This window comes from Cyclopterus lumpus, chromosome 2 (assembly GCF_009769545.1).
Source record: "Cyclopterus lumpus isolate fCycLum1 chromosome 2, fCycLum1.pri, whole genome shotgun sequence".
Classification (NCBI taxonomy): domain Eukaryota; kingdom Metazoa; phylum Chordata; class Actinopteri; order Perciformes; family Cyclopteridae; genus Cyclopterus; species Cyclopterus lumpus.
The window spans coordinates 6,723,931-6,867,233 of record NC_046967.1 but is presented as its reverse complement, the minus strand read 5'-3'; the positions used below and the strand labels follow the sequence as shown (position 1 = coordinate 6,867,233).

At 44.4% G+C, this 143,303-nt stretch overlaps 7 protein-coding genes across 13 annotated transcripts in view; 3 read left to right on the top strand and 4 right to left on the bottom strand.

Annotated features, from left to right (window-relative positions):
• The window catches only part of LOC117745383 (cholecystokinin receptor-like), a 21,699-nt gene extending 8,768 nt beyond the window's left edge, over nt 1-12,931 (top strand). The window contains exons 2-5 of the mRNA XM_034553672.1: nt 545-793; nt 6,348-6,609; nt 11,511-11,638; nt 12,357-12,931. Coding sequence (XP_034409563.1) covers nt 545-793; nt 6,348-6,609; nt 11,511-11,638; nt 12,357-12,931 — 1,214 coding nt within the window. The remainder of the gene's footprint in view (nt 1-544; nt 794-6,347; nt 6,610-11,510; nt 11,639-12,356) is intronic.
• A 25,235-nt stretch (nt 12,932-38,166) lies between these two features.
• On the bottom strand, nt 38,167-61,431 carry fam155a (family with sequence similarity 155 member A). The gene is made up of 3 exons (XM_034552835.1): nt 60,042-61,431; nt 41,037-41,208; nt 38,167-39,061 (listed from the first exon to the last, which is right to left on the bottom strand). The coding sequence occupies exons 1-3, from the start codon at nt 60,726-60,728 to the stop codon at nt 38,763-38,765; spliced, it is 1,158 nt and encodes a 385-aa protein (XP_034408726.1). The 5' UTR covers nt 60,729-61,431; the 3' UTR covers nt 38,167-38,762.
• Nucleotides 61,432-63,624: 2,193 nt separating this feature from the next.
• lig4 (ligase IV, DNA, ATP-dependent) lies at nt 63,625-67,733 on the bottom strand. 2 transcript variants are annotated; one of them, XM_034554729.1, is made up of 3 exons: nt 67,622-67,733; nt 64,644-66,714; nt 63,625-64,558 (listed from the first exon to the last, which is right to left on the bottom strand). In XM_034554729.1, the coding sequence occupies exons 2-3, from the start codon at nt 66,704-66,706 to the stop codon at nt 63,889-63,891; spliced, it is 2,733 nt and encodes a 910-aa protein (XP_034410620.1). In that variant the 5' UTR covers nt 66,707-66,714; nt 67,622-67,733; the 3' UTR covers nt 63,625-63,888. The 2 variants fall into 2 exon arrangements, with proteins under 2 accessions (XP_034410620.1, XP_034410630.1); XM_034554739.1 differs by lacking the exon at nt 67,622-67,733 and adding an exon at nt 67,171-67,613.
• Nucleotides 67,734-87,548: 19,815 nt separating this feature from the next.
• Nucleotides 87,549-99,084, bottom strand: LOC117741504 (insulin receptor substrate 2-like). Its single transcript, XM_034548584.1, is given in 15 exon segments — nt 87,549-90,541; nt 95,460-95,663; nt 95,666-95,885; nt 95,887-95,947; nt 96,130-96,319; nt 96,322-96,390; nt 96,393-96,524; nt 96,527-96,574; nt 96,577-96,657; nt 96,660-96,764; nt 96,767-96,905; nt 96,907-97,330; nt 97,332-97,426; nt 97,428-97,460; nt 97,462-99,084. Coding segments are annotated over 15 exon segments (3,114 nt in total). The 5' UTR covers nt 98,770-99,084; the 3' UTR covers nt 87,549-90,536.
• Nucleotides 99,085-104,755: 5,671 nt separating this feature from the next.
• Nucleotides 104,756-113,759, top strand: acp2 (acid phosphatase 2, lysosomal). 2 transcript variants are annotated; one of them, XM_034554152.1, is made up of 13 exons: nt 104,756-105,000; nt 108,360-108,444; nt 108,883-108,983; nt 109,184-109,244; nt 109,375-109,466; nt 109,550-109,648; nt 109,744-109,833; nt 110,507-110,590; nt 110,693-110,741; nt 110,947-111,035; nt 111,252-111,358; nt 111,625-111,800; nt 111,889-113,759. In XM_034554152.1, the coding sequence occupies exons 1-13, from the start codon at nt 104,911-104,913 to the stop codon at nt 112,032-112,034; spliced, it is 1,269 nt and encodes a 422-aa protein (XP_034410043.1). In that variant the 5' UTR covers nt 104,756-104,910; the 3' UTR covers nt 112,035-113,759. The 2 variants fall into 2 exon arrangements, with proteins under 2 accessions (XP_034410043.1, XP_034410036.1); XM_034554145.1 differs by having other exon boundaries at nt 104,760-105,000; nt 108,360-108,454; nt 108,894-108,983.
• A 260-nt stretch (nt 113,760-114,019) lies between these two features.
• On the bottom strand, nt 114,020-123,672 carry gpr137c (G protein-coupled receptor 137c). Its single transcript, XM_034554133.1, is given in 9 exon segments — nt 114,020-116,715; nt 116,831-116,955; nt 117,046-117,078; nt 117,080-117,172; nt 117,765-117,914; nt 118,499-118,637; nt 118,772-118,879; nt 119,293-119,342; nt 122,182-123,672. Coding segments are annotated over 9 exon segments (1,395 nt in total). The 5' UTR covers nt 122,557-123,672; the 3' UTR covers nt 114,020-116,393.
• A 234-nt stretch (nt 123,673-123,906) lies between these two features.
• Nucleotides 123,907-138,527, top strand: txndc16 (thioredoxin domain containing 16). 5 transcript variants are annotated; one of them, XM_034554110.1, is made up of 22 exons: nt 123,907-124,244; nt 125,338-125,474; nt 126,354-126,447; nt 126,590-126,763; nt 126,880-126,962; nt 127,094-127,167; nt 127,254-127,328; nt 131,027-131,148; nt 131,307-131,397; nt 131,502-131,661; nt 131,970-132,139; nt 132,290-132,350; nt 132,651-132,771; nt 132,867-133,013; nt 133,091-133,150; nt 133,475-133,670; nt 134,377-134,513; nt 135,151-135,235; nt 135,540-135,681; nt 136,288-136,475; nt 136,567-136,757; nt 138,316-138,527. In XM_034554110.1, exons 3-22 carry the CDS (start codon nt 126,375-126,377, stop codon nt 138,495-138,497), a joined length of 2,532 nt encoding a protein of 843 aa, XP_034410001.1. In that variant the 5' UTR covers nt 123,907-124,244; nt 125,338-125,474; nt 126,354-126,374; the 3' UTR covers nt 138,498-138,527. The 5 variants fall into 5 exon arrangements, with proteins under 5 accessions (XP_034410001.1, XP_034409992.1, XP_034409978.1 ...); XM_034554101.1 differs by having other exon boundaries at nt 125,338-125,479; nt 126,357-126,447; XM_034554087.1 differs by having other exon boundaries at nt 125,338-125,479.
• The last annotated feature ends 4,776 nt before the right edge of the window (nt 138,528-143,303 follow it).

Genomic DNA, 143,303 nt, shown 5'->3' with positions numbered 1-143,303 from the left:
CTCAGCTGTGTGGCACAGCACCCTTTCATTCTTAGTTTTTACGTTGTCAGTCCTGCACAGAAGATGTTCCACGTTGATACGCATTTTTGATCATTTGATACTTAATTTGACGCTAACCGAGAGGGATGTTGACGATGCGATTAATGTTTACTTTGGATCTTGTTCGTTCCGTCGGAGTGATGTTACCGCGCCGTTTAGCCCGCGTGATGTTGTTTGACTTCATCGTTCTTTCTGAGTATTATTAATCTAATTCGAATTTGGCTCTTATTCAAAATTGTCATCAACCAGGCAGTTCATTTAATGACTTTTACGACGGTTCCCGTTTATGTCAAACATTTCAGATGTCTTGTGACAACAAGAAATTATGAAGTTCATATTCACAACAACATTTTACTCCATTTAATTCAAAGCTGTGTGCTTTGTAATTCACTTCTGCAAATATGCTTCCTTCCTTTAATTGATAAGCTGAGTTACATACAAGAACCGCTCTGAGAAATGATGTCCTCTCTCTCTCTGTGTGTGTGTGTCTCTCTCTGTCCATCAGAGATGGACTCGTTCCGCATAGTGCTCTACATCCTCATCTTCCTGCTCAGCGTCTTCGGCAACCTGCTCATCATCGTGGTCCTGGTGCTGAACAAGCGCATGCGGACCGTCACCAACTCCTTCCTGCTGTCGCTGGCGGTCAGCGACGTCATGATGGCCATCTTCTGCATGCCCTTCACGCTCATCCCCAACATCCTGGAGGACTTCATCTTCGGGGCCGCCATGTGCAAGGCCATCTCCTATTTCATGGGTGAGCATGGGTTTCCGATTTCCTGTTTCGGAAGCTCGCTTTTTGTGCCGAGAGCAGCAACTGCTTAGCATAAAGACAGGAAACATGGGGAAACAGGGTTCCAGGGAGTCACTGCACCCCGGTAAAACTACAACTTGGCGTTCCTGGTTTTTGTACAGATAACGTGTTAATTAGAGCGCTTTAGAGGTGTTTGTAGGTGGATTCTGTTCCCTTTTATAAAGGTCCAGGCTAGAGGTTATTTCTTATCCATTTCATATTCAAATTCAATTCAATTCAATTTATTTTGTATATAGCCCAAAATCACAAATTATATATTTTCTTCAGAGGGCTTTACAATCTGTACACGCACAATATCGGGCCACTCAAATTTGAGTGAAATTTGAGTGGCCCGTTATTTCCAAAATCATTCAAGGAGTCACAGTTGTCAGGAGCAAATCAAATGGATCCAATTTTATATAATAATAAAAATAAGCAGGTCATTCAGTGACCTTGTTTAAAGGTGTTTTTCTTGTTCCAGAATGCGAACTTTGAGGGTTTCTTCTTCTTCTTTTTTTAAGTGGGTGACAGTGCTCCAGCTTTAGAATCCTGCAAAGAGAAAACATGCTCGATATCTAACAAAAGAATTCAGAGAAGCTTTTTTTTCTTCTTCTTTTCCGCCTGTCAGAGGGCAACCAACCATCGTGCTCAAAGAGCCTGGAGCAGCATCGCGCGTCTTTCGGGAGAGTGACTGAGCGATGAGCTGGTTCCCCAAGTCAAGGTCCCGCGTGAGGGCCTGAGTCACGCCGAGATCCGCTGGTCGAGGAGGGCTGTTGAGTCCAGGATCCTATTATTGTCTCAGAAATGCACTGTGCCATCTGTGAGGAGAGGCCGGCTGGAACTCCTTTTTCAATTACCGGGTTCTCTGAGCCGTGATGAGGACAAGGAGGAGGCCAGTAGCCTCCAACTTTAAATGCAAACCTTTTTTTTTAGTGTCTGATATTTCATATGTCGGCTCGTCATCACAGTTGAGGTAAGGGAGTGGTTAGGCTGACAAATAACCGTTGTTAAAGGATGAATCACTCAGCCGTCTGAACGCCGGCATTTTATTAAACGTTGAATAATGACTCGGACGTCCTTCGCTGCAAATGAGACGGATGCTACTTCCTCAATCAGTTACTTAAAAACCGCAATAACGTTTCGCCCTCTACGCGCAGAGAAAGCAGTGATTAAGAATTTCATCGGTCCCGGTTTGAATCAGCACTGGGGTGATGCTTGATGAGGCTGTGACCCCACCAGGACCCGAAGGTCCAGTTCCTCAATAAAGAGCCAAATATGCGGCTCTGGAAGCTGGGTCCTCTGGGCCAGTTGATGGAGTGGTGAGCTAACCACAAACACAGCTGGTCAATCACCGTAGCTCCCCGAGCTTTACTGCTTTGTTGGACCCCTCCCCCTCTCAATAATGATGCAATAAGTCAATGTGTTGCACGTTTATTCTGCCCATAATTTTCCAGTCAGCATTTTCTTTTTACGCATCTGAATATGAGAATTTTCTAACTTTTAACTTTAATGCACTGTCAGTGTTTGGATCCCGGAGCAGGATGACCGTCCTCACCCATTGATTGCGCGGCAAACTCATCTACCCTTTCGCAAACTCATCTGCTGCGCACGGCCATTAAGACACATGATACGCCATCCATCCTCCCCGTTCACCCGCCCCCCTCCGTGCAGGCCCCCCCCCCCCCCCCCGGTACTGTTTCGGCGGCAGTTATGAGATCGATGTTGCAATAATCTGGGGTGTGTGCGTTTGTGCGGCCTTCGATCACCCTCATGTCGTTGCCAGTCATATGATGCAATTACTAACCTACTTACTAGCTCAGTCTGTCAGCCCCCGTCGACGGCGAGCTTGCATAATGTAGTCAAGGTTTGGGTTTTTTCGCCGCTTCCACCGAACTTTTACAGAACTGGCTGCGGGCGCGTCTGGCACCGATGAAACATTAATTCCATTTGCAACTCCTTTAGGATGCTGTTCAACTCTCAGCACAGAGAATCGGGTGCGAGCCGACAATGAACATTGTTGCAGCTGAAAGGAAAGTTAAATCTCTCCCCACGGAGGGAGGTGTGCCGGAAGACCCCTGGAATCCGAACTTCAACGGTTTGGCTGGAAAGGCCAGTCGTCACACTGCGAGTGTTCGTCCAAGGCTCGTGTTTAATGAACAAGAACAAAGGGATTAGAGCTTCCTCGCCCAGAGACGGGAAGATACAGTGCGGAGGGAGGAAGAAAAGGGAGCGTATAGTCGGTTACTGGTAATGAACTTGGCTGCACAGTGTCCACATTCTCCTGTCCTCCAACATTAGCTCTCTCATACTACCGAGCTGTGATCAGCGCGGTCGCCTAAAAAAATCATCAGGACTTTCTGTGTCCACTCTTTAATAAAAGCAGCACTCATGTTGAGGGGCTGACTGTGTTTTATTTCTCGGTAATGGAATATTGTACGTGAAATGGTATTCACTAATCTTAATGCACATCCAGTATTAATGTGTGAGAGAATACAGTCGCGGCAGTGTGTTGTAAAGTGGCTAAAGATTTCCTGTCATAACTCTTCTTGAGGGGCCGAACAAATGTCTGCGTCAATGCTGCTGATCTCAGATCAGCGTTTGCCCCCCTCCCCCCGGGCAGTGATAAAAACAGATGGTCAAGCGCACTGAAATGTTGAAAGGACAACAACAATCGAATCCCTCAGACAAGAAGCGCACTCGTCTTTGATCGGCCTTGCGTGCCTTCTGCTCCGTCATCGATCCAAATTACCCGGGTGTCGGGCGCCATACATCACCTGGAAGTGCACTTCATTTCAAGTTGGAGCTTGATTCTATGCAAAGGCCATGTTTCTCTCCTAGTTTGCTCTGCATTTTACCGACGATTGTTTTCTCACCCTCATAACTCCCTTTGTCTTTTAATCCAGCTGCGTGTCTCTGTTTGCTTTTGTAAAGCACTTTGCAAAAGTGCTGTATAAATAATTCACCTTCTTTCTCGTCTTCTTCTACTCGTTATTATTATTGTTCCTTTTGAGAGAAAATTCATATGCGCGTTCCACGTTTTAAGCAATCGGCGTGAGCCGGCGCCGTGGCTGGGCATGACCGCCTTCAAGCGCCAACCCCCACCCCCCTTGTGTGTGTGATTCGGTCTGTGTCAGTGCTTCACACTTGAAAGAGATGTGTGGGTGTGAGAGCGTTATTGTGCGAGACTCTTACAGCGCCGGTGCACTGTAAAGATCTGCATCGGTTGACTGTGCCACCCACCTCCTTCTGTTTAGCCCGGTGGCAGGTTTTCGGTGTACAGTGGGTCGACTGTCAATCAAGCTTTACATCATGAGCCTATGGATGCCGAAGGCTCGCTGACAAAAATAGTAAATCTAGTTCTGCGATCGCAGGTGAAGGACACTAACAGGCCATCCTGCTCTTCTTCTTCTGAGCCCATGACTTCTATTTGGTGGATAACCACAGCCAAGATTGAGGATATAAACAGGAAGTTAGAGATTTCTTTCCTTCCCGCCTCCGATACCTGAACTTCCGATACCGAGTAACGATCTGATGCCAGATGAAATAAAGACAGTAATCTATCATCATTCATTAACGTGTATTATTATGAGTTATTCTCAGATGAATGCGCTGTCCGGGGTGCTGAAACGCAAAGATGGATGGACAGATCCGGTATCTCTGTAATTTACTGATGTGATTATTGCGCACCTGTTTCGATAAATATGAAAATCCTCTTCGTCTGATTTTTGTCCTAATTTCTTTTTTTTGTCTCTCATTTGCAATAATAGCGGTAAAGTACAATGAAGTAAAATTACAATCGCAAGTTTGACAAGTCGCGTTGGCGTCTGCCCTCCCGCCGGTGACGGAAACGGCTCCACGAGAAGCAGAATGTTGCCGTGGATTCAGTGAGTTACGCTGTGGGCTTTGTTTTGCTCTTTACTTTCTTACGCTTTTGAGAAATTGGCACTATTAAAAGCGTACCAACACGTGTTTCGTACCCGTGTTAGAAAATCGAGAAGGAGTCGTAATTATCGATGCAAACTGCTGTAAGAGGCCAAATAAACTGGCTTAACAATAATATCGAACTTCCTGTTGTTTTTACAACAGGAAGTTGTGCATCTGTGTCTTTCATCTCACAGCAGTATTTTTGGGGTGGGGGTGGATGCGGGGGCTCCACATTTTGAAATCCCCTGCTCTGAGCCAATAAACACAGTGGTTTTAGTTTGATGTCGTACCCTGTCAGGTTTTATGTCGGTGTAGCAGCTATCACAAAAAATTACCCTTCTCTCAACGAGCCGAAATGCTTTTAATAATGCACCGTCTCTCCGACTGCTGGCGAAGCATAAAAGGCATTCCGACGTCTTTCTGTAATAATGATGTTCTCTTTGTTCTGGAGTATCCCGACCAGTCAGCCCCTTTGTTCTGTCAGAGGCAGGAGAACGTTGCTGCTCTATCAGACTCTGCATCAAAACCCCCACAACCAGACATGCTTGCAGCCCTTTCTTCTGTTAACAATATACCGTAAATCCTTAATCTCTCCGCTTCTGATAAAGCGTATCACAATGGAAAGGAACTTTTTTTTATCAGTGGTTTGGCAGGAGAGGCCGTCGCCAAAGGCGGATCCCGGAGAGGAGATGTTGTTCTCAGCCAAGTACAAAGAGCAGTCCACCACTCAAATAGCTCCAGTAATATGGTTCCTGCAGATTGCATAACAGCTTCCTCCCGTGAATGAGAATGCAACGCTACGGCTTAGTCAGGACACTTCCAACGGACGGGGATTAAAATGTTGTTGCTGCTTCTCGTAGCGACAAGAGGATCAGCGTGGTGAATATATGATTGGGGGGGGCTGGCAGGTATGGGTCCATCAACGCTTTCTTCACCAACTGAGCTTGCACATTCATGCATGCAAATACGACTTGACCTTGGATTGTCTCCAAAGGAATTCAACCCGTGTTGGACCGGATAGAGACAGTGTCCTTGGACAATCACAACGGTGCGAGGAGAGGATGGACGTTATGCTAAGGATGTGGTCCGACTGCCATGGCGGTGCTGATGGAGGTGTTTGGGCTTTATTCGACCAGTGGGTTTTTGCAGACTGGGAGGTTCTTGTGTTGGCAAATTAATGGGCTATTGGCCTGTTCTTTCTCCAAACTAACGTTATTAAAATAATAAATAATGAATGTATGTATGTTTTAGGAGTTGTTCAACTATTACAAGCAAATAGTTCAGATTGCATGCTGGGTACTGGTGTACAGATGCACCGTGTCAATGTGTTAAAGGTGCTTCATACAGGATTTGGCGCCTCTTCTATGACCTCGTAACGGTTCTCAAACTTGCAGCTAACAGCGCTAACAGCAAAATTGCTGACAAAGCCAACCGTGTTGAGAGAGGGAACGGTATGTGCAGATTCCAGTTCCTCCAGTCTTTATGCTCAGGCAAAGGTAACGCCTCACGGCTGCCTCCTAATAGACGCGAAAGCACTATTGGTCTTCTCAGACCAGCCCTCTCAGTTTTCCTGTGGTCTTTTTCTCTCCCGCAGGGATCTCCGTCAGCATCTCCACCTTCAGCCTCATGGCCATCGCCATCGAGAGATACAGCGCCATCTGTAACCCGCTGAAGTCCCGCTCCTGGCAGACCCAGTCCCACGCCTACCGCGTCATCGCCGCCACCTGGGTGGTGGCGCTGCTGATGATGGTGCCCTACCCGGTGTTCAGCGTCATCAGGACGTTCCCAAAGTCTAACGGTACCGTTGGCCACATGTGCCGCCTGGACTGGCCCAGAAGGGAAGCAGAGCAGACCTGGTAGGTCCACGGCGGGGGGGATTTGCATAAGGACATGCGTGACAATAATTTGATGGACATGCATTCATAACTGGAATGACTGAGAAAGACATGAATAGACAAAGTCAGTTAGTGAATTGAATACAATCTGCATGGCTTTGGTTCCAATTGTGTGGCAACACTCTGATTTACATGCAGTGTAATTGTGTAATCTATATGCATTATCGAGCAGAAAGTCGTTTAATTTTCTGAGCCGTGCCATCAGTCCTTTTCCACTGATTCCTCACAGTTGGATAATTGATTGCATCCTGATTTGGTCATTTTGCTAATATAGCTCAAATTTCATACCTTCGGAAGCACCTCCACCGTTCTCAGTGCAGTCAATTAAAACAAAATGCTTTCTGCAAAGTTGTAGTTTTAACTTACTAACAGGTGACTTCATACATTGTGTGGTGCTTTAAAACTGATCTCCTCACTACCTGCATTTAAAATTGATGCAAAATATTTGTGCAGATGGACTTGTCCCCGAGAGTCGAGTGTGGCAGCGTATTGTGATAAATACCCTGCCATTAAAACGGTTCGGTCATCTATTATTCCATTCTGTATCGATACCCTTTGAGCAGCAGTCATAATTTGGGTATCGCGACAATTCTATTACAATAAATAGATTTTGTCACAAAGAAAGAATGCTGTTGTGACTTGGCCTTAAGTTTATTTCCTTACCCAGTCAGAAATACGAGAGGGAAGAAAAGTCTAGCTCATGAGGAAGAGACGGCTCTTAAATTCTTGTCGTTTAAGACTTGAACCTCTGGTCTGGTGCTAGAGAGTCTGGATTGGTGGGCGTTAGCAAAGCCTTCCATCCTCAAAGATTTCATTAGACAACTTACGGTCCGGCAGGAAGGCACAATTAAAAATAAAGAAGAAGCTGAACACGTCAAGACCGTGTACAGCTCCCTACTTGACAGCCTTTTGTTGTCCAACGGCTCTTATCTTGGCCCCCGTCCATCAAACCGTAAGGCTTCTCTGGGAAAAAGACAAGGCAGCGGGAGACCAGTTAATTAGTCTGCTCGGTGAGGAGGACGAGGAGGACGAGGAGGAGGAGGAAGAAAGTCTAGGCTCTGATGTCAAAAAAGTCCAGATGTGTCACTAAGTACGCAGACCTTTCAAGTTTTAATTCCCAGCTTCATCTTCGCCCATTGGGACCGTATTTTAAAGTACACCAGGGTTAGGGGTTAAAACTTGGACTGGAAGGAGACTTTTTCTGTCCTCTCACTCTCCGAACATGGCACCTCTTCTTTTTTTTTTGTGCACCTAATGAAGCAGTGCATGGAGTTAGTGAAGTATCTGTTTTTAGTCTGAAATGATGAGCAAATCATTTTAAGTTAAAGAGGCATGAAGTTGTTTGTGAACCAATCTTGTCAAGTCAAAGACAAATGTAATTATTATTATGCATGGTGTACATTGACACTAGAGTCTTAATAGAAGTTACGCCGGAGGGATGAATAATCATATTCATTGAGGCAAATCAACTAGATAATACAACTTTTAAATGGGACCAGATAACATTTTGCATGAAAAAGAAACCTGGATTTATTCATGATTCTAACATAAAAGCGGAGTGGAGGTGGGGCACAGTTAAGCTAAAGAAGAGTAAAGAATTAATAAACACAAATGGAACTGGAAATGCTCTAAAACAGCCATGTTTCCCTGAATAGTTTCTAGAAATTGGAGTGGGAATTATGCCCTGTTTAACTTTCTAACACAAGCTTTAAGCAGCTTTTTTTAATGTACTATTTATTCATCATGTTTGTAGTGCAGAAATGCGCAACACGTGCATATGGTTTTCCTAGAAGATGAATACGAACCAAACGCACCTTCCCTGGTTGTTTATCATGTAGCTTCCAGATGATGAGAGACGCTACATATGAATATTCATCGTGCCGTCCATCTGGGTTTCCCCCTTGAGGCAAAACAAGCAGATACCCACCATATTTATTTATTTCTCCTCCCGGTGCTCCTACATGCTCACTTCCTGGCAGCTTTTGTCCAAACATATTTTCCACAGTATCAAACAGCCAGCTGATGAGAGGCTTTGACTGAAGCCTTGTCTTCCTCAAATGAGAGGGGAAAGAGTGCGGAGTTCAGAGGGTTGCCCGGGAAGACATTAGAATATCAGAGAGTGAATGAGACTTCCTCTGTGCTGTCACTTTCATGTGCTGACTGATGTGCGCCGCGTGGTTGAGAAGGTTATTCTGTGATTATGAGGAATCAAAAGGGAGACGTGTCTGCAGATGGTAAAGATTTCTCGAGATCAAAGTGACACCTGTAGCTTCTTTATCTTATTTATTCATGGGTTATACCCTTTCTAGTTCAACTCATGTACAGGTTTTATTCATTTGATCCGCTGGTAAAGAGTTTATCCTTTTATAACCCCAACTCGTTCATTGTACTTCGCTGCATATATAAACAAAGCATAACCGTGTTGCAGGCCTCATCTATAATTTGCAGAGTGGTGTCTGCAGGCAGATAACGACGGCACGCTGTTGATAAATTCCCCATTTTTCTCAGTTTCTTTACAATTTACTCAGTTGGCTGATTTTTCTTTGAGGTGCCATCAATAAAGGCACTCAAGAGAGCCATGATGGGCACAAAAATTGAACATTTATGATCAGAAAACAGCTGAGTACACATCCAGGTGCAGCGTGCGGCGTCTCCAAATGGCCATATGAAAGCGCATTTACCAATGTTCATTTGGCAAAAGGTAATTTCAAAAATGTCTTTTTTCTTTCTGTTGTGTGACTAGACGGCAACATCCGGTTCTGAAAAGTGAAGCCGTTAAGAGCCTAGAACCTATTCTTCCTAATGGCCACCAGGGGGCGACTCCTCTGGTTTTATTGAAGTCTATGAGAAAATTACTAAATTTCTCACTTGATTTATTCCCTCAGTAAATATTGAAAACATGAGTTTATGGTCTCAATCTCTTCTCAATGCGGCACAATGTTAATTTCGTAAATTATGGTCCGAATAAAATAATTGATAAAGCAGGGTATGCTTTAGGGCGTGGCTACCTTGTGATTGACAGGTCGCAACCACGGCATTCATCGGTGTCTGGGAGTTTTAGTTTTTCAACTTTAACGCTATCACGGTGTGCTTTCAGTTGATGAAAGTGAACTGTGAAATTGTCTCATTGAGCATTCAGTTGTACTTAGCTCCGTCCCTCTCATGTCACCTCTGGTTAAACAATTTATAAAAGGATGGCGACGGCTAAAAAGCCGAACTCAAAGGTTTCAAAATGTCCACAAACCAATGAGTGACGACACAGCGACTACGCCCTCTTAAGTCAATGTGTGTTACATACCGCCATGTGTACTGTATGATGCTACTGTGGACACTGTCAATATGTCAAGGCAGATGGTTGTGTTGAAAGCCTTCCCTCGGTGAGGCAACATGGCTTTCCTTCTAAAAGAAAGTAGTGTTTAAAAGTGTTTGACCTGCAGCAGCAAGCTTGTCCAACTGGTCCAACTGGCACGCCTCACTCTGAAAACTATGTGCATCTAATTGGTTTGACAGCACATCATGTTTGATGTATTTTAGTTTGAAGTATTTTGTTAAGCATCTTGTCCTGTCTACTTCCAATTGTCAGGTTTTGACGAGAGAAGAATGCATGGAGTAAAAAGGACGATGTCTCTGGTTCTGCTGCATCAATTTTTCTTTTGTTTAAAAAAGAAAAATCTTTCCACCATATAATTACTTTGAAGTATTTGCAGAAATTTTGTACGCAAACATGGCATCAGTCAAATGAACCAGATTAGTAAAAAAATAAATACCCCAAAGGGAGGTAGAGCAAGCGCAGGGAAGGCTAAAACAGGGTTCTCAGCAGCCTGATAGCCTGCAGGGAGAAGCTGCAGAACTGGCCTGGGATGCTGCAGTACCTTTTGCCAGACACCACGGGGGGAAAGAGGGCTGTTGGGAGGAGTCAACCATCTGCAGGGCCTCCAGCACAGCTCCAACACATGAGTAAAGGTGTACGAGAAAAGGACAATACATAGTCCGCTGATGGTTTGTTACCAGGCGGCAACCTTCACAACTTCCCCCGAGTGAAGCCGATGCGAGAGTGTCCTGGAATGTGCAGGCACTTTTTTACAAAGTACTTGGTGACCGGATGAACTATCTGGAAATCCCACTCTTGCCAGTCGGGAGAAGTGCGAAAAAACATCCATCAAGAAAAGCCTTTAGTGCTGTTCTTTGCCTTTCTTTCAATGAAGAAATGCTCTCCATTTCTGATAGATCTGGTGTATTGCAGCTACGCGAACCTCTTTTGGTTGTTTAGAGAAACAGTCGCCTGTTACATGTCATCTCGCACACATCTATGCCACGGCGTAGGAGCTTTCCGTGTGGTGTCTGACACCGCCATTCTCACTCTTGCAAAGTCCAGCTGCCGTGCAAGATAAGGGCACCGGTACTCGGTAACTATAAGGTATCGGCAGAAACAATCCAGCACCAAGTAGTATCGAAACTCCTCCAGTGAAATGATACCTGCATTCGATCCATTTTGTACCCAGAAAAAAAACAAAACAACGAATAAGTGTGGTTTCTGCTCACAGCCAATACCTGCAAGCGTTCCTCAAATGAAAGGGACGACGTATGATTGGCCCACGAACCGCAACAGCTACAAGCCATACGGCCTGTGTCGACCACTGTAGTCGAGAGCCTACAACAACTTTGGAAAGTATGGCAATACTATGAAGTACTCATTGGTATTTGTATCACTTTACTTGTATTATTCTCTTTTATTATTCCCAAGCAACTTTTCCTGCCTGTGGCTAGAACATCTGATGTTTTCGGTTGGTTTTGAGCGCTGATTCAACTTCTTCTCACCCTCTGTGTTTTGTTCTTCTCTTTCCACTCTGGCTGTTTTCCAGGTATGTGCTGCTGCTGTTCACTTTATTCTTCGTCCCGGGAGTGGTGATGATGGTAGCCTACGGTATGATCTCCAGAGAGCTCTTCCGAGGCATGCAGTTTGAGGGGGCCCAGAGCAAAGAGACCACCGGTGAGAACCATCATAAATTCCATCCAGCTGTAACAGACTTTTGTGTTCACATCAATTTATTTCATGGCGGTGATGAAAACATCCATCTCACTTTTTATAGACCTGTGTGTGCAATAATACATCAGAGAGGCTACAGCAGGTCAAACACGACACCTGCCAATAATGACAGAATCAAATTCCAAATTAATGCACATCTGTTTGAATGCATTTTTAAGTGTTTTAATGTTGACACTCTCTGCGAAGGGAGATTTGTTTGTTTTACCTCAACTGGAGAATTACATATTTAATTGCTACCTAGTAATTCTGCACCTGTTGCATACAAAAATAGAATTCTCAGTTGTCGGACTACCGACTCTGCTTGGTTTTTCACACGTGTTTGGAATTCCTGCGAGGCCTTACAGCTGGTAGTCCCTATAGAAAAGGAAAAAATCTATTAGGTTTAGAAGAAATGTGGTCCCTACAGCTGCTGTTGTTACTGTGTGCATGAGGAGCTCCGGTTTCCATGGAGCCGTGTGTGTGATTCATCAAGGTTGAGACCATCTGAAATAGCCTTCGGTAGCAACGGTTAGTCCATTGCTAAGCATAGTGTTTTATTCCTCCAGGATGCGGAATGAATTCATGAACTTCCATCCTTCACGCATCCCTGTATCCTTTAGTGTTTGGCAATTCACAGCATGTTGAAGTTTACCAAAGCTGTGCACTTTCTGACCCTCCACAGGCCAGAAGAATGGCGGGGGAAAGGCCGCCCCGGTATCCAATGACGAGGACGACGGTTGCTACGTCCAGGTGTCCAAAAAGCCCTCCTCCGCCGTGGAGCTCCCCACCCTCTCGGCGGCGTCTGGTGCCGCCCAGGCCAAGAAGGACAAGAAGGCCCGCGCCAACACCCCGGACGCCAAGCTGCAGGCCAAGAAGCGGGTCATCCGCATGCTGATGGTGATCGTGGCGCTCTTCTTCATCTGCTGGATGCCCCTGTACTCAGCCAACACCTGGAAGGCCTTCGACCTGAGGTCCGCCTCCAGAGCCCTCTCGGGAGCACCCATCTCCTTCATTCACCTGCTGTCCTACTCCTCGGCCTGCGTCAACCCCATCATTTACTGCTTCATGAACATGCGCTTCCGCCAGGCCCTGCTGTCCACCTTCGCCTGCTGCTGCAGCAACCGGCTCGGCCGCTGGTTGTGCAGGAGGAAGGAGGGTGGCGAAGATGGCGTCAACGCCACTTCCATGGCCACGTCGATGGCCACCTCCGTGTCCAAAGTCAGCTACACCACCGTCAGCACCACCGGCAACTGCTGAGCCTCGGGCGGAGCCGGTCGCAAATAGTGGCTGCTGGGGCGGCGGTTACCGTGTGCATCGTGTTTTTCAATCTTCTGTTTTTCACTCTTCATATTGATATGCCATGAGTCACGTGCTGAGTAACACCCCTGCCCTCATTTGTGAGGCCTTTTTGAAAAGGTCTCTTCAGATTCTGTGTGCATGGTTGCAGAATGTGAGGCGGGTCTCAGTTTGGTGACATTCTTTTTCTTTTGTTTGATTGGCAGCATCCGCTTTGTTGCATCCCCAAGAGAACATCAAGTGCCTGTGCTCTTTGTGTAGCTTCGTTTTGTCATGGTGGTTCGTTCACTGGCTGAGAGACATTTTAGTGAGAAACTACATTGAGAATATGAGTCTTGTGTTCTTGTAAATACTTGTCTTTAGGTTCTTTCTGTGCCAAAGGTTCATTTTTCTGTTGAAGAATGAGGACTCATTACTACCTCAGTAATGAATCAGTATGCTTTTCAGCTGCTGTTGTGTTTATTGTGGTTATATCACTCATTCAGGGCCTCATTCGCAGTTATAAGAATTATTCTATTGAAGGCTACACAGGGCAACTTTGTATATTTTCAGGTGCCCGATAACGGCAAGAAATCCTTCTATTTACACCAAAAGATCGTTAAGCAGAGTCAATCCATCTTTTTTCTTGACAAGCTTCTTGCTTAATGTTTCATTCTTATTGAGTTATGTGTCATCACTTCTTGTCCAGCATATTTTCTGGTAATATCCAAATGCCAGAATCCATTCATTCAGGTGATTTTGCCGACTTGTTATTAACGTTTTTTTGACGCAGCAGAACAGTGAGCGAAATTACTATCGGGATGGGAATTATTAGAGGAAGTGCAGTCAGTGCATCGCTCCATTAAAGGCTGATTGCGCCTGCTGGTTGCTCCAGTCTACCCCTACAAACCGAACAGAAAAGTGCTTTAGTCAAACTCACCTTTTCTGCTCAATTATCTCCGCGGTGTCTTTTATGTACTTTCTCTCTGCCTTCCGCTGCAGTGCTGCCAATTACTCTGAGCATTACCTAAGTACAAAGACTCCGTTTCCCGGCTGAGGCTAACGAGGTGTTCCTCATGGGGACCCTCTCTTCTCCTACAGTGCGTTTCTCGCGGCTTTGCATTCGCAAAACTGTCGACAAATGGCTCCGCTGACGCGCCACATCTGAGCCAATTCTATTCTTTGATAATAACAATCTTGAGTTGAATAGCATCCTTCACTCAAGGAACTGAACCAGTTATGGCAAATGAAAGATACAACTAGTTTTATGTAATTTAGGATCCACTCCACACTTAAAAAATATGATAAATAAATGATATTATTATGTTAAATAGGCTTTTTTTATGTTTATATAATATTCACAAAGCCCTTTTGTTTCGAATGGGTTTCCCTGCTTTTTGAGGAGTTGAGCCTCCTAAATTTGCACCCAAAATGTTGTCAAACACTTTCATTTATAATTTTCAATGCAGCCTTCAAATTATGGACATGGCATAATTGCACAATTTAAGATCACAGATGGATATGGCTTCATTTGCTTTCTTGCTAAGAAGATTTATACCACTCTCATCTGTTTATGCTGAATATAAAGCAAGAGCCAGCTGCCGGTTAGCTTAGCATAAAGACCTGTATCTTGTTTGGTTTAAATTCATTGTAATGTAACATGAATCATTCCAAACACTGAGCCCATGCTAAAGCAAACCCTGAAGTTATGATTAGCTAATGAAATTAAATGCTCTGAGGGAGCGACCAGCTGGCTAACCATGCTAGCAGTTTAGCGGGACTTCCTTCTCTTGGCTCCTAGGTTGCGCACTTTGGTGGGAATAAGACAACATTGTAAACAAATCATTCAGAACTAATTCTCGCATGCACAGATGCAAAATTGAGCCACGGCCTTGTAATGTAAATTAACAAACCAATATGTGAAGATGACCAGGTCGCTGTTTCGTTAGCTCCCAAGTTGCCCCAGAAGTAGGGAGCTACCATAGCTAAACTCACGGGTTACTTCATGGGTGCTAAAATATTTGCCACATTTAAATTGATCTGAAAAACTTTAGCAGTCACATTTCCTGAAACTTTGTAACAAATGGTGGCAAGTGAAAAGTTAGCATGACCAAATAAATAAGAGAAATGAGACCCACACTTCCCTTTTAAAGCTTTACTGCATCATACATACACATGAAGTAAGGCAGACTTGTCAGATTCATGAGCTAGTAGCAAGTAGTCAGTTTGATGAAAGGACAATTCTGAATTCCTTGGCATCTACAGCACAAACATATCTGGACATGTGTTAAACAGAGTGATGGAATGCTTTGGTCCTAAATGCGGTCCTGTCGACAGCTTAGTGCTGTCATTTCCTATCACTTTCTAGTTTGCACCCCACCCTTCTTTTTATCCTTCCTTTTCCGCAGAGGCGTATGAATACATGAATGGCAAGAGCGTGTGGGTGACAGCTGAGATTTACAGGAACAAGCGCTGTCCGAGAGCAACAAGCGATGGCAGCGAGTTCGGCTTGCAGACGGACAATTGGCACACTAAAACGATCCCCTGCAGAGCCTCGCTTCGTCTGGCGGATTCCACTCCGTGTATGCTTTTGTAATTAATGCAGAAAAGTGAGCGATTTACATATCGTTGCCAGCACTTGGTGCTGCGGAGAACCTGCCGGATTTAGCCTGGATTAATTTCACCGGTCTGTGCACACTTTCCCCTTCAGTTAAATTTGTATTAATGTGCATGTTGTGTTACAATATGTATGTTAAATGATCATAACTGAGTAGGAATAATGATGATAAGCCTCTTAAAGATTGTGTTGGAATTATTTCATGGCCTGTAGATTCAGAACTTAAAAGCAGAGCTCATGTGCATTATGGATGGGCCGTGTACAAACTTACAGGCAACCTTGCTCCCTTATCGTGAGGGTAAAAGCCTCACAGAGAGGCAGAGATTTGCTCTTGGAAATGGAAGTTTTTTAAATTGAATTTCATATCAGTTTTTCTATTCACCTCAGCAGGCAAGTATAGGTATGCATTATTAAAAGGAGCAAACCTCCCAGTCTTAGCGATGCTACTTTCTCATTTGTGTACTTTTAGAGTTAAGCTAGTTTTACTCAGCACTCACCTACTACAAGTGCAATTAATGTCCTCACTGCAGGATATGCTAATGAGGTCGTTTTTAAGTGTGAGTGGATTTTTGTCTTTTTATCTTTTGATAACATCACTAAACCAAATCCTTTTAAAATATCTGTGAAAAACAGCTAGCCTGGCTCTTTCCAAAGCTGTTCCAGCACCTCTAAGCGCATTAAATCAAATGTGATATCTATGTTTTATTTGTGAAAACAAATTATTATGGTTTATACAGAGGTGTGGGCAGAAAAAAAACGTAACAGTCAAGCTAGCTGATTCCCTCCGCGTCCAGTCAAGCTAAGCTAACGGGTTGCTGGCACATCTCATGCATACACTGTTTGTAGCTATGCTACACAAAGTAGTAGTATAGCTTTTGTAATGTGTATACAACCAACATAATGAATTTGTATGTTTTCCACGTAATCATGCACAGATATCATAGTTTAAAGAGCAACAAAGGCCACATAGGGTGTTGGTTGGGGTGGACTTTCACCCAGGAGACAGCTGTTCGTGTCCGATGTGAAACCAGAGGCCAACATTGACTTTGATCTTTTCCGAAACACACAGTTTTGTTTCCTCGTGTGATCGCTTGACATTTGTAGGAAAATAATAAACAACTTTCCGTAAGATATTATGTGTGAGTATACACTGTGCTCGCTGCAACTTCATGATTCGCTGTTTAGTGGTATCAATAATCTTGTCAAATTCTCAGAAGGAATGTCTGGAATGTCTTGGGAAATTATTCCTTCAAGTCTATATGGAGCCTGTCCACCACTGCAAGCCCTTACTCTATTGTGAATGTCTCGTGAAACAAAAAGTCGGCTACTGAAAGAATTGACACATAAAAAGTTGATAGACTCCTTAACAAAACACGAGGCCCCTGCAGGGGTGAGAAATCTAATTCTTACCCTTTCCCCAGAACAATGCCTGATGCAAATTGAAAGTGAAATGAGACGACGGCATGGGAACGTGGGCACAGTCGGTTTCTCTCTTATCGCTACCTCCCTCAACAAGAATCCCATTAGGCGCTCCAGGCGGCAAACTGGGAGGAAAAAAACAACAACAAAATTCTTCAGTTTCGCATACGATGTTTGAACGTCTCGGAACGGCGAAATAGAGCGATTGCAGTGTCATATTTCATGAATGTCACTTCTCTGGCAGTGACACCTCTTCTGCCTTTAGGAGACCCTCTCTGCTCCCTCTAACCCTCTCATTTGGAGAGTTTTCATGTTTTTGCTGTTGTTGAGGGATTACACACTTCAAGGAAACGCGGCTCACCTTGAGCTTACAAAATCCTCACTGACAAAAAAAAAGAAGAAAAAAAAGCTGCTTTTCTTAGGTCCTAAATATTTGACCGCTGGGAGATTTTCCAGCCAGGAGCAAACACTGACAAACGCTCATGAGTAAATTACGAGTTGTTTCGCAATTATTTATAATGGCTTCCTGAGGGGGAGTGGCTGCGAGTAAAATGTGCCTCTGCTGGATTTTTAATTTTGCTCTTCTGCAGAATACGTCATAATTGCAAAGAGCGTCTTGTTTCCGCTTCTGTAGTTTCTACCTCCGTGTTTTTGGCCCGCAGGTCCTGCACCTGAGAAACGTACCTAATGGGATAGGTCTCGTCCGTTGTTTTTCGTGTTCATGTTTTACTCAGCCTTACAGAGCTGCCTAGTGAAAAGGGGAAACACATGTCTTTTGGTACAGCAGCTTCCTCTTCTCCTCTTTCCTTCTCCATCGTCTGGCTTCTTCACACCTTCCGGCCGAGCGTAAACAACCTGAGAGATGCTGAGGTGAGGAGCAGGCGCAGAGAGGAGGTGAAGAAGGAGGTCAATCTTATATTTAGCTGTTATTGGAGGGAAAGCTGTCCGCTCGCGTGTCTCTAGAGCCTGGTGAGTTATTTTCATTTTTTTCTTTTGCCATTTTGCCACATCTGGTGCCTGCTCATGCTACATTATGAAAAGTGTAACTTGTTCGTTAGTTGAAACGGGTCTTCAATGTGAGGTTATTGATGTTCGTGATGTTTTGCTTTCACCTTATGTCCAGTGTGACGTCGTTATATTGACGCCGTATTGTTTGGGTCATGGTTACTAGCTCCACATGCGGTGTTTTTCATGCCAAATGTCCATTATTTAACAAAGAATAAAAATTGGGGAAAAAGAAAAAATATGTGTTGATGTGTGTGTGTGTGAGAGAGAGCATGTGTGATTACTTAAATCAAAAATATTTTTGGGGTATAAAATCTGCGAGATGATGAAGGGTATCTGCCGTACGGAGTTTGAAAGGTTTTCACATCTGAGGCCGAGGAGGGCTGGAATGTATACGCATTCAGGAGAAAAAATGACAGATGAATAATAAAATAAACAATGGCAAGTTAGCTTCCACGGAGAATACTTCAAAAATAAAATCAAAGTCCTCGGTGGTGGGGGTAAGGGGGGGAGGGGGGGAGGGGGGGGAGAAACCCTCGGGAAGTTCAAACCCGTGTCTTATCCAGGAATCATCGCCATAGCAACGTGCGCAACTTTAAATGTCGTCTTGATCCCAAAAAAATAAAGATCCGGAGAAAATACTTTCTCGAGCTATCCTTCAGAGACGAGGTAAAAACAGAAACACATTTGGGTTGTTGTTGTTTTCTCAGGCGCTGCAGAAGCCTACGAGGCGGTTTAAATATTTTACACATACAAAACATGCCAATGTTCCCTGAATATTAATGGTAGCAATTCTGTTTATAGTTGTAATGGATGCTCTGATAAACTGTAGGTATGAGGAATTTCAAAACCGTATGTATTGATGTTTTTTTTTTTTTTACGTTTTAAAAACCACATTTAAAAAGGAATTCTCCAGAATTCTTTTATAACGGATATATTGTAAGAAATCAAAAGAAAAGTAAACTTTTTACAAAAAAAGGTATTCATTAGTTTTCTAATACGATGGTATATATAATAATATTTACATGTTAATGATGTGAAAGAGGATGCTTGTTTTGATGAACCCACAGAGAGTTATCACACAAGTCGGTAGTTCCCCTCACCCCTAAGGAGCGTTTTAGCGTCTTTTAGTTAATCTTTTTGGTTTTACTGCACGCAACTCTACTGATTTGGCTCCACGTTCTCATTTTTAACATTTTCGATAAACGGTTTAAGCAAATTTGCAAAAAAAAGAAGCTGCGATTTGCAACATGACAGCATTTCCTCTCGCTAACCTTTTTTCGTTTCACTCATCAAACCTATGCGAGAGGCTTTTGAGAATGAAAATGTATCTGCAATTTGTGGGTGGCAACATTCGGCTCTTAAGAGTGAAGCCAAAGCGGAAGTGTCTTAATGCTGTATTCTTTCTAATGGCCATCAGGGGGCGACTCATCTGATTGTATAGAAGTCTATGAAAGAATTACTACTTGTCACTTGATTCATTCCCTTAGTAAACATTGTAAACATGAGTTCATGGTCTCAATTTCTAGTTTCAGGTCTTCTTCAATGCAGCATGATGTTCATTTAGTAAATGATGGTCCATTCAGAGTCAAATAGTGTCCTCCTCAGGCCAAATATGGTCACTTTCTGTCACTGGTTGCAAAAAAACAAGATGGCGATGCCCAAAATTCCAAACCCATTGCTTCAGAACCGCAGTCCACAACAAACCAATGGGTTACATACAGTCCATGGCAATTTGCTGGAACCAATCTTTCGTGAAACGTTGTCCTGGAACCTGAACAGTAGATGGATGAAGAGAACTGTTTGCAGTGTTGGAGGCAGACTCCCGTTCATTCAGACAAAAGTTTCTCGATGGCGCATGAAGGCAAAAATGTCTCGACCACTGAATGATAAAATGACCCGCACCATCTGGCATAGAGCGAGCACACTTTCCTCCAACCTGGCATCCCAGCTGCTCGGTCTCAGGCTTATTCACACCAACGGCAGCATGAAATTAACTCTGGATTCAGCTCTCAGTGCATTCTACGAGTTTTAGGACCTTTTTAAATAAAGGCTATTTATGTGTCTATTGGGACGTTGATTCACCTAAAAATACGTATTCCAATGATGAACACATGTTGCTTTCCCAATGTGAGTCTCTTGAGCCCATTCGCGTCAGATTTTGCTACAAAAATCAGCTTCAACTTGGGACAAACAAGTGCAAACTAGCTCCTTTTTTTCTGCTTTGATTTTCTCCAAAACAGCTTCCTGACTACAAAGTGGGATTTACAATCTTCATCGATCGCGAGTGACGGTACACTGGTGACGCATCCTAATAGGGTTCAGTTGTTACTCCGGTATTCAACACCTGTAAGGCTGCAGGAGCCCCCACACTGTTGGGAAGTCATCAGTAATCCCAGCCAGCGATGGGTTCCCCCGGTGTGCCCGTACTGTGTTATGTATGCCATTACCCCGCCGATTCCAACACCGTTTGTCATGGCTGCCTTCCACCGCAGGGTTCAGTAATGGAAGTCAACAGCGAAATGGACACCACTTCTCTGGTGCAACCCCCCCAACAGAGCACTACAGACAGCTCATTTATCTTCTTTGCAACCCTATACCAGGTATTCTTAATGGCCTATCTCTAGCTCCAGTACATTTATTTTCATTCCCTGGTCTTTTTTTCTCGACTTCTTTTTTTTCTCGTCTTCAGCAGGTTAAACACAAGAACTGCTGTGAAACCCTGTGTTTTAATTCCCTCAATCAGCCTGAGGGAATTAAAAATAAAGATCCTATATCGTACGGTAAATCCATGTGTTGCTATGGTCGTTGCTGCATCGCTGATTCAATGCTGCACTGTTTTCCATTTCCCGACCTCGGAGCATCTGGAGGTATTTTCAGCTCCACACAGTGCTTTTGTTAAGAAAGCCCTGCGAGCCCCCAAAGCCTTAAAGGCCATGAATTATTATCGTTCTTAATTTTTTTCTTCTGCGTAATTCACACACCTGCGGTGTGAGTGGAACATGGCAGTGATGAAAGGTTGCTATGCAGCTCACTGTGTCCCGGAAAGACTAATTCAGAAATAACAGGAGGTTTTCAATTTAGAGTGATATAGATCCAAAAGCAGACGGATGCCTTGGTAAAGGTCACCTTTGAGAACTTGCCTCTTTCTCTGGAGCTCATTGTGTGTTTATCCTTGGATGAAAAAGCCGAACGGTAAAAAAAGAAAAGAAAACACGTATTTGAAGTCAAAATTAAATTTAAATTTTTTTTTTTTTAGACCAGAATCACAGCAGGTTGTCTCGGCTGTTCCTAAAGATCTTGGTGCATTAATGTGGTATTTTGGAGGGATTTTTGATCCCTTTTGATCAATTCTCTAGTGGTAAAATAAATCTATTAGAAAATGGCATCAATCCAAAAACTTATGAGACATAATAGAGCATGGAATTGGCCATCATATACTTACATCATAATGTCCTGCGCCCTATTATACTTTCACAAAGTATTCTTATTAATCTCTGAATTATTTCTTATTCATGAGTAGAACAAATTGACTGAGCTGCGTCTCAAATTAGTCTTCAGGTTCCAGCCTTTCGGATGTTGTAAACCACTTCTATGTTGAAAGTAAACCACTTCTATGTTCAAAATACAGTTGAAATACCCCCCCCCCCTTCCTGACTGCCACTGTCAGCAAGTCAAGCTGTCCGTGACGTGACTCTCAGCTTGATGAGCGACATTCGAAGATGCCAAAGTTAAGCTCCAGCCAAACCCAGCCTCCAATCCCGCCTTTGAACTTGGATGGCTGGAATGACTCAAAGAACGACGCGCTAACAGCGCTAATGGCCCACCGTGAGGGGCGTCACTCCGACCTTGAGAGCGTTTCTTTCTTTTTTTTGTTACAGCAATCACTCTGACATCTTTCTGTTTTTCAAAGTTCTCTCACCATCAAGAGGGTTCAGGTTTTTTCCTTCCCCCTGCGAGGTACGTCATGTAGTTGCTAAGTAACTGAACTGAAAAGAACAGTTACAACGGTGCAAAATGTGACATATTCCTTGTGTAAAAATAAACACATGGGCTTGGAGGGCAGACGGGGAAGAGGGGGGCAGTTACAAGTAGGGTTAACATGTGAAGCACATGGCATGGGAATTAGTTGTATGTATATGGAGAAAATCTATTTCTGTGATTCATGCTTCAAAACCGGCGACAGGCATTGGAACCCATTGGAAATCGACTTGAGTGAAATGTAACAATCACTCGTGTGTTTGTTTGTTTTTTCCCCACGTGAACATTTTGACCGTGCAGCCTCATGAGGAGACTTGGTTCAAGTGCGGCGCTTTAAAACATAAGAAATGCTTCACGCGAGCAACTCCTTGGGCGTCTCATCCTCCGCTGTCACCCTGACTTTGCTGTTAGAAAAATCACCATTCTGCTACCCTAATTAAAACTGCACTTGACTGATTTCTTGACTGAAAAGTGTCGTAGTTTTATGGTAAATGTAATTACATTTTCTCCATCGTTCCCCCTTGAAGTTTCGACCTCCAAATTCCCCCAACATGGAACAAATCACAATGCCTCTCACGACCCAGTATCAAATATATATATATATATATATATATATATATATATATATATATATATATATATATATATATATATATTGGTTCGATGCAACTTATTTTCAGTAAACCACATTCACTCAATGGGGACCAGTCAGAAGACCAGTAAGAAACATCTTGCCACGCTGTGAACGACCCTGCAGGAACATTCACAACCGCTGACACATAAATCAATACTCATGATGGGCCGTTAGCTGGCGGTTGCAGAAATAGCTCGTTAAGGGACTATTCTCTCAATAATAACCGATGGTGAGTGTCATCAACAGGGCTTTCATTAACAGGATCATTACAGAACCAATAATATTTACAGTGACAACATCAGGGGGCCTCGTGCAAAATGGTGGTTCGACGAATTCTCTGTGGAAGTAACGACCAAATAAAATGCGTTTACAGCGTGGTGCGTGAAACCCAAGTTAATTTCATCTCCATCCTGCCATCAGCATGATTTTCTAATTAGGAATACCCGGCTTGGTGAAATAATTGCCGAACACAGCTGCACACACACACACACACACACACTCACAGTCCAAAACGCCTCTGCCTGAGAGACTGCGGGCGCACATCAAACATGCAGCGGCTCACGGCAGCATTTGTTTTGCATGCTCGCCGATAATTGGTCGGTAATTGGATCAAGTCTCTCCTCGTTTTGATGAAGCGCAACGAAAGCGAGGGACGCCATTAGTATCGGCGAGCGACGCTGCGTTTACCTGGCCGTGTAAACACCGCGGTCTCCGTCGTACTCGTTTTAATGATGGTACGTGTCGACCCACACAGAGAGGTGGCGTCTGATTGGTCGAGAGTCTTTCGACCGAGGCCCACTGTCAACCGTTAAGAATCCATCTGAAGAACTTATTTTACAGTATATCAATCCCATAATATGTATTGATAGGGATTTTCTTGTTCTCTCGAGCCACCATGAGGTTGACATTACTGTTTCTTGATGACGTGGCCTGAAATCTTTTTATAAAATGATTTGTCACTTGCAATTCTCGCTAAAAATGTGTTTGAATAGCTTATAGGCAACTATGTCCAGCAGCAGTCATTATTATATAATAATAATAATAATAATACATTTTATTTGGAGGCGCCTTTCAAGTCACCCAAGGTCACCTTACAATAAAATAATACAGGATGATACATGAATAATACAGATGCGCTTGTGAGAGTCGAACATAGCACAATCCAAAGCAGCAGACCAAAACCCCACATGATGTGAGATGGGGAGTGACGCAATCCAACAGTAGATGGTCCAGGTGATAATGGCGAAGCCACAGAGCCAGTGCAGCTGGGGCAGAGGAGTGGAGCGTGCCGGTAGTAGCTTCGCTGGAGACGGGGAAACCAGTTGGATGGCGTCTGAGATTAGCAGCAGGCTAGCCAGTCGGCAGTTGGACACTGGTGGGTATGGGTATAGAGGCAGCGTCCTCCGCAGCAGTCCGCGGGCGCAGTCCGCGGGCGCAGTCCGCGGGCGCAGGTGAGCGTCCAGGAGAGCTTGCAGGGTGACAGCGGACCGGTCCGAACGGGTGTGCTTCGTGGGGCACACCAGAGCAGGCTGTCTAGCCACAGAGTGCGGAGATGAGCCACAGGAGTCCCATACAGGTGAGCCCTGTACCGGCGAAGCTAGCTTCTGGCTAACGAGTGGCGAGGTATCAGACAGGTAGAGACTGTCCAACTGCTGTTTTGGTGTTGGTTGAGCAAGCCAAATCCAGCAGACGGATTTAAAGTTCAACATTCACACAAGACAATCCTAATTAATCAATACGGAACTTAAAAAAGAAAAACGAAAACAGTGGAGGAGTCAGTCGCGGCAGCAACTTGCCAGCGGACCCGTCGCCATCTTGATGAGCATCACTGCAGCGGCAGTTATAAAGTTGTCAAGGATATGTATTCTAAGAGAGCGCTACTTCAATTCTGTTTGTGGACCAAAATTGTCGGGTTTAAGGACCTGGTGAGTTCAGAGCTTACAGCTAACATCTGTCCAGTCCGTAAATTGTCTCTCTAGGGCAAATAAATGTGGACCAGCAGTCAAATCTGGAAATCCTGTGTGTTTGAAAAAATCCCATTCCACAAGGCGACCTCCAGTTCCATAAGGCGACCTCCCGCTCCATAAGGCGACCTCCCGCTCCATAAGGCGACCTCCCGCTCCATAAGGCGACCTCCAGTTCCATAATGCGACCTCCCACTCCATAAGGGGACCTCCCGCTCCATAAGGGGACCTCCCGTTCCATAAGGCGACCTCCCACTCCATAAGGGGACCTCCCGCTCCATAAGGGGACCTCCCGTTCCATTAGGCGACCTCCTGCTCCATAAGGCGACCTCTTGTTCCATAAGGCGACCTCCCGTTCCATAAGGGGACCTCCCGTTCCATTAGGCGACCTCCTGCTCCATAAGGCGACCTCTTGTTCCATAAGGCGACCTCCCGTTCCATAAGGTGACCTACGTCCTGTTTCGTAAACGCAGCTCTGTGTGTGCAACAGGCCACAGGAGGAAGGTAGCAATGACACAACCTGGTTTAATGTACATTATGCAATGCATATAATATTACTGGCCCCCATAACCAAACGACCAGAATGGAATGTCAGTGTGTCGATCGAAGCTGATGACTCACTGGGAACCAAAGAAATAGCTGGCATTAATATCTCACCCACACCCCCAGCTCTCAGATTTCCTTCTGGCCCCAAGTCTGTGCACCAAAACTGTGAGGGCTAGATGAGAGGCATCATCCATCATCCTTGTTGACACCTCGTTATGTTAATTGATCTCCGAGGCATGGCGCGGTGGGACGAGGCCGCCTGCCGCTGGCTCCTGCTCTCTGAGAGAGTTAGGAAGTGTGGGGGGGGGGGGGCGTCAGATGATGCTGCTGCTTTGGCCTCGGCGATGTGAGCGTGAATGTGTGTGTGATGACAGACAGCAGCGAGAAGAGGAGAACATACTTTTGGGCCATAAATCAGACTGAACCGACATTGGCTGCTGCAGAATTTAGAGGCCGGGAAAAATGTGGTGCATGCCCCCCCCCCCCCATTCGCAGAGATGAACATGCCCTTCAGTGGGACTTCAAAGCCGCAGGATTAGGCGTCCATTAAGCACGGCGGCATAAACAGAGCGAGGGTGGCTTCATCGCTGAGCACAGTCTTTTTGCATTGCAATCAATATTGTTCAAAAAGTTATAAATAGAGTAATAGATGCGACCTCTGTCAACTAAATCCACATAAACAGAGGGCAGGCGTCTTAACGCACGTTAATGCATTCTTTATTGAAGGAGCGTCTTTGAGGATTCCTCTCAATTCTTTTGCACTAGATTACAAGTCTTAAAGACTTTACCGGAGGCAGACAATCATACAATTAAACAGTCATAGAGCGGGTGGAGATGAGAGGAGGAAGAGAACTCTCACTCTTATGGACTTTTGAATGGAGTTTTTTGTCGTCCTGGATGCTGTAGTATATGGGCATGTTATGGTGTGTTTGGCATGAGAGTTTTTTTATGAATAGAACTGAAAATTGAACTCGCTTCCTGCTGCATTTACGACTTTTCCAATAGCTCAGTGAACCATTCCTCGCTAAATGCTTATGTGAAGTGGTCACAAAATATGAATGTATATATACTGTATATCTATAAAGGGATTTGATCACTTTTCTTTTGAGTGGCACATGAATAGGAAATGTAATTGAACTCCCCGGGGAGACACATCAATCTGTGACTGATCCACCAGGGGGGTATTGACTTTAGGTGCCTGTAGGGCTGCTGTCAATCATCCTGACAGGCACCTGGCTCCAAGGGACTGACAGTGAGCAGTCACATGAGGCAGAAGGCAGAGTGTTTTCGCTGCATCCATATAAAGAAGAGGCTGAAGGTACAGTGAGGTGTAGCGCACAGTTATATAACCCCAAAACTCAACAAACAAGGTATCCCTGTAGTCCCATGTTTGTTCTCCATTAAAATAATCTGTCAGTGTCCGCCCACGCCCAGACAGTGGCTGAAGAACCACAGAGGGGTTTTATCTTCTGCTGTCAGTGAGCTTAGGTCAGCTCACACAACAAACATCCACTGGTAAATATAAGGCTGCAGCCGCTGAGTATGATGACTGGGAACAAGGGGAAACGGCTAGAACGGCTTCATCCAATCGTAACTGCATCCACCTAAAGCTGATGCATGTTTTCATCCTGGAACCATGTGTCGGCCGGCTACAGTGACCGACTTCCTTGAATTTACGCCGGTTGCCTGTCAACCCTCACCGTGAGGACACTCCAGGATGTCACTGAGCAAACAATCCTCTCAGGAACCTTTTATTGTGAAATGTAGGAATGGAAGTAGTAACACAGTTAGCCGTCTTGGTTCATACTGTGGAGCCTCCGTGTTGATAGGAATACAAGTGCAACTCAACCCGTTTCGCATAACTCGATTGGGCGTCTCCCGGTTGTGAGCGTTTCCCGGTAGAGAGCGTCTCCCGGTTGTGAGCTTCTCCCAGTTGTGCCGATTGTGAGCGTCTCCCGGTTTTTGAGCTTTTCCCGGTAGTAAGCGTCTCCCGGTTGTGCTGTTTTTGAGCGTCTCCCGGTTGTGAGCGTCTCCCGGTTGTGAGCGTTTCCCGGTAGTGAGCGTCTCCCGGTTGTGAGTGTCTCCCGGTTGTGAGTGTCTCCCGGTTGTGAGTGTCTCCCGGTTGTGCCAGAAGTGAGCGTCTCCTGGTTGTGCCGGTTGTGAGCGTTTCCCGGAAGTGAGCGTCTCCCGGAAGTGAGCGTCTCCCGGTTGTGAGCGTCTCCCGCTTGTGCCGGTTGTGAGCGTTTCCCGGTATTGAGTGTCTCCCGGTTCTGAGCGTCTCCCGGTAGTGAGCGTCTCCCGGTAGTGAGCGTCTCCCGGTTGTGCCGATTGTGAGCGTCTCTCGGTTGTGCCGGTTGTGAGCGTCTCCCGGTAGTGACCGATTGTGCCAGATTTTAGCTTTACCGGTAGTGAGCGTCTCCCGGTTGTGAGCGTCTCCCGGTTGTGAGCATCTCCCGATTGTGCCGGATTTTAGCTTTTACCGGTAGTGAGCGTCTCCCGGTTGTGAGCGTCTCCCGGTTGTGCCGGTTGTGAGCGTCGCCCGGTAGTGAGCGTCTCCCGGTTGTAAGCGTCTCCCTCTGAACCGCTGATCAACATCTCCAGCAGAGTTGGCTTTCGACACTGGATCTGGAACGCGCTCAAGCTCTCATTTCACTGTGCAAATGTCTCTTTACCTTCAAAGAGTATCCTGCTAAAGGACATCTGAACCAACAGCATTTAAATGCCTTAAGTCAACAATCCTGGTTTGCTTGGAGGTTTTTCTCTTAGTTGCACTTGTCTTCTCGGTGGTGTTGTTTTTTCTTTTTCTAAAACATGTCATGGCTACCTGTATCAGGTGCACACTTCACCACAAACACTTTTACATTGTTGGGAGAATCAAGAGAGAGAAGAAGTCTCTGCTTCCTTTTAATTCTCATCTAATTAAAGATGAAACCACTTATTGCAACAACAACAACAACAACAAAACTGCCCTTTGAACTGCGCCTTTTTCATTTCTGCCTAATTTGCGAAGTGCAAACAAGCCGCGCTGCGACTTGAAACTTGATGAGCGTAAACACGCGTTGCCTTCAGTTCTTTGGAAGTTGCTTGGGCAAAAGGTCTCGTGGAGGTCAGCGCTAAAAACAGGCCTGTGCTTCATAATTAGCTTTTTGAGCAGATTCGGATGAATAAGTGGTCTGATGCGGCCACTATCTTCATCTACGCCTCTCGTATTATGTCCACATATTGAAAAAAAGACTTGATGTTCCCTGTGTGTGTGGAAAGTGGGCCTTCAATGATTGAATGTGGCAAAGAAAGACAAGATGAAGGGAAGAGAAAATAGCATTCAAATTGTACAAAGGACAATTTCTGTTTAGTCTGTGCACAACAACAGCAGTGTCACTGAAAGTTCAATGAGAAATATCGAGAAACACACATACTGAAGGAGAATAAGTGTTCTGTAACACGCCTTCAAATATCCGTCCTCAATGTTGCCGTGTACGTCATGTTTAGATCACAAGATGCGAGCACCATATGCACAAGAACTACTGCACGTGTGACATTCCTCTGGTCAGAACTCTGAGCACTCACGTCCCAATTTGAAAAATGCCCAAAATGACTCCCCCCTCCCCCCCGGAAGTTCAAAGAAATATGATAATTTCTCAGATATTTCAAAGAAACCAGCTCAGTGAGGATCCTTGATTTACTGTCAGCCAAACAAAGCCTTGTTCCCTCAAAGAATAACCAAATGAAGGAAAATGACGTTATTTAAGCATTTTTCTGATTCTTTGATTTATTGCAGCATTTCACTCATCAAGCACATACATCACACAGCCTAGGGCGCTGGTAAGAACACCTGATTGATCACATGCTCCTGAGATGCAAAATCTGAATAAATGATCCAGTTAAATACCAGAATTTAAGACGAAAAATTGGTATTGGTGCAAAAACTCACGGTTTTGAGTCACAGATTGGATCAAGATGAAAAAGAAGTAGAAGAAAAAAATAAAAGATTCAAATTAAACTTTAAACACAGTTTCAGACGCCTCGTGTTTTAGAGGAAATCAATTTGTGACAAGCGAAAAATAAGTCTTCTGCAGAAACAAACAACGAACAGAATATGACTGACATAGCAGACGAGAAATATTTCTGTCTCACCTGAGAGTCTGAAAAACCGTTAATACCCAGAGAAAATCAATCTGACCGCTTCAAAGCGGCTGACAAGAGACGGGGAACGGCTGATTCACGTTCTGCTCAAGTGTTTCATGTTTGAGAGAGAAAAAGGCTTCAGAGATAAGGTCAATTATCACATCTACTCCACCGGCGCCGAATATCGGAAACAGACGTGGCCGCATTCTCTTGGGTTTTCTCTCAATCTACATTTAGTACATTGCAAATGTGGACTTTCCTTTTTTATATTTATCAAACACAATTCTAACACCCACGTCGAACCATATCGAACCATCTGGCCTTGAGACACAAAGGGATATACAAAGAGGACATGAGGTTTAATTACAGTAAATGCTTCGCCATCTGTTCCATGTGTGACTATGACTATGACTACGGGCATTAGTGCATTATTTGTTGCTTCCCCATATGTTTAATGTGTAGTTGTCATATATTTTGATTCCTTCTTTTATTTTTAATTTACTGCACACTACGGTTTTCAGGACTGCACTGATGAGAGTCGTGGGACTCAACCAAAGAACAGAAAAGACCAGAAAACCAAAACAATGAGCTGAAAAGAACCAAAAAGAACCAAAACGTTCCGTTGCACTAAAGGGATCCAAAGTTGGGTGATACAACACTACAAGCTAGAATTGTCCTATATCATAAGTAGTGATTTGATGCATCGTTAATATGAAGGAAAAAAAGTGATGAGAGCAGCGTTAAATTTAAGATTTTAAATAGCGAATACAGCGCTACCTTGATTCCTGTAAGACCTACTGGTTCTTGGATCGTCTCTATTGGTCGACTAAGTTAAATTCCCTTCTGGCCAATAGTTCATCAAAGTTCATGTGTTTGTGACGGACCCAGATTTGTCAACGATGGCACCTGAAATAAAGCACCTCTTTAAAGCTTGGATTTATTAAGGGTAGATAGTTATGCTAATCCCCTTCAATCTGCATGACCATCATCGTGATAGCCGCTGTGCCATGCCCCATTTCACCTGCACTTTTATTACTATTGGACATTTACGTCATCGAGATGAAGGAAAGTGGTGGATCAAGCTGATGTTCCCACTGTCTGATGTCTTGCCTTATTGGCATTCAGCCTAATAATTTTCCCCACACGCATTGCGGTGAAATATCTTTGCCTTCAGCATTTTTTTGTGGGAGGGAGGGGGGGGGAATCATTGCTGCTACAACACTTGACACGCCAAAAGTTCAATCCCTCAAAAATGAAACTGGCTTTTACAAGAGCGTTTCTTCTTCTTCTTTTTCTTCTTTTTCTTCTTCTTCACATTGCGTGGCTCTAAAGAAGAGCCCATTTATGGAAATGAGGCAGAGCGGAGCTTTTCCCTCCATCACTCCACCTAACCGTGAAAGATTCGGGTCTGAGAGCCGAGCGTGAATGAATTATCGTCCACTTTCAGCTCACAGTTTCTTTAGCTTTATGACTATCAATTGTGTTGGTCGGCCGTGCTTTATTATTCATTTATCTTTTTAAGGATCACAGAATTGAGATGTTTCGTAAGCTCAAACGAGGAGCCTAATTATGGTTCATTCATCCTGTAAATTAACTTTTCACATGCTTGTTAATCTGATTTAATTGCCAGTGGATCTCTATTATTCTCCGAATGCAGGAGATCGAAGGTGCCGTATGCTCAAAGAGGATTTGCGTTCCGTCACTCCCAGAGGGCTTCGGGAAAAACATTCGCTTTCAATGCAGGCACTGTTGAGCGATGATTTAATCTCATTCCTTTTGTGGGTTTAAACACTTATTTATTTATGAGAGAATCATACTTCAGATGACGTTGTAGGCAGCAGCAATGATCCCTGGATATACAGTATAACCATTAAAAAAAGGTTCTCGCGAAATAAATTCATCTAAAGGAAGGAAATGTGGCTTGTACGCCGATACCGAGGAGGATGTTTTCCAAAACACTAAATCGGCGTTTCGCCCTCAGCTTTTATCTTCTAACCTCCTAAAATGCACAAGAGTACAAGAGGACTCTGAACCAGCCGGACTGTGAAGGAGACATCCAGAGAGCCACTTTCACTTTGAACCCGACATTCGCCAGAGAGCTTTTTAGCACTGGTCAATTTCTTTGGTTGATTTTTGGGCTATATGGGTTCCACAACACATCTTCTTTTGAACCAGTGGGGAGAAAACAACCAAAAATATTGGAAATTAAGGTGTTTCTTTTTTGCCTGTAGATTTCCCCTAAATTCCCCAAATGTTACCATTGGATAATGGCTCATTTGAACATGACATTTGCAATACATTGTCACAATGTAAGCAATAAACTAGGGGAAAATGAAATGCCGATATATATATTAGTTCATATTTTACGCTATTCATATGCAGTGTCTATAGAATGTATGGAGTTTAATCTTTAAAGGATGTTTTCTCAAAGGCAGCTTTTTTTCCTCCGACTCTGAGCCAGAAATCTCCACTTCAGTAGCACATAAATATATAAAACTTTACAGTTTCAGTCTTATCTATATTCTGAAGGTTGGGTCATATATCATTCATAGCCTCACATAATCAACATTTTATTTCTAAAAACTTGGCCAAAATGGAATTAGTGTGGTTGTTATTTTCTGATTCACGGAGTGATAAAAAGACAAAACAAAAACCTTTGACTCTAAAATGTCAACAAAAGGAAGCGAGCATTTTGAACACGGCTTAGTGCAACGGTCAGACTGTTGCAAAATTGCCCCGCTTCCATTCTTTATGCTAAGCTAATAACCTGCCGGCTTTAGCTTCATATTTAGCGTACAGGCATGAGACTGGTATCAACAGTCTCCGAAAGGTTTTGTGGGGAAATGATAGATATTGCTATTTTTCAGAGTCGGAGCTCATCATCATTAGTTCAATGATGACTGAATTACTTTCGTGATCAAATATCTGTTCTGTATTTTCCATTTGACAGATCAGTGATTATTTTGTAGTTCAAGACCAATCGCCTCCATCTGCCCCGAAGGCCAAAGAGCTCAGCGATTGATTTGAAGTCAAATTAATTTCAGCACCAGAAGGAAATTCAAATGATTTCAAGATTAATGGGTAATTTACCACCAGCAGTTATCTAGAGAAGGTGTCATGTTTGTAGAGAGAGAGGGGGGAGAATGAAAGAAACACACACACACACACTCATAATTACTCTCATATTTTCAACCAGAGGAACAGCAGTGAGGCTCGAGAGCTACTTGGCTCACAGGCACATGGTTGGGAGCTTTGCCGACACTCGCCGCGTGGGAGGACTGCATTGATTTGAAAATGGCCATTGGGGGAGGGGGAGGGGGGTGTTCATCGCAATCATAGAAACGCATAAATCACGTATTTCGAGCACATGCATTAACTTTGAGCTATTTTGGAGCGACTTTTTCTCTTCTTTTCTCTTCCCCTAGCTCGCTCTGAGGACCTGCATGAATGTGACCGCTGTGATTGCCCGCGAGGTAAAAAGCCAACTCGCCTGAAGTCTGAGAGTGTGCACATTTCAACCGAGTCATTAAAGCCCAATTTCGCCTCCATAGATTTCATGTCTGAAATCGATGCCGGTTAATGAGAGCTACTGCCAGCCTGCTTTTCATTCACACAGCATTTGACTGAACCTCATCTGTAGGTCCAACATCTATGTGGAGTTACGAGAATGACTTTAAACCAGTGAACTAGGTTTAGTGAGAAGCTGTGTGCATTGTGACAGATGGATGGAAATGACCATTTCAATTTGATTTACTTCTTTAATCCTTTGTGCCGTTGACAGCGTCACAGAAATGTTAACATTTAAGTTTGACATTTTGGGAAATACGCTTCTTGACTTTCTGGCAGAAAATGATGTGACTCTTGTCTATGTGTTTTAAATACAACGCTGGTTAGCTTAGCTCAAAAAAATGCTGACGGGCAAAAATCGCCGGCGTTGCGAAACAGTACAGTACTCTCTGTAAGCTAGCTAGCGACCTCCCACTGATCTGTTTCATCCTCTTTGTGAAGTAGATAGACAAAAAAAAGCCCTGGAATGCACATGAATAATAATAAAAATGGGCGTCTAAAGTAAAAAACATTGCTACTATACGGACTCAGCTTACAGAATTGAACTTGCGAGCTTTAAAGTGAGTTAGCCAGGTAGGTCGCTTGGGTTAGCACCGGCAGTTAGGCTAGTTCGGCTAGTATGGGTTAGCCGGTCAGATTGTCCCGCTGTGCGTCCAAAGGATGTGAACTGACGGTCTTCATCGTGACAGTACTTTACGAATATACGGTCCTTCTGACTAATCTTTGTGATGCACATGTCACTGAGTGTCTTTACTGCGATAACGACGCTGTATTTCTTAATGCTTTTGCTTCCCTCGAGTACGAGCGAGACGGTGACGCCATCTGCCTTAACGAGACCATGATGATTAACATCCGCCTCTAACGTCAGTGCTGCCGGTGATGTCGGGGACGCCTGTCGTGTTGCCTCGAAGGCAACCCGTGTTGACCTTCGAGACATTTTTTCGAAAGGGAGAAAAATAGATTGATAGCAAAGGAGGCTCGCTTCTGAATGATAAGTGCGCATCGATTGGGGGAAGAAGAAGAAGGAGAAGAAGAAAAACGTTTCCTGTGACATTTCAGCGCCGTCACTCACCTACAGCTCGGTTATATATGAAACAGAGTGATGACTGGTAAAATGTCTGGTGCGGCCGGGAGCCATCTGGTAATTGTGACTTCTTGTTTTTACAGATTCTTGGACGAGAGGAAAAAGAAAAAGGAAAAGAAGACAAGTTTGTGTCCCCGCATTGCTCACGTTACATAGTGTCACAATGGAGAAAAGACAGTTTACAGCTTGCCAGGTTTCATTATAGCCAGTTGATGCAGTGTGTGTGTGTGTGTGTGTGTGTGTGTGACTTCTTCTAGAACTGCTGATCGCTCTGTGCCCTCTGTGAATTAATCCCAAAACTTACGTTTCCCATTGAAAGTTCGTTCTCCGCCGCAAAAGAGGAAAGAAATCCGACACCTGTTGACGTAGAAAACAACCCGTCATCTTCTTGTTGCAATTCTACTGATGAATGTATTACAACTCAGGGATGTGAACAATGTGTCAACACGTTGCATCGGTTTTTCTGGAGCAACTAAAACCACGAAATGATGTGATATAATCTATTCGAATGAATGGACCTGAAATTATGGGAGCAAAGTCCAGGGCTGCTCAATTCATCGAATATTAATCACAATTCATCGTGAGACGAATGGACTGCGATATTAATATTTAAAATGTGGTTGGGTGGGGATTACACTTTTCAGTATCAAACCGCAACGACACGCGTACTGTAGCATTAAAGTTTAACGCCGTTTCCTGCTTCCAGATTGAAAAACACACACACAACGTTCCCGGGAGCTTGTTCGACAAGACAGATGGGAGGTGACACGCGTTGCCCACAGGGCACGGTGTAACACTGCAGAGTCACCGGTCCCCACTGTGTGTGTGTGTGTGTGTGTGTGTGTGTGTGTGTGCGTGTGTGTGAGGCATCGTGTAGACACATTATCTCCTTCACGGTGGTGTCAAGCTGCATGTACAGTAGCGCACCCCCAAACACACACACACACACACACACACACACACACTTGCTTTAGTGGACAATGGGGAAACACTGCAGCTGCACAGAATGCTCTTTTAGAGAAAATGGTATAAACGGATATGAACATACTCAGAACACAATTAGGAATTTCTTGGTATAACAAGAGCACAAAGTCCAAGGAGTATCTCCTCTTCCCCCAAACAACTCAAGTGGCTGACAGTCTGCACAGTAAGAAAAGAAAAGAAAAGAAAAATAGGGAAATGTCAGGTTAGTTGACGTGTGGTTAAAGGAGGGCTTCCCTCTGTGTGGCATTTCATGCATCTCACCCATCTCCCACTCCAACACCCCCCCCCCCCCCTCTTTTTTCTTCTTCTTTCCAGACTTTTGCCCCCTGGAACGCAGGTGACCAAGTTAAATGCCCGGCTGAAGACGAGGAAGTGATGGGTGCTTTAACTAGAACATATAACCCTCTATATACTATTGGGTTCCCATGTCTCCCCTGTGTAACTCATGCAGCCTGCCTCAGTGGACGCTGTTGAACATAAACCGGTCTAAGGGTGGCACCTTGTGACCACGTCGAGGTATTGGTGGCTTTTTGTCTCAATCTAAAAATGATGTCCGAGCACTTGGCAGATGCTGCATAAGTCATAATGATATTAGTGATATCCTTTAGTTATGTTGCAACTTTCAAAGAGCACACGTTGCGTGACTGATTTCCCAATGGGAAGAAAGCTATCCCAGGAAACCTCTACTAAGTTCTGCCTTCTTTATTTTACCAGCATGCAACCTGCTTCTTTTTATAATTTTATTGTACATACATGTTGCTACTCTGTTGTCTTTAATGTCTTTTTATATTTATCCTGTTATTTGTCAATTAAATGTATGTACGAGAGCGTACGTGTAACCGGAGTCAAATTCCATGTATGTGCATACACACACACACACACACACACACACCAATATCCTGTATGGAGGCCTAAAAAAAAATAGATCATTAATCAATAAAATCCTGAAAATGACATAACATTTCATATTAGCCTCTTCAGTTATTTCACAAATTGTTGGATCATTTCGATATTTTACTGAATTTATTCACATGATTATGTATTTCATAATGTCTTTCATATTCACTTTGGGTTTATTTTACTATCAATGTCAAAGACACTCACAGTGGGAAAAAAAGCACAAACACCAGTAATGTTTAACATAATTTATATTTATTTTCTTTTGAACAAAATGTTAATAAATGTATTTGTTTTACGTCCATAAAAGATCATGACTCGTGGGACGCATTTTTATAAATAATTTCATCCAAGTCTTTTGTAGAAAAAAAAGAAAGTAAATTAGCAAACTAAAGCATCTCTAGTATGACAATATGACAACTTTATTATAATTTTTTTTCTCTATGTTTGAACCCTTTTCTCAATTCAAGCTTCGTTATAATTCTTTTTCTTTTTTTTTGTGTAGATTTCTCTCAAGACCTCTTCATCGCGTCTTTTCAACATCCAACTTCGTCCTACTCATCAACTGACACCACTGCTTTAGACAACAGAAAAAAAGTCGCCAAAAATCTCAAAAAACAGACGAGGAACCAAGGAGGCGAACAGAAAACACAGTGAGATTCCATCAGTGGGAGGTGGGCAGGGGGGGAGTGGAAGATGGGAGATGGGGGGGGGGGACGACATATTTACAACAGAAAGGACAAGGGGTGGTGTGGTGGTGGTGGGTGGGTGGGTGTTAGTTTGGGGTGGGGTTCATCTGCATAGATCCACTGGACACGGAGGGACGATGCGCTAAAGTTGTGGGCCGATTACATCCGCTGCTGTCTGGAGGGGAGGTCGTTCTCATCGTCACGGGAAACAAACCAAACGTCAAAAGGAGAATACTGAGCAGAGGGAGGGGGGGTAATGTCTATGAAAATCCAGAGGCGAGCGTAGACTTGACTTCCACCGGACGTCCCACTCTGACGGGTAAACAGCGAGACCGACCGTGGTCGCGTGACGCAAGGTCAAGGGTTAATGGGTTAATGTGTGTGTGTGGTGGGCGGTGCTGCAGCAGAGAGACTCTTATTTTTGGTATATCACTCGTCGGCATCGGAGTTTAATATTCTAATCTCTCACTTCCCGTCCCGATCTCGGTCCTCGCTAAAGTGTTTTTTAATCCCTGTGCGACGCTGCCCTCGTGTCCATGTGAACTTTAGCCGGCAAGAATCCGTGCAAACAAACAAACGAACAAACAAACAAACAAACGGAACTAAACTGGATGGATCAGCCCTTTGAAAACTCCTCGCACTCGTCGCACGCCGACGCTAACACAGCCCTTTGCTCTATAGTCTGCGAGAGACAGCGGTGCATCAGCTCGTCTCAGGGTATTTAAGAGTCGACGGACTGATTGATCGATTGATTGGCTGGCTGGCTGGTCACCTCCTCTGTGATATAGAAAAGGCGACCGTTTCTTTTTCATGTCTATATTGATCTCACTGGGCGAACGCAGCAGAGGCACTCAAAGATCCGGGGGCCTCATTGATCAAAGCGAGTTCTGAACGTGCGCGTTTTGTGAGCCGTGGGCGACGCCGCGTGCACAGTTCATCAGCATCTCCCCGACCCATGCGTTTGGTAGAGAGAACCGTGCACCCCGGGCTCGTGCCGATTGACCATCGACAGCCGAAGAGGCGATTTGTTTTTCCCTGCCGATACGAAGGAATACGCCGTTATAGAAAACACGCTCCTCCGTCTGCCAAACACGTTCCTCTTTTCCCAGATGTCGGAAGTAGTGCGACATCGGATCAGTGGCTCGTAATTACTTTCCCTACTCTTGCATTTCCAAGAGCATGTGTCTGAGGTGTAATTTAGTGATTTAACCCAAACCCTCCCACGGAGACCAACAGTCTGGTTGCTACGTGTCGCGCTGTTGTCGCGGAGCTACGTCCTTTTTCGGTGGGTCCGACCCCACCTGTGAGTTTTGGTTTGAGCCCCTATCGTAACGGAGCCAAAGATGAAACTACAGACGATCCAACTTGTGTTTTTACTTTCTGGGTAAAAGCAGAGAGTCGTGTTCCGCGCTTGATAAATGAGGCCCCCCCCCCCGGTGTTTTGGCATCACGCAACCGTCCTCTGGTGTCCCCGGGTCGGCCCCGCAGTCTCCCGTACGGCTACTCTGAATTCTCCCTGCGCCGCCGTACGAGGAGCGCTCCGGAGACCAGAGGACGCCCGCTCTCTGTCCGGGAGTGCCGCATGACACCCGGCAAGTAAGAGGAGAAAGCGAGCCGGTCTCAGAGCACTTAAGGTCCTAAAACGAGGAGGCATGTACTGTCGTTAAGGAGAGGGGAGAGAGGGGAGAGAGGGGGGGGGGGGGGTCAAAATACAATTCTGAATGTTAAGAACATAGAGGAACCACACACACACGCACATTCCTGTTCGCAGAGAAACAAGACCCACATGATTGATGGATGACCCCCGCCTCCCCCCCCCCCCCCCCCCGAGGTGATGGAGAGCAGGAAGTGGAACACAGTTGATGTTAAAAATAAAACATTCTGGCACCTGAAAGAAATGCAGCAAAAATCGAAAAAGGTAAGTGAGTACGCGACACTTCATCGATGTCCGTTTGTCTCCTTCGACGTGCCGTCCATGCACACGGGAAATGCCGGGAGGGGGGAGGGAGGGTAGGTGGAGGGGGAGGGACAATATGCTAGAAAACATTTGGGTGGGATAGAAACAATGAGCAGGTTTCAAGTGGCAAGAGGTCAGTCCTTTAGGGGGGCGGTTCAAAACTCCTCGGTTTCGGTCGACGTCCAATCTCCGGCACCCTCGGCTCCAGTGAAAACCTCCCACTCCCCGTGGCTGATGGTTCGTCGGCGGGCGAGATCGTAGAGGCATCTGCCCCCCCACCCCCCCCAAAAAAAAGAAAACCCGGCATGACTCCCCGCAAGCACCGGATTCAACCCCAAAAAGGTTCACTCCTCGTTAGAAGCGCTCTCCTCTGGCGAGAAAATGGCCGCCACGCCCACCAACGTGGAGTTGTGGGAGGCCGAGATGATGATGACAGTGTGTAGGAGGACGAGGGCCAGCAGGCAGATCTTCAGCCGCCCACTGCACAGTCTCAGGGTGGCGGCGGAGGTGACCGAGGCCCCCTCGGGCTGGCAGGAGGAGGCAGTCCTTTTTAGTGTCCCGCCTGAGGGGCTGTCCATTTTGGGGTCCCATCGGACGTCGCAGCACTCGGCCTCGCTGTCCGATAGATGATCAGCCAGGATCCCTGAGAGAGAGAGAGAGAGAGAGAGAGAGAGAGAGAGAGAGAGAGAGAGAGAGAGAGAGAGAGAGAGAGAGAGAGAGAGAGAGAGAGAGAGAGAGAGAGAGAGAGAGAGAGAGAGAGAGAGAGAGAGAGAGAGCGAGAGAAGACACGGGGGAGAGAGCATGACCTTTTGGACGCATATTCTCTTTATTTATTTTTTGTGTGTCAAGTTGAGGGGGAGAGGGGAGTAGCTGGGAGTCAATTTGACTGGTACATAATAACAATATGTCAATTTTTATATATTCTCATGTGAACATTTTTCCATAATAGAGAAACGTTATGATCAAAGAGAAGTAGGGCGTCTGACAACCTGCTCCAGTTCGGTTTAAAAACAGCAGCGATCTGACCGTCACGGTACTGGCGTTAAGGGCGTTAAGGGCGTTAAGGGCGGCGCTTTGCTCCTCAGATCTCAGTCTGATATATATACAGTGGCAGCTGGCCAATAGAGGGCCACGGGGCCTGGCCCCACACATTCCTTGAGCAAATATATTTTATAATATTATATTTATAAATTATACAAATTGTCAATATCTGTGTTTTGGAGGTATGGAATATACCCAGTAATATTTGTAAAATATGATATCTGCGCAAAATATATGCTTTTCCTGCATATATATATATACACATACACATATATATATATACATACACACATATATATATATACATACATACACACACATATATATACATACATACATACATATGTGATTTATATTATACAATATATATATATGTTATTATAATATATTTATGATATATATTGTATATTTGCATTAGATGGTATTTATATATCATATTATACTGATTATTATATGATAAATATACTGAATTATATGAATAAGATGTCCTTATGACAGTGTTGGAATAAATGTTAAACATTTAACTACAAAGTAGACATGCGTGTTTGATACTTTTTTTGCATTGAATCATACTGGGATGTTTGCTGAAATTGATTGGATGGCCCTACCAAAAAATTTATTCCACCAGCCGCCACTGTATATAATATATATATATATATATATATATATATATATATATCTTCATGTTTATATTGTCGGCCTATGTGCGAGCATATATATTCATGATACTTGCTTAATTTTTCTGATTTGATTGGTCCATGTGTTCATGTGTATGCTCTCTCCTATTGTCTAACGTTGTTAATAAATGGAAAGTGAGTGAAGGACAGTTTTTTATTGTTCAATCGTCTTAAAGAACAAAACTCTTGATTCAAGGACATGAAAGGACCCTCCTTGTTCTTATTAGGAACTGTATGGAAATGATTAGGGGTATGGTGAATTCATATTTTACAAAGAAAAGAAGAAAGCAAAACCTGCAATCCTCTTGCTTCAATATCTCACTCTCGTTTTGATATGGTAATCTAACATACCTCATTTTATTGGTGGAATAATAATTTTCAAAGTGGAATTTCATTCATGGCAAACATAAAATAATGAATAATCCAGCTTGTCTATTTCATAATAAAGAGCGAAATAGAAGATAAAAAAGGCTAAAGTTGAAATACAATGTAGGCAAATGATATTTTTTAAGTGAACAAAACCACATTAACAGTCAATCTCTTATATTATTTAACCAATCATCTGGCAAAGGGTGAGTTTGGAGAGGGTCCTTCCTGTCAGACTGCCCCCCCCCACACTGATCATTTTCCTGCCCCTTAGCCCATTGAAGGGCCACATTCCCTTCTTCACTGCGTTGCTCAAATGTCTGAGCTCAGACACGCCACTAGATGTCATCAGAAAGCCTTCAGAGACGCCCTCGCCGGTTCCTTTCCTGGAGGAACACCACCAACGAGCAGATGCGGGGAGACAAATGTTTGGTAACCACTCACTGGCATATTTTAAAAACCGGGTGGTTTTCTCCGAGGCGGCGGAGGATGCAAGGCCACGCAAACGCCCACACACACGCGGTCGGTATTAACCTGTGCAGATGAAGCTGGGGCTGCCGCCGTGGATCAGGTCGTCGTTGTCGGGCAGGATGAACGGACAGCTCTGCTGGACCTCCAGGCAGTACTGGTGGCACGGCACCTTCCTCTGACAGGACAGCTGGGTGGTGGGGAAGTACTGAGCGCACAACCAGGGCTTATAGGCCGTCTGTGGGGGGGGGGGGGAGAAGAAAGGAAGTCATGAGTTGCTGGGTCCTGCATGGGCCTCCTATCTGTTGAGTCGTACATCCAAACACATTGGGATGAAAAAGTCACTGCATTTATATTTAAAAGCATCAGATACAAAACTTCCAAAATGGATACCCGGCTCTTTATGCATTAATGAAAGCTCAGGAGTTATGAGCCAAGGCGAGTCTGCAAGCAGAGCCTTCTGGGATGTTGAATAAATCTTCCTGCGGAGCATTAGCTCACAGAAAGTAAAGCTTGCCAAATACAGAGTGATACTTTGCTTCTTTATGGGATATGGATTGTGAGAGATGGCAGGTAGTAGACGTAGAACCTTTTTTTAATAAAGGCTTAGGGCACTTTAACTCCACACTGGGGCTGAAACTAACCTTTTTTCTCAATTAATTAATTCCCACAGGTCAAGGTGATGTCTCTTGTTGTGTGTGTGACCAATGGTTCCAAACCCAAACATATTCTCAAAATGAGACCACACAGACACCGATTGGTTTGTCGAAACCCTTCAATAAGCCTCCTTTGATTTAGTTTGGTGCGTTTTGGTTTATCCTCATTCTGAGGCAGGATGTAATAGAAAATGCACAGACGTATGTGCATAAGGAGGCAGATGGCGACATGTAATAGCCAAAGCCTCGGGCTTGGAAAAGCTTAGCAAAACAAAATGAACCAAGGGCAGACCACAGTCTGGATTCATTCTCATTTTTAGCCATCCCATCATGTGCTTTTCACGAGGATTAATAGCCGAGAAGGGGAATAACACCAACGACAACAACAAAAAAGCACAGCTCGTCCACGGTACAGGGGCCTGTGTTCGGATGTGTTTGAAGGTCTCCCCCCCCTCTCCCCCCTCCCTGCTGCCGAAATCTCCACCTGGTGGGACGAGAGGCTACCTTAAATAAAGTGTGGTTATTAAGGAAATAAAATTTAAAATAAATCCAATAAATAATACAGTGGAGGAAATGTGCTGCTATTAAGTGATGGAGAGCGTGAGGAGAGTCATTTGACTAGCTGACGCGAGAGGGGCGGAGCCTTTTCAAGACAAAACAAAGCTAGTTAGTGGCAATCAGGTGATTACCGAGTGGGAGAATAGTGACCTTTGAGTGGGATATTTACATGTGATATGCTTGACTAAAGAGGCATCAATTTAAAGTTTGAAATGTATTTTCTATACGTTTTAAAACACACGTAAACTCAGCAAACCTGCTTTATCCAGGTTGATCAGATTTGATCGAAAGTGATCAAAAATTGTCAGCAGATGTAAGTTCACATACATACGTATGTATGTATGTATGTATGTATGCAGTACATACGGCGAAGTGCAGAAGTGTCTTAAACTTGCATTCTCTCTACTGACCAGCAGGGGGCGACTCCTGATTGTATATAAGCAGGGTATGTTTTAGGGCGGGCTTTCTGTGATTGACAGGTCGCTGCCGCTACCAGAGCTATATACCGCGTATCTACGCCACTCCCTGCATTCCAAAAATGTGAACTTCTTTAGTGGCCAAAGAACAACAACGTGACGACGATGGTATTCTAAGATGGCGACGGCAAAATTACTGAACTCAAGGCTTCAGAACGGCGGTCCACAAGCCAATGGGTGACGTCACAATGACTACATCCACTTCTTATTTACAGTGTATGATATAGTCTGATCGGTGCACTGAAATATGTGACATCACCTTTCCATTCCGGCAAAGCCCCGCCCCCTTCAAACCAATAAGAAGCGACAGAAAGAAATGCCGCTATAATAATGGGAAATAGCAGCTCTAACTTTCTAGAAAAATGCTGTGTACATGCAGGAAATCAATGTTCATAGTCTGAAGATACTTGAGAAAATATATTTTTAGGGCCTTTAAAGTAAAATTATGAGAACAGTCAACATGTGTGTCACTGTATCAGGTCAGCTTTTCCTGGTTTGTCATTTCCTGTCTGTTGCTAACATTTAGCATGTTCCATAACCACCTTCAGACCACACTGCACTCAGTTGTTGGGGCAGGTTACTGTCATTGTGGCTGTACAGTGCCATGGATGTTTGGCTGCATCACATCCAGAACCTCCACCAGACTCTGAAAAAGGAAAACGTGCCCCTCCTCCAGCATCCCTCGCACTTTCAAAACGCTGCGAAATCACATGGGGGTCTGATTTGTGTACCGCCATACAAGGATAACAAACACCGCACGGGCAATTATAATAATTATAACAATCTGATTACGGTGATGGTGATGGGAATGATAATGATGAGACCAGCATGGACCCGAATGCTTTTTAAAATCAAATATGTTCCAGACACGTATGATGTCTCGTTGTACTATGGGGGTTAAATCCTTTACTCTGTTTTCCAGGAAATACACTCATCTTTCAAAAAAACAACAACAAGCCTTGATGGGAGATCTGTCTCCATTTAAACCTTGTGCTGCCGGGTTAAACATGTTTTCTTCTGGATATTCTGTCCTAATAAACACGGCTGACTACACTTCTTCATATTAGAGGGTGACGTGGATAAGTCACCTCACATAAGGGACTCTGCAGAGGAACTGGCTCGAGGCCACGATGAAAATCACCCAGATCATTGATTAAGTTTGTGTTTTATTTTGGTATTTTGACGAGGTTCGGGGGTGTTCAATCCGTGACTGGGGATTTACAGTGCGGCGACTTCCTGTCTGTTCAATGGGTGTTGTTTAATTCACGATGATTTAGCATAAATTCTTCCCAGCTGTGAGATAATCCGTCTAGGGATGCTGCGGCTATCAAAAGAGAACCAAAACAATACAAGCGCAGCCAGACAGGAAATCTGGGTCCTCCTGAAGCTGTATGCTGGCAGTTGCCAAGGTAACGGCTTTTTCTGCTTTTCATTAGAGCTCAATGGGTACTGCCCCGCTCTCTGTTGGTTTTCTGTTTGTGTGCACATGTTTAAGCGCACAACCGTGTGTGTGTGTGTAAATGTGTGCGTGTGTGTGCTCAGCGTGAAAAGGGAAGCGTATGAGAGCAAATTGAGTTAGTCAGGAAGCAGGCCTGGAGTCTGATTTGATCAGTCTAATGTGTGATCAGTGTGAATGGGAACCTGGCACTCAAAAAGCCTCTGTCGCCATGCAGCTCCGTCTGCTTCAAACAATGTACTGAAGCCCGGGACGCCGACAGGTAAGACACCAAGCTGGTGACCATTTCCACAGTGGGGGGGATTTTTTAATTTTTTTTACGCCTGCATCTGATTTCAGAACCAACGGCTCGTCACTTTGTACACACGACGCTTCACCACGCTTTGAGTGTTACATCAGCCAGCGCTTCCAATCATCCAATCAGAAGCGGGAAATCAAGGCGATCCTGATGTTTTGGACGTTGACATTAAACGCAGAGATGTAAAATGCGCCAGTGAGGCACTCTCTGCCAGTGCTTGCATGCAAATCTTTTAAAGCCTAAAAATAACATTACAAAAAAAAATTAAGATTCAAACGCTGACGCTTTGGCAGATAAGTGTCAGCAACGCTGGCATCTGAATTTCACCACTGATTATTACTATTATATAAGAAGCAGACTGTAGAACAACTCGTGGACGCTTCTTATTTTCATTATGCATGCAGTATACTCACCAGCTAGAACATACTGCTCAGAACTTCAACAAATAACTATGCTGTATGTATACTTTGTCTTTTATGTTTAGTTAATTATTAATTATAAGAAATCTGAAACTTTTCTCCAGAGTCCACCCTAAACTAGAAAAAAGGCATCAGGTAGTCTAAGATACAATTAAAGTCTGAACTTAAAATCTGAAATGTTAAGTTCATTGGAAATAAACTATGGTATAGTATGGCAGCTATTGGATAAAAACAATTTTGTACATATTTTGGGAAGCAGCTTCCTGGTTTTAAGTAGAAAGTGACAGCTAATTGAACAGGCTAGAATTGAAGCGGCTTAGAAAGTGGGAGCTAGTTAGCTTAGCATGAGTGGAAGCTGCTGCTACTACTACAACATGGAAGTAGGGCTAGTTAGCCTAGCATCAGTGGAAGCTGCTACTACTACAACATGGTAATGGGGCTAGTTAGCCTAGCATGAGTGGAAGCTGCTAGTACTACAACATGGAAGTGGGCGCTAGTTAGCCTAGCATGAGTGGAAGTTGCTACTACTAATACAACATGGAAGTGGGGCTAGTTAGCCTAGCATCAGTGGAAGCTGCTACTACTACAACATGGAAGTGGGGCTAGTTAGCCTAGCATGAGTGGAAGCTGCTAGTACTACAACTTGGAAGCGGAAGTTAGTTAGCCTAGCATTAGTGGAAGCTGCTCGTAGTACATCTGGGAAGTGGGAGCTTGTTAGACAGCATGAGTGGAAGCTGCTAGTACTACAACTTGCTTAAGTGGAGGCTACGAGCAACCTGGAAGGGGAATCTAGTTAGCCTTACTTGGTAATATAAGCACTGATTCCCACACAGTATTTCTTATTCATGTTATCTAAACACCTGAGTCATTGGCAGCTCCCACACACACTGTCCTGTGTTCGTTACACATTATAGAAGCTATAATGTTATAGCTGATGTTAGCTGTCTCTGTTCCAGGATTCCAGTAGACGTGATAGCAAAGGGCCAAACTGTCAAAACACAAAGCAATGAATGGACTCTTAACCTCAGCAAGTCGTACATTACTAATAGTCTAAATCAAAACATGGAGGAACTCTGAATTTAAGTGGGCTTTCTTTTCTTTCCAGTCGAAAGTTCTGACTCGTCTGGAACGCAGCATAAGAAACACCAACGTCATATTGCACTATTAACCAGTATTGTACCAGCATCACGAGTCGAAAACAAAACATTTGAAAGTCCTCTTTTTGGGAAACTTGAACCAAATAACGATACAAGGTCAAAACAAACGACAACGACACTGCTGATTTCAAAGCAACCAATTCCATCTGAATGCATCCAGTTTGTGTCCCTGCCTGGCACTTAATATAATTGGCAGGTTGGAAAAAAGAAATGTGCATCTGATACCTGCAAGATGGGGCGGGAGGGGGGAGGTCTGCTCGTGTGCTGTCATGTAGCATCAATCAATCTGAGAGCGGAAAAACATTCTCAAATCGAATGTTGAGGAAGGCGTCTCCGCGGGGAGTGTGTGTGTGTGTGTGTGTCGGGATGGGTGGGGGGTGACACACTATTTCATAATGTACTGATGCTGCAACCAGCAGATAGGGAGCTGTGCTACATGTGGTGCTCAATGTGATAGAAATTAGCAACCAGCAGAGAGAGAAATGTCACGTTCACGATGTTTCGAGATGACCCTTTAAAAATGCTACAAAGCATTTCCCCTCATCTCGGCTTCAGGGGGAAACCCACAGCCCGGCTCAGATGGATAACATTGGTCATTCCACCGGCATCCAGCGGTTCGGCCCAGGCCGACAGCTCCTGTTAAACCTGACGCGCACAGCAGCTCTCCCTCCATTCTGAAGCAGGGCTTCCCCCTTCGCCGTCCACACGCCTGTCATCCCGCACAGAGAGGGCTGCGGGGGGAGCTCGCCCCACGCAGACGGAAGCGACGTCGGAGTTTTGCACCAATGTGCGAAATTGACGCCGCCGCAAGGAAAATATCATGCTGAAAAAAAAGCAGCAGCTGCATTATAAAACCACAGAAGAAACACCAGGACTTTTATCATATCAAAATAACTTGTATTGCTATTGTAGTTTCTTTATCTGTCACTAATGCCAGCGCTGATTACTGGGAGGACACATAAAAACTGTGCGCACGCACAAACAAACACACACACACACACACATCCCGTGGACGGTTCAAAACTGGTGTGTCTCATGTGTTCAGGGACTGTGACGATTATTAAAAGCGGCGGTGTGAAGCCCCACGACGAGACACAAAAGCACAAATCTTTTGAGCAAACATACTCACTCGCATTCGAAATGAAGGCACAGAAAATAAACAATCTAAGAGCCCAATGTGATCAGAATCCTAACGCAATAATTCACTGCCCAACACTGATGTGAACAGAGGGGATAAATGGAGCTGAAACAAGTGGTTTAATAACCACAGACAAAGTCCCTGCACACACATTTATCTTTTTAGGAGATGATACTAATATAATAAAGAAATGAGAGAAGAACATTTATTTATTATTAGAGTATGTATTATTCATGAATACAGACATATTGTCGAGATCATATTTTCCTGAACTTTATTTATTTATAACAGTTGTTGATATAACTACTTATTCATTGGGTAAATTCTCTCTAACTGGACCTCGTTGAATATTAATTGAATACCGCTGACCTAGAAGGTACAGATGCAATATTCGAGTACCCCAGATAGATATAACAAAGATCCCTGATTCATCTACATCTTCTAAATGTTAGATTTAATGCAAATTGGTGTTAAAAAAAAGGTATATAGAAAGTATTATAATAATAGACATCTAATAGATCCGATGTGAGGTCCGGAGACAGGGATTCCGTATGTGTACGGATTGTAAAGCCCTGAGGCAAATTTGTAATTTGTGATATTGGGCTATACAAAATAAACTGAATTTAATTAAATAAACTGAATAGACATGTTGTTAGGTGTAATGCATCCTAGGGATATTTATTAGAATATTGACAATAAATCCTTTAAAAGTAATTACTAGTAAGGGGAAGACGGAGTTCAGATAAAAAGGAAAGAATAAGTTGTCGTTTTTGGGATATCCAAATGTGAATCATGCTAATATATGTATGTATGGGTTTGTATGTTCATATAGGTTTGTATGCATACAAGTACATGGTTCCTGTTGATATATTATGTAGATGCTTCTGCATTAAGGACTCTTTTTTTCTTCCACTTTTTATTAAATAGATTTTTATAAGCAAAACCATGGTCTCTGAAAGAATATACAAAAATGAAACTTTGATATTTTTGGGGTCATGAGCCTCATAGTGACATGATCAATGTGGAAGAACTGATGACAGTAGAGAATACAAAATGTGTAGTTTCTTTGCCATTTTCTACCTATTATTACTTTGAAGCGCAGGGGCTAGCCAGTGTTTATGCTAAGCTAAGCTAACTCTAAGCTAACTAATCGAGCCTGTACACTAGCTTCATGCTAAGTGTACAGACTCGAGAGTGGTATCTATATTCTCGTCTCATTCTTGTCAACAAATGGCACAACAGCCTTAGAATAGTATTTTGTCATGGCGCTCGGGGCGTCTTGTCACGTTTTAGTTTGAACATCCTCTCCTGGCGTGTCTTGCCTCGTTTTACTTTTTGCCTTTGTTTGTTGACATGTGTCACCTGTTGCTGGTCAGCCCCGCTGTCACCTCCCTCCTGTCCTAGTCCTTGTGTATTTAGCCTCTGTGCCTCGAGTGGACAGGCTTCTTTAAGTCCTGCGACCAGATGGAGACACTCGATTTGTTTAGTGATTGCTATCGGAGAATTACAACAAAAACGTTTTCAGAGATTAAATCACCCTGGCTCTAAGCCATGATGATGTCTTATGTCTGTGCAGTGATGTAGTACCAAAATAAAAGCACAAGTTCAGCGCGTCGACCGTCCTCGTGCTGGTTTACACTCCCGGGTGTGTCGCAACTTTAACTCAACACACCGCCTAAGTATTAACACTCTCAGGACGGTGTGTCACACACACACACACACACGCACACACACACTATAAAGTGGAATGACAGAGACAGGCTATAAAAAGCACATGAGTCAGCTGCAGAGTGAGAGCCCAGCTATGAGCTGAATGACACAGATCATTGCCACTCGCACAAATCGCGGTCACAGCCGAACAGGAAGCGGCTCTCGCACCACCTGGGCTGTTTTTTTTATAGCGCCATTATTATCCTGAGTGTGCAAAAAGAAGAATTCCTGATCAATTGGATGGGGGTCACCTGGTCTATTTTACGAGTCATTTTCAAAAAGGAGTACGTCCATATGCCACGCACGCACACACGCATACGCAACATAAAAGGTACTGACAAAGTGTTGTTGACAGGACTTTGATGCGCTCACACTGACGTAACCCTGGGATAATCTGGCAGGACGGGGATATATAGGGGCGTCTGTTCTCCTGCATTGATGTCCGTGCTTATTACATCCCATCCTCCGGTGATGTAACAAATCAAGGCGCTGGATGTGTGTGTGTGTGTCTCTGTAAAATGACACTCTGAGGCAGAGAGCGTTTTTCATCGAATTAGATGGTTTGCAATCTCGGTGCAACCCTTGTTTGTACGTCCAGTGTGTCATCTTCCAGCAACAAGTGCCCTTCAGGGAGGAGCAGGGTCAAAGAGGGTTCTGAGGACAGAGGACTACAAGTTTGACAGAGCCTCAAAGTGGTTTCTTTTCTGAGTAACAATCTGGCGAGCGACAGCACGAAGGTTTGAGAAACTGAAAGGGGGAACTCGGTCCGAATGTTAAGGACATTACAAAATAAATGTGTTGTAATGAATTCCCATCGTGCCAAAGCAGAGTATAATACTAATCGAGATGTGTTCAAATGTCATTGTGTTAAATGTAGTTATTGCAAATAAACGGGAATAAATCCAGTTGTTCGAAGGAACAGCAAAATTAAATCAACATTAGAAAGGAAATGTGGAGCTTTTCAACGTTCTGCCAGTAGCTCTGAGCAGCTTCAAAACTATCAATGCCAAGATGTTCTGTTAATTAAAGCAAGTTTGAAAATAAAATACAATTATGTATGTCATTTGAACTGGGTGGTTGAGTATTTGGCAGTTGAAAACAAAATAAGAAACAAAGTAATCAGGAGCCTTGCTGTCAATTATAGATCTTAAAAATGAAATTGGAATTTGGCAGATCAGACTTTAAAAAAAATAACAATACGGAATCGGCCAAGGTACTCAAGCCTTTCAACAGGTACAAATATTCAACAGTCTCAAAACATGGAATATATTAGAAAATATCTTTTAAAAAAAAGGGGGTGACTACAAAAGAGAAGCCGCGTGTCACAGAATATACGATGTGTAATAAATGAGTTACAACAGCCTCGTCCAGTGCCCAGTGGGCACACCTGAACTCTTTCATTTGCACCGGTGTGCAAATGGCTATAAATACATGCTCACGAAGCAAACGGAAACACGAAACGAGGAGCCGTGCCGGTTTCTCAGAAGCGAGCGCGTCAATGACGGTAAACAGAGGCCTTGATTACTGATCCATAAACCGTATTGACGGGCCTCCGGAGCTTCAGCTGCTGGTGCACTTGATGTTTTAGCTTCAATTTTGAGGCAGGGACATCCCCAAACAACGTCAGCATTTCAATGTGTAATGCAATTTCGTAGATACTGTGCTTTTTAATAAGACTTTTCTTTTTTAAATAACATAACAGTTCAAACGTTCAGATATTTAAACATTCTATGTAATCTCTTTTGGGTTATACAGCTTCAGCGATTGAGCTTTGGTCCGTCTCAAGAATCCAGACAGCACCTGATCACAACACGAAGCGACCTGTCAATCATATTGATGGGGCCCCCAGAGGCTCCAAGAAACCCTAGACCCTTTAACTGGAAATGTCCTGTTGAGCACACAATGGCGGAGCACGGACGTGCCCGTCAGCCACTCGTTTCCCCCCCCGAGCTCCGCTTTGCAGATGAGTTCTGAGAAAAAGCGTGGTCATGAATGTGTATGGCGGGATTTGCTTTCCAGCCGCGGCTATGAATCCGTTAGGTTACAAAACAGGTGGGTTTTGATGTAAAGATCCTCTCTGCTGCGGGGAACAAAGCTAATCTGGACAGATAGCAGGTTGCTTCACAGTGATTTGGGGTTGCTGGAGAGGGGGGATCCCTGTTGGCACAGCTCCAGCTCTGCAGCTCTCTTACTCCAAAGGCTTGAGGAGTTCATTTAAAGCTGGATCAGAGCTTGGGGATGCTGCTGAACGGGTCAGGGTGGCTTTACGTTGCTTTACGACGCTGAGCCGACAACTGAGTGCAGGAAGCTCGACCCCAGACATATTGACTGAACACCCGAGATGGCGCTCCGTGATAAACACAGATAAAGTGTGACACTCAAGGACCGAGCTCCTCTGTTCAATCAACAGCACCCATTCATTCTCGACTGTACACTGTTTGAGTTTATCCCTTTTCCTCAACCTAACCAAGTATTTCACCATCTTTTCCTAAACCTCACCAAGTATTTTACCATCTTTTCCTAAACCTCACCAAGTATTTCACCATCTTTTCCTAAACCTCACCAAGTATTTTACCATCTTTTCCTAAACCTCACCAAGTATTTTACCATCTTTGCCTAAACCTCAATAAGTATTTCACCATCTTTTCCTGAACCTCAACCTCAAACCTCTGCCTTCCAGTGAAGGCAGAGGCATCAAATTGAAAATTGCACCACAACACATGGAGATGCCCGCTCTCATCTTGACACAAACATACGCATGGCGTCACCCTCGATCACCCCTCCAAAGTAAATACTGTGAAAGACGATCATTATCGACTGAGTGTTGGCTCTAGGGGATGAGGAGGAATGACAGGTCTGGGGTGGGGGTTGTGAGCAATCAGCATATAGATTTATTGGCCTGGAGGGTTGAGAAAATGTGAAAGATCATTGTGTGAGTGATGGAGGGCGGATAACTGTGGTCAAGACGGCGGTCCTTATGCAACACTGTTAGTGTGAACATGAATCTGCCACCGCCCCAAGAACAAAGGGGGAGCGGGGGGCAGGAAACAGGAAGCAGCTCAAACTAAGTAGTGTTTACTTGCCGAGAAGACAGCTGTAGCATAACGCAAACTCTCTCCAACACCGGTCTGGTATCTCGCACGTCAGAAATGTAAATAAGACGCTCTCCAGGAATGAATCATTAATATACAAGGACAAAGTGAGAGTGAAACAGCCAAGAGGCCAAGATCCGCCCACAATCTCCCTGCCATGATACGCCCCCCCACTGCATGAGAACCTTGCTTATATCTCCAGGACATTTTAGAGGCTGGATTCGGAGAGGGTCCCCGTTTACCATCTCCTGTTATCGCAGAGCCGCTGAAGGGTCGATATTCCCACAGCAGAATTCAGACGGGATGACGGACACTTTAGAGCGACAGGTGTTTGGTTTTAATGAGCCACCGGTGTTCCCGGGTCACAATTGTTTCCGACTGAAACGCTGGCGATTTGGTCTGGGCTGTGGTTGATAATACTGTGCATCATCACTGGCTCCCTTTACTTAAGATGAAAGAACATCTGTCGACCTGATACGCAACTGCAACGTGACCTAATAGTCACGTTGCACTTTATATCCATGTCTGTCAAACTGTCATGCCGTTTTTGTAAAATTGTCATTATTCGCTAACTTATTGAGTTGTGGCCTAAATACCTGTTTTGTGAGGTCAAAGGGACTTTGACCTTTGCCCTACACATTCTAACTATTTTTAATTTAGCATTATCATGTGTTCTTTTTCTATTTTGAAGATGACCAGTTTCTTTTTTTATTACTAATTGTATTTCTGTTAAATTACCTAAGAACCACAGCTGAAAAAAATCATGTTTTTAAAACAGTTGGCAAACATTTAGAATATTACTGTATACGTTGTATAACCTGGAATAAAATAAAATTATAAAAGTGGTTTTGTTTAAGATGTACTTCCTCTGCAGACTCGCCTTCTGCGCTGCCAACTGCTGCCTTTGTGTTCAGCGTCTTCCTCGTTTACGCAGCTTTACCGTAAGTTAAAAAAATGACACTGAAGACATGAAAGAAAGTCGGATTGCTTCCATCACTGAAATCGATGCAACGTGTTTCTGTGATTGGACTGGCCTCCAGGGAATTTCTTCACAAATGGAACAAACTTGGACTAAAGATTGACCCAATTGGATTTTGGAGGTCAAAGGTCAACTTGAGCATTTCATATAGCTATTTATGACAATTCCACACTCAAAAAAAATGTATGACGGGATACAATGATGAAGCGATGACATTTTGGACGGACGTGGATGTAAACGGGAACTCGACTGGTTGGCGGAGGAACACAACCACGAGGCGGCGATTATAGTTTTTGCTTTGCTGACAATATTTTTTGAAAAAGATAACAAGTCCCGATGCATCTTATTCCTCTGTGCCATAGAGCTCCATTGTTGTCCAAACACACATCAATGAGCCACACATTCATTGTACAACGAACCCTGGCTGTAGTCCAGACCGACTTAATCTCGCCCAGGTCAAGTCCAACTCCAGGTTTGTTTAGACTCAATCCCACATTCAGCACCCTGTTGTCACACATTCTCACTAGAGCACCAAATGTGGATCAAAAATAGCCCCAAACAAATACTACTAATTCCTCCTGTTTGACTAAGAATTGTAAGTGCTCAGGTCTTTTTGGAAACTACAGGGTTCTTTTTAAAAATAAACATCTGTGAGAAATACTTGCGTCCTCTGTCGGAACCAATGGGCTGGGGGCCGAGCGCCACAGAGACATTCGGGAGGTCGTGAAGTATTGAAAGATGGACTTAACGTTCGCTGACAACAAGGCTCTGATTGGACTGGCCGTACATTGTTCCAGTTAGATAACAAAGGCCCCATCACAGCGGTGTCAAAAAAAACTAAATTGACCAATCGCTGGTCTTTAACCAACTGTTTTGACCACTGGGAAGTCCAAACTGGACAAAACTAGTGTGGCTAACTAGCTGTGTTGCACACAAACAGCAAGGCAAATCCATACTGTCATTCTTACTAATAACACACACACACACACAGTTATGTTACATGTGACGCTGGCATGTTTTCTGTCCCATTTCTTTCTTCTTTTTTTTTATTTGTCCAATAAACTCTTGAGTCCGGTCACACTGTGTCATATCAACATATTGCATAAGGCAGAAAACAGCCATCGCGCATTGAGCAATTTAATGTAAAGAGTTGCGCGATGGTGCTGTGAGTCCAACCGCCGTGTGGCGCTCTCAGAAACAAACCGCGTTTCCTGTGACTGACAATTAATTTACCGGGAAACATCATCCTCAATCATCCTAATGGGCCACACAGAGCTTAATGGGGATTCTAACCTTTTACCAAGTCCACTGTATAGACATGAAGACCTGGTTCAAAAAAGCTTTTTCAAAAAGGGGGGCACACGCAGACAGACAGAGAGAGGTGCCGTACCAGGGAATGAGGGGAAGTCGGATAATCCCATTAGTGCCAAGTGGTGCAGGGATTTAGATGTGATCATGCGGAGGCACCTCACAGGATATCGGAGTTACATAGTCATCAGTTTTCCCATCTGACACCACCAGCTGTGGACAATGTTTCTCCCCCGACCGCCCAAACAAGGACACAAAACCTCCACCCTGCATGTTCTACATCAGTGAAAAACAGCAAACTATTTATTCAGGCTTATATCTGTCCCTGTACAAATAAACAATCCATTAAAATACTGATGCAGACAATATGACTGTTAGACTAATTGATGTCATGCCTATGAATGTATGAAGGTATTAGTCTGACCCTAAGGTGTCTCACAGTGGGGTGGGTGGACATCCTGCGTGCAACATCTTCATTTTTTCACAATTATGAAGCCAAAGTAATGAATGTATTTACTAGAATTACATTTTGGTTGTGCTCAAGAGCACAGCAACTAAATGTCACTCATCTCAAGGGAAGATTTATATTTTTAGGAATGCATTTTTAATATATCTGTGTGTGTGTTATTATCTGGGCTACATACACTTTTTATTTAATTTTACCCATTAAATGCAACAAAGGGAAAAGGGCACATTTTAGATGTTACACACCAACCGTGCTAGCAGCTGTACAGGCAGTGCTTATAGCTGAATGCTATGCTAGCAATGGAGATGCTGCCGAGCAGGTGCAATATTAAACATATGATTACCGGCCGCTACCTGTGTTTAAAGTAATGCGAACATAATAAACACAAAGCACAGCTGAGGCTGAACGCCATCAGTTCCATAACTGGAATCCTTCCACAAAGTGACAACGTGGCTTTAATTACAATCTCCACCTTTGATTGACAACATTACCGAACAACGGGGAAATGACTTCACATGGCACCTATGATGGAAATGCCACAGAGGTTAAATGAGGCCTATTAATTGGGTAACCCACTTTAACCCCCCCCCCCCGTGCGGTTCCCCCTTCCTCTGCTAGCCCTGCTGCCATCTCACGTGATCTGAGCTCTGCCGTGGACTGCAGCAGCTCTCTTCCCCGGCTCATTGGCATGCCGCTCAGGCCCATCTGCCCATTCATAAAAAAAGGCCGTTGTGGAGCGGGCCAGGAATCTCCAAGGGACAAAGCCCTCTCCAAGGTCAATGTTCACATCCTCCCCCGCGGGCGTAAAATCACACATACGAGCGCTTCCGTGTGCAACCTGGACGGGTGGCCGGTGCAACAATCTGCCGCTCATTAATGCGCACGAGGCGGGAGCAGGCGGATAATATGAATTAAGAATAAAAGGCTCCCAAATCACAGGACATTCGTGCAGACGAGATACCACGTTGGTTACTGTGAGGTGAAGGATGAGATTTGGGGATGAGAGTGTGTTTGTGGCCAAGTCTTGTTGTCAAGCACAGGGGGGGTGAGCGGCAGGGGGACGAATCAACATGCTACCCGCATGTGAGCCACCTCCACCCTGAGAACACACACACACACACACACACACACAATTGACTGCATATCTACTTTAGAGCTGGAGAATGACATGCGGACTATGAACACAACAGCCACACTAGCAATTAAATTATTTTTATTATCTATAGCCCAAAATCACAAATTCGCCTCAGAGGGCTTTACAATCTGTACACATACGACACCCTCTGTCCCGGGACCTCAGCAGCGACGTGTACTGAGCTAAATGCTGACTTACGTCAGCATGCTAACAGGCTCATTCATTCGTTCATTGAATGTGTTGTAACTCTGTAACGCTGTTCATCTGTACACATGACATCTATTCCTCCTATGTTGCTCTCCTTTTTGATGAAAGGGTTTTTTCTGGGGGGAGTTTTTCCTGATCCGATGTGAGGTCCCGGGACAGGGATTAAGCATACCCTGCTTTACGGTCTATTGACTAAATGAACATCATGCTGCCTTGAAGAGACTTGAAACTAGAGATTAAAACTATAAGTTTTTGCACATTTGGTTGGGACTCCATTCAAAAGGACAGATGTCAATATGGAGCTCACGCCTCTTTTCAAATCCGAAGAGGGAAACACACAACTTCACGAGAACCGGGATTCTTGCAGTTGCACATAATTTGCTGAATGGCGCACACACACACACACACACCCACACAAAATCAAACAGGTTCAGACATGACGTCTTCCCTGCCCTATATCAGTCGGAGGAGCTGCCCAGCTCTCAAATGAAGGGCGAGAGAACGCGGAGGGGCTCGGCGCCAATCGATAGGGATCAAGCTCTTGGTATTGCTGCCACCAGTCAGTCCCTTCGGCTCAAAGGGAGCTCAGATCAATGCAGATGTGTGCGGTTGACAAGGATTTAAAAAGAGAGGAGGACGCTGTCCTCCTTTTACCGCTCGCACACAACACCGGCTAAGATTAGACATTCAATTGGACCCGGAGCGTCTGTGTGTGATTGGTATGAAATCATTTTACAACACAGCGGCTGCAGAGAAAGGCTGGCTGGGGGGCTTCCAGAGACTCTGTGAGTCCTTGTCCGGGGGGGACGGAGGGAGCCTTCTTTTTAGCTCACAAACGAAGGGAAGCTGAGGCTGCAGACACCTGTGCAGCGGTGCATTCATCGCGCTCATGCACAGGTGTCCTCAGGGCCCCCCCCCACGGTCTCTCCCTCTATAAGCATTGCATTAGTTCATTGTATTTAGTGTGCGCTAACTTGATTAATTGACTTACATTTAAGCACAAAACAAACTGAAAACAATATAGGCCTCGATACAAATACACAGTATTAATATTTTTTTTTTTTTAAATCGCCACAAACTACGGTGAAAAATGCCATGCAGCCTTTGGGGCCCCCCTGATTGCTGATTCAACCGTACAACAAGGCAGCATCTCTAAATGTGTGCATGCAACAACAACAAAAATATTTGCGGGATGCAAGTTTTGCGGTCGCACCGCAAAAGCGGATGCCAATGATGGCAACCGAAGACCCAAGAAACGGTTGCCAGTGTCTCAAAATGGTTGCCAGTGGCAAGCGGACAATAGAGCCTCCCGTGTGACGTCTTCTTTTCGAACTTAACCATGCCCACTTCAAACCAGTGTGAGGAGCGATTACATCCTGACATTTTCAACCAAACCACTCGCAGAGAGAAACTGAAGATTAATCAAATAATAAAAAACAACAACAACAAAGTGCCATGTTTTTGAGGCTTTAAAGCGGGCGTTTGTCCCAATTCAGCCACTTTTATAGTTATTATCATTGATTATTACAGATGCATCTGCACGTACATCATGCCAAGAAATCAACACATTAAAAAATAAAAATTAAAAAGGTTTCATGTGAACAGGTGATTGTGCTACTGTAGTGCAGGAAAACTCCACATTGTGCTTTTTGAAAAGACAGGTGGGTTTCTGCAAGACGTTTTGGTTCACTTAGGAAGGGGGGCGGGGGGGGGATAAATAAATGCTGCTTTCAAGTCAGCGTAGGCCCGTTGGTCCGAGTTGTCGGACCTGCTGTCGAGATGAACGGGTAGTGTAGGACCCCCCCATCGCGAGGAGCAGCACACCGGCCGCGTCAGCCGGGTGATGCTCCACCTCGGGCTAGAGGAATCAAAGCACCGCCCGCGGGACCGCGCAAACAAAACAACCCACTCTCCGTGTCAAACATCCACACCTGAAGTGTCAGAGACCTTCCTCCGGTTCTAAAGGAACAAAGAAACGCAGCGATGAGACGATGAGTTTCGGGGTACACGTTCGGGTGATGCGTCTTCACACAGCCTGCGCCGCCAGCCTCCTCGTAGAAGGCACATTTCACACGCGCGGAATGGCGGGTACTTGCTGGAAAAGGTCTACGTCTCAACGGCGGCCATCACCTTTGCTTTTCCTCCGTGGCGTGATTCCTCATTCTATAGCCGGCGTCCGACCAACCTTGAAGGAACGCTCTGAGGTAGCTTAGATCAGGCTTTGCCAACTCAACATATGTCAAAGGACCTCAGTATGATGAGTGTTGTGATGATTCATGGGAAATAGCAGAACTGGGGTCATTTGTCTGCCATTGATTCATCCGACAACCGTTTCATCCGTTAATCCTCCCCCCAAAAAAAGTCCCCAGAACCCAAAGTGATGTCTTCTAACTCCTTGTTTTGTTGTGGACAAAAGTCCATGATCCAACTTTGACAGAGAGGATCAGAGGATCTAAACAGCCGCTAATCACTTTTCTGCAGATCGACTGACCGATTCATCTCCATCACGAACAGAATAAATCCAAACGTGTAGAAGTTTGGATTTATTATACGAGATGAGTTATGTTAACTCATACCATATAGCACTGCAACAACCCGAGTCTGTGTTTGAGCATAGGGTACATGAAAGTGCTCCTTTGTGTGTGCACAAAGAGTGTGTGTGTTTGTGTGTGCGTGTGTTTACATTTATAAAAAGAACGTCTGAAATTTGTATGAATGTTGGAATTATCTTTTCTGACTGTGCAACATAAAAAAAGTCTGTGTTGTCTTTAAGACTTCCAAGAGAGAATATAAAAGAAAGCGAATCATCGTTTGATGAACACACACACACTAAATGGAAGCTAGCGTTGCAGTCCAGGCCTCCGTCTACATTGCACTGGTTTTGTAGCAGCAGGCAGATGGCCATATTAGAATCGCGTTTTGACGCTTATATGCGTGTGTCTCTGCAACCTGGTTGGGTGAATGGAGGCCATCTGGGATTGGCCAGGGCTTCTGTGAATGGAGCCCGGGAGGGGTGGGGGTAGTGCGTGTGTGTGTGTGTGTGTGTGTGTGTGTGTGTGTGTGTGTGTGTGTGTGTGTGTGTGTGTTTGTCGTGTGGGGGACGCCATTCAGCACCGCGGACAGCTCCGGAGCTCTCTCCGTGGTGCTGAACGCAGCCTCTCGTGGCTCGGCGGGCTTCTCCGTTACAGAACCCACCTCGACCCCGCTTCCATGCGCATGGCAACCATGTTATCAAACAGCGAGCCCCCCCCCCCCCCCCCCCCCCCCCCCCCGCGCTCTGACACGAGGCCTGTGTGCTCGCGGGCCGGTAATGAGCAAACAGAAGACGCGCTGAAGAAAGCCTTCCGCCACATTAGGCAGGGAAACCACCTCTTGACTTTAATGAAACGCTCTCGATATGAAGTGGCCATGATGAACACCTGGCGGACTGCAACACACACACACACACAACCACACGCACACACACACACACGCACGCGCACGCGCACTCTGGAGTTGTTGCATAGACCAACAGCTTCCTTCCTGCTCATTAAATCGTCATAAACGCCGCGGCTATTAAAAAAAAGAAAGAAAACATATCTCGTGCAACAGTGCGGGTCTAACAACCCCATCCGGGTTATCGATGGCTAATCCGTGCGGAACAGGAGCCGCAGGAGGCGCCGGGCGGTCATCGGTGTCAAAGACCGCGGAGCAGAGGAGCGAGAAGGGGGGAAGGTGGAGAAATTACTCTGGGGGCTGTAAAAAAAAAAAGAAAAAAAAGAATACAAAATAAAAACACGAGCAGGGCCTCCATCTGCACATTAGCATGGGGCCTAAACGCAATGAGGAGATGAATGAACATGAGGCCCGGAGTCTCCTTGAATCTGTCATCCGTCTCCATGGCGACAGGAGGAGGCGGAGGAGGAGGAGGAGGACCAAAAACTGGCATCTACCCGGGCCCAAATCAACAGATGGCCACCACACACACCCCCCCCTCCCCGTCCCTCCCTCTCCCCTTCACCTTTTCTGCAGCCTACCTTGCACTGCTCCATGCACGTCCTCACCGAATATGCCCCCGGCTCGTATTTCTGAGTCAGGAGCTCAAAGTCCTCGTACTTCTCCTGGGCGTGCTGGTCGTAGCGCTGGTACGCCTGGACGCACAGGCTGCATCTGTTCGTGTCGCCGTCGCCGAGCACGTCGAGGCTGCAGTTCAAATTGTCCGGACTCGTCGACCCGTAGAACAAATCCAGCAGCGAGTAAGAGTTACAAAAGGAGAGGTACAAATCGCTCATATTTACAGCCGGCGTCCGCTCTTTGTCGTGGAGGCCCCCGCACAAATGGTCGGCGTCTGCGAAAGTGAAGCAGTTCCGAGACAAACTATCCCGGTGGCAAGTTTCAAGACGCCACACATGTTTGGTAGAGTTTCCTATAAAAATAGCATCTGGGGTTCCTCTGAGGCTGCTGTGTGCTGAGTGGGTCTGGGGTGAGAGGAGGTGGGATGACGCGAACTTGACCCGGGTCCGGGCCAGCTTGGCCTCGGCGCAGAACCACAGGTGATCAGAGAGGAGGATGGTGAGGAACAAGAGGGATGCCAAGGACAGTCGCCATCTCTGCGCCCTCTCGGAGTCGGTGAATGGCTTTTGGTTGTCGCGGGGGGGCTCTAGCCAGATTTGGAAGCCGTCGTCATCTTCTTGCTGCCGACACGTCCCAGCACCCCTGGTCATATTTTGGGAACCGGCCGACTCCACCGTGGGGGCTCCTCTGCCGCAACAGTCATTGACGTGGGGGTCCGCTTCGCGTTTTCCTCCCCTCGGAATGTCAGGCGGTGGGTTGTCCCGGTTGGCCTTCGCGTTCAGCGGTAATTCCCATTAAAATGAGCGTGGGCCGGATGGGAAATTAGACGCTGGCGACCACGGGCCGCATCCTCCATGGCTGACCGGTGAAGCCGCTGTCCTCCCGCCCGCCCCGAGCTCCGCGCCGCGCCGCTCCTCTGCGTAGCCCCCGACTCCGTTTTTAGAAACACTCACCGACGCGTTTTTACGTTTTCCCCGGCCTCGGTCGTGCAGGGACAAGGGCGCTATCCTCTTCCAACATGGCGAAGCTTGTCTGCCTTTGTGTCGGCGTTATGGGCCTTCAGCCTGGTACGGACCTCGTTTCTTGTTCAAGCCCTCGCCGTCTTCACCTCGCTGCCGTTGTCAAGTTGCCGCCATGTTCGCCAGGAGACGGTGTGTGTTTGCAGGAAGCCGAGTTAAGTCAGCGTTTCCAGTTACGGCCTTCAGAATAAATGTCGTGTTTATTTCGTGCCGTGGCCATGCCTGTGACACTTGTTGTTTCGTGCGTCTCGTTATGTAGAGCGATGTTTCCCAACCTCGGTTCACCCTGATCACGAAACATGTGTTACGTGACCCATCGAACACAATTATGCGTAACAGAGTAACACGTGTTTTTCTGTATCTCTCTTACCCTTTTATGACCCATCAGATCGTGAGACCCCCCCCCCCCAGTTTAGGAACCACTGATCTAGGCTATTCCAGAATTTCACGTGTTTCAGTTGTTTTATTGTCATCTTAAAATATTTTTAGACCCCAAAAAAGCTGGTCTATTTACAAATGTATATACTGTTCAGCACAATACATTATTGGAAATAATAATATATACATCACTTTTAAATCACCACAACATTATAATTCATATACATGAAGAAAAAAAAATCATGTTATGTTTCAGATACATATCTTATTTTAATTTGAAGATAAGATCGCCTATCATCCGGTATTGTGCTGCCTAATCTTGCTACCTTAACAAACTCTTCCGCCTCTGACGTTGTGCGCGCGCATCGCAGCCGCCGCATCCCTCGGCACCAAGGTGTGTCAAGTCGGAGAGAGCCCGTTGAAATGACACCAGGAATGTTGTGATTGTGACTTCAGAATGAAAGACTTCAAAATGAAGTCATGCCACCAAAATAAATACTATCTTAACTATTTCAGTGTGTAGTACAAAATAAAACAGAAAATAAAAGAACGCAGCCCTATTGACGGTACGGAGCAATGAAACACGCAGCTAAAGATAGTTTGTGACAACTGTGATGATTTTATTTTGAAATCTCCCACAAACAGACTTGTCGTAGCCTGTATTGTCGTTGTCTTGACAGTGTACCAGTCAGACAGGTTGGCACTCACCTGGTTTCAGCTCCAGGCGAGATGCTCCCATCAAAAGAAAGGAGCCTTTTTTTCTCCCTTTAAAAAGGACAATACTGATGCGTATGCATGTTTTATCCCACTTCAAATTCACATGTATCTTTATAATTCTCACAAAAGCCAAGGCAGCCGTTGTGTTTTAGGGATCTGTAGATCTAAAAAAATATTTGCTAGAACATGCTAAACAAAAGTATGGTCCTTTAAATGAAATAGGTGTTCTCAATAATCTGGACGTTATCCGTACTGATTTTAAGTGGAAAAGATACCATTTGATGCAAATGAACAGTTTGCTTTCTACACGTTGCATTATATACAAATATTTACGAATATTCGAGACCCGATGGTGTATGAGGCACGAGACGGCGCGTGATTCTTCTGTTGTTGTGATTGAACTTCTCCTCCGAGGGTGGGCGCCGGGCTAATTGCCGCAGACAGACCACCCCTGCAGTCGCGGAGCCTGTTTGGTCTCAACAGGAGCTCATTTATTTCAGCTGAGTGCATGCAGCTGCCGTTGTCTAGGAGGGCCCGCTTCCAAACCATTCGTTTCCCACTCGTGTCCAAGATCGTTTGCCGGATACCATCTCTCTAAAAAAAACATCCCAAATAGGGTATATATATATATTTCATTAGGGCACAGTATCTTCCACACTAACTGTTTGCTGTGTGTGTGTGTGTGTGTGTGTGTGGGGGGGGGGGCCCCAACAGTTGTGGTGCGAGGCCGCCGGTTGAGTGCCTCTAATTAAGGCCTGTCAGTCCAACGCTCACGCCGCGTCACCTGAAAATAGTCCAGAGTGGGCGGCGGGTTACAGGAGGGCTTACTGAGGCACAAGATCTCCATTCTTCATTTTGAATCATATGCTTCCCAACTATATTATCGAAGGTAGACTTTTAATTAATTTGTTGAAAAGAATGACGAACCCTGCTGCGTCGTGCTCCGGTATATACATATGATGGAGAACAGGTACCTTATCGCTTCTACTTTGAAAATGTATTCATGCGGCATTTACACACAACAATGCCCAGGACACCACAGGCAGCTACCTGCACCCTAGAGGCGGCGGTAATGAAGGTTATAACATATCAATGAGTCCCAAGGCATATTGGTGACATTTTTGAAGACAGCAGAAACACGGCAACATCTTTGCCGGGGGAGGGGGGGGCCTTGAGCTGAACCGGTTTTAACATACCCCTGTGGTGGCCATCCCTCTTTCCCTCCCTCTTTCACGCCGACGAGTCGAGGCAAAGGCCATCGTTTCACACAGAAGTTGTGTTTTAAGTTAATTACAATTTTTTTTTAAACACAAAAAAAATAGGACCTCAGTCAGGTTTGAAACCTATTCAAAGTAATTTATTAGAGTTGTGCTTCGCGTGCGATTGGACAGAAATAAAAAGTTTAAAAAAAGGCACAGATTACAAAAGGGGGGGGGGGGGGGGGGGTATTATATAATTCACAATTTAATTTAAAAAAAACAATCTCAGCCTTCTGACTTTTACAGTGGCATATTCATTTAAAAAAGTAGCCTTAATCCCTCATAAAGAACACTGAAATTAAAACTCCAAAGGTTTACATGAAGCCCCTGAGAAGTGGCATCCCTGTACAGCACAGCGTTTTAAAACATTGATTATTTTTCGACCTGCCGATAGTAAATTAATTAAAACGTTCTTCTTGAATCCTCCAGAAGACTCTTCAAACTAAGTAGTCAGTGTCGTTCATCAGGTGGCCTGTTTTGATTGAATCCATCACCCATGAGTCTCTTACAATCTTAAATTTCTTCCTAAAGCTGCGTCTCAGAGTCCTTAAACAGAGAAGTCTGGTCTCCTCTGTGATAATGACATGAGAGACCCCTTCCTCTAAGGTCTGCATCACCATACCTCCGTGGTAGCGAAACTCCAGAGCCCTGATGTCCAAACAGGTGGCAGCTAAAGCGGTTTCAGGGTCTCCTATGTCGGCGTAGCCGTCCATGTAAACCTGGAAGGGTCTGAACATGCTGGTGGAAAGGTCCTCCCAGCCGTACCGCTGCTCCACCTGGCCGGCGCTCACCGCCGCGGACGCGTCCGTGCCGCGCATCCGCCCGAACACCTCCCGCAGCTGCTGCTCGTCCGTGTCCGCAAAGTAGCTGTCGCCGTAGCCGTCGTACTCCTTGGCGAAGTGCTCCCTGGTGGAGGGCGACATGTGGATCATGTGGCGTGGTTGCCATGGGACCACTTCCTTCTGGTCCAGGCAGTCCAGCAGCCAGGAGGCCCACACCACGTCGTGCTGGTCGGACGAGACCAGGTTCTTCACGCGCATGTTCTCCACGCCGGCAATCACGCAGTAGGTGTCCCGTCCCGGGTTTTGAACCAAGATACCGCCACACCTAATGAGAAGAACCACCGATAATCATTTCATTAAGGAATTACACTATTGTTTTATTCTGACCAAAAATACTTTTTTCACTTTACCTGGCCACGTCCTTTTCAAGCTCCGCCTTGGGGTGGTCCTCTGTGCCATTCAGGATACAGAACTCCACATCATCAAACATATCCGTCTCCTTGGTGACCCCGGAGAGGTCCTGGGGCTTGAAGTGGCCGATGATCCCGACCACCTTCTTGGGTTTAACCGGCAGCTTGCGCTTCTTCTTTTGCGGTTCGTCCCCATCGATGTGAAGGTGCCGCGAGGCGAGCTTCCCGGATGCCCTGCCGCGGAACTGATCCAGCTCTGCCAGGGTCATGCACTGGTGCCACTCCTTGTCCTCGCGGATCTTCTCAATCCTGGGGAAGCGCAGGGTGCAGTTGGTTTTATACATGTCGCTGCCGACTATTTCGGCCGCCCTGACCTGGATGATGACCGAGTTGCAGGGCTCGATGTAGACCTCTGGCTTCTCTGTTCCACACAAGATGGATGCTGGCGGGTCATTCTTCCGATAGACTTTCCAGTGCTTGGCCAGCTTTAGACCAAGGTCATACAACTCCTTCATGGTGTAGCCAGAGCCGATGCGGCAGAGTGTGTGAAAAACGGATGGTTTCTCACCGGGCTTCGGAGCTTCGGCGACGCCGCATAAGAAATGGGACATCATTCCGCCCCGCCTCCCTTTCCCCCAGTAGCCACCGACAATCAGCAGGTCAAGCTCATCCATCAAGCCATCCACGTATTCAGGCTTTATTTTCAGCCATCCCTCCCCCCGCTTGTCAGGTTTGTAGATGGACATGGGATCCTTCACCATGATCCCCTCCTCTCTGCCATCAATGGCGTCGTTCAGGGCGTCCACCACCTCCTGCACGGTCCTGGCGTCAGCCTTTGGCACCATGTGCATTCGCCCCTTGACTGGCGTAAAGACGGTTTGAAGGGTCTCGTAGCGCTTCTTCAGCATTTCCCTGCCGAGCTTCTGGTCATTGACCAGCAACACGTCAAACACACAGAAGCACGTCTGCAGCTCAGAGTCGTCCATGAGTCTCTTGATGTCAAACTTGTTCCCTTTCTGCATGAATGTCTCCGTGGTCGGGTTGTACGCCATCATCTCCCCGTCGAGGATGCAGTTCACGACGTGGCCGTTGAAAACATTGTGGATGTAAGGCGTCAGGGAGCCCTGCAACGGGGACCCTCCAAACTGTTGGGTGTATTCAAAAGCGTTTCTGCTGTAGTACTTGTACACGTCTCCGTCTTTGTGCAGTTGTATGCGCTCCCCGTCCAGCTTGGTCTGAATGTAAAAAAGGCCGTTTCCCATCTGTTTCTCCACGTTGCGGATGTTCGCCACACCCGCCAACATCGGCTTGAAAGCAGAGAAGAGCCCGATGGAGACTTCGCTTAAGGACACGGAGGGGCTGTGGAGCTGCTGGCACACCTTGTTCAAGTCTGTGTTGACGTTGTAGAGCTCGGCCGCATCCGGGTGGAAGACCTGGAGGACCGTTTCTTTGCTGATGCCGAGCTTCATGTCCTTCAGGATCATCCTTATGAGCCATTTTTGCTCGAGAGCCGAGCTCCGAGTAATGAGGTGCAGGAGGCTCTTCTTCACGAGATCCTTCTTCTTACCCGCGTTGTTGATGGCCACCGTGTCCAGGAAGTCATTGACTTCTCTTATGCTGAGGGTTCCTTGGCTGGTGCACCGTTTTTTCAGCACAAAGTACGCCATGCCGGCAAAGTCTCCAGCTTCTCCTTGGGATGTAGTCGGAGCGCGGTAGTTTAACAGTTTGTTGGCTTCCGGGCCATTCTTTGGGAGGCCCAGCACGTCAATGTAGAGTTTAGCTAACATGCTCTCTTTGATGCCGTACGCCATTCGCTCTCGTTCGAAGGAGGGGACGATGAGGCGCATAGAAGAGTAGAAAGAGTCGGGTGTTTTGGGGTCGTCTTTGTGGAGGGCAGAGTGAAACTTCCTCCATGACTCAATGAAATCCCCGAGGATCTTGGATTTCTCTGGTCGGAGTTTAGACTTCTGGATCTTCTCTAAGGTGGTACAAAGGTGAAGGAAAGGAACCTGAGCAGCCACAAAGGGCTGACCTGCAGCATCGCTATTGGTAGTCCCCTCCATGGGGAAATCTGAAATAAATGTTATGGTTTTTTTTTTAAATCAGCCATGTTGTGGTGGTTTACCAATTAAATCAGTGAATTTATGGGTATTTTCAACTATTTTCAGGCATTATATAGACCAAAAGATCGATCTCATGGTTGATAAAATAATCAGCAGCTTAATCAATAATACAAATTATTGTTCTTAGTTGCAGCTCTAATTATTTGTTTTAAAAAGAAAATGTTAGTGTCCCATTTGTTTTATGAAAAACGTTTGAATATCAGCTATTTAATGTGAAAACATAATTGTCACGTTTGTAATATTTGCCCTGTCAATTAAGCTAATTTTCATATCAACAACAAAACAGCCTTTTGATTGTGAGTACAGGCTATGACGTAGTATAATATGATCACATAAACATAAACATGTTCAGGACATGTCTCGAGACAAGCAGCAGGCGGATCTAAACAAACTAAAAAGTTTACCTAAATATGGTGGAAGATATGAAATCCAATACTGCGTTAAACATCCGATGTCATGCGAAGTACGGCATCTCGTATTAGCTACTAATAAACGTTTAAACGTATATATTTGTATATTTTCTAAAGCTATAGTCAACTCCGGTTGGAATATTTTCAAAATAAAAGCATATGTTGTCGTATGACGTCTGTGTTGTTTCGACGAGTCTGTCCCGAAAAGTTACAGGTCGACAACTTAGCTGATATTTAAGTCATGTTGCGTTATGGCGGCTAAACGTAACAGTACGTTTACACACACACGACGAAACGTGAAGGACTTAAGTTAACCAAAGCGTTTCATGCGCTTTCATTTTGAAAACAGACCGTCGACGCGGAGGTGTTGTTCTCCTGCTTCGTTTTAGAAACAGTAACGACATGCGCTCACTAAATAAAGAAGTGTATCAGGTTTTAATGTTACCTTTCTTGTTTTCTTGTTTGTTATCCTACAAAGAAGAGGTCGTGTATGGCAGGCTTTTTCCTGCTAGCTACAGGCTGGGCACTTCCTCGTTTACAGACAGTGGGGACCTGCGATGAATACGTTCCCCCGAAACAAAAGCGGAACCCTTGTTGCTCTCCAATTAGGATTACAAATACGATTTGCCATATAAAACATAAATACTCATAAACTAAATTGTAGACTCGTGATGCTCAAATCTTCCAGTTTGAAGGCGTCACTTTTTATATATTGAATCTGAAATGTCTTATTATTTACGTATTATTATTATTATTATTATTATTATTATAAATAATAATAAGTTGAACTGTCTGTAATGTTTTAAACTACACTGGTTTCATACCCATTGTGCTGCATTTCTTTTTTTGTTTTATGATGTTTATAATGAACAGAATGCTGAAAAACGTGTTAATTTCCCAGCAGATGTAACGTTGTCGCTCTCCAGTTTCACCAGCAGAGGGCGCTACTGGAACGCCACAGTGCTGAGGAGCTGCAGCCCGTGAGGTTGTTTACGGTCGCGGCCAGTGAGTCAGTACTTCGTTGGTAGGCAAATAGGCAAAATAACAATAGGCAAATAACACTTAAAACCTCCCAGGTTGGCCATTAATGCAGTAAGCTTATCTTCAGGGTCTGGGATCCTTTTTGTGACAGACAAATACTGTATGAAAAGAATAATTGTATTCCCTCTGCTTATTTGAGGAAGTAAATAGTCCTAGTTTGGGGCCTTGGTCTAATAAAATAATAATGATTGGGCTGACCAGCTGTTTAGTGTGCACAACATATTAGTTGGATCTACAAATACAGAGGTATTTGGTGCCCGTGTTTGGATAACAGCTTCACGACTTTTAACCTTGAACTTTGTTTCCATTATAAACTTGTTTTGACTATCACAGTATCAGCATTGACAAGTGCATGCCATTACTTGAAAAGTAGAAGCTAAATTGTCTTGTCAGAGATGTCTTGTACCCAATCCAAAGTATCTGAGGCTGGGCCCGACGTAGATTCCACAAATACCGATATAAAGGTTATACAGTTTAGTAATGTATTAGTGGTTGGTTGGATTATTGGATGGCAGCAAAACAGGAATGCTCTCTTCCGGGCCATGAGGTGTGGTGCTCAATCAATGACCCTAACCGTTGAACTTTGTGTGTGTGTGTGTGTGTGTGTGTGCGTGTGTGTGTGTGTGTGTGTGTGTGTGTGTGTGTGTGTGTGTGTCTGTGTGTGTGTGTGTGTGTGTGTGTGTGTGTGCGTGTGTGGAAGGGAAGAGTGATTTCCCGACAGGGATCAATAAAGCATGCTACAGGTCTTTCTTTTATTTTTTTTGAATGCTCAAATGGACCCAGCACACAGGAGATAGGAAAAATACGTGTTTTCAAAACAAAAGGTCTTCGGGAACAGGAAGATATCACTGTCCCTTTAAGTCGCCCTCTTTAGAATTTAGAATCAGTACATAAACGTGATAAACGGTTCATAACATGATATTATTTAGTTATTTTGAAGCATTGGATTTAATCGTTATTTTAAAATCTACTTTAAATCGTTCAGCCCCAGTGATGCCCTCGTGAGACGAGAAAGCCTCCTTCATTTGGACCTGAAAAAACAAAGCGAGACTCCTCGCGTCAGCGGAAAACCAAATTTGGTCTCACTCGTTGCTTCCTGCCGCCAACAGGGGGCGTTCAGCGATCCCTGAGTCACACACACGCACATGCACCAGCAGGGGTTTGTTTACCTGTCCGCCGCTGCTGCAGTGGAGGATCCTGGGAGATGTGTATGTATGTGTGTGCGTGTGTGTGTGTGTGTGTCGGGGGGGGGGGGGGCAGTGTTTTCACTTGCGGTGCAGCGGAGAGGAGCTCACGCGGTGTTAGTGCAGCACGTGCATGCTACCTGTCTGGGAGTGGATGGGCCCCCCCCCCCCCCCCCCCCCACACACACACACACACACTGCAGTAACCCTCCTGTCATGCTGTCGTGCAGCGCTGGTTACATAAGCCCTGCTGGATGTGCTGCTGCACTGCAACTAGCAGCGAGTAAACAAGTGACGTCACTGCTTCCGTGGCATGCATCAGCTCCCACTGGGACTGAGAGCGAGGAGGAGGAGAGGAAGGGGGATGTTTGTAGTGGGATTTTGGCACAGAGGGACAGAGAGAGAATTGGGTAACAGAGCTAAACTCCCCCCCCCCCCCCCCCCCCCCCCCCCCCCCCATCTCTCGACATGGCCGATGATTAAGCGGTGCATCAGCCTCGTAGTTGGAGGGACTTGTTGGTGAAGTGTTGCCTGAGAGACAGTGGCAAATACTTCCTGTCCCCTGCTGGTTGCAGACAGATTGTGTGGGGGGGGGGGGAGTTTGCCAAAAGGCTTCCCGTTGATTGTTCACCCTGGCTGTGCAATGTTTCGTGACGGATGCGGTGAGTCCCGGTGCGACAGGCGGCAATAGGCAGAACTTTGGACGAGTCCAGAAGGACTTTCAAAGCAGATCAGACGACCAGTCTGTGAAAACGGCTGTTTAAGTGTGTTTCCTGTTTTTGCGCTGGTAGCTGGATTCTCACAACGTCACAGGGTCACGTGAGAAAAAACGTCAGAAGCACATATATTACACAGGAGGCCCTTTCATCAGGCCTCAGGTGATGTGGCCGGACCAACTGGCGTCCCGCGAGGAGCCTCTGGCCGCTAGCGGCGTGGCCTATAGGTGTGTGCGTGACCTTTGCCAAGTGGTTTCCAATGACAACCGCGCAGACTGTTAGCTCCATTTAAAAAGAAAAAAGATAGAAATAACCCCGATGATGTCATGGTGATGTCGTCATGGGCTTGAGACAAAAAGTATGTTACAAACTAAAGGCTTGGAGTGTGAAAGATGCTTAGCCGGGCAGGGTTAGAATATGGGGTTGCATTATGGGTAATGTAGGATCCAGTTGTTTGGGGGGGAATCAAACCGAAATGTTGTTGTTATGTGACTTTAACCACTCGGCTAACAAGACGCTCCTACATTTCTTTTCCAAAATCAGTTCCAATAATGAAAGTGCAATATTAACGGCTGGAACACACCTCTAAGCTTTCAAATGATTGAGTTTTTGCAAAATGATATAATATTCTATTGCTGCGTGTGATATGTAGTGCACTTTGCTTTGCTCACTTTTTTCACTGCCCGAGGGGCGGTCACAATATCAGACTTTTACTACAGGATTAGCCATAAGAATTCACAATCGCGATATTAATCGCAATATCTACAGAAAACAAAGAATAGTATTTAATAACCCCCATCAATCAAATTCATCTTTAACTGAGTGTATTGTTTAATTACAACAATAACAATGAATTACGCTCAAAATATGCAGTCGGGAGTCAAGAGGCCTTGGACCATTTACATTGGGTTATTGTTGGTATGTGTATTATCAATATGATATCAGTATTTCATTTAAAGAATATTTACATTTATCGTCAATACCGGTACATAGCGACATCCCTACCCTGCGCTACCACTGGTTGCGGGTACATTAAGTACTATTTTCTTTGCTTCTCTACTTACTTCAGCTGAATTCCCCCCTTTGGGGATCAATACACTCTCTTATCTCCACTAAAGGGTAGAATACAGTAGAAATTAGGTATTATATAAAGTCCAGCACACTCGTACGTATGCCAGTACAGCGTGTACCTATTCATGCGGTGCCTAATGTGTGTTCCCAGCAGCGGCTTCATAAACAGAGGGAGTAAAAAGTACATGTCCTCATAGTTGCCAAAGCTACGAGCCCCGAGGCGCGATCGAACCCCTCGCACACATAATCTTATGCAAATGTCCGGGGAGGTTCAGCACAGGGAGATCCCGTTCACCGTGACTGCGGAACACTAAATATTGTGCCGGGCTTTTCTCTCCCCCCCTCCCACCCCACCCCCTCCTCCGCTGGCGGGGCGAGCCAGACTGCACCCGGTGACCCTCGGCTAAACCGACCGTATCAGCTTCACACATCGCTGCCATTCCGCATTGCGATCTGCCCTCTTTACCTGTTTAATCTGCCTGTGACTCCCACTCCGTCATGACATTTCTGATACAAATCAGGCCGGCTGGCCCCCTTGCTCGGTTGCATCATTCGGCACAATAGCGTAAAAAAGGGGGTCGAGAGGTCGCCGTGGCCTTTTGGTGACCCGGATTGGTTTGGCTTAAAGCGGGAGACAACGGCCCTCGCAGTGGCAAAGAGAAGCAAATGGACTAACAGAGAAGCTCAGGGTTAGGTTGTGGGCATTTCATTAAAAAAGCAAAAGTGCACCGGTTTGGTTGTCCTTGTTGGTTTAAATGCTACACAGAAATTGTGAGTCTGTTACGACACCAGGACGCTTATTTCCTTGGCAAACACTCCACATGTTCAGATATCACTACAGATGGATTCATTGGTTCCAATCTGCAGGGCCCTAGGTGTTATTGGGGATAATTAAACCGTGGAAAACCACGTCCCCCTGTTATTGGGTCCGTTATCAGCATCGTGGATTTTGTATGAGAAGGGAGGCGTTGGCTTCTTTCCACTGACACCTAAGCCCTTCTAGATTGGCAGTTGTCCATTTTACTGCCGTTAAATGGAAGTGCTGCCTCTGATACCGCTTATCGCGCCATTGCGATTTACTACTTTAAACCCGGGGCCGACATACCAGGCCCCTGCGTTTGATTGGTTCCCCTGTCACATGTCAGAAAAGGGGAGGCGGTGTGCCTCAGGGCTCCGTTCTCAGGACCTTGATATTTGCCTTCCATGTGCTTCTCCCGGCTCTCCCGGAGGTCACAGTTAACTTTACTTTTGTAATAACCATCATTATCTTTCATCCTTAAACTATTCACTACTCTGTTAGAAGTTAGCTGTATTTTACTGTTGGAACTTGAATGAGTCATTGTTAATGGATCCGCTCGTTGTCACGCTCAAACCAGACCGGCCTGTCCTCTGAGTAAACATCCAGTGCTACTGTGTCTACTGCTGTCCAAATGGGCTTTCAGCACCTGAAGCGTCTGTGCGAGTGGTTTGAGCCGGAATGCAGACGCACCTGTTCCATGGAAGATGTAATTAGATACATTGAAATACAAATCAATTATTTAGGATATTAACATGTATTTTCTTTACCATATGGATTACAGTTGTATCCACATTCATGATCTTGGTTGACCTATAGAGAAGAAAGATGAAACATGCAGCTGCAGTGCTGGCATTCATATTGCCCATCTTCAGTATCATATTATGATCACACTTGTGTTTTGCACGTCGTTATCTGCTCAAGTCTCGCTATTGACGTGCTTTCATCCAACCTGGCCGAGTCACCTTCGCCTTGCTGTTATCTCGCCACATCAGAAATCCGGACGCACGCCACGGGGAGCACAGCCAGACATCACACTCCGATGCATATTATGCAAGATACCTTATCAGATACCGCTCACCAAACAACTCGTTGCATAACAGTAAAAAATGAATGATGCGGCAATGTTCAGAGGGGGTGGGACATCTTGTCGGACGCGTGCAAAGCTTGATCCTAAATGCTGTTTAATGATTGTGAGCTTTGAACCGCCCTGTTCTGGGGAGTTATTCAGATAGCAGGCCTTTCACCTTAATTAATCCATTTACTGCCTCCTGGGCCTGATCACACTGCATTTTTGTCACCTTTTTTTTTTTTTGAAGATTTGACTGAAGATGTTTTTGCTTTTGCATCGCTGAAAGTCTAATCTGAATGGAAAAGCAGAATGCAAATGAATGCGGCGCTTGAGGTTTTTTTCGGTAGTCGTTTTTAATTAAAAACATTTTTAAGCCTCAAGTTCCTAATACTGTTTTTGTGTCTTTGTGCGAATATCTTCTGAGGTAATAAATCAGGTGAGAAGTGGAGTCATATTCTCATAGACTCGGACATCAATCGGACAAAAGGAGTCGCCCCCTGCTGGCCAGTTCAAAGAACGCGACAGGGTGGGATTGATTTCTTTAACCTGCCTACGGGGGCCGTTAATGAATCACGGCCATTATTTCTCTGTCGTTGGCATGCTTCTTCTTCTCTTTGACCCCCCGTGCCCCGGGCCAATCTGGGACACTTGGCACACTCTCAAATGATCCAATGAGCAACTGGAGCGACGACAATTTACTCCCAGCCTCTCTCATGGCCGGACTGTCAGCCGCACGGCCTGCGTGTGTTTTTGGACGTGCATGAGAAGTCATAAACGACGAACATATTTTCCTATCACGCCTTCACCGGTCCACACAGCATTAAGAGGCTAAGCTGAGTTAAGTGATATATATATAAATAACAGTACTACTTCTAATGTGACACTTTATCAAAGGATTTAAAAATAATTACCGGTTAATAAATCATGCAGATCGAGCTATTAACAAGCCACCTTTCTGTTGTTTTTGGGGGTTTGGGTTTTTTTGACTTTGCAGCCATTTTGCTGTTCATGTGTGTTTTCTGCTTTTTATACGCAGCGCGTTTCCATTGCTGTACCTCATATTTTCATGTGTTCTTGACATGGCATCATTGCAGAAGCTGCAGCACGTTTCTCCTCATCGAGACGCTTTGAGCTGTCGCGGCGGTATTTTGCCCTTGTGGGCCACCGTAGGGCGCACATGTGTCGTGCAGAAATGAAAAAGATAGAGCGGCTCATCAACTAAAACTAAAAAAAAAACTAAAAGCAAATGACCACTTCTGCAGGTTGCAAATTGTAAATAAAGTGTCATGTGTTTGACCAAGTTATTAATAAATTCAGCTATTGGTAACAAACCCATAAAACAAACAAGAAATCGTTAAAAGAACTAACAAAAATGTCTGACTCCTGGACCAGGCTGTCTGAAATGTCTCAGTATGACTAAAACAACTATCGAGTCCATGTTGGGTTGGATAAAAAGCGTCCTCCAGGAGTTGTCTGCAAAACAGCCGGCCGACCGCTCTGCTCATGCAGGCGTGTCTCGTCTGGTTGTGTAAGCAAGAGGCACTACGCCAGATGAAAGGTCACACTTTGTTTACAGCACACTCGCCATTAATACTACGACAATACCACGTTTACTGTGTTTGGTGGGACACCCGACGAGTCCGTCCCGCTCTGCACCTGGCGTTGACTTCGGGGGCTGTTTGAATCGTTGTTCTTGGCTTCATTTTGCATGTTTGCGCAGGGGTACACGCGGGGCTCTTGCACAGGGCTGGATTTGGTGTTAACTTATTTCTTTTTGCAGCATCTTCGCGTGCTGCCGCGCTCCATTAAGCCCCCCGTCTCCCCCTGAGAGCGCGTCTCCGGCTCTGTTTTGTTTCTATAAGCTTTAGCCTCGTGGCTGGCATGTTTGATGGATGATTTACTTGGCCGCCGCCGCGCACGCAAACGCGCCCGGCGCATGAACTCGCCTTCGGTGGGTGCTGTTTGGGCGGCTGACTGAGATTCCTATTGACACCAACTATTCCCCACTAATGAGATTGGGGCCTGCGGACATCTGCTGGTGAAGAGTTCCTATGGGGCATGTGTAGGCAGCAGCATCAGAACATATTGCAGGTTCATCATCTTTCTCAAATAATGTCATGTAATGTGCGGTTTGTTCCCCTGCAACACGAAGCAAAGTGGAGTCTGGAGCGTCCTTTTAGTGTATTCCGGTTGTGTACATGTTTGCGTCCGTCGCACTTCCAACATGCCGATATGTTTGTGTGGAAAAAGCTCACGAGAAACGGGCAGCAGCCTGCCTGTCTGTCTGTCTGCCTGTCTGTCTGCCTGTCTGTCAGGGAGGGGGGACGCCATATAATTCAAATTCGGATGGGTTCCACGAATGGAAACCCTCGTAAAGAAATATTGACCTAGTCCGGCGCGTCAGCGGTGTGTTTTCAGCAAACATGAGGGGACATTTTCCATGAACAGAGTCGGACTGGTTAACAACGCCTGAGGTGTGTGTGCGTGCGTGTGTGTTGAGGCGGCATGTACACAGGGTTGTGTGTTTTTGTGCACAGTTCTGATATACCTCGTGCGACACGAGAGAGGCCCTATAATTAAGCTGTTTGTCGAGTCTGTGTGTACACCCGTGTGTGTGTGTGTGTGTGTGTGTGTGTGTTACCCAGGTAACAGTGGGAACATGTACTCTCTGATAGATTAAGCCTTACATAACTCCACATTCCACTCAGCAGGTAAACAAGCACCGCGACTAAGGTCGAATGCAGCGAGGCACCGGCTAGACTGCGGGGCCAGACGCTGGTGGATCAGATCTGAGCCACAGTGACCCACATCGGGCACACAGACTCAATCTGTCATTAAAAGCCACGTGGCTTAGAAAGCGTGGCGTTCGTCGAGAACTGCAAGCATCCATTTGCAGTTAATTGCCAGCTGTAGCGCAGCAAACAATGGTGGTCGAGGAATGCTGGCAGAATGTTTGGAAGACGGAAATATGCTGCAAAACGTGGCAAAAAAAAGAACACGTGGGGTTGAAATATCTTCAGCCACATATATCTGGTCATGTTTTTGCGCGATGAAGTTGCTTTTTTTATGTGTATGTGAAGCAAACCCTGTCCGCATACACTTTCCCATTTCTACCATATGGGCGCAGTCGCCGTGACAATGCCTATACGTTGGCATTAACTTAGAAATTAGCTCTAGAGACCAAAACTGTCCTTTTGTACGAGGCTGTAAACATGTTTATTTCTGCTGTAAAGTTGGGCATTTTAACATGGGGGGGTGGGGGGGTCTATGAGCCTCAAGTGGCGATTTGAGGAACTGCAATTTTGGCACTTCCTCGTTGGCATCATATTTCAACCTTACCAGTAGATGCCACTAAATCCTACGCACTGCTCCTTTAAACATTTTGCTAAGTACAAACACTGTCTTGCCGAGTTTGACGGGAAGATCAATACCACTCTCATTTCTTTGCATTAAATATGGAGCCAGTCCAGGAGACAGTTAGCTTAGCTTAGCGCAAAGACTGGAAACCGGGCAAAGGAACAGAATTGTGTGCATCTTTGTATGTTTTCATAGTACTGCAGCAGCGAAGGCTGTCCTAGAATCCTGCCGCAGGGCCGTGGCTAGTAGAAGGTTAAATGCCAGAAGTAGAAGGATTCAAATAGTTGTCCTCATTTGGCAATGCAGCGAGGAGCAAAAGGTTAGAGCAAAGTTTGTAAAAGCCAGGGTTTAAAAAGGAATTTGAAAGATTGACATAAATCCCACAGTCGAACAGGAGTGAGCACGAAATCCCCCTCGTCTTCGTTCATTCACAGGCCACAGCTCACGCTCACGGAATGGAGGAGCTCAGACTCGAGCTGCTGCAGTTAAAAGAAACTTTTTATATATATATATATATATATATATATATATATATATATATATACAAATACACAGAGGGTCATCATGCAGACATCCACATACGAGCATGACTCAGAGTGTTGAATGCGTACTGACTCAAAGCTACAGGCTGAGGAAAGGCTCCGAGACGACCATGGTGCTGCTTTCACAGCTCTCCTTTGCAGGTGCAGGAGCCTCACTAATACATTTAAAGAGATGAGAGTAAAAGAAATGTACAGTCGACAAAACCAGAGTTGGACCCAGGCCAAAACTGCAGGAACGACATTGTATATATATACATATATATATTGCATGCTCTCCACCAATGCATTTGTTGGACACAGCACTTTCTACTACTGTGTCTACTGTGTCCTCATTCGCCTCTGAGGTATTTCTTGGGTGTATTGCTGGTGGCTGATACGTTGCCTGCTGCACAAACAAAGGACATCCAGTAAAAGTAGTGTGAGGGACACGGCTACAGCTAACGATACATCATTAAACAAAGCAGCCGGAATTACTTTGATGGAACTGTGTGTTTCGCAGCTTTTGGGTCACCGGCAGTACCAAATCCAGTGAGTCAGATTGGTTGTGCGCTGAGGAGCCGCCATCAATGTTAAACTGCCATGCTCCACATTAGAGGCTTAAGCTAATGCCTCATTAGCATCAGTGTCTCACTGACTGCGCTCTGAAACACCATCCTCCTCCACCACGGAGAACCTGTTAACATCACTGACAACCACGCAGAGCCGCAGGAAATTGGAGCGCGTGATGCACAAGAAAAAGGAATACATCACGTCACTGACTATTAAAAAAAAGAACTACACTGCAGTTAAGTTCATACATGTATGGATTGCTCGAACATTTTGAAGGGGGTATAATTCCCATCAAGGAAGAAGAAATAAAGTGAAAACATCATGCATATGGTAAAAAAAAAAATAATACAGAGAAGCTCATAACACGGTGTCTTTAGTAATTATTCTGAAGAAGGCTCTGTGTGTTTCATGTTTGCTCTCAGGCGGTAAAAGATCACACACACATACACACACACACACACACACACACACAGATGGGAACGTGGATAAGCTGACTTCATGCGCATGTCTGTATTTGTGCACCAAAGTCACCATAACTCCTAATCTGGACCTTGCGTGTTTTGGGTTTTTTGATTGCGACAGAGAATGCCGTGCTTAAAACTCGAATGTCACGCAGAAGGCTGCGTTCCCAGTGAGGCCGTGTGGGATCAGAGGGGCACACGGTGTGGGGGATGTTTGCGTTTGTATGCCGCTTTCCCACAAATTGAAAGCAAGGAGTCATGATTAATGATGGATTAAATGGCATGAAAACAATTATTGTCAGTATGCAACACAGGGATTCATCCAGTGGTGGCTGGCCAATAGAGGGCCCCACCCACCTTGAGCCACAAAAACAAAAGTATACAAAAATTATAATAATAATAATGTTAATTATATTTATAAATTATACAAATTTGCAATATTTGTGTCTTGGAGATATGGAATATACCCAGTAATATTTGTAAAATAGGATATCTGCACAAAATATATACTTTTCCTGCACTTCCTGCACCTCCTCTCCGCCTGTCTGCATGTCTCAGCGCCCCTGGGGCCGAATCGTTTTGGCCCAGAAGAGGTGGGTCTAAGAAGCAGTTTAGCCTGTTACTGATTACAAATATAAATGAGTGATATACAATTCAGCCTATCTGCGTCCTAAAATAGGTTCAACTTTGGGCCAAAGTCATCTGGCCCAAAAGCGAGAAAAGCGTGAGAAAAGACCCGACCCGGTAAAATCAACGGGGACCGATCCAGCATGGAGTAAGGGACATGAAGCTCTTGTTGGAAGAATTAAGAAAACATGAGAACACCAGGACACATGATAACTCTGTCAAGCAGCCATATTGGGCAAAGTGAACGTCGCCACCAGCTGGACGACGGACACAGGATTATGGTGAAGAAACATAATGAGGAGGTGGATAAAAACAGGCACACTTGAACCCTAACAAGGTTCATAGGGGCATCTTAATATATAAACATCTGTCCTCAAATAGAGTAAGTAGTCTTAGAGGCAGCTGTAAACCCATATCTTTAGATGGCTTTTCACCCATCAACCTTGACCAATTGTCTTCAACGGTTTCTAAACCGTCTACCTGTCTCTTGGACCCCATCCCGACTAGGCTGCTTAAAGATGTTTTACCTTTAATTAGCAACTCTCTACTAGATATTATCAATGTGTCTTTACTAACAGGCCATGTACCACATTCCTTCAAAGTAGCTGTAATTAAACCTCTTCTTAAGAAGGGATTTAGAAAACACCACAGCACAGAGACAGCACGGGTGAAAATTACAAATGACCTCCTAATTGCATCAGATAAAGGACTCATCTCTCTACTTGTTTTGTTAGACCTTAGTGCAGCGTTCGACACCATAGACCATGACATCCTATTACAGAGACTAGAATATCTGATTGGCATTTCAGGTACCGCACTAAGTTGGTTTAAATCCTATTTATCAGATTGATCTCAATTTGTATTTGTAAACAATGAAACCTCGATGACCACCAACGTTAATCACGGAGTACCACAAGGTTCTGTGCTTGGACCAATTGTATTCATTTTATATATGCTACATATACTTTCATTGTTATACAGATGATACTCAATTATATCTATTGATCAAGATATAACCAACCAGCTTGCTAAACTTCAAGCATGTCTTAAAAGAAATAAAAACCTGGATGACCTGCAGCTTCCTGATGTTAAGCTCAGACAAAACTGAAGTTATTTTACTCCGCCCAGAACACCTCCAAAATCAATTATCTAATGATATAGTTTCTGTAGATAGCATTGCCCTGGCATCCAGCACCACCGTAAAGAATCTCTGCATTATCGTGATCATATTACTCCTGTATTAGCTGCTCTGCATTGGCTCCCTGTAAACAAATGAATCAAATTTAAAATCCTTCTACTACAAAGCCTTAACTAGTGAGGCACCATCATATCCTAAAGAGCTTATAGTACCATATTACCCCACTAGAGAGCTGCGCTCACTGAATGCAGGGCTACTTGAGTCTTAAAAAGTAGGATGAGAGCCAGAGTCTTCAGTTATCAAGCTCCTCTTCTGTATACATCTATTGTACTTCTGTCCATCCGGGGAAAGGGATCCTGCAGAAGACAAACCAATAGAAAGAACTATATATGTACACATATGTATATACATACAGTGTATTATATATATATATATATATATATATATATATATATATATAATATAAAAAATATAATAGTAATAACATATCATAGAGCTTTTTTTTAAATGAACTGAATTTAATGAACTGGTTCTGTTGACACTAATCCTGTCAAGTCAAGGCTTTCAGTTCACTACCTAGTTGTGGTTATAGATTTAAAAGGACGTCTCTAGTTTTTGGAACTGTCATCTGTTTGTTTTCGTCACATTTAAAGCGGATTTCAAATCTGCGCTAAATGTTGCCCGTCCCCCGCTGCTGTCAGAGCTACCGTGGAGCCCACGCGGTCACTACTGCACTCCCTGAAGAAATGTGATCTAAATCTAGGAACACAACTGAAAAAGGATTTCAGAGAAAAGTGGACCGAGGCGTCTCCAGTGTGCGTTTGAAGGATACATACATCCGGGAAGTCCAACTGAATCAGCAGAGGCTCAGCAAAGGGTCTATTGTTTCTTCTTGAAGTCTGGAATATGACACTTTAATTAAGTAATAATACACTAGAAATTATAACATGAATCTTTCACAGTCAATCTGTGGTTCTCATGTAAGTTTTTGAAATATAAATCTGGAACCAGGGGTGATTAGCCTAGCTTAGCTTAAAGATGAGAGGCAGGGGGAAACCGCTAACCTGGCTCTGTCCAAAATTAATCATTTAGATTACCACCACTTATACATTTTACAAATTAGCACACAATATCTTGTTTGTTTAATTTGTTGTAAGTAAAAACAACAAGTTTTTATGGGAAGGAACTTTGGACAGAGCGAGTTTCGCGGTTACCCTCTGCTCCCAGTCCAGTGCTAATTAGTTTCCCATTTCTGCTATTTTCCAAAATGTTGAACAACTCTAGTCACACGTAGCACCACACATTGTATGTGCCATCAAGGAAATATAACCATTTGACTTGAATTACAAGTTAGCACGTTAGCCTCGCTTAACCAAGACTAATCAGTGGTGCCATGCTAGCTTTTAGCCTCCTAGACCTATTCTATCACTTCCTATAGTTGCTGACTCCCCTCTTACTTCTGACTTCTTATTTGTGGCTCTGCTCAGAGGTTTAATTCAACTAATGAGATGGGAAACAAAAATGCAAGCTCTTTCCAGTATGACGTGATCGGGTACAGGTCATGTTTTGCCATAAACAGAAGCAAGGGAGCATGGGAGAAAAACCCTCCTGCAGACGGGGATCTGTTTAAGCTGACATCCGAAAGAGTAAACTGACATACAATGCTGCCTGCTCTCCTCCCACTAGCCATCATACCAGCTAATCAGGGGGGAACAAATATGAGTCGACTTATGCTCAGCTCTTTTTACGACAGCCTTCTCCCAGAGGGTTTCCTTTGCAAAACATGTTTACGAGCCGTGCGAGAGTGTCGGCTGATAAGGCGGCATGTGGACCGGGTGGGCCGGAGTCTTCCACTACACTGCCAGCGTCGTAAACAGCAGCAGGAGTGCTTGTGAGCAGTGGGCGGGACATGGGCTCCACATGCTGTCCAAACACGTGGAATCTGAATGCCACGAACCAAAAGATAGAGCTGCAGAGACTTTCCATTGACACGCACACACACACACCCACACACCCCCCCCCACACACACACACACACACACACGCACACACACAGTCACATGCATGTACAGGCTCCCTCATGGACGGAAAATTGTATCCGCCAAACCTCTTCATTGTAACTTTTTCCCGTATTAAGAATCCTAGGAGACTATAAAAAAGATGTTGAGCATTCTAAGTTGAAAAATGAGAACCAAATAATGCCAGTTCAGTCTCTTTGATCATTAACTCTATACCAATTTAAACCAACGGTTGAGTCAAACTGAGCAAGCTCAAGACAATAGTGGTCCGTGAGGCTCTCAAGCAGATGTCTCGACCCAGAAACTTCCACTGGCGGTGCAGCAAGAATCCAAAAAGGACAGATCAAAATGAAAAACGCCCAGTCTTCAGATACTAAGCCAAGCAACCAGATTTTTGTTTTGCCTCGAGGCAGCTTTCTGTCTGGGCAAGCATGCAGAAGTGATAGCTAATAAAAGCCAAAAGAGGTTCAGAGAGAATGTATCGGGGCTAATTGACCTGTTGACGTTCATGTAACTTAGAGTGCTGTTGTTGCTCCAGGAGAAGGAGGTTAAAGAAAGGCTGGTAACTGATCAAGATTTGCTATGGCAACGGCGGCGCATGTACATGCCGGTAGCTCCCATGAATCTCAATACATTCGTGTCTTTATTTGTTTTGTCTTTTTTGTGTTTATCCCTGCCCTCGATGGACTGGCGGCCTGTCCAGGGTGTCCCCTGCCTTCGCCCTATGTCAGCTGGGATAGGCTCCAGTGCCCCCGCGACCCTAATGAGGATAAGCGGTATTGAAAATGGATGGATGGATGGGATGTGTTTATCCCTAATGGCATATGACAGACTACATTAATCAACATCTGAAATAGAAGTGCAGCGGACTTTGAGATCACCGCCCACGGCCAGACCTGCCGGACCAAACGCCACCAGACTGCCCCAGGGAGGAGGTCCGAGATGTAACCCAGCTAGGTCGCAAAAAAATAAGATGGATGAACACAGACGGGAGGTCGGTGACTGGTGAGCCCACATCTTGACAGAGACCTGGATCCATCAGGATCAAGCTGCACTTGACGGGCGGGAGCAGGGAGCAGGACTCTGGTGGGACGAGAGGACGTGGACTCTGTGTTCACATCATGATGCTGGTGCTCAAACTCAGACAGTGTTGAAGTACAATGTGTTTTTCCTCATGTTGAATTTTTTATTTGAAGACGTCAGCCATATGATCTGCCCAGAGAATTGTTGTTGTTGCTGCTGTTTACAGTCCTACAGCAGCAACATAAGTCTATGAACAAATGACTCTACTTCTCTCTTGATTTATTCCCACAGTAAACATTGTAAACATGAGTTTATGGTCTCAATCTCAATCTCTCAGTCTTCTTCAATACGGCATGATGTTCATTTAGTAAATTATGGTCCATTCAGAGTGAAATATTCCTCTATTGCCATCATCGAGTCAAAATTGTAAATTTCCCCAATGCTTTGTTTTATGCTTTCAGCTGAAGATTCTACTCTCATGTTGCGCACGTGTGTAACGTGTACGATCAGAACTATTACGAGTCCCTTAAATGACAAACGTTGCTCATGGTATATTTCACGTTTGAAAAAAAAGCCAACACGCCAGCATTTTCTCATCCAGCGGAAGGCCACACAACCCCTTTGACGGAGATGTGAACGTCTTTGTGTGCGTGACAAAAATGCAATTTATCCTCACGGGTCGTATGATTTTGTGCGTCGTTTAAAAAATATATGTCAGTATGTTACGTTTTCATGTGGGCTCACCAGTGCTGTGTGCCTCTGTCCTCTCTTTTCTGTGGGGAGTCAGCGCTGGTTACTGTAAGTGGGTCACAGCTCCGCCCTGCTGCTGCTGCTTGGTGAAGTTCAGTGAGCCCCGGCAGAAAACCCTCCTTAGACTGATTCAGGGAGAAATAATGGGGCCAGCGACTCTCAATCCCCTCGAGAGCCGCAGCACAGCATGGCGACGGGGCAAGCTGGCAAGGGAGTGAGGCCCAGTGGAGCCCAGGGTCGCCAAAGGAGCAGCTATAAAACCCTAATCTACAGCGCATACCACACATGCTGCTCCAATGTAAGCGGGTTCATCGAGTCCACAGACCTGCTGTTTAAAGTTCAGTTTTACGAGAATGTTTTCAATCCGGCCTTCCTCTGCAGAACAAGGCGTGACCGCCACTCGTCCAGTTCAATTCAATTCAATTCAATTCAGTTCAGTTTATTTTGTATAGCCCAATATCACAAATTACAAATTTGCCTCAGAGGGCTTTACAATCTGTACACATACGACATCCCTGTCCCAGGACCTCACATCGAATCAGGAAAAACTCCCCAAAAATAACCTTTGACAGGGAAAAAAGGGAAGAAACCTTCAGGAGAGCAACAGAGGAGGATCCCTCTCCCCGGATGGACAGATGCAATAGATGTCATGTGTACAGAATGAACAGCATTTACAAAGTTACATAAACACATTACATGAATATGACAATGTATGAATGGAACTCCAATCCATGAAACAGAAGGAGGTAGAGAGGAAGGGAGGGGGGGGGCGGGGCGCATCAGCAGGGCCAACGCGAGACCGGCTCACCAGGCATCAGACACCTCCAGGTCCAATGGACCTTATGAGACGTGAAGTCACAACGACTCCGGGGAGGAAGCAGAGTTAATAAGGTGCAATGGAGAAATGTAAATTCATCCATAAGTAGAGAGAGAAGATGAGATAGGTGCTCAGTGTATCCTAAAACATCCCCCAGCAGCCTATAAGCCTATAGCAGCATATCAAGGGGCTCGACCAGGGCAAACCTGATTCAGCCCTAACTATAAGCGCTATCAAACAGGAAAGTCTTAAGTCTATTCTTGAATGAGGTGACTGTGTCTGCCTCCCGGACTGAAAGTGGAAGCTGGTTCCATAAAAGAGGAGCTTGATAACTGAAGGCTCTTGCTCCCATCCTACTTTTTAGGACTCTAGGAACCACAAGTAGCCCAGAATTTAGTGACAGTTGACTGCAAATGACCTGTTCATCAATTTGCCGGGAATGACAGATTTGAAAGTTCATAGATGTTGTTGCTATTTCTTCATCTTGTATGTATTTGATTGTTCTTGCAGTGTATTTGCATGTGCGTGTTTCCATGTGTTTAACTGTCTTTGCATGTTCCCCCTTTATGTAAAAGGAAACACACTTGAAAAAAACGTCTGGATCTCCAAAGACCTCTGGGAGCAAGAGTTCGTCACAAGTCGGAGGCGATCGACTTGTGACTTATACGACGATGACGTGGATTGCCGTTATGAATTCTTCCTCGTTTGTCTGCGTGCGTGTACAAGCATGTGATTGTGAATGGGATTCTAAATTTGGGAATAATTGAGGGCATCCAGGAATAGATCAGATAGACACACACACAAACACAAACACACACACACACACACACACAATTACATTACTTCAAAGCAGCATCCTGTAAACTGTATTTTAGGAACCGTTAAACCACTAATTTAGCGAGCTGTCCTTAATGTCGAGGAAGCAACAACCAGCGTCAACAAAAGCATCGCGCAACAAACACTTCCGGTTTTGTGCTCTTCTGTGGTTTGCCTTCGGAGCACAAATGTGCTTCTTTTTTTTTCTTCAGATGGACAGTCAGTGCCGAAACGGGTGAGGAACACTGTGTCCCTCCTGGTGGCTCGGTGGTGGAGGGGTTATGTAAGGCTGGTTTCCGCCTGGCAGCAGAGAAGAGCCCCACTGACACTGTCATACTGCTAATTAATACACACACCAGCCAGAGGTGTGCCTTCAGTGTGTGTGTGTGTGTTGTTTTGTGTCTGTGCTGGAGATACTTGATGTCCATAAAGAATAATAAAGCAACCGCATCATAATCACATTGTGACTGTTGGATATGTTTCATAATCAGAGGGTTCTGTGTCTTTAAGGGGACAACGTGAGACCCGGGCTGACTAAACACATGTCACAACATTAGCCAGTTCATATTCTCACATTTCCCCTTCCTGTTTTCTTTACTAACTCAGCACTAACTCAATGGGCGACTGTGGCTCAGTGGTAGAGCAGGGTTGTTCTCCAATTAGAGGATCGACGGTTGGATCCCCGGCTCCGCTAGCCCACGTCGATGTGTCCTTGGGCAAGACACTTCACCCCAAATTGCTCCCATAGCTGTGCCTACAGTGTAGTGTGAAAGCACTTTGAGTTTCTGAAGACTAGAAAAGCTCTATACAGGACCATTTACCACACTTTTGGGTTTCAAACCTGTTCCAACTGACCCTTTACAAAGACTAACAGTCTAAAGCCGTGCTATAGCAAGGCTTCCCATTAGCAGTTAGCCTAGCTTAGCAACGACTGGAATCGGGGGTAAACAGCTAGCCCGGCTATATTCAGACCAAATATGTGCGGTTTGGGGTTTCAAGGGGTAAATGTGATGTACTAATTCTTCATAAAAGAAAGAACAAATTGCAGTTTTTGGAATGTCTGTTTTAATGCAGCTAGGTGAATTCCCCTTGGTTCCAGACACTTTAAGCTAGGCTAATCTCCCCTAGCTTCCACACAGACATTATCGGGGTATTAAGATTAACTCACCGTAACGTAAACTATTATTTTGAATACCACAATTCCTTTGCGTCACTGAGAGAAAAGTCTCAAAAACGTGGAAGAAAATGTGTGAATTGAACCTTTGAGTCAACCTTGTTAGTGGAATATATTCCCATATTTTACAATGAACATGTGTAAAAAGATAGCTGCATTGCAAAACAACACAAGGTCCATGTGTCACAGCTGCATGTGAGTGTGTGGGGGATGGAAACTATAGAAATGTGTTGTTTTACTTCATGCTCTAAACCTGCTGACCTCCAGACTCTGACTATGTAGTCCCTTCTGGAGACGCGTGGCTTGACAGGAAGTCATTGGCTTAGTATGAGTGTCCCGCCTCGGCCTCTGTCTGAAATAAAAAAAATTACGGAGAGGGAAAGTGTCATCCGGAGAGTTCAACTCCTCATTATTACGCAGGCCGGGGGGGCACAGTAGGATATCCGACACTCTTTGACACAGTCAGGAAGCCGTTAGACTTTTTTGCTAAATATGACATCCCAGTGAGGGAGGGAGAAGAAGAGGTGCAGGATGGGATTTGGAGAATTGTGAGGTTCATAATTTGTGGTATAGAGGAAGATTATATAATTTGAAATTCGAACTTTTCGGCTGAGTTGTTTATTAACATCATAAAGGCAATATAAAACTGTTATTAAAACAATTTAAATCAGTCGTGAGGAGAAAAATATTTAAAATGACACTAACATCTGCAAAACAAAATCAAACATTCTTCTTGTTACAAATTAAAAGAGGAAATTATGAACAATAAACAAATCCTGGTTCAATTCAATACACTCAGTGGCCTTGCTGCTACAGTCTCACTTGGTCTGGTATGACCGGTAGCTTATGGTAGCTAATGTTAGCACGTTAGCAAACTTTAGATGGCTATTGCTGTATTGCTGACTTCATGACCCCCTTTACTTGGGATATTATTCAATGCTGATTTATTTTGAGGTTATGATGGATATATTATATACAATTCTGCAATATATTTAGCAAAAGTGACAGTCCTGCTTTAAAACATTGTATAACTACAAATTATATTTGTAAATCCAAAACCAGTCACTTTTATTTACCAAAATTTGCACCTCTATTTCAACTACTTTTTTATAGTAATTTCGTCTCATTGTATTTAAAATGTCTTACAATTACACCCCAATAATACTGTCATTTATGTTGCATGATATATTATTTGTGAAAATAAAAAGACGACAAAGTGGTGACTCTTTAAATAAATTCATTTATTTCTGTAGGTTGCTATCCATAATCAATACAGACAAAAGCAATACTCGACTACCAGAATTCATAAATCATTATAATCATCTCTTGTGAGCATCACATAAACAGTATATTGAATTATGTACAATGGAAGACAACGACGCATCCAGACTGAGTCAATCCAAGACCAGTCTGTCTGTCCATGGACACAAAAATGGGTAAAGAGCTTTGAGACATGTCAAGAACAAAGATCCCCAGCGACAAAAAAACAAACACTTGGCAGAAAGAGAACTGTACAAGGAGAGAAACAGCTTCTGCTCACCACAAGAAGAAAATTAATCATCAATGCAATGTTACATTTGGTTCCACGGTTGTAAACTAGATTGTATTAATTTCACTATTGCATATGCCATTAGGTAAAGTCTGTCAACAAGGCAAAGAGATCTCTATAATAAAAGAGTATTATTTTTCATATAGTCCAAGACTGTGAGGGAGAAAAGCATATGATATACTGTACAACCCCAAAGCAAAAAACCCATCCCCTTGAAAAATTGGTAGCCAAAGTCTTTACACAGGAATATCCTTGCAACATAGGTCAAATCTAAGAACTATGTATTTTCAATAGATTGTTTTTAGTTAAACTCTTTCTATGTACATAATATACACATTCAAGACTCTGTAGATAAATAGATATCACAACTTAACATGGTAAAGCTCCAATATTATTAAACTCTGTTAAAACCGTTAACCACGTTATGTTTGTGTGGTGTTCCTACCAGCTCAGCGATACATTCAGACATGGTTATGGTTTTACAATCTACTGTACACTAAAGGGGCTTGTGAGCCGGTTGGAGTTGGCACAGTGGACGACTCGAGGACCAAACAGTCGGGACATTACAGAGGGCTTTCAGATGATGTTAACAAACCACCTGGCAGACATTTTGAAAGGATAAAGCTTCAGTTTTAGTTTCCAAGACCTTTAACTTTTGAAAGAAATAAGACCTTCTTTCAACTATTCAAACGTTTATCAGCAATGATACGCTTATGGTAGCCTAGCTCACGTTAGATAATGGTAGAAGTCCATTAGCTTTTTATCATTATGCTGAAATGGCTGGCTACTTGTGGCTGCAGTGGATGCTGCTAGCTACTGTTAGCTAATGTCAGCCAGTAGCTGCTGTTAGCTAATGTCAGCCAGTAGCTGCTGTTAGCTAATGTCAGCCAGTAGCTGCTGTTAGCTAATGTCAGCCAGTAGCTGCTGTTAGCTAATGTCAGCCAGTAGCTGCTGTTAGCTAATGTCAGCCAGTAGCTGATGTTAGCTAAATGTCAGCCAGTAGCTGCTGTTAACTAATGTCAGCCAGTAGCTGCTGTTAACTAATGTCAGCCAGTAGCTGCTGTTAGCTAATGTCAGCCAGTAGCTGCTGTTAGCTAATGTCAGCCAGTAGCTGCTGTTAGCTAATGTCAGCCAGTAGCTGCTGTTAGCTAATGTCAGCCAGTAGCTGCTGTTAGCTAATGACAGCCAGTAGCTGCTGTTAGCTAATGACAGCCAGTAGCTGCCGTTAGCTCATGACAGCCAGTAGCTACTTTTAGCTGATAGCCAGCAAGATAGTGGTGAATGTTAGCAAACATTAGATAAACTGACTTGATGCATTTTTTTCTATGTGATCTAATTTGTTTTTGCATTATCTTATAATTGTAATTACATAGTCGTCACCTAGTTACATTGTTTTGCTTTAACATTACATAATTCTCTTCAGCCAGATGAAACTTTGTATGCGGTCTGCAATAAAGCTATGTTTTCCAGTAAACCTCCATGATGGTGCCAGATGTGTTACTTCTACTTTCTCAGCGATTGACCAGAAACCGTCTCCACTGTGCCCCAACCGGGTCCTTTTTCATTGGCTCCACCCCTCCGTCGTCACCTCAACTATACAGTTTGTACCGTCAAATGATATCACAGCAGATCGGCCTGCATCGAGCTCAGCGGCAGGCCGTATAGGTTTGAAGGTAGGAGTGTGTGAGGTCTTAGGGGCTCAAGTGACTGAGGAACTGTGGGAGGTACAGTGCATTCAGATGCCTGGTGTTGTGGGGTTTGAGCTGAGTTATAAAGACATGCATAACTCTTAACGACATTTAGAAATATAATTCTTTAAGTCCAGCGAAAAAATAAACTAGGTTAGAATAAATAAGAAATTAGTAATTAAGAAAATACTTTAATATCAATACGATAAATCAGATCTCAAGCAGCCCCACTGTACTGTATATTTCTGAAATAATATCTTTACTGGTAAGCATTTTAAGTTCCACAACAGAATAACAATATAGAGATGTAGGTCAAAAACAGACATACCGTAATAGAATATTATCTCTCAGGACAGTATAGACATTAAGGCATTGGTAGGTCCTATCAGACATTCATCTTCCAAAAATAAATAACATATTAATCTAAAAATTGTTGTATACTGCGTGTACCTTGGTATCCTCGCTCCCTGGGCCATTTGTATGGTAAGTTTCTTTGTTCACCGTACCGGTTTATATGGACTTTGTCTCAGAAACATACTCGCACTCACACCGGCAGTCTTAAACTACCCTCAGGTAAATAAATAGTATCTGGGTTCCATTAAGAGTTGTGTTACTCTCTGACTATCTTTGCCTCTGTGCTTGCGCAAAAATGTGGGTCACAGGTGAGATGGCCTCTAAAAGCGCAGGGAACATGAGACACACTGATACGTGACGCAAACAATCCACACACACACACACACACACACACACACACACACACACACACACACACACACTGCCTTCAGCGAAAATTCATGACATGCATAGACGTGACCTGCTTGTTTCCTAAGTGTGTGTGGTTGTTGCTCAGGGTCCAGAAAGTCTTCTAGGGCCATAGAGCCCAGTGGATGGGTAAAGTGGAGGTTTTTTTTCTTCTTTTCTTCTGAGCAGCAAGTCGGTGAAGACGCCAATTCAAAGAGTGGAGGAGTCCTTCAGTCTGGAAGAGACGGACAGAGAGAAAAAGAGGTCGTTAGTGGAAATATAATTTCAACACTCTTTGGTTTTCACTATAGGATGAACGTTTGTAACCATTGGAATCCAACTGTCAAGCAAATACTACAGATATTTTGGACATATCAAATACAAATATACATTTGGACCAACTGAAGACTAACAGTAATTGAATATACATGGAGACTTAAAGCTGCACTGTGAAATCTTTTTATGTAAACAAAAGTCCTATTTAAATTCAGTGTTTCTCACTCGGACTCATTGTCTGAACGTTTTGAGCTCAAGCCAATGTGCCCAATTTCTTCCTCATGAAACATTTGAGAAATGATCGAAATCTTCAGTTTACATTCAATTTTGCTAGCACAAAGTCTTCTTTCTTGCCTTCGTTGGTACGTTGAGACGCTTTTTTTCCTTCCACCACAAACAACAAAGCGGGTACCCACTCATAAAGACATGGCTCTATAGCGCTACTAGTGATCAAGAACTCCACAGGGTGCCTTTTAGTTTTATATATGACATTTAAACATTCCAAGACTGCGTCATCGCACAAAGTCTTATTATTATTTAGTCTTATTTTTTAAATGGGACAGCAGTAAAATATTGCATGGAAATATTTGAATACAAATGCAGAGAATGTAGAAACAGTTATTGCAGATGAGAAGTAATGGGTGTAAGTAAAGACATATTTCAAGAGCTTCTCTCTGCCTGATTTAGAATATTTTTTTTAAAAAGCAAACCCCAGTTTGTTTATTTTCCCACGGACAACACCAGTGCCAACACCTGAGAGGTCTGAGAGGCTGGTCTGCAGCGGACGTTATTACATAATCAGGGATAGAGGGATGGGTGCGGGGGATTGAGGGGTCTCCTGTCGCGCTGCCGGTGTTGCTATGGACACCCGCTGAGCAGGAGAAGAACCAGCTACCAGTGCAGTAGCTGCTGCATCTCTGATATTAAACACAGAGAGAAACTAACATTTGTATTGCATTGATAATTATCATGGTGTGGCCATTGTTGACAGTCTGTCTGTGTGGGTGTGTGTGGGGGTGGGGGTGAAGGGATTTAGTTAGTTTTCCCCCCCTCTTCGGCCCTGAAAAGTTGCCTTTTTGGGAGCATTCTTGAAAAAGCGCCATCAAAATTCTATTTTTAAAACAATGAAATGATAAACAGAGAAGGGGCGGAGGGTATTTGAGGACACGGAATGGTAAGTCACTAAATCCTGAGATAAGTCCCCTATATCTTACATAATTTACTATTCTAAAAAAAGGGAGAGTTCACCGCAAACCTAACCTAAAAATAACCTGTAGGGCTATTTGGCAATCAAGATCATTTTGGTGGGATGGAGATATTAGCCATAGAGATGTCTCTTAAAGATATTGGGGCTATATGGCGATCAGCTTTTCGGGTGAACTGTCCCTTTAAGACATTCAGAGTTCACCCACTTACACGGAGAAGACATCCCCTGTTTGGCACTGTTATCTTTTCATATTTAATCCAGACAGATGTATTTTTGGATCGATGCTCGATTGACGCGAGTGGGGACGTGGACAGGCGAGGAGCAAAGCAACATGCCCACCACACCTTGCGTTGTGCATTAGCCATCTGCTGTCCGGTGAGTAGCCACCGGCCCTCGCTGATCTATCCCAGGCCGTCTAATCTCGCCTGCAGAGGCCGTAATCTCATCTGGAGCCGTGGCCGGCTAAATGTGGGGAGCGCTGGCCACGCAGTTATCTAGCAGCTAGCGCTTCTGTCTGGAACATCCCGGCCTACTTTAGCCCCCCCTCCCAGTGCCATGACACACACACACACACTCTGCCTGGAAACTCTGACACAAGAGCCTGCGGTGTTACGTGTGCATGTTTGTTCTCCATATATCAAGTAACATGGCATTTCTGGACTTCCTGGCTTGGCTGTTAGCACCGCTTTGTTATGTTTGCAGGATCTCAGCTTCAGCGTGGACATAAATAAACTTTATATATATATATATATATATATATATATATATATATATATTGTGTCGCCCTGTTTTAATGAGTAAACGGCAATATAAAGTGTGACATTTGGAAAATCAAAAACAAGCCACACGGACAAAAATCATGATGTTGGCAAAAATTCCAGCAGCGGAAAAAGAGTTATCAATGCAGCCTTTATGCAAAATGTTTAAGTTTCAGATTGTGCGCGTGTAAGCAGCACATTTTGTCTATAAAGTCTAGAAAATACAAACAAAAACAATAACTAAAAAGCCCAGGATTATGTCATCCAAAATCACCTTGTTGTGACAGCTGCATCTACTGAGCATGCTCGGAGCGAGTTAGGGATGCATGGCCGCGCAGGCTAGACCCCTTTCGCTCCCCTTCACATCGCAAAGCACCCAACACAGGAAGTGCATGTAGCATTGGTATACACGCAACATGCTTTGAGGATGCATTGATCTAACGCACCCTTTGCGATGACATCACCCGCGTGCTAGTCCCGAGTGAATGGCGTTTGAGTGGCAGCGGGCTTTGAGCCGATGGACACGAAGGCCTCTAATCTGGCCGACGAATTACACACACACACACACACACAGATGCTGATGGTCGTGCTCTCTGCATCCTGGTTGGGGGTTGGGGAGGGGGCGGCAGATGGCGGGCTGTCATTAGCGGTGCGGATAGTGAGTAGCTAGGGCTGAGTGTGTGTGTGCGCATGTGAGGCAGAGACATGGTATGGATGCGTCTACGTGCTAGTGTGGTCAAGGGAAGGGAAATGAGAGCGTTTGCATGCGTGTGAAGACAGGGCACAGTGGCAGGTGTTAACCCCCCACCCCCCTCCAAGCGCACGCATAAACCGTTGTCACATAAAGGTGTTCGCCCCCTGTGCCAAATAAAGGTATTAGACTGAAGAGGAGGCAAACATGGAGACGGACTAATCTGGGTCTGGTACATCCACCTGGCTGAGCTGCGGCTCGCCACGAGAAAGGGGGCCGGGAGAGCGCAGGTAAGCGCCTTTGAGAGGTAAACAAACACTTTGACCCACATGCCAAGCGCCAGGACAAGAACGTGTCCAACTGTCAAAAAGCTTACGACCTCTGGGACCCAATAAACACAAAAGCCAAAGCACGGAGTGGGGGCCCCAGCACGTCCAACGCTTCCCAGGATGCACCTCGTTCCAAAGGGGGGGGGGGGGGTCTCACAGAAGAGTATTATTTGTCCCTTTGAAAAGCAGCCCCTCCCGACCTCTTTCTCCCCTACCCCCCCTTGTCTGTGTGTCTTACTTCTGCTAAGTGAACAGCCTAATGAGGCAGAAGTGCAGTGGTGTGCACGTGCCATCCCACCCCATTATGCACGCATTCGTTGGCTCCCCCACAAACAGTCAGGCCCTGGAAACCAAAACAGGGCCTCTCTCCCTCCCTCCCTCCCTCTCACTCTCTCTCTGCCAAGAGTTTTCATGGATGCACACTACGCAACTGGAAAAAAAGGAGAAAAAAAAGGTTCCCTGGAGAATAACACACTCATGGCTGCTGCTCTGCATGCGTACGTGCTAAAGTCTACTTGCATGTGCTCGACTGTTCCCCGCCCCCTTCCTACTCGATTACAAGTTTTATCAGCGCAATAAAAAAAAATTATAATAATTTAAAAACACAAGCGCGAACCAACGCAGCTCAGATGAAAAGCAAACAAATGCTCGAGAGCACGCGTTATTGAGAGCCACTTTCTTGGAAATTAAGAAAACAAAAAAACAAACAGCCATTTGGCTATTTGAGTCATCTCAGTGTCGAGTACATCACGTGTGCTTGAACGAAATGAATTGATTTCCCACACTTACTCCATGGCTGTGCAAATAACAACTGTTTTTATTTTATTTTTCTGTGCTGCTTTCTAAATAAAAAACACAACCTCTCTCTCTCTGGACCGTGACATCCAGTTACCTGATGGCCGCATAACAACTCGCCGCCTACACGGACACAAACACACACTTGTGCTGGGGGCCTCACGTGTCTCCTCCCCCTGGCTCCGGCCCTTCTATGTGCTCGCAAACACATGTGAGCTCACTGTGTCCCACGACAGTGAGAGGAGGGAGGGGGGAAAGAAATGTGTCTTTTAATGTCAACATTCTCCTCCTGGTTTACACCGTGTGCTACATCCCACGCAATATAGCTCTATTTGGATCAGTGGGATATTGCGGGATGCGGGTATTGATTATGTAATAGTGGGAATAAGAGGTCTCCAGAGGTCACAGTGATGTGAAACACATCCTAAAGCCTACCCGACTGAAAAACAACAGCCGGAAATGCCCGAGGCCCAGTGAACCCAACAATACTTGTGATGCAATGTTTTTACTTTTTATTTCTATGAATCTCTAGCGACTCACTTTCATTCATAATAAGCGTTGGTTGAATTTTAATATCTACTTTTTTTCCCTCCTTTCTTTGCATCTGCAGCCTGCAGCAGAGAGGCCTCCTGCTCCACCGTGCTGCTTGTTTACTTCAAAGCTCCCAGCTTGGTCACGTACCATGTTGTTAGGGAAATATTAGGAAGAACCAAATACTAATGAGCAAAAAAAAAAAAATACAGTAAAGCTTGATGATTCAAACTCAAAATCAGAAGCCACTCCTCTTCATTTTGGCACCGTTGTTTTTGTGTGGCTAATTCCGCCACAGAAGTGCTACTGCACTTATGAAAGGACTCAGAAGTCGGAGCTTTAAGAGCGGCACCTGAAGGCTGCATCTGCACCACCTACATATGTACTTGAATTTCTGGAGGAAACACAAGTTTGGCCTTCCTCCTTGTTTTTCCTTCTCCATTTGTCTGCCAACAGCTCCTATTCTTTCACAGTAAATCCAACCGTTCACAACTCTTACAACAGCTGCCGGACTTTAAGCGGAAAGTTCAAATACATTATTTAGCAGTGACAAGGACCTCACTCACCTTTGGCAGTGGTTGCAGACTCCTTGAATCCCAAACAGACATATGGTGAGCTGTGTAATCCATTGATACCCCCCTTGCAGTTGCTGGTGGGTTTGAAGCCGGCCAGGTCCTCGCATTTCTCCACGTCCCTGTTGTCCAGCAGGTTCAAGGCAATGTAGTTCAGCCCGCTCGGGGTAGGCGGCAGAGCTCTGCCGTTCACGGGCTGCCGTACTCCTCGTCAGAGCCCTCGCTGCTCCGGGACGAGATGTTCTCCACCGAGCTGTGCCTCTTTATCGTGTCGCCGTGGGCAAATGAGGGGAAGACTGGCGTCACCGTGGCGGTGGAGGAGAAGGTCTCGGAGCTGTGGCGCCGGCGTCCATGTGGGTTGGCCCGGATCACCTTAGCAGAGCAGTCAGGGTCCACTGTGGAGGAAGGGGTGGCCTCAAGGCAGGAAGACCCCAATGCCTTCTGGCATTCCCTGGTCTCCCATAGAGAGCCTGCTCTGGCAGCTAGGGAACAAAGTTCAAAATATTAATTAAAAAACACACAGCAAAGGTTAGAAATAATACTTCTTGTTAACGGCCTGTATACATTTTTGAAGAGGAAATCAAAAGGAAATAACGCTTCATATCTGAATTGACATTATCAGAGTTGAAATTCATTCATTCTCTCCCAGCACAGTTACACATACCTTGCTGTGTTCTGAGGAACAAGCTGTGGAGGCGAGCTGGTCATCCCAAATGTCATCTCAGTGTAGTCATTTTTCACCTCAACACCGAGGCCCTGAGACCCTCTCTCACTACCCTGGTGGTATGCTCCATCCTCCTCTGAGCACATGGATAACTCTGGGAGTGTGTCCAAGCTTTCAGCGGGGGTGTCACCTCCTTGGATGAGTGTGAGGCCAGCTCCAGGTTCATGTAGTCTGCCAGGGAGGACCTCCCAGGACCCGACTGCTGGAGCCCGGTGATGAAGACGGTCTCTCTGTGGAGACGACGGAGGGCGGGGAGAATCTGGCGTCACTGAACTCAATGTTAATGTATTCTCCGGAGTTCCGGGGTTCTCCAGGCAGGGGGTGCTCGTTCATGCTGGCAGGGTCCTCAGGGTGTCGAGGGATAGCCGGTTTGGCCTGCCGAGCTCCCTCTATAGGCCAGGTTCTCCGCCCGACCGTGTCTGACTGGGGAGGGTACCGATGGACTCAGCGGTGAGGTATTGGCTGCACTGGCTGCATCACTGAATAATAGTCTGACTCCCCCACCCTCTGCCTCAAATTCTGAGGGCTCATCAAGACGTACTGACTGCTTTCCTCATTCTTGGAGGCCTGAAGTTAGGAGGGAGCGCGAGGGAGCCGGCCTGGTACACTGACCTCACTGATGCTGGTTCCCCCGCAAGCAGACCCAAGTAGTAATCAGGGGGCGTCTGGAGTGGAGGTGGGTTTCCAGGTGACATGTTCATGTAGTCACCGTGCCGTTTCTGGGCTCTCCATGGAGGACTTGGAGCCACACCACATTCTCATGTAGCCGTTGTCCTCCATAGAGCTGCTGCAGGGGGAGTTGGTCTTGTATCCGCCGGCCGGCGCCTGAGGATGCACCCGAGGGTTCACAATCTGCTTCGGTGCCGAGACACACATGGGGCTCATGGACACGTAGTTGTCCACTTTGCCTGACAGGGCTGCCACGCCTGGCGTCATTGGCATGTAGCCATCATCGGCAAGGTTACTGCTGGAGCTCCTGGATGAACCGATTTCAATGTCTCCATAATCCTCGGGGTAACACACTTTGGGTAACATCCTCATGAGCGTGTACTCATCCAGGGAGGCTGACGACAGCGGCGCCGCCACCTGCTGTTGACGTGGTGTGGTGAGGGAGTGCGTCCGCTTCCTGTAAGCCTCGTCGCCGCCCGCCGCCAGCCCCGGACCTGCTGCAGTTCGCCCCCTCCATTATCATGTAGCCACAAGGGTCGTTGATGTCACGGGATGGGGGCGTGCTGGACCATGGAGTCAGGAGTGTTGCTGCGGGTCAGGGGGAACGAATCGGAGTTCACCCGGGCTGGAGCTGTAGTCGTCACATAGCATGAAGCCAGTGTCACTGAGGGAGCCGGAGATGGAGGCGCTGCAGCTGAAAGGCCGCCTGGCTTTGTCAGGAGTGCAGATGTGGGCCCCCCCTCTGGGAGACATGCTGATGGGGCTTGAGGTGCCTGGCGGGGAGTTGGACACCGGCATGGATCGGCTATGATGCAGGTTTGAGGAGGAATCAAGCATTCTGCAGGTGCGCCCACTGCTGAGGGTGTGGGACCTGATGAGGTGATTCCCAGCTTTTGGACTTGTGGGACTCCCGTTCACAGATATAGACATGGACACGGGCCGGGTCACGCTTCCGTCCCCCTCGCTCGCCGTTCTAATCCGACAGGACGTGAACTTTCTTCCGGGGGACGTCGCCGCCATGCTGTCCGTTCTTGATCTCCTCACCAGGCCCGTCTGGCTGGGGGGGAGGTTGTTGAGGTTGCGCCGCGTGGGCACGGAGATGGGGTTGGTGCTGGCCGACTGGCTCTTGCTCCGCGGCCTGAACTCGGACAGCTCCTTCATGGCCTTCATGGCCTCGAGGATTGTCTCGTGGATGTTCTGCGCCACCACAGAGTCTTCCGCCTGCATCCAGAACTCCCCGGGCCCGGTGACCGCCGAGCGGCCCACCTCGATGAAGAAGAAGCTGTCCGAGTGGCCACATCGCCTAATGTTCATGAGCTGCAAACTGACAGCGGCTGTTTCGGAGTTCAGCTTGACGAAGCTGATGGTCCTGCTGGACAAGCACAGCCTGTACACCCCAGTGAGGTTCTTGATCTGACCCAGACCTTTGGATTTCAAGTTGACCTGCCACACCTCCTTATAGGCAGCTGTTGCAGGGGCAATAAGCCCGTAGCTGGCTTCCTCAAAGCCCACTAATGAGGAGGTGGAAGCGGGGCCGTCGTACACTTTCCCCTCGGCTATTAGATCAGTCAAAACCGTGTACCAGCTCTCCTGCTCCTGCTCGCTGTCCGCAGCCACCGCGAAGTACTCGTCCTTGGTGTAGAGGGCGATGAGGTGCTTGTGTTTGGCGTCGGCCCGCTTGTTCACGCACAGACACGAGTCCAAAGTTATGAGTCGTTTCGCGGCGGACTTGTTCCTCCATTTCTTCTCGCTCTCGTGGTACTCCAGGCGCGCGGGGCAGCGCTCCGTGGGCTCGCGCAGCACGAAGAAGCGCCTGTGTCCGTGCTTCTGCTTCCGCAGGTATCCGCACTTCTTCACGCCGTTAGTCCCACTAGGTAACAGGTGTCCTCCCGTCGCCGGAGGACTTGCCATTTCTTCTCCACGTCTCTTCTTTGTGTTCTTCCCCCCTCTCAGCCAGCCCTCAAAGTTCCAGATGAGCAAGCTTCTTGTTCCGTATTTATTTTATTTTTGGGGGAGGGGGGGGGTTTACTCACAGCAACAACAACAAAAAACACACTTCAAAAAGATGCCGTTTTTAGTAAGAGAACAAAAAAAAAAAAATGAAGACGTCTAATCCATCGCAGACACCGAAAAGATGCGTCCGCTCTCCGCCACGGTGGAAGCAAGAGTACAGCCGGACCAGACCGGGGGGACTGATCTGATCCTGGAGAAAAACAACATGTGACGCTGCTGCTCTAAAAACAGAATAAAACACCGAGTCATAGGGGGGCGGCGCGTGCTGCAGGGGCCGTGCTGTCCGTCGCGCGGCTGCGGCGCTCCCCATTGGCTGCTTGAATAATTCAAAGCGAGAAAACCCCGCCCCCTCCTTTTTTGTAACGCTTTTCCAACCAGCCCTCTCGTGTGGAAACAGAGATCACAAGCCCGTTGAATAACCGCAATTCCTGCGAACTGTAGAAAGCAAGTGTGGGCAAAAACACGCACACACACACACACACACACACACACACACACACACGATACTCGTTTTATGTATCTCACGTACTGCAATGGGAGTGATACCTCCTCGTTGTTGTGTTGCAGTGTAATTGACAAACCAATTTGGATTAACGAGGATTTGAAATGTGTAACATAATGCTGAGGCGGTAAGAGTGTAAACAACCCCAGAGCTCCCACTTGTTATGGAGCGTTGTGGACTATATTTAAACCTGTGGGTTTTCCTCTCCAGCTGGAACCTAATGGTTCCTATTTAAACACCATGTATTCTCCATAATTCAGCAGTGTGCACATTTGGTAATAATTATGGACATTAAGTGTACAAAATGTCGCTTTTTCCATGTAAAATAAAAATAAAAACAGCTGAAGAAGGGTGTGTGTGTGTAGGGGGGGTATTTTCTGTGTTTTTAATATTACTTCATGGTCGTGATGCACTTTGCTGCACATAAAATAAATGTTCTTGTTGAATGAAAAACAGGCATCTCACAAGGGGGGGGGGGGGCTAAAGCGAATGCGTCAGAGGACCTTGTGTCATAACGAGGTGCAGGAATGCCGCCATCATCTGGCCGCTCGTACTGCTGCACGCACGCACGTCTTCCCCCACGCATGATTACAAAACAGAATAACAACTTTTTTTTTTATTTTCCTCTTCAGCTTGGATCTCAATTTAGAGGCAAAAAAAAGAAAAGAACAGGCACCGAAAAGTCGTGCCGAATAAAAGGCTGTGAAGGGGCCTCGGGGGCATCTGTTTCGTCAGATCATCTCGGCAATTATGTCAGTAATTCTCCGTGTGATCTTCGGGATCATTAGTCATGTCTGTCCCCCCTCCCCCCAACCAATACACAGATTACACTCAATGGAGGTGTCAATGGGAATTAGATGCAATGGATGATGGGCGGGCGTCTGTCCCTTTAAACAAACACATATCTAGATACTCCAGATTAAAGGTAATCCCCCCCCTTCTCTAATCACCATTGTGCTCATTATTGATATTGTTGATGCGTGTGTGTGTGCGTGTGTGTGTGTGTGTGTGAGAGTTTGTTCGTTTGCCTACTTTTCTGTTTTCCGCACAGTGTTCATTTGTCGGGGATCAACTGTGTGGCATGTGTTTTCAGCTTTAGCCTCGTCACTTATAATCTGAGATATGGGCAAAAAAACATCAACACCTCCACCAGGATTTAGTAACACAGATGTAAACAGCCAGAGGCAATCAGAAACAAAGGGGAACAAAGAGATTATTGTTGACACCTAAGCGGTGGGGACGCACAATAACTTGGCAACAACACCGAGGGGGATGAACGCTGAATATTATTGTTTTGCAGCCTGTGCACGGGATGTGGTGTGCCGATTCGTTCCCACAGGGTGTTTTTTTGTATGCAAAACCAGCCTGGGTGTCTTCTGTCCCTGTGCAAGCCTGAGCCCTGGGACCCTTCATTACCTGTGCTGATGCCGATTGTTAACTGTTTTAATTTAAATGAGCAGGTTTTTTTGTGCTAGCAAAGGTGAAACTCCGGCAAATTAGGAGCTCTTCTACCTCGGCGGGATATTTTGGGATTCTTTCCACCGCTGGTTAATTTTCAACTCCACAATAAGGGCCCACCGAGTTGTACTTCCCCCCGGGGGCCAACTGGAGCCTTCAGCTGCATGCAGCAGTCTTTGTCTGACTATTATTACCAGTCATGGCTGGTATTGGTACTGGGGAATAAAGTAATAGTATGATAAGTAGCAGCACATGGTATGATAGTAATAGCTGTGTTAGCAATACGGTGGTAGATATAGTGGTAATAAAAGCAGTAGTAACAAAACTTGATAAGATGAGGAACTGGGGTCTCTAGGTCTAGGTCTAGGTATGGGTCTATGTTGGATCACAAAACTACATTCATGTTGCTCAGTATATTTTAGTCGGAGCATAAGTGCCTCATACCCCACTTTAAAGAGACCAAACTGTCCCTTAAAGGAATTATATGAAGTCAAAAAGACTTCAAATACTGTTGATGAATAAAGTTTTCAAAAAAGGGATGCTTGTGTTCTGTCGGGATAACAGCTGTGTGGTATTTAAGGTTGGTCAACCTGCTATTAAAAGGAAAACAATGACAAGGACAAGAACATTTGCAACAGGTGGAGCTATTTCATATTTTGATAAGCAGAAAAGTTAACCTGTTCAACTGGTAGAATCTTGTGGTCAACGTGACTTAAGAGAAGTAAACAAGTTGAGCTGACCTACATTTTTGAATCAGGAAAAGGTGCAGCCAACATTCGTTTCTAAAGTTTAATAAACAAAAACACTTCGTCCCAGTTTAGTGTTCAGATTACATTTGCTCACGAGAAAATGTAATCCTGAAATATTTGAAAAAAACGAAAGAAATGCTGAAAAATAGCTGAGAACAGTTGAAAATAGCTGAAAAATGGCTGAAAATACTGAAAATAGCTGAAAATCCAGAAAAGGGAAACTTCCTGTTGAATCGGAAGTTTTAGTAGTAGTTGTTGTAGTAGTAGAAGCAGCAGCAGAACTATCAGTGGTGTAGTAACATTAACTGTTGCATCAGCAGTAGGAGAAGCAGCAGCAGCAGTATTAGTAGTAGTAGTACTAGTTGTAGTAGTAGTAGTTGTAGTAGTAGTTGTTGTAGTAGTAGAAGCAGCAGTAGTAGTAGTAGTAGTAGTTGTTGTAGTAGTAAAAGCAGCAGTAGTACTAGTAGTCATTTTAGTAGTAGTTGTTGTAGTAGTAGAAGCAGCAGCAGAACTATCAGTGGTGTAGTAACATTAACTGTTGCATCAGCAGTAGGAGAAGCAGCAGCAGCAGTATTAGTAGTAGTAGTACTAGTTGTAGTAGTAGTAGTTGTAGTAGTAGTTGTTGTAGTAGTAGAAGCAGCAGTAGTAGTAGTAGTTGTAGTTGTAGTATTAGAAGCAGCAGCAGTAGTAGTAGTAGTAGTACTAGTTGTTGTATTAGTAGAAGCAGCAGTAGTAGTAGTAGTAGTTGTAGTAGTAGAATCAGCAGTAGTAGTAGTAGTAGTTGTAGTAGTAGAAGCAGCAGTAGTAGTAGTAGTTGTAGTAGTAGTAGTAGTAGTTGTATTAGTAGAAGCAGCAGTAGTAGTTGTAGTAGTAGAAGCAGCAGTAGTAGTAGTAGTAGTAGTAGTTGTATTAGTAGAAGCAGCAGTAGTAGTAGTAGTTGTATTAGTAGAAGCAGCAGTAGTAGTTGTAGTAGTAGAAGCAGCAGTAGTAGTAGTAGTAGTAGTTGTAGTAGTTGTATTAGTAGAATCAGCAGCAGTAGTAGTAGTAGTTGTAGTAGTAGTAGTTGTAGTAGTAGAAGCAGCAGTAGTAGTAGTAGTAGTTGTAGTTGTATTAGTAGAAGCAGCAGTAGTAGTATTAGTAGTTGTAGTAGTAGAATCAGCAGTAGTAGTAGTAGTTGTAGTAGTAGAAGCAGCAGTAGTAGTAGTAGTAGTAATGGAAGCAGCAGCAGTAGTAGTAGTAGAAGGAGTATTAGTAGTAGGAGTAGTAGTAGTAGTTGTAGTAATAGTATTAGTATTAGTAGTAGTAGAAGCAGCAGCAGTAGTAGTAGTAGTAGTAGTAGTATTAGTATAAATAACAGTAGTATGAGTAGAAGGAGAAGTCGTACTTACACAGAAGCAGGCTCCAGCTGAGGCTCATTGGAATCGTAGTTCTGCAGGTATTTGCTCACAAACCAGAGAGCTGAACGACGTTGCCATCCATATAGAGCAATGTGGTCTAGAGCGTTACCAAATATAACTCTGTGGCACGAGGTAACTTCTTATTAACCAAAACCAAGATAAAAGAAAGTGTTGATAAAGTGACATTAGCAAAGTGAAAAATGTACGAAAACACTTGAGGAACCCATGTTCCTAAAGGGTTTATTTAGTCTATTTGAAGCGGTGCAAGGGTGATTGATTGAGTTCAATAACATCAATAACCCTTGCACCGCTTCACTTTATATACTTTACTCTTAGATACACTGTATACACTTTTCATTTACATTTCTTAACATACTCAAACACACAGAGAAGACACAGATGTCCGAAGATTAATCCTTTTTTGCAACTACACAATTGAAATTAAAGCTACAGGTATTGATTGTTTTAATTGTCAATTAATCAGTTGATACGTGTTTTTCCAATGAACCAATTCATAGTTTTTTATTCACTAGAGCCCAGAGCAATATATAACCTATTTCATTTTTCCGATATGGTTGTTGAATACATTTATGACGTTATGTTTTTGTTCCAATCTCGACTCCCCACTTATAATAATAAAAAGTTTCAGATCATATTTTTGGACATAAAGCACGAGCTGGTACCCAAAGGCACAGCAGTCTCATTGCAAATACTATTAGTCTGACCAGTCAGAGGATACGTGTTTGTAGATGGTACAACGCTGAACTCTAGTGGCAGAGGACCAAAACTGCATGCTTCAAAGTGAGGAGACGCTCTGATCCGTTGTTTGTTTGTTTTTGCAGATGTTTATTATGGAGGCCCATAAGAGTTTGGACTTGGGAGACCGGACCCCCCAGGGACAGGAGGACGCAGGACGGTCTTTTTGCAATGAACAGCAGCTTACTTGATGATGTCACCACCTCAGCTGTCATTACTGACTTTACTCCGGTTCTTCACTGTAAAGTATATTTAGAATCAAACCAAATATGACAACCCTACTTTTTGCTCTTTCATTTAAAATTGAAATCATTCTAATTGTAATTGTATGTATACACACACACACACCACACACACACATACACACACACACACATATATATATATATATATATATATATATATATATATATATATATATATATATACACACATCAACATAATGTCCAGCTTCTCCAGCCCTTTTGTGCTGTCGCAATGACTTGTAGTAACTATTACCGACATTAGGATCTTAAACAATATCTGTAATACAAGACAGTACATGTGGCTGGTAAAAGAAGTTACACTGACTTAGCATATACTAAGATCACCATCATCAAGATCATCATCAATGTGTGAATGTGTAGGGATATATATATAAAACTTTCTTTCTGGTATTAATATAGCACGGTTTTAAATACTACTAATCCAGTTCCACTTGGAGCAATGCTGACTACGAGCAGTCTGATCTGCCGGCCGGAGATTAAGTGCCTTGCTCAAGGTTCAATTCATCCACCTCGGGATTGAATTGGCACCTTTCAAGTCACAAGTTTCTCTAACCTGTATTTCACGATTGCCTCATTTAAAATGATCTAATTTCCTAAGAAATGTGTCTTGCCTTTTGCAAATAATCTAATCGTTTTGGTCAAAACACTATACAACTAAATTAAATGTTTGATGACTAATATATATATAAACACGGACTTAGCGGATACTTCCGGTTCATTTCACTCTGGTAGGAACAGGCAAAAAAAAGGTTTTCATGAAGAACACAAACGGAGTCGCACGTGAAGGGGGGCCTCCCATCTAAATGTTGCGCGTCACAGTGAAGTAGGTAGGAAGTAGGCAGAGGGGGAAGGACGCGCTTTGTATTTCCGCTATCTGGAGGTTAGCCCTCTTGCTTTGGACATACGGAAACATGGCGTCCGTCGCGGCGCTCTTCCTTTTCACGCTCGGGTCTTTCTGTGGAGGAGCTGCGGCCGAAAGAACACTCGTCTACGTGACCGTGGTGAGTATTGTTAGTAGAATAGCGCTACGGAAGCCGGGTGGGGACTTAACGGCGTTTCTCGTCGACGCTTTAACGGTAACTGAAATTAAAAATAGAGTATGTTTGTGTTTTTTGCTTTTGAATTCTCTGCAAACGTGTGCATTATTTTTGAACCATTAGTTAATACGTCGATTGGGGGTTCGCACCGCTTGCTAGTGGCGTTAATATAAGGCTTTGCAAAAGTGGGTATTTTATTGAGATGCAATATGTCGCGTGACGCCAGAAAAACAAGTAAGACAGAAACTCTGTTGGCACGTCAAGCTGCGGTCGAGTGACGCGTCATCCGCGGAACCTCAAGCCGGCTGCGTGTCTATTCATGGTGTTACGGAACCAGGGCAATTATATCGCACACAGTTTTTTTTTAATTAAACTGATTATGCCTTTTTGAAAATGTTCTCAATAAACCGTACAGTACATTCACATGAAATTAGACATGGACATAGTTGAGGTCATAGTTACGGCACTGGTCACTGGACCAGTGCCGTAACGGAAACACATGAGGCCCCCCTGCAGAATAACCCTGAGGAGGGCCCCCCCTCCCCCCCCATATGTAAGGGATAATGTATTGTCCGGCGGTCATTATCCAAAGATAAACGAACAGGACCCAAATTTATTCAATCAGAAAAAACAGCTCAAACAGAGAACAAATGTATTCCAACATAAACAAAACATATGCTAGGGCCTATCAAACAGCTCAAATAGAACATGTGTTACAACTACATAACAAATATGCCTACATAGTCGATACACCGGTAGGCTACTTTCTACAGGTTTGCATTTGAATACACATGTGCGCGTCTTTTAGCAAATCTGTGTGCAAAGTCTTTAACCACGCTCTTTACATCTAAACTGCACACTCGTTTATTCTCTATGCTAAGGATGGCCAGACCTGACAGCCTCTCTTGTGACATGGAGCTTCTGAGATATGTTTTGATCAGTTTTAGCTTGGAAAATGACCTTTCTAACTTAACGGTTACTTGTATTATTTTGTACAGAGCCGTTTCTTCTCAAAAGGGTTGCAGTGTTGGACAAACGTGAAATGAAGTTAAACAACGATGTGGTTGTGGAGATAATTAAGGAAATGTGTCCGATAATGGGCGCAGGGGGTATAGTGAGAGCATAGGTTTAATAAGGTTAATGTATTTTCAAGCACAACACATAGACAGAGCAGTACAGCTGTCAAAGTATAACGTTAGCTACGTGGTAATGTTAGCTATAGCAAACAGTACAATACCTGTCTCTTCTGGCAGATGAGTGCATCCTTCACCAGCTGGTCGAAAAAGCGGCATTCAAAACAGAAATTTCTGTTTTGATGCCGCTTTTGGGCACCACTTTTAATGTGCGTTTCATTTTTCCTCAAGAGAAATTTCCTCGTAGTTCTCCCAGAATACACCGCGGCCCAACAATAACACCAGTCCGCGTAGCAGGAGGCCCTAGTGGTTGCCTGTTACGATTGCCTTTACAACTATTATTTAAAACTTTTAAAGCCAGTTTAAAATACATTTTTTATTGTGTAGCTTTATATGAGAGACAACTTTGAGGGATATCTTAATGTTATTACGTAATGTAATATTATTTATTTATTACATTATTCGGCCCAGATTCGGCAGCCGATAAACCGGTTGCCATGTCTCAGACAGAATCTGCCCATGTCCGTAACAGCTACACCTGGGCCAGAACATGGCAACAGTGAAATGTGCCAAAGGTGGCTCACATTTGGCCGCATCGAGCCGGAACACAGCCGAGTCAGCCGACACTTAGCCGCAATACGGCCGAGTGCGCTGGCTAGTGTTGGATTAAAAAAAAAAATTGCCATGCGAGGCCCCCTGTCACTGCGAGGCCCCCCCGCAGTGCGGGGGCTGCGGGGGTGATCTCTACGGGCCTGCCAGTGACATTGTATTACAACCTCTTAAGGAATTCCTGTTATCAACGTCCAAATATGAGGACATTATGCATATGAATGCCATTTGAGCTGACTCTGGAAGAACTTGTTGGAAGTACTTGCGGAGGCAGCTTCCCCGCCCTTTGACCTGTTGGCAGCTCATTGTCAGAATTGATTGTGTCGACAAAGCAACAACAAGCCCCACGCAGATGAGACGTGAGTGGGCAATCTGTAGCTGTAATCTGTAGCTCTCTCCTTTGCTTCATGTCTATTAATGAAATGTGATTTTTGTGGCTGCATGGATGGTTTAAAACGTTGCACTAAATCGTCACTCCCACACATTAGTGCATTTTTCTTTTTTGCATGTCCTCCTTTTGGTTGCGTTCACCTAACTGTTAATTAAACAAAAGCTGGGGAATTTGTATCCGTCTGCTCATTTCATGCAAAGTAGTGAGAGGCTCACATGGTGGTGATAATGGAATATAGTCCTTGGCTTCAGAATGTGGCAGGCCCGGAACACACTGTCAAGAAGAAGTGCTTAGGTAGATTTTCCTAATTTGGAAGAGTTGACGTTAGACGTTCTTAATATTGCACTCGTTCTTAGTAAACAGTTTCCGAGTGGCCTGCAAGGGCGCTGTTAATCAGATCACGGAGCAGATCAGATTAGGACTTCTAAAAGGGGATTATCCAAATAGAGTGTACACACGTTTTTTGGGGGTTTGTGTGTGGCTGTTTTGAACCGATTGGTCATGCATGCTCTCCACGCCAGAAACCCACACTTCTGAAGACGGTTGAAACTTTAAATAGTTCCACTTGAGGCAGGACAGCTGACGGTAACATGGGGGGGAGTGACTGATGTTCCTTTCAAGCCAAGGCAACATTCGGGCCTTGGGCGCTTCTTTATGTTTCTGGGAATGCTCAGTCCAACGGCCCCGTCGTGTTCGGATTCTTCGGGTTGCGAATGACATCTACACACTGACAAACTCGGGGCTCCTCGGGATCGTCACTGAGTGGATAAACTAGGACAGTGACTCAGTTCCGGGTTTTAGGACCGATTCCTGCAGCACTCTATAACGATATCCCATTTTTAAGTAGGCCTATATAGACCAACGTCACATGTTGAAAATAGTAAAATCTTTATTAGCTTTGTCAAGTGACTCGAAGAACAAATCTGGTAAATACATAAATGTTTTTCCCGTCACTCATGCGGTCCTGTTGCTGGCATTCATTTGCAGCTGTTTATTAGCTTTCCAATCATACATGGATTCTGTTGATATTCATTCCAAATGAATACCTACTGTGTAGCAATGCTGGGATTTTATAGACAATAAGAGACTTTATTTAAATTTTCTTTAATGCCACCGTGGAAGTGTTTTGTTGTTGCCGTTGCCGTTTGTCAGTTGGTGTTGCTCACTTCTCCTGTCTTTCTCCCCTCCAGTTGTTTCGTCATGGCGACCGGTCCCCAGTCAAAGGCTACCCCACCGACCCCCACCAAGAGTCCGACTGGCCGCAGGGCTTTGGCAGCTGTCCCAGGTAGAATGGGCAGTTCTGAATCGGGGTCATCAGCACCGATGTTGTCTTGAACTTCTTTGAAACCCAGTGAGCTTCTGCACTGTGAGCTGGCACCGTTTTGAGCTCTTATCGGTTATATGCTGCAGTAAAGTCCACGGAAGCCCATTCAGTGGATTTAGAACAGAGATATCAGGCCTGTGCATGTTATGAGTTATAAACTGTTAAGCATTCAAATGCATTACTGAAGTGTTTTGAAGCTATTCATACTTTAGGTCCATCAGTTTTCATATGCTTGTGAAGTCATTTAGCATCAGCGTGCACGGCAGCAGGGAACTATTTTCTCTTGTGTATTACTGTTATGTTATTGTCGCACTTTAGACTCCTATTTTGTCGCGCAAAAGCGTTTTAAAGTCTGAAAGGTTAACCACACCCTGTGATGTCATCGATGTGTGTTTTTCAGGAGGGGATGAGGCAGCACTTTACCTTCTGGGCCAGTTTTTCAGGCGTCGGTACCGAGGGATTCCTGAACGAATCCTATGACAGACACGAGGTAACCTCGCCGCTCTCCGATCACATGACACCTGACAAGCCAAGACAGACGATTCATAGGAATATTTAGGCGGGGTGTTATACAGGTTTCCCCACACTGGTGCTGGAATCCCATGATGATCCCAAAGCATGATGAAATTGTTTACCGAGCGGAGGCGCCTCTTTATTATCGTTTTTTTTTTTTTTTCATTCTGTCCGCAGATCTACGTTCGCAGCACGGACTACGACCGCACCCTGATGAGCGCAGAGGCCAACCTGGCAGGTCTGAACATCAGCTCATGGCACCACCCCCCCCCCCCCCCCCCCCCCCCCCCCCCCCCCAGTTCTACCTAGAAACCCCTGTACCCTCCCTGCCCCGCATTCGCATTGACAGTCTCTCGTCCGTTGTCCAGGTCTCTACCCCCCCGCTGGTCAGCAAGTCTTCACCACAGACCTGAAGTGGCAGCCGATACCCGTGCACACGGTGCCACTAATTGAAGAGAGGGTCTGTGTTTGTCATGTCAATAGTTTCCTCTTGCAGTAAATGATTGTACACACTTTGTCTGAACTCTGTCCCCCCCGTTTCAGCTTCTCTCTTATCCTCTTGGAGACTGTCCTCGCTTCAAACAGCTGATGAATGAAACCGAGCACACAGAGGAATTTATTAATGTCACCACCACGTATAAGGTGCGGGGGGTTTTGAGGGGGGGGGGGCTACATGGTGTCGAAGGGAGTCTAAATGTTTTTGTTTACTGGCATTTTTACTACGTTCCTCTCTGCAGGACATTATTGAGCTAGTGAGGAATAAAACCGGACTGAATCAAACTACTGTGGAATCGGTCTGGACCGTGTACGACACACTCTTCTGTGAGGTGAGAACACACACGCACACACACGCACACACACACACAGTCTGTTTGGTATAGTATGTGACAAAGTATAGTTCTCTGAGATCTTTAATTGGAAAGTTCAAGTAAGGAAAGTGTAGACAATTATTCAGCATTTGGAATTATTGAAGAAGGATGGCTAATTGGTTTACTACGCATTCCTTTCAAAATAAGAGCGTCCCTTTTTTCAATTCACAAGCTGTGTTTCCAACAGACGCAATTTATGTGTAAATTTCCAGTGGGCGAGAATGTAACTGACCAAATCTCATGGTGTTGGGTTTCAGTCTTGTGACTCGACAGGCAACATCAGTTTTTAAGGAACATGTTGACGTTCCGGTTTCATATCTGCTTTAATTTAAATGTTTGTCTTATCTAGTTAACAGAGGTCACTGCTTGCATTTCAGCATACCACCTGTCAATAAACTGTATTTCTGTGTGTATATATAGTTTAACATATATTGTCACAAAATATTGTGAGGTTTTAAATATAAAATCAGGGACCAGTGGGGTCAAGCTGAGAGCGAGGTGGAGGCAGAGGACTCACTGCTGACAAGAAGGGGGAAGAAGGCGTCTTTTGAAGTTCTTCTTTTAATCCAGTGTCTTTGTCGTGGTTTTTCTTAATTCCCACTGTTTTGTTTTTTTCTGCTCGTAAATTCAGTCCCGTCACAACATGACGGCTCCCGACTGGGTGACTCCTGATGTCATGGAGAAGCTCAGATTGCTCAAAAACTTTTCATTTCAGGTAACAGCAGTAAGCGGTATTTATGCTTCCATTTAGGACTTCTGGTCTCGATGCTATGGTGTAGTTAAAAGTAACGCGATGACACTGTTTATTTTCACACAGACCATGTTCGGGGTACACGAACAACAAGAAAAGAGCCGGCTGCAGGGAGGTATGTGTGTAGTTTAGTGGCGCAATGAAGGAACCTGTTACCCTGGGCAACAGTGGGACTCATAGGTTTTTTTAATGGAGCTCTGTGGCACAAAGAGATGACGTATACCAGGATGTAATACTTGTTCGTAGATACATTCATTGTTGGCATACCATGAGATGTACGCTTTGAATAAGAATATGAGCTTCTGTTTCTGTTCTTTAAGGTATCCTATTGGGGGAAATAGTGAAGAATCTTTCCAAGATGGCTGTCCCAGATCCGAAGCGGAGGCTGAAGATGATGATGCTGTCAGCGGTAAGAATGACTTTTTCACATTTGGACGGAGCCAGGCTAGCTGTTTCCCCCGTTTCCAGTCTTTATTCTATGCTATGCTAAGCTAAGCTAGACGTCTTCTGGCTGTAGCTTAATGTGAAGTACACAGAGTGGTAACTCTTGGGGGATAAAAACGCAAATAAGTACATTTCCCAAAATGTCGAAACGTAAACTTTTTAATGTGCGTGTGTTCCACAGCATGATACCACTGTAGCCGCACTGCAGTCCAGCTTGAACGTGTTCAACGGAAGACAGCCACCATATGCCTCCTGTCAAATATTTGAGCTGTACAGAGACGACAACGGGTAAAGCAGACTATACTGTAGACGCTCACCTAATAAATATAATTGATAAACAGACTCCATGCGCTACTGAGGCGCTGATACCAGCGCCTCAGTAGCGCATGGAGTCTGCACATGGAGAAGATTTATTTAAATATATATATATATATATATGTATATATATATATATATATATATATATATACACACACACACACTCACTAGCTGATCCATCTTTTGTTGTGACATCGGACCAATCAAAGACCGTAAAACTCTCTCTCTCTACCCAGCTCTGTCTCTGTGTCGTTGGCTTACCGGAATGACAGCGGAGTGGAGGCGTTCCCTCTGCAGTTACCTGGTTGCTCCCTTGACTGCCCCCTAGAGGACTTTGTGAGAATTACAAAGCTCTCCATTTCTGAAGACCGTGACAAGGAGTGTCGCTTGCCGTCGGAGGGGAGGGATAAAGGTGAACACACACACTAAAAAAAAAACTACTTTCAATTTTAAAAGAGAATGTGCCACCATTCATCCATTTTCTTTCATTCCGTCTTCAGAGGTGATCATCAGTTTGGCGGTGTCCGGCTGTCTGCTCCTCTTCCTCATCGTCATCCTCCTTGGCGTGATTTGTTGGCAGAAGGAGCCAATCGGCAGCCGTGGGTACCACCAAGTGACCAACCAGGAAGTCGGAGGGGAATCCTGACGCAAGCACGAACTCCTCCCCCGGAGATCGGCGAGCCCAGCGTCTCGTGACAGCAGCAGCAGCAGCAGCGACGACGATGAATTCTGAACTCTTTTTAAAAAAAAAAAAATTTTAAAAAGAGTTTTTCTTTTTTTTTGATGGTTTCCTCTACACATTTGGGGCGGCTACTTCAATGACGGTTTCCGCATCTCTCTAAACTAACATGACGAGTGAGACCTGTCTGAGGGACCAGGACATGAAGAAGAACAGGAAAACCCTTTTTATTACTTTGCAGTTTGTCTCTGAAAGTAATTGCCGTGTACTGTTTGTCTTTCTTTCTTTCTCTTGAGGCTTGAAAAGTCCTAAAGGGCTGCAGGGGAGTAGCAGAAAGTCAATGCAGGAAATGGTTCTAAAGTTGTGACTTTCTAGAATGTAAGAATGGTTTTGGATCGCGCTGGTCCGACAAGACAAGATGTCGGCTCGATTGAAACCTCTTGGCTAACGATGATTCTCAGTCCAGAATGTTTCCACAAGTTCTTACAGATCACTTTCTTTTAATGAGTGGAATACATTAATTTAGTATGTATATGTTCACGATTGAGCAGTTTGTGAGTGCAGTGTCGTACATGTGCTGAGGACTAACGGCCGAGATGCCTTAAATACTTTTGATGTTTCCCTTTTTTTGAGGGGGGGGGGGGGTTCTGATGCATCACATTTGATTTGATCAAAGGAGCCGTGGTGGTGCCGACCTTGGTTAACTCGCCCAGAGAGAGCTGACCTTAAGCCTCATGGCAACAAGCATCCCCCATCAAGTGTCCTTTAGCGAGACACTAAAACACCAGCAAATAAAAGCAAAGTTTTGGAATCAGCTTTTTAAAGATGCAGCTTATAGAAACACCGGACACCTTTTGTGTGTTTTCAATCCAACTGCCTATGAATCGTTTATAAATGACTTGCAACTAATTAGGTTTGTTTGTTTGTTTAGAACAGATATTTGATGCTGTTCTTTAAAGAATAACACCGTTTCAGCTGTAAACCAATTTATATGGGTATTAAGTTGTATTGTTGATGGGTTCAGGTCCAAATCATGACATTTCAGTATTTGAGTTCTACCTATTGTGTTATAAATATGCAAAGCGACTGCCCTCTACTGGTCGAAAACCAGCCTATTGCAATTTAATTTAGCTCTGCTAATCTGGAGGAATGGGTGTCTATGGTCTTCGAAACGGGACGAGATTTAATGTCGAAAGTTTAATCCCACCCACTGGATTTGATTGGTTTAAACCAATGCGTGGGGTTAAAGAGTCCACACAAATTGAATAGCGACCTAGAATTCTACGTTAGCTAACAGTGTCCGTTTATAATACAGTGGTGGGATGTAACGAAGTACAGAATTCAAGTTCTAGTACTTAATTACAAATTTAAGGTACTTGTTCTTTACTTTAATATTTTTTCATTTGATGATTATTTGGGTGTTACGGCAGGTGACGTTTGGAGTGTAAAGTGTTACAAATGAGTATAAATCCTAATGCAGCCTTGACCAGAAAGTCAAAATCATTGTTTGGTTACATCCAACATGGACAACAATGTCTTTTTTTGAGAACAAAATATCCTCTACAATGAACGTTATGTCAGTATTGTGTCCAAACTCTCATTCAAATTTGATTTCAGGCTGTATGAAATTCATCAGACTTGTCGCTTGTATATGATATTTTTGGGGAAATAAAACAAATCAATGTGAATGCAGCGGTGGAATCTCTTTGCTGCACAACTGAGCCGAGGTCTGGACTTAACTGGGATAAACTCATTAACGGTTAAACTCGGCCACATGACCAGCTGCACATGACCAGCATCTCTTGGTGGTTTGATACTGATCACACCTATGGGTTGTATGTGGTGCAAAACAGAGGGCAGTAAGCTACCTTTTGTGTAGTGTTTCACATAAAACACTAATATTCAAGGTTAGGAGAGCAAACTATAGTGATTGACTGACAAGTTCTGGTTTGCCTTTGTCTTAAAAACAGTGCAGTAGGCCTTTATTTCAACATGGTAGTGCTTTTCTTGCATACATCGTTAGTGATCTGTCGCACAATCGGTACATTCAGTATGGCCACAGTTGAACCAATACATAACATGAAACAATTAAAAACAATTGCCATTGTATAGCTGATAAGAGCCACATTGTTACATAAATGATATCACCGTGGAAAGAAAACATGGCACGGAGCTCTTTGCACTCTGATGCAGAAGCATGCGCTGCAGATGTGGATTTTTCTGAACAGCTGGACCCAACAACTTTAGTTCCATGGTTGTATTTCAGTTTTTGTTTTCAGAGTTTACATCATTTACAGATTGAATTTCACAACCGCTGAAATCAGTTTAAGTACCGAGGTGTTGGGTAGCATTGTTCCCTTCAGTCCTGACTCGGCACAGATGGGGACACTGATTTGGGTCTGAGAACTGGGTCAAGTGAAATATGCTTACAGAGATTCATAAAATGTGTGAGATAATGAATAACAATAGGAGAGAAAATTATCTGTAAAATCAAAATGTATAAAAGCAAACTGGAAAACCTAAGCTTTAAGGTCACACACACTCAGACTCAAAAATGGGTTAGAAATCAATTAAAAAAAAACGCCAACCGTCTCTTGTGCAAAGATATTTTCCTTCAGGAATGACACGATAAGATATGACAGAATGCGATGGCACATTGATATTTCCTTTCTCGAAGGATAAATAGTAAAAAATATAGAATACAGACAATGATTGAAGAAAATTCATAAAACAGGTAGGAGACAAAATCCTACATTCAGGCCCAAAGCCTTTATTTTATTTTTTTCTCTGACGGTGAACTTCTTCTAAGTGCAAAGTTTTGCCTCACAACTCACAAAAGGATCAGATTACGCGGCAGGTTTTTGGTCAAACGTCTGTTTCAGCAACAATCCCTGCAGGGCTTATTTCTACTTCAATGCGGAATGAAAGCTACATTCTGATACTTAAATCTACTGTCCGAATGATACGGATGGTGCGATTGCCCGGTAAAATCAATGATATGTTTTTGCATCCCCAACATTCAGCAACTATTATGGCCCTCCCTGTCTTGGGTTTTCACATGGTTTCCATTGTATAGTTATGGGGAAGTAAACCTGGATTTGGCTGCAGTTCTATATAATCCGACTGCAGTGGTATGTTCTTGTGAATGAGTGGATTTAGTTCCAGCCTGAGTGGGTCGTTAAAGTCATCTGTTGACACTCGTTCCCCATATCAATGCATTTGTTGGAGGTTACATTTTTCACACACTTACACACTGACCTTGTGCTATTGAGATGGACCAAAGTACACGCATATGGCAGCTCTATATACATTTCGCCTATACTCTGCAGCTGTAAGCAGTCTACATGGATGATACTTGTGAACGCTGAAATAAACTTTGATGGCAGTCAGCTATTAAAACTGCAATAAGCTTATTTTATATATCAAACCGAATGCAAGTCCAGTACTGTGTAGGCACGCTAAAGTCTCAAGCTTGCCGACGTCGTTTGTACAGCTTTTAGATTTCTGTGGCTTCAGAAATAAAATCGCTGAAAACAAGTAATTTGCCGCCGACAAGATAATACAGTTCTGAAGGATGGAAGTTCGGTTAGCTTTTTGTATTTCAGTTTTGCTAGGTCTCTGAGAATTGTCTTGGTGGAAATGGATTAAAAGTTTACGCTAACTGTTAGCGTTGGCAATAAACTAGCTTGCACTGCTACTAGAGCTAATGGCAAATCAGACCTAACCACCATTGTTTGTATATATATGCGTGCCCATTAAAAAGTCACACAACCCTGTTTCGACAACCCAAATAACAGTTGGACAAACGCAGAGTGACTAGAACGTCTTTATGTCCAGCACAGTTGACTGATGGCAGCTTTGGCGTTAGCCACGTTAGCTACCCCGCTACATGGCACCCCTCAGAGCACAATTGGATGAAATTTACAAGGAAAGGATAATTATCTGGTCCCTGATGATTCCAGTCTCAGAAACTAACAGACCAGAATGTTTTAACATAAAAAGTTTGGTCTTTGTTGTTTTAGGAGCATTAGACATATTAGTAGTCGTATTAGTGGTAAAACGGTGGTCCATGGCCTGCGCTTGCTTTTGTTCTGGTCCCTACATGCCGTTTAAAGACCGCGTTGTCTTTAGTTACTGATGCAAGCACGTCTCTCTGGAATAATTTGGCAAACCAACCTTTTAGGTTCAACCTGGTTCTGAGCAATGCCTCAGAATATCACTCAGAAGTACCTGCTTGGATGTATCTGGGGAAGAAAAATGGCGACGAAAAAACCCGCAGGAAGTTGTTAGTTAGGTTTTTTTTCAATCTCTTCGGACGGACCCCGCTCAGTTCTGTGGGGTGCAGAAATACGTTTGCGAGCCGCAGTAATAATTCTGCGGCGTGGAAAAGTAGTTACTGTGATGATGATGATGGTGGTGGTGGTGGTTGTTGTTGTTCTGCGGGGTGGAGTAGTAGTTGTGATGGTGGTGGTTGTGACTCTGGATGTTTCCGTAGGCAAAGAGGAGAGGGGCCGTGGAAGATGGCGGTTGCTGGGCTGTGGAAGACGGCGGTTGCTGGGTGGGAGCAACGCCCGCCGCCAGAGTCCCGGTGCGTTGGATGGAGCCATACCAACTTGACGTGCCCAGCTGGGGGGTGGTGGAAAGGAGGCTGAGAGAGGGGTTGAGAGGAAGAGGGAGGGAGGAGGAGGAGAATAAGCAGAAGAGAAATCAAGCAAAAGTAATTTCATCAGTCAGAGTATTGATTTTCTTGGGTGTGCGCCCACCTGGCCCGATCGGTCCTACTATTAACGCTTCTGGACAGGTCGTCATCACTGTCGTACCGCCGAGGGTTGTCAAAGAAATATGCCCTGGAGCTGAAACTGTGGCTGTTGATCATCCCTCCTGGAGCCTGAGAGTCAAAGAGAGCCATTACATGTATAGCCCTGAAGGTTCACAGTTCTGTCCCACAGATTATTGACAACACAACATGTTAGGGTACCAGGTTTTGGTTGGGTTTCTGGACTCGGAAGAAAAACCACCACTAAACTTGTAGGTAGCAGCTCCCAGAAGAACAGAATGATCCCGAACGCGACGTAGGCTTCGCCGGTGATCTCCTGCACATCAGCCTGACACACACACACACACACACACACACACACACACACACACACACACACACAACACACACACACACACACACACACACACACACACACACACACACACACACACACACACACACACACACACACACACACACACACACACACACACACACACACACACACACACACACACACACACACACACACACACACACACACACACACACACACACACACACACACACAATAGAACAAACAGAAAATGTTGGGTATCATGCTCTGGCATTTGGGCTGTTCCATCATGTCTTACACTATCGATATCACTTGTGTCATGAGTATGGCAACATTAAAGGGCTAGTGTGTACGATTTGGCACATTGCAACCAACGGAAACTTCAACCAAAAGAAAACTACGGTGGGGTCAGTGTTTGGTTTTGTCCATTCTGGGCTACTGTCGAAACACGGCCGCCAGCAGGGACAGAATTAAGTTGAGATATTGGACTAACAGCTGGTATACAGACAGATTATTTAAAAAATATGATATGGTCAGATTTAAAATGGGTTTCTGGCTGACTAAAAGCCCTTCCATAACCCAACCCACTCGGGTGCAGTACCTGATCAGAAACGCTGTACCATCCGTAGTTGAAGGGACTGGGTCTGTCCTGCGGCAGCAGGGCCACCGCCACCAGGTTGTAACAGGCTCTGGACGTGTAGAGCAGGATCACCGTGGATCCTATGGCTGTAGCCTGGCACACTGATGTCCCCTGGGTGGAGGAGCAACCGCGCTTATTACAAGTCAGTCGGCTATCGGCCCGTGATTGAATGGCCGATATGGGCCCCAAATGTGATCCGTATCCCCGAGGGCTCTCCAGGACAGACCACATCGGCCAGGAGTTGAGTTTTTTAAAAAGGTCCATGAATGTAAGCCTCTGTTCATGTCTACAGTAACAACAACGAGACACCATTTCTGGCAATTGCTGGCTAATGGGACACAGACGTTAAGCTACAATTGGCTGTAAAAAGTGGAAAAGAACTCATACATCATAGGACTTTCCAAAGTTAACCTATTATCAAACAATAATCGTTAATCTCTAAAACATTTGCTTGATTGTTTAGCAAAAATGTCCACTGGTTTTCTGCTCAGGTTGACCCCCATACTATGTCCATGTCAAATTTCATGGGTTTTTACTGTTGGTGATATTATAACTTACTTTGGGCAGTAAAACCCCTCAGGGGAGGACGGTAGCATTTACTTTGACATATACTGACATGTTTTTCTACAACAAAATGAAATAGAATACATTGTAATTATGTTTTTTTTATTCCACATGCACGTTTTTGGCCCTACCTTGGACTCCAGGTAAACGTTGGCAGAGGACATCTTGGCGATCTTGAAGACGCAGACGGCCAGAGAGACAGCACACAGGACAAACAGACTGTCGTTGATCAAGACCCGGGCCAGGACCGCGTGTCGGATACCCCCATCACTGGGGACACAAAGGTCACAAACTCTCGAGTGAAACTGTTCTGTTCTGGGGAGGTTGGGTTGGGGTGGGGCGCTTAGTGGGGCTTTAACTGCACGAAGAGAAAACGGTCTGTTCTTGGCTTGGGTTTTGTTTACCTCGGAGATTCAGAGCGCTCCAGAGCCGCTTGCACCAACAACGCACAAGTTAGATTCACCACCAGGAAAAATACACCGAGACACAGGAAGAGCAAGCACAGAGGAACCCTGAGGAGAGAAGGAGAGAAGGAGAGAAGAATAGAAGGAGAGAAGGAGAGAAGGAGACGGAGGGCATACAGGCAAGACAGTGTGAGGACGGCCAAAGCAATGGGACCTTATTCTTACACAACAACTCATTTAAAATGCAGTGCTGTGTTGAATCTGCCAAACCAACTGTGTGTGTGTGTGTGTGTGTGTGTGTGTGTGTGTGTGTGTGTGTGTGTGAGAGAGAGAGAGAGAGAGAGAGAGAAGTAAGGTTTGTTGATAACCGCTAGAATCACACATCTATATTCTGATGACAAAGGACAACATTGTTATGAGATGCAGACGATTGCTTTTGGAAAACTTTTTAAAGAAAGAAATGTGAAAAAAGAACCGGCAAACAGCATAAACAAACAATGAGGGTAACAGGACAGACTCACTTGTATTTGGTGAGCTCTGGGGAATACTTGGCTTTAGCCTTAAACATCACCTGTACAAAGAAAAGTAATAAATCATTACAGAGGGATAAACATATTGCTTTTTCTGTGTCATTTAAGTGCACGCCCAAAATTGGCCGCTGTATAGAAAACAGCTTTATATCTGAGGTGATGATTTTATAGTCGAGAGGAATAAAAACATGGCAGGGCCAACGCGGGAGGCCGGCTCACCAGGCATCAGACACCGCCAGGTCCAATGGACCCTATGAGACGTGAAGTCACAAAGACTCCGGGGAGGAAGCAGAGTTAATAAGGTGCAATGGAGAGATGTAAATTCATCCATAAGGAGAGAGAGAAGAGGAGATAGGTGCTCAGTGTATCCTAAAACATCCCCCGGCAGCCTATAAGCCTATAGCAGCATATCAAGGGGCTCGACCAGGGCAAACCTGATTCAGCCCTAACTATAAGCACTATTAAACAGGAAAGTCTTAAGTCTACTCTTAAATGAGGTGACTGTGTCTGCCTCCCGGACTGAAAGTGGAAGCTGGTTCCATAAAAGAGGAGCTTGATAACTGAAGGCTCTTGCTCCCATCCTACTTTTTAGGACTCTAGGAACCACAAGTAGCCCCGTATTTAGTGAGCGCAGCTCTCTAGTGGGGCAATATGGTACTACAAGCTCCTTAAGATATGATGGTGCATCACCAATCAAGGCTTTGTAGGTGAGGAGAAGAATTTTAAATGTGATTCTTGATTTTACAGGAGCCACTGCAGAGCAGCTAATACAGGAGTAATGTGATCTCTTTTCTTAGTTTTTGTGAGTACACGAGCTGCAGCATTCTGGATTAACTGGAGGGATTTAAGAGACTTATTAGAGCAGCCTGATAATAAGGAGTTGCAGTAATCTAGTCTGGAAGTAACAAACGCGTGAACCAGCTTTTCTGCATCTTTTTGAGACAAGATGTGCCTGATTTTGGAAATGTTACGTAGATGAAAAAATGCAGTCCTTGAGATTTGCTTAACGTGGGAGTTAAAGTCTCGGTCAAAGATAACGCCGAGATTCTTTACAGTGGTGTTGGATGCCAGGGCAATACCATCTACAGAAACCACATCACCAGATGATTGATCTCTGAGGTGTTCAGGGCCCAGTAAAATAACTTCAGTTTTGTCTGGAATGAAGGCAAAATTATGTTTCTTCATTTTACCAAATAAACAAAGCGATCTTACGAAGACACGGCCGTCAACATGCGGCAGTAGTCGGAGAAAAGGGGACCCCACAAGTGGATTTTATAACTAATAAATGAAGGTTTATTTATTAGCAATGATATGGTATGAAATTGATCAAATAAAGACGAGCCAAACAAAAACAACATATCTATTATGTCCCAGCTGCCAACATGTTATCAGTAAAAACAAAATGCTGGGACCCGGGCCTCCACTGATCCAGTTCACCGTCTTCCTGCAACACCATTTTTTGGTTTTGAAAACCGTTTCCCAAAACGTAGTTTTGTTCAGTTATTAACAACCATTCGGACAGATCCGTCTCTGACTATAATCATGTTGGATTTATGATTAGATGGCCCACAGAGGTCTTGAACGAAAACACTCTGCCCTTTGTGTGAGAATGGAGGCCAGAAGGAGGTCATTGGTCACCCAGGAATGAAGCAGCCAGCCAACAGAACGCGACCGGACTACTTCCTGTGCACCCAAAGGGGGAAATATAGCAAAATCAATTGATGTCTTTTGGATTTTCAGCAGAGAATGAAATTTGATAGTTTGTAGCTTATTTTTTTTCGTAGTGATATATATATATATATATATATATATATATATATATATATATATATATATATTGTGTTATTTAGCTCTGTTTTGGTCTCCGCCAACTCCAGAGGAAACCTCTTGGCCCATGTGATTCACTACAAACAGCTTTCAGTGTTTGATTCATACCTTCAATATAACCAATATAAATGCCAACTATTACTCAGGTCTGACTCGGCAACACACGAAACCACGAGTAGGAAAGGTTTGTTCCCAGAGCTGGCCAGTCACATGGTTTTCCCAACATAGATCGAGATGCATACTTTTAAACTGACGATGACATGGGAGAACACCATTTTGTTGGTAATGGTGGAAAGAAAGCAGGAACTGAGACAATTTACAGTCTTCAAAACCTGATTCGAGTCAGTCGGCTCTGTGGAACAGGTTGCCAATGACGACCAGGGTAACCACATTTCACCGCTTCGCAACGGCAAATCTGCAAGTTTAAAGTCATTTTGCTAGCAAAAACATCACATTTACACATTGGCCGACGACTATTTCTTAGCCGAGTGCAACTTCCTGCATTCTCTGGTTGTTGCCTGGAAACCTCACAATGTATACTTATTCCTGTAAGGTTATTATGCTTTACTTCCAGATAACCACACACCCACATGAAGAACCATAACCATGTGTCTATTTAATCTCCTTTCACTGGCCGATGATCTGCTCTGCTAATGTGCTCGCAATTAACCAATTCATTATTGTGGTCCATAAAACAAACTGTCAAAGCATCATGGGAACTTAGTTCGTGGTCTTTTTTTTTCTCTCAAATCTTTGCTAAAAAAAAAAAGACAACTGATGTGTGTTCTTTACTGCAAATCCAATGTGTCCAAATGTATTTGACAGATTGTTGTTGGGAAAACTGCGATATCAGCTGTTTTATGAAATCAGGACACACACACACACACATAGGGACAAACCCCACCACACACACACACACACACACGCACACACATACATAGGGACAAACACAATGCCCCCCCCCCCACCCCCCCACCACACACACAGGGACAAACACAATGCCCCCCCCCCCCCCATACCACACCACACTACACCTCCTCAGTGCAGTCCTACCTGGGTGAAGTAGAGGTTAAGGAGGCAGAGTGTGAAGAACTGCAGGCAGACGGGGCAGCAGTAGAGCAGCCAGTAGGCCAGAGGCTGCAGCCGGTTGGCCTGCACCACATTTCTAAAGTAGAAGGAAAAGAGGGTCGTCCTCAGCGCGGCCCACATCAAGCACAGGAACAGAAACACGCTCTGGTAGCTGAAGCGCTTGTGTCCGTAGTGTAAAATGAGCCAGAGCTGCAGGTAGACGAAGGCGAACAGGAAACAGTAGAGGACGGTGTAGACGGCAGTCAGACTGAGCTCCAGTGTCGTGGAGATCGCAGCTCCGGGGGACTCCTCCAGTGAGGTAAACAAGTGGGACTCGACCTCCTCTCCTTCCGAAAACATCTCCACTGGCCGCTCGCGCTAACACATGGGATGCTGCGAAGGCAGAAAGAGAGGAAAAACACTGCAACTGGGTCAGACCCGGGTTAGATTCCCCGCGGATGACAAAAAAGACGAGTGTATTCGGGTGAAGATGTGCGATAAAAGCAAATAAGTGTCATAGTGAAGCTGCGCGTGGGTTTAAATCCGATACTGGGCTGAAGAAAATGTGGGGTCTAGTTGTAAAAAAATGCGCTAGGGTAAAAAATAACAAGAAAGGGGGGAAGAAAACAAGAGAGAGGTCCATCTGTGAATCTCTGCAAAGCTGTTCTCTGCAAAAAAACAACTTAAGGGGGGGGGGACCTCCAGATCAGCTGTGATGCAGTTTTAGACCCGCCCCCCCTTGCGCTCGACTAAAACGGAAACTGGTGGTTCGTGGACCGCCATCTTGGCTCAACGTGAGGTTCATTCGCTCGCGAAACAGCTGGCTCCGGAGCCACAGATTCTAGCCAGTTTCCGAGCTAAATCCACGGCTAAATGTCCCAAGCGAAAGGCGCCCACTTTCTATGTGCGCCGCTTCATTGGTTAACCCAGCCGCCCAACCTCCATAGCTCCCTTACTCCATTGGTTCATGATGATGTCAGCTGTGGCAGTGGCCGCCCTTTGCATTCTTGTGATTGGATAGTTGTTAAAGCCATACCGGTTCACCAATCTCATTGGCTCAACGAAGCAAGTGGGCGTATCTTACTGAGAAAGAGACGTCATAACAATTGACGTCAAATTACTGAGGCAATAACAAACTGGAAAAAAACTGCGGTGGCCTTCAAAATAAAAGCTTAAAACGATGGCGTGCACAACACTGCAACATTCGGAAACGACTGCAAAACAGCCATATAATAATTGTGCACAATATATTTGCAAACTCACTCGTATTATTATCTATACTATGTTCGTCGCCCAGAAGAGTGAAACACTCCGTGAATCGTGACTTGCAGAATGAGCTACTAAATACGACAGGAAATAATAAAGCCTCATATTAGTATTTCGTTTGGTCTCCGCATTGATATTGTTGACCCGTTTGTGCTTTGTAGATAGGAAAATGACACCAAAAAAAGTTGTTTCACCACCCAGAGGGTCGTTGTTAGTTACAGGTCATGGAAAAGTCATGGAATTTTAACATGGCTATTTCCAGGCCTGGAAAAAGTCCTTGAAAAAAATGTAATCCAAAAAGTTGTGGAAAAGTGGTTGAAATTTGTTAGATTCATATGTTCATTTACGCTGAGTTTGAAATAATTAATACACTTTTAAATGAAAGACGCTCAAAATATAAGCAGGCATAAAATCTCGTACCTTTTTTTCCGCGCTGCAAGTGAACGCACCTTAACTGAAAAGTTCGGTTGTCTTAGCAACAGTAGCTCAGGGAAGCGGTCAGGATAATCCACTATGCCAGGGAAGATTTAACCATGCTTGGCTACATATGGAAAAGTACATGTCATGGGTTACAACAGACAAAGACCCGGGACGAGCGCAGTGCAGGTTGTGTGGTGGCAAAACATTCGACATTTCCAACATGGGAGAGGCGTCATTAACGAGCCATGCTAAAGGAAGCAGACATCAGAGCCGCTGCTAGCGAAGCTAAAGCTACCCCCATCACCGGTTAGCTCACCACAGCGAGGGCAACTGCTACGCCGAGCAGCACGTCTCTCTCTTCGGTAAGAAGCAGGCGTCGATAACCGATGCTGTAACGAAAAGTGAAGTCCTAACTGTAGAGGTAATGTGGGCACTGAAGGTTGCCAATTCGCATTATTCTTTTAAATCATACGAAGATGCCAGCCTGCTATTTGGACGAATGTTCCCCGACAGCTTGTGGCGAAATCAAATGCGCACATCTCTGCTCGTTGGGGCTCGCTGCTTCACTTCAAGAGTCTCACGTTGTCCAACGTGTTGAAGCAAAGGGCCGACGTCATTCTATTTGACCAAAGCCTGAACCACTATTTACAGTCCAAACAGATGAATTTGCACTTTAGGGACAATAGTTTGATTTTAAAGAATAAACATTTATAGACTATACATGTTTATTCTTTTAACCAAACTATTATCTCTCATTCATCTGTGTCATTTAAGGTATACTGCATGCTTTGGAATTATCATTGTTAGTTTTGAATACTAAATGTTCTCACTTTTTCATGTCTACACAGAGTTTTCACAAAATGTTTAGTCATGGAGTCATAGAAAATACATTGGTCAAAATATGTATGCACCCTATAGTTAGCTAGTAGCAGGCTAACTACCCACACAGTGCAAACCTGCATCATTTTGAAATGCATTAAGGAAACTCAGTGCAGATGTAGTGCAGGTTGAGGAAGCAGCAGCTGGGCCATCAGCGCTTCTTACTCATGCCATTTTGTTAAGAATTACCATGTTATCGTGCATTAGCAATGAAATAGAAGGACGTTTGGGGAATCTGACCTCATGTCAGTACTTTTGGATTGTGAATTATGTGATGTTGAATTAAAAAAAACAAGGCTTTCCCATAAAATATTCTAAATTGCTTTCAAAATAAATACATATACTACTCATAATGTCTAGATTTATTCATTAAGGCATTATTTTTGAAATGCATTCAGGAAACTCAGAAATCAGGTAGTTGGACCATCAGGGCTTCAGGTGAGGTCTTACATTGATTCTGTGTTGAGGTGTATTATCATGGCTGACAGTGTAAACATTGTCTACCTGTTATATGTGAATTGTTATTATCTTAAAACATGCATGTGCAGACTGGGCTAAGTTTTCTTTGCTCTTTAGGGAACAGTCAGTTTGAGCGACAGTGAACGTGAGTGTAGCAGTGTCCTGGACATGAGGAGTGAACCATACCAGCCTGATCCGAAACTCAACAGAGTCCAGCAACTTCAGTACAAGAAGTTACGGTTTCAGGCAAAGTGGTAAAGTCAGTATCTGTGGCTGCATTATAGCCCTACACTGAAAAAGATATACTTTGTTTTTATTGTGTCAAAGCATACACCATCAAAAAGACCACTCTGGGACAAAAAGAATGAGCCAGCCTTCTGCTTAAATGGTTTTAGTAATTGGAAAAATGCCATTGAAAGCTTTAATCGCCATCAAGCGAGTAAAGCACCACATCATGCTGTAACAACGAATGCTTTGGAGAAAACACCAGTTCACACCCATCTACTAAGTGCAATGGCTAAAACAGCAGGAGGCAAGGCTTTTAGATTTATTTAAAATGTTCTAATTTATTTTATTTTTTCACTACACAATTGGTAAAAGCTGTATATATATATATATATATATATATATATATATATATATATATATATATATATATATATATATATATTTATATTGGATATAGAATATACTGTTACTGTATATTGGCATTTTAGCGTAACTTTTTTAGCTTGACACATTTTTTTAAATTTCACTGGGCAGCTTGAGGACACACAACCTCACACACTTTCCTGTTACACCGTTAGGACTCCAACAGATATATATATATACATATATATATATATTTTTTTTTATTCCTTAGTGTTGACGTTAGTTCGCCACATGGACAAACATGAACAGCACCATCATCCCCAACTAAAGCGCAAAGCGCCATTATTGGGCCTTTCTTCTTGTTATTATACGTCTGGGAAAAGCTGCTGCTTTTTAATCTGCGTCATAATGTAAGTTATCTCTGTTAACCGCAGAGTCTACCGTGGTTTGTAACGTTTGTGCCGCTTGGACTTAAACTCCTCCTCCTCCTCCTCAGGTAACGCTAACATTTCAATGACGTTTTTCTTTTTCTTTCTCCACAGCAGACATAGCCGGGAGTAATCATGACTGTTATTAAATACACCGGTTCTTTTCCCACGTCACCTGTCAAAGTGCTCATATTGGAACCCTTCCTTGGTTTGTCTACTAAACGGATCAATACAGACAGCATTACTCTTTTCTGTTTATTCCTCTCTGCTGATGACACTTCCTCCCTCCTCCCTCTACCTCCTCCCTCCTCCACCATCCACTCTCCCCACACACGCACACAAACGCACAGAACAGAGCATTTCCTCCATCATGTGGTCGTGCATTGCCCTTTCCCTGCTGTGCATGGGGTTAGCAGGGTGTACAGAGAAGGCCGCCACGTCAGCCCTCCTGGAACACACGGCTGCTGACTTCAACGAGAAATTACATTCTGGAAAGACGATGTTCATCTATTTCCAGCAGCAAGGTAGGTCGCTCACGCTCAGCGTAGTTTTTGAAATACCAGTTGCTCACATTGACATGCCAGGATGCAAGCAGCTACATTCACAAAGCCTTTTAAACCCACTGATCTCTTGTCCCCAGTCTCCTCAACCATCTCTCTCTTCCTGGTGGAGCTGGAGCAGTCCGCTGACGCTCTGAAGTATTATGGAGTGCTGGTTGGCAAGGTAACCGTGGTCCTGCTATCTACGAAGTTTGACATTGAGTTTGTTTTATTGACTGTGAGATGTGGAGACGTATAGCAGAAGGAGAGGTGGCAGTTCAGTGTCTTTTTGTCCTTTTTTTTTTTCCTGTTCAGGTCAACTGCAATAAAGAGCCGGTTCTAGGGTACTGCACGGAAGAAAAGGCCCTGAACACAGCGTTTCTCTTCAGGTGTGTGGGGAGTGCGGCGGCAGAGGGAGCTGGGACAGAAGGCGTGCATTGTGCTGACGTTGTCTTTTCCCATGTCTTTCTGCCAGGGGTGGCAAGGAGTTCCTGGGTTTTAACTTGGACACCGTGTTCGACGTCAACTCCATCGTCTCGGAGGTCTTATTGTGAGTCAACACTCCGTCGGTCACACTGCAGCAGAGTCTGTGTGACGCTTCAACTTTCAGTCCTTCTGAAACATACAATACACAAAAAAATATTTGAAAATGATATTTTTTAACATAGTGATAAGTAGCGCTTGTATTTAGTGTTGCAATTGTTTAATACTGATTTTATTAACTATTTAGGAATTTATTGATCACAAAATAATACATATATTGCACAGCATTTATTCAAGCTATTTGTTTTATAATGTTTTCTATTAATTATTTAGACTTTAATTTGAGACTTTTTTTTTTTTTACAAATCTCATGCAGCAGTTTTTGATGATGTACAGTGTGAATTAAGCAATAAGGTACTCAAGGCAGTACTGTATTGCCAATAATGTACAAACCCTTGAACAGTACATTATTGATGATACAGTACTGCCTCGAGTACCTTATTGCTTTTATGATACGATTGCCTGCGACATTATGAATAGTAAATAAATAGTAAGCTGCCTTTCAGCACACAATAGTTGTAGCCACCAAACGTTGTGTATCGCATTTCAGTAGCCTAGAGAAAATAGTCCCTGTATGTGTGGTTGTTGCTATGCAACAGACAAACAGCATTGGGAACATCACGTTTCTTAGCCTAGCTAGATCTCGCACCATTTCAACTCTCAACCAATCAGAACGCTTGATTTCATCTACCCGTATTATAATATACAATAATGCAAAACAAAAATGTTCGCGTTGGAGAAGCCGCAACCAGACAATGGTTTGAGTTTTTGCTTGACGGCTGATTAATCAACAGATTGTTTTAGTGCTAGAAATTCAGAACTCTCTGCTACTATCTTACAGTGAATTTAAGACATGCCAGACAAGTTAAGCTGCTTTTGGACTTATTGCCTAAAGAGTATCTGCTCCTATTTGACATGGTCCTTCATTACCGTGACTTAACGCTCACACACCACATATTACCTTGAACAAATGCTCACACACCACATATTACCTTGAACAAATGCTCACACACCACATATTACCTTGAACAAACGCTCACACACCACATATTACCTTGAACAAACGCTCACACACCACATATTACCTTGAACAAATGCTCACATACCACATATTACCATGAACAATTGCTTACACCCTACATATTATCATGAACAAACGCATATTACCATGAACAAACGCTCACACCCCACTGTAGAAACCCAATGGGCTTAAGGGGGAAGAGACTTTTTTTGACAAATGTTTTTTTATTGTCTTTTTCACATTACACAAACACAGGTACACGGCACATCAAAAAGTACATACAGGAGATATATATCAGTGGCATGATTTGTTGTTGGGCATTACTGACTGTTTCTCAGCAGAAACAAAAAATAAAAGATAACAGTAGAGGGTGACAGATGTGTACATGCACAGATGGATGCATATTAGACCCCACAAACAGAATAATCCCACATTCCCTGATGTGACAAATGGTAGACTATAGGGTTTCAACAAAATCGCCGTTGCAATTGTATGTTTAGCTTCAAGAAGACAAAATATGACCATCTTCTAATCATACAAATCTGAAATCTTTTCGATACCTCTGTCTGCCCGTAACTTAAAACCAGGGTCGTTAGTACCTGGTGTAAAGTTTCTGTTCCCCCAAATAGGTGAGTATTGGGATAGAGGAGTCTTTTCCCCAAGTTAACGTAACACCTCATGCCATACTGTCAGCGTATTTTTAACAAAGGGGTTTGCAGTGTGTTTCTTCATAGTGGCTAAGTGTGCTGAATAAAGGTAGAGATATAAGGGGGATTTTGGAAGTTGTGGTTTCTTCCATCCTTATCCAGTGCAGCATTGACTGGTGTTCAAACCAATATGAGGCTGCTCGTAGTTGGGAAGCCCAATAGTATCCCTGGAGGTAAGGGAGTTTTAACCCACCTCTGTCATATCGTAACCTATTAATAGATTCAACTACTGACTCAGTCACAGGGTTATAGTTAGTAGGCACCATGGATTCTATTGTAGGTGTAATTTGATTACCGAGGTATGTAAAGCTGTCCACGATGTTCCTAAATGGTGGAGTTAATCTCTCAGATTCTTTCAAAAATAGGATTGTAGATGCATTAACCTTATAACCTGAGAAACTACCATATGCTCCTATTAAACTTAGCAAAGAAGGTATAGATTGTTTTAAGTCTGTGAGAAAGAGCACTATATCATCCGCAAACAATCTATTTTTGCTATTTTATTCTCAATATCATTAATGGTGATACCAGTTATCTCACTATTGCATCTAATTGCCATTGCTAGAGGTTCAATGGCCCGGACAAAAAGAAGAGGAGACGAGGGACATTTCTTTCTTGGCATATATAATGTTCATCAGTCTACGGATATTGTGAGAGCCCTGTCTTCCTTTTTAATTAATCCATTTCGATCTAAGGCCACAATAGATGGCAAATGTTTCTCCAACCTTCTGGCAAGCACTTTTGCTATTATCATTATTGATTAAGGAGATGGGGCGGTAAGATTCACACTTTGTGGAGGGCTTACCTGGCTTTAATATTAAGGTTATAGGTGCGTTCTGCAGAGATGAGGGCAGCTCATCATTTCCAAGTGATTCTTCAAACCTATTCAGTAAAGGAACCAGTAGAATGTCCTTACATTTTTTTGTAGATTTCAATAGGAACACCGTCGGGTCCTGGAGCTTTCCCTCCTTTCTTACTGTCAATGGCCTCCGACAACTCAGATATTACAATTGGGGAGTTAAGTTCCTGTTTTGCGCTCTCGCCAAGGAGCGGTATTTCTATCTGACCTAGGAAGCTGTGGAGTGTGTGTGAGACGTGGCTGGACTTTCTGACGTGTACAATTTAGAATAACATGTCTGTAAAGTGCTATTTATTTCTTGTGGGTTAGTAATTGCCGTCCCTTTCTCCGACGCAATTTATAATATTGATCTTTTGTTCTGCATTAATTTTTTAAACGCTAGGCCAAAGCTTTCCCTGCTCTTTCTCCTTGATCGTGGTATGTCTGTTTCAGTTTCATTATGCTATTTAATGCTTTATTTGTGGATAATTCATTATACTGTGCTCTAAGAATGGCCAATCTCTGTCTGGTCTCATTTGTATCATTAAGGTTAATTTCTGTCTCAAGTTCTTTGATATCTTTTTCCAGCTCCATACATTGAAGGTGCTGTTTATTAGATATGCTGCTTGTATAGCTGATCATTTGGCCTCGTATGTAGGTCTTGAATGCCTCCCATCTGTTAGACGCTGATGTTTGAGTAGTATTGACTTCGAAATAAACATCAATATTGGTTCCAACAAATTTGAAAAACACATTATCAAGTAACCATCGTGGGCTCAATCGCCAAATAGTGGGACCCTTATTGACTGCTTTGACAGTATAATTGACTAGTAGCATGATCTGAAATGACGATACTTTTATACAGTGAGTCGTTCACATTAGGTATCATAGACTTAGAGATGAGGAAATAGTCTATGCGGGAGTAAGAATTATGTGTAGTGACATGAGTATTCCCGTCTGGAAGGGTTCTTATGTCTCCACAAAGATTTAACTCTGACATAAAATGTTGTATTACCTTCCTACTTTGCTTTTTTTAATGTTGGATTAAGAGATGGACTTTTTAGTTTTCGGGTCTTTTATATGATAAAGTATAGAACGAGCTCCAGATTGATCCTTTTAAGATTTGGTCTCTCTTCCAGCTCCATTCTGCGCGAAGAGATCAAGTACGTTCACACAGAAAGTGACCTGCTTGCCATGGAGAAGGCAGCCAGAGGGAAGAAGAACATCGCGCTGGGCTACGTCAGCAATCTGGGAACACCAGGTACAGACGGACGGCGGCAGAGTGTCAGTGATGGAGGCGATCTGGCTGCGTTCAAAGGACAGATTAACTGACTCATGTGAAAGGTCTTAACTGATTGATTTGACTGAACCGACCAATTACATTAATTGGATGGTTTGTTGCTGATTGTGTTACTTCAGAGCACAGATCGATGATGGAGACGGCGTATGTGTACGGATCCAAATACCAGTTCAGCCTCATAACTGGAGGCCCAGTTTTGAACCACTTGGGGTAGGTTGCGTTTATCCGATGTGAATCATGTGCCAGATTGTGTTTTCATAAAGGCGTAACACATGTGTTTTTATATATCTTTCCTTCTCCGTCTCGGCGTGAAGTCTCGATGAGAAGTCTCGCTCGTCCCAAGTGTGGTTCCTCCACTGCGGAGCTCACAGCGGGTCCAAGACCTCCGAGCACTGTCCCTCGACCCGCATGAGCAAACCGCTGTCCACACTCGGCATCCACTCCTTCCTGCAGCTCATGGAGGCTCCACTTGTGGTGAGCAGGATGGGAATAAAGAGTCACTGTTCATTGGATTCTTAAAGGGCCAGCGTGTAGCATATTTCGGGCGTCTATTAGCATAAATTGAAATGTAATGTAATATTATTTACTTTGTTGTCGTTAGCGTTTCAACTTGTTCGTTAGAATAAGCCCTTCATACGGTAGCCCAGAACGGACAAACCAAACACTCATTGAGAAATGAGCCATTTCATCACATTATGTTGGGTTTTAGGAAAACAATCTTTTTTTTTTTTCAAAAGTGAACGAAATGTATTAACTTGCACATGTGTTTCTCCACTGCGCAGTATGAAGTTTACGATGACCCGTCCTCGGTCCAGTCCCCTCAGTTCCCCTACCAGGACACCCCCCAGGTCTTCCTGTTCTCTCGCCCCGCAACCAAGCAGGAGGACCTCGACACGGCCACCGCTCTGGCCTGGAGGCTTCGCGGCCTCGCCCTGCTGGTGCTCGTGCACAAGTAAGAAGCACACACACACACACACACACACACACACACACACACACACACACACACACACACACACACACACACACAAGATCAAACATGGATCTGATCCTTTTACTGAGGCAAACTTAAATGTGTGTGTGTGTGTGTGTGTGTTTTTAGGCAGAGTCCTGCAGTGAAAACCCCTGATGAATATAATGCTGCTTACAGGCTGCCTGAGAAAGTATGATGGCCACATACATACATTCATACATAAAGAAAAATAAGGTGACTCGTGATGTGTGTGTGATCTTTTGTGTGTGTGTGTGTGTGTGTGTGTGTGTGTGTGTGTGTGTGTGTGTGTGTGTGTGTGTGTGTGTGTGTGTGTGTGTGTGTGTGTGTGTGTGTGTGTGTGTGTGTGTGTGTGTGTGTGTGTGTGTGTGTGTGTGTGTGTGTGTGTGTGTGTGTGTGTGTGTGTGTGTGTGTGTGTGTGTGTGTGTGTGTGTGTGTGTGTGTGTGTGTGTGTGTGTGTGTGCGCTTCAAGGGTTCAGAGGTGAAGTATTTGACCTCAAACAGCCCCGATGAGCTGTTGGCACTCTTTAAAAACCAAGAGGAAGAAGAGGAAGTTGATGATGACAAGCCGCCGAGAATGAATTCAGAATTCCGTAAGTGTCTGTCGGTAAAACCGAGAGAATGAAGGCGGCGAAGGGGAGAGACAAGGGTGTTCATGGTTTTTCTGTGTCTCTTCTCCCCCCCAAAGACAACCTGGACGATGAAATCGTGGTGTCCGCATTCGAAAACCGCCTCAACTTGCCGGACTCGGACTCACTCACCCAACTGACATCCGACAACTTCCACGCCACAGTGGCTCAAAGCAGCCTGACGGTGGCGCTCTTCCACCTCCCATGTAAGCGGCGCTCTTCCCACTGGCCCATCGAGACGCACACGGATGGAATTAATGGTCGTTTCTGCTTTCACCACCAGGGGAGGCTGTTTCAAAGACCTTTCTCAGCTCATACATTGACGTGGCCGAGAGACTTGAAGGTAAACGGGAGCCCTCGAGGCAGCCGTAATGTTGGAGATGTACTGATGACGCAACACAAACGAGTCAATAGATTTTGGAACTTTTATTATTTTTCTTTGCCTTTCCCATATACTTTCTTTTCATTTGTTTCTATTTTGGCAAATTGCCACCATTTAAAAGTGTCCAGGAGGTCTTCTCTAGAAGCACTTCCTGTTTGCAATCTATGTGCAGAGATCTATCGCTGGATTACTTTGACACTGATGACAATTTATAAACGGAGCGCTCATCCATTTAGTTTTCCTTGTAACGACGTGATCTTTCCCTGATTTGCTAACTCTCCTAAGGTTCCGAGGTCCAGATGACCGTGGTCAACTGTGCGGAGTGGACCGACCTCTGCGCCGCCGAGTCGGGCGCCTCCCCCCCGTTCCCGTTCCAGCCGGTCACGGTCTTCCCCGCCGTCTTGCTGCTCCGCCCCGAGGAGTCGGCCCAGCACTACGGAGGCATGCTGGGTACCGAGGCGCTGCATCGCTTCATCGCGCTGTGAGTTTTCTCAGGGCACGAATAGTGCCATCTGTGACTGGAGGGAGATTAAATAATCCAGATGATGTCGTGGTGATGTCATCAGGGTGACCTCTGCGAGGCCCTGGACACTCCAAACAGAAAGTTAGACAAAAGTTTAAAAACTAGGAGTTTTAAAGATATGGCCATCTAGTAAACGGGTGGTCTAGTGAGTTGCACCATGGGAAATGTAGGATCCAGTGTTTTAGACCCATTCCTGGGAAAGTCAACATATCTCAGCCTCTGCTCCCTTGATTATGACCTTTTATTTCGTCGCTTGTGACTCCCTCAAATATTGAAGTTAAGTACTTATTACATATTAAGATAATATTACAGTCAATATAAGGCGCATTCAACAACAAGTGCACTGCATCTAAAGGCGTGACTCTCAAACCCCATATTTGAGAATATACCTTAAATAAACCTAAATGTCAATGGTGGTGTTTTACAGGGGGAAAAAAAATAGCAAAAGAGAATAACAGGAAACACCTGCATATATAAGATGGGCCACATGTTCACAGCAGGAGAAGATAAATCCATGTTGGGGAGCTTTTACAAATACAATTTCAGATTGTGTAAATCTTGGATTCATTGCTTATACTTTTGTGTGTGTGTAACATGCCATATGTGTGTGTATCTGCACACATTATGTGCACGCACAATTGTACATGTTTCTTCTTTTCACCAGGAGCCAGCCGGCTTTTCCGGCGATACTGTCCACCCAAGAGGAAGTAACATCATTCCTCCAGGAAGTGCCTCACCTCGGGCCAGCGGGCTACAAGCCCGATCGTGCACTGGGGCTGTTTGAGACTCAAGCAGACGCAGGTGGGAGGCTGTAAAGTGACATTTCCTCATGGATGGCGAGGCCTCAGGAGCAGATATCAAAATAAGGACTTTATTCATGGGTCCAGCAACTGAGCCTCATTTAGTCAAAAAGTTGAGATATATAAAGTATGAGGCTAGTGTTTATGATCTATTTTTCTCTCCCACTCTTCCTCCCCCACCCAAGGTCATTTCTTCTTTTCATGTAGGCAGTAAGAACAAATTGGGACATGTGCAATGCAAGTGTGAATGTTAACGAATGATCACTTGAGAGGCCACAAGATAGTGCAGAATTATCTCTTCAGGACGTCCCTTAAAGCCACCGACCTGTCTATTGTCACTAGCATGATTTCAATTCAATTCAATTCAGTTTATTTTGTATAGCCCGATATCACAAATTACACATTTGCCTCAGAGGGCTTTACAATCTGTACACATACGACATCCCTGTCCCAGGACCTCACATCGAATCAGGAAAAACTCCCCAAAAATAAACTTTGACAGGGAAAAAAGGGAAGAAACCTTTAGGAGAGCAACAGAGGAGGATCCCTCTCCCCGGATGGACAGAAGCAATAGATGATGATGATGATGATGATGATGATGATGGTGGTGTAATGGTGATGTCGCTCTGTCTTGCCAGGTGTACGGCCGTTCATTGAAGCAGCAAAGTCATTGAGAGGAGAAGTGCTGACCGGACTGCTGACAGATGGGCTGGCAGAGAAGTGGTAAGAACTCTCATTTCAGTCTCGTCATTCCTGCCTCAAGGTCGTGGCAGTTTGATGTTGTGCTTCCCTTCTCCCGGGTTTGAAAAAACACAAGGAAGGCGGAGAAGGAAGAGGTTTGTTTCTTAATAAGGGGGTAGAGTTCACTCAGCTTAGATTATTACACACCAGTCAGGTGTTGAAAGGACACTTCAGTCACTGTGCGATGATGTTTCTGTAAAGGGCAAGATGTTCTTGAGTCATTAAATATCCTTCAGAATGAGCTTCAAATGTGCATGTGTGTTGCGTGTGTGTGCTCTTGTTGCAGGGCGGCGCAGCACAACGTGGATCTTCCTGCAGTGTTAGCGTTTCCGTCTTGGGACACGCACACCCGGCCCTCCGCGCTGCCCTCGTCCACCTCCGCCGAGGAGTTTCTCTCCCGCATCAGCAACGCGCTGCTGCATCCACTGGTACATCAAACGGTGCCCGTTCGTTTGCGTTGGGAATCACTCAAATATAACAATACATTTATATTCACAATTATCTTATTGAGAGTAAAAAATAAATAAAAAATAGCCACGTTTTGTGAGCCAGATCGTCATTCAAATCGGCGTTCGCATCATGTCACGGATAACGCCCCCTCGGTGCACCGGAGGGCGGAGTCGTGCTGAGTTACCTCGTACAGAAACCAGGCAGTAATGTGGAAACTGCGAGTTCAGCTCTCCCTTTTGAGTTTGCATTGCGCTAGTTTTGAACTGATGAATTTCATAATTCATTGAACTACAGGGCACTTTGGATTAAAGGCCATGCAATAAACCAAAGGTCCCTTTCGGTGGCGCTGTTGTTCGCGTTTTTACCAAAGCACAATGTCTTTTCGAATAAATCAACTCAGGGACTGTATGAAGGGGGGGGGGGGGGGCTACACCTAGCGAGGTGTAGCAGCAAACATCTGATGTGTAAATCTCTGATACTGAGCTTTGTGCTGACTTTATTTCTGTCTCTCCTGCTCCACCAATCGCTGCGATAACGTGTCCGTTTGAACTCCTCCCTCCTCTCCATCTCCGTTTCATCTCCAGCCGGAGCTGACGGTGGAAAACCTGCCGTCCTTCCTCTCCCAGGGCAAAGGCCTCCTCCTCCTCTTCGTGGGAGAGGAGGAGGACGAGATCGGGCGGAGGCAGAACCAGGCGCTGCTGGATGAGATGAGAGGATTGGTGGAGCTGGGGGGCCAGCGGATGGAGCCATACCTGGTCTGCTGGATCCACCTGTACGTGATGGATCCGTGCCGTCAAATCAGTCCTTTCATTTTGAAATGACCCCACTAGTATTGACTTGTTTTCGTCGTTTTGGTTTTCCAGCGGCCGCACTCCAGCTGGTATGTCGGTCCTGGGGTCATACCTGGGCTCCATGCCCCCCCTCCCTGCCCTGGTCCTTGCCCATTTGCCCACTGGAAGTGAGATCTACCAGTACACCCCCAACACGCCCATAGTTGCCTCCTCCGTCCTGCAGTGGGTGCAGAGGGTCGAGGACGGGACTGATTCTGCAGCAGGTAAGGAGGAGGAAGTGCTGCACATCAAAGAGTTGGGGAAAATAAAAGGCAGCAGTATGTAAGAAGAAAAATAATAGAACACAAGTTTATTTTAATAATAGAACATGTTTAGAAATATTTGAACCTGTATCATAAGAGACAGTGAAAATTTTATTTCACTCTTTGAAGGGAAACTCAACCAAAGCATTACAGAAATTATTCCAAACTCTCGTCGCGCGTAAACACAGAAAATAAACCCTCTTAGGTTTATTTAGTTTTGTAAACTACAACAGAGGTCATCTTGCTGGACAACCAGCCGGTTAACCAACCGTCAACCCACCACAAACGGCCTGAACTCTGTCCTTTTAACCACGTTCAAGCAAAGATGTCATCCCATTTTAATATCTTTATTTTCCACAGTCATAAAATTATCCAATATAAAACCCACAATTAAGACAAGACGTAGCGAAAAACTTCAAACCGAGAACAGACGCAAAAAACGACAACAACCAAAAACGGTTTCACAGAATAGAATATTAAGCAAAGCTGTTCTAAAGCAAAGCTGTCATAGTTGTATTTAAGGAAACCCTGAAAGTAAAAGCCAGCGAGAATAAAAAAAAACTCATGTTAACGATCCTCGCCTGAGCCTTTTCTCTCCGTCATTACCCCTCTTTAGTCACACTAATTGCTCTCTGCAATTACTGTATTTCAGCTTGTTTTCTTTTGCAGCGTGGCTCTTTAAGTGCCTGCTTATGAAATTCACCTGGATGCGTTAACATCTGCAATGAATTATCCAATCACGCGCTCACATTTACATCATCTCTCTCGTATGCGGGACATCAGAAGAGGCGTGTGTCCCCCAACCCCCCCCCCCCACCACCATTTAAACCCAGACTCCGACGTCAAAAGTGGAAGAATACAACAATGGAACGCCACCAAGTAATTGCGATGAAAGTGATTTCTTTATCTTTTTTTCGGAGATGGAATAAAAATTGGCGAGGCAGTTATGTGTCGAGTGAGAAAATCTGAGTGTCAAAAAGAAATGATCAAATAGATGCGCCTGTTATCTACCATCCTGTGCTACAGTGTATCTCCTTAATCACACACACACACACACACACACACACACACCGGTTACAGGCAGACTAAAACAGTGGCAGGATCAAACATGTGGCTTTTCCCGCGTGAGGAATGTGAAAGGTGTGCGCAAGAGGCTCAGAGTTGAGCAGCTCCACGAGTAAGAAATCTTTAAATGAAGCCGATGATTGTCGAGGCTTTAGCTGTTAACCTCCGACCTTTTGAAACTCCGTAGTTTGAGGGCCAAGACGGCGGTCTATCTGAACCAAATGATTGCCGCACATCGCATTACATCCATTCATTCCACAGGCCTTTTTTTTTAATGGCACTTATTATATAATTGTATCTATACATCTTGATTGATTTGTAAATGTTGGGTTTAAATTCACGATCATCATACATTATAAACCCCCAAAATGACTTTGCTGTTGTGTTATTATATTGAAGGCGTGTGTCAGATGGCTCTGTGTACTTCTACATCTGTGTTGCACCGTCTCTGTAGGCATGTTGGGTGGAGACAGCTGGCCTCCCGCTTCCGAGTTGTTAGACTTCCTGAAAATCATGGACATGCAGGTCCCCGAATTCCGCCAGCAGCCGGCTCCCAAGGCGACGGTGGAGAAAGGTGCGGCGGTAGAAAAAGCAGGAGATCCCTCGTCCAGCAAGTACACTCACACCGAACTGTAGGAGAACGATTAAACATTTTTACCCTCTTCATTTTGGGCTCCAGTTTCTTCTTTTTATTTTGCGGATAACAAATGAGGAACAAATGACCCCGTGAACTTTTGGAGCTAACGTCAGTTTTATTATGACTGATCTCATCTTCTGTTGGCGTTTACATTTCCTGGTTTCTCACGGCTGCGGCTTTGCGACTGACCCCCGGTGAACTTTGGTTCTACTCGATTGGCATTTTTAAAGATGCAAGCAGACACAAAGTTTCTCCTTTTGAACGTAATATTATGACACCGCCGTCGGGCTGGTTGCAGGTTTCTCCAAATAATTTATTTGACAAAAATGTACACGCTAACATTCTTGTTTTGGTTATTTAATTCTCAATAAATGCGTGTTTCCAGGGCCAGAAAGCCAACGTTCTCATCAGTCATATTTTCCCCGGCATCATTGGACGGCTGCGTCGTTTTCCCCGGCAGAACAGAGGAGGGTGGAGTAGGTCGTTGGATTGGTCTGCTCTCATTAATATTATTATTCCGGTGGTTTCAGACTGAGTTGTTTGAACCAATTAGTCTTCATCTTGAAAATCTGCTCTTTCTTTTGAACCTTCATCTTAAAATGTTATCTTTGTCCCGAGTGAGCCGACACACTGAGCACATGACTCGAGACGGGCGGTTTAGTTTGTTGATTTAACATAAAGCTTTAATTGTGTGAGGGCTTAGTTTATATGTTGGATTAGATTATTATTTTTGACAGACTTGGCACAATACAGTGAACATTAAATAAGATAATGACATTAAAAAAAAAAGTTCAAGTCAATGTTTTAAAGGTATAAATGTTTACACAATGCATTGTAACGTGTTCTCCCTTAAACATGGTACTCCTTAAATTGGTCTATTTTTGTAGATGTATATAATAATAAAAATAATAATAATAATACATTGTATTTGTATAGTGCTTAAAAACAAGAAAGATGACAATAGTGAGAAACAAAATAAAAACTAGTAGCACAGGCAAAAATGCAGATTTAAATAAATAGTTTTTAAGTGCTGTTTTGAGGATGAGTGTTTCTGAGGCTGAAGAGGAGACGGAGGGCCGGAGACGGGCAGTGTTTTTAAGATGAAAGAAGGTGTTTTAAGTGATGTGCTTGTTCAAAGGAGAGGGTTGGATCCAAGATAACAGAGGTTACAGATGTGCGTGGAAGCAGGAACAGAGGGGCCATCGAAGCAGAGGGAGAAGTTGGGGTGCAATTTGTAGTGATTAGGCCCATCAGGCGCTACACAAAGGTCAAAGGTCACGTGTGTGTGCTGTGGCTGCCTGATTAATGCACTGAAGGGAAAAAAAGGGGTAAGGCTGGTCAAAGAGGGTTCAATTACAGTAAAGAACCTATGGCGAAATAAAGTAAAAAAAATCATTCCTTCCTTTTTTTTATGGCCCAAAATTTGTAGTTTCAGTAGTATGAAAAATGCATGTAGTTAAACTATTACCAAGCTACTGCAAACTTTAATTACACATAGGCTACATCGAATATGAATACATAAAGATACTTTCCGCAAACGTGTGAAACAGCGGCCCTCTCGGTTTTGACGGTCGGTACATGTTCGCCAATCGGTGAGTTATTTTTATATATATATTTATATATTAGTACTAAAAGTGAAGGACATTATTCAGAGCTCAACAAACAATTTTTTGTAACCAGAACACACAGCTCTCTTACTGCTGGCATCGTGCCATCAGAACGCCCTTCACAGACACCCTGAGGAGGAGGCCCAGTCCTGAACTTTACTTCACAGTAAAGAGGAGTGTACATTAAGTGTACATTAAGTGTACATTGATACTTTTACACACACTTTTAGATCTTTTCAATTTTTCAGTTCCGATGCCTATATCGGATTATAAACTTTGTGTTGCTTTATATGATTGCTATGCTTATTATACTTGCTTATGCAAGTCATGCATCTATGACATGTGCATTGTTTCTTTTTGATGAGAGCTTATTTTCTCAACGTTTAATTGAACGTTGCATATTTTGTTGTATTACACCACAATGGGATGATACTACATCTGCTTTTCTTAATCTGGCACGTGTTTTCAGAGTTGATCTAACTTGTCACTCATGTTATGAAAAAAAAAAAATCTAATAAATTGTTAGTGGTTAAAGAACAGAGAGATTGGCTTATTGAGCATTTCGAGAAACCATTCAAAAACATTTAATCAGACATGCATTGCTAAAAAAACAAACAATATAACTGACTGACAGTCGTCCTCAAAAAGCAAATGATTCAATTTTTGGAGCGGATTTCTTTCTCATGAAGTCAGCGCTCGGTGTGCTTTGCGTTGTTCAAGTTGATCAGCGTCAAAGCCGTAGTGCGCAGAGCAAGAAAAACTAGATTCAAAGCCACGGCGAAGCGAATCAGTGTGCGTTTGCACTTTTTTTCCCAGTGGATAGAGCAGGATTAAATCCTGCCTCAGTTATCCTGTCTGGAATTCGTTTTCTTCAAATAAAATAACACTTTGTCAGAGTTCTGGGCTTAAAGAGCTTATCTGATCCCAACTCATGTGTCAGCTATGTGGCAGAGAAAGTGAAATATCTGCTGTCACAGACTTTATGACAGTTCGACTCCCGCCATCGGAGAATCGAACACGTGCGGTGACGGTGCGTCTGCTGCCCGGTTGGCCATGATGACTGGCAACGATCCACGTAGCCGAAGACGGTTTGATTAATGACGACAAATAAAAAAGCCAACGCGGGCCAATTTCACCATCTGCTGATGGCAGCCGGGAAACGTGTTGCAAGGTGCTGTTGAGTTGAAGGAAGTTCAGCGTTTGTTGATGAGCTCAGAAGACGTTTATAAAGTTCTCCTAGAGATGTTCTGGTCTGTAGGTTTGGAGCAGAAGTGTGTGTGTGTGTGTGTGTGTGTGTGTGTGTGTGTGTGTGTGTGTGTGTGTGTGTGTGTGTGTTAATACATTTTCATGGATTTGCACACATTTACATGAATCTTGCAAATAACGTAAATGGGTGTTCGTGCTGTTGATAATAATGGTACTATTAGCAGAAATTGGAAACGCATGTAAATTAAGGAATTGATGAAGCACGAACTTCATTTTTATATGAATCCAAAAATGAACGGGCAAATAAAAGTGACAAAGGCCAGTCTAACCATAGTCGGCTTTATATTGTTTAATCTGAATCACACCCTAAACGTATGTACATATGCGGTAGCCCGTGTATGCTGTGACAAACATTATCGTTTGTTCTTTTTAAGTTTCAGATTTCTTTCCCTGATAAAGCGGAACGAGAAAAGCAAAAGAGTTCTGCAAGAATGAGTCCTAGAATCAGGAAATGAGTCGGCGTTCTTTTCACTTGTTTTGAAGTCGTTTAAAATTAAAAAAATATGGGTCTTTGGTTAAAGATGCCTGGAATAAGGTCACATGCCTGAAGCCTGAAACTGAACTAATATTCAGAAAAAAGTAAACACTGTATTAGGAGTCCATTTTTCCTCCTCATCATCATCATCATCATCATCCCCCCCTAACTGCTCCATGTCACTTGAATTGCCATCGAGAATCACGCTGGTGACATTTTCAACACCTTTTTGCCATCTAAAAAGTAAACACAAAAAACAAATTTTAATTAAACAATTTAGCAACACATTTTGATAGCCAAGGATTTTTTATTTTTATATAAAAAAGGTCAATTTTCCACTGAATATATCTTACTGTGATATTTCTACCTATAATTAATTTAATTAAATGATCAAAACAGTGTATATAGCATTGTGATATGGCATAATCCAGATTGCATTATGAAACACAATGCGATGGCGTGATTTACAGGTGAATTATTACTTTATATACCTGCTGTATCATATTTGATATTATAAAACAAGGAACAAAACATAAAGTAATTCTAGGTTGCTTCAATACTGCAAATATTCATCTTGAAATACTAGTAACACAATAAATGTTATTTTTAGGGTAACTTTTTCAAAATGATCAACGATTATTTCCCTGCCGAAAACGAACGATTTTGTGACAGCTGCCATTTTGGAAATGGCATTTAAATGCCTGCAGTGCATGGAACATCTACCATCTGGCTGAAAACATGTAGAGGATTGTATGCAACAGAAGTATTGCTTATGTTAACATTGGAGAGGTCTCTTAAACTCGTGGAGCAAATATGATACAGAGATTTTAAATTGTTTTATTCCACAAAGGGGATGAAACGATTTGATATAATGGCTTTGGGTATAATAAGCTCTATCCATCACTGTATGGAAGAGACTGGAATCCTTCTTTTGAGGATCTCCTCAAAGAAAATGTAACAAATAAATGCACTGAATTGTTATTCATTGATATAATGAGATCTGATACCTGATTGGCCGACTGTCACCGCTACCCATCCAGCTATTTGAGTCAGTGTCCGTATCAGTGGCTCTCTAGTTCTTCAACATAGACGACGTCAGGAAAACACCTCCCGGGAATGTTGAAGCTTTTCAACGAGTGGATAAATGAGACGGCGTTTAGTGGACTCAACTTCCTGCGTTGACCTACAAAAAAAGCATTTGGCAAGCACGTTATTGGTCCACGGTTGTTCGCCAGCCTGGGATGGAAAGCAGACTGCATTAGTCGAACAAAGGGCCAATTTCACGTAATCTTTTCCCTTCAAAAAGGTTTCGGCTGTTGCACAACAGCGACCACAAACACTGGGTTCATATCTCTGCCCGGGGGTTTGAATCTAAAGCCGTGAGACGGAATCTGGCTGAGTTACGAGGTCAGCGCACGCAATCGACGAAGAACCGGCAGCATAACGGCACACAGATG

What these genes read in the sequence shown, in the direction of transcription:
- txndc16 (XM_034554119.1), top strand. Translation starts at nt 126,375, where the DNA reads ATGACTGTTATTAAATACACCGGTTCTTTTCCCACGTCACCTGTCAAA. An exon ending in AACACAGCGTTTCTCTTCAG is followed by an intron (nt 127,168 to 127,253) that starts GTGTGTGGGGAG and finishes TCTTTCTGCCAG; the next exon opens with GGGTGGCAAGGAGTTCCTGG. An exon ending in CGGGACTGATTCTGCAGCAG is followed by an intron (nt 136,758 to 138,315) that starts GTAAGGAGGAGG and finishes CCGTCTCTGTAG; the next exon opens with GCATGTTGGGTGGAGACAGC.
- fam155a (XM_034552835.1), bottom strand. Translation starts at nt 60,728, where the DNA reads ATGACCAGGGGTGCTGGGACGTGTCGGCAGCAAGAAGATGACGACGGC. An exon ending in CGTGCATGGAGCAGTGCAAG is followed by an intron (nt 41,209 to 60,041) that starts GTAGGCTGCAGA and finishes CCCCCCCCACAG; the next exon opens with ACGGCCTATAAGCCCTGGTT. An exon ending in CCCCAGCTTCATCTGCACAG is followed by an intron (nt 39,062 to 41,036) that starts GTTAATACCGAC and finishes TCTCTCTCTCAG; the next exon opens with GGATCCTGGCTGATCATCTA.
- acp2 (XM_034554152.1), top strand. Translation starts at nt 104,911, where the DNA reads ATGGCGTCCGTCGCGGCGCTCTTCCTTTTCACGCTCGGGTCTTTCTGT. An exon ending in CACTCGTCTACGTGACCGTG is followed by an intron (nt 105,001 to 108,359) that starts GTGAGTATTGTT and finishes TCTCCCCTCCAG; the next exon opens with TTGTTTCGTCATGGCGACCG. An exon ending in AATCCTATGACAGACACGAG is followed by an intron (nt 108,984 to 109,183) that starts GTAACCTCGCCG and finishes TTCTGTCCGCAG; the next exon opens with ATCTACGTTCGCAGCACGGA.
- lig4 (XM_034554729.1), bottom strand. Translation starts at nt 66,706, where the DNA reads ATGGAGGGGACTACCAATAGCGATGCTGCAGGTCAGCCCTTTGTGGCT. An exon ending in CTTGAAAAGGACGTGGCCAG is followed by an intron (nt 64,559 to 64,643) that starts GTAAAGTGAAAA and finishes TCTTCTCATTAG; the next exon opens with GTGTGGCGGTATCTTGGTTC.